At 32.6% G+C, this 130,150-nt stretch overlaps 12 protein-coding genes, 1 long non-coding RNA gene, 3 other non-coding genes and 1 pseudogene across 21 annotated transcripts; 7 read left to right on the forward strand and 10 right to left on the reverse strand.

Annotated features, from left to right (window-relative positions):
• Window positions 1–7,323: 7,323 nt before the first annotated feature.
• LOC146913675 (uncharacterized) lies at window positions 7,324–15,944 on the forward strand. 3 transcript variants are annotated; one of them, XM_085716906.1, is made up of 10 exons: window positions 7,324–7,465; window positions 7,879–8,142; window positions 11,469–11,673; window positions 12,421–12,511; window positions 12,755–12,900; window positions 13,239–13,482; window positions 13,715–13,819; window positions 14,028–14,210; window positions 14,342–14,546; window positions 15,309–15,944. In XM_085716906.1, exons 2-10 carry the CDS (start codon window positions 7,923–7,925, stop codon window positions 15,941–15,943), a joined length of 2,034 nt encoding a protein of 677 aa, XP_085573032.1. In that variant the 5' UTR covers window positions 7,324–7,465; window positions 7,879–7,922; the 3' UTR covers window position 15,944. The 3 variants fall into 3 exon arrangements, with proteins under 3 accessions (XP_085573032.1, XP_085573030.1, XP_085573031.1); XM_085716904.1 differs by having other exon boundaries at window positions 7,905–8,142; XM_085716905.1 differs by having other exon boundaries at window positions 7,921–8,142.
• A 9,139-nt stretch (window positions 15,945–25,083) lies between these two features.
• On the forward strand, window positions 25,084–29,094 carry LOC146913676 (uncharacterized). The gene is made up of 10 exons (XM_085716910.1): window positions 25,084–25,189; window positions 25,651–25,888; window positions 26,244–26,448; window positions 26,566–26,656; window positions 26,834–26,979; window positions 27,064–27,307; window positions 27,456–27,560; window positions 27,664–27,846; window positions 27,942–28,146; window positions 28,456–29,094. The coding sequence occupies exons 2-10, from the start codon at window positions 25,669–25,671 to the stop codon at window positions 28,941–28,943; spliced, it is 1,887 nt and encodes a 628-aa protein (XP_085573036.1). The 5' UTR covers window positions 25,084–25,189; window positions 25,651–25,668; the 3' UTR covers window positions 28,944–29,094.
• Window positions 29,095–29,437: 343 nt separating this feature from the next.
• LOC146913677 (uncharacterized) lies at window positions 29,438–32,363 on the reverse strand. 2 transcript variants are annotated; one of them, XM_085716911.1, is made up of 2 exons: window positions 32,305–32,363; window positions 29,438–31,175 (listed from the first exon to the last, which is right to left on the reverse strand). In XM_085716911.1, exon 2 carries the CDS (start codon window positions 31,128–31,130, stop codon window positions 29,748–29,750), a length of 1,383 nt encoding a protein of 460 aa, XP_085573037.1. In that variant the 5' UTR covers window positions 31,131–31,175; window positions 32,305–32,363; the 3' UTR covers window positions 29,438–29,747. The 2 variants fall into 2 exon arrangements, with proteins under 2 accessions (XP_085573037.1, XP_085573038.1); XM_085716912.1 differs by lacking the exon at window positions 32,305–32,363 and adding an exon at window positions 31,586–32,067.
• Window positions 32,364–37,858: 5,495 nt separating this feature from the next.
• LOC146913678 (syntaxin-132-like) lies at window positions 37,859–42,874 on the forward strand. The gene is made up of 13 exons (XM_085716913.1): window positions 37,859–38,008; window positions 39,468–39,569; window positions 39,754–39,810; window positions 39,914–39,962; window positions 40,218–40,306; window positions 40,389–40,462; window positions 40,947–40,989; window positions 41,078–41,138; window positions 41,250–41,275; window positions 41,358–41,435; window positions 41,823–41,903; window positions 41,995–42,060; window positions 42,504–42,874. The coding sequence occupies exons 1-13, from the start codon at window positions 37,991–37,993 to the stop codon at window positions 42,675–42,677; spliced, it is 918 nt and encodes a 305-aa protein (XP_085573039.1). The 5' UTR covers window positions 37,859–37,990; the 3' UTR covers window positions 42,678–42,874.
• Window positions 42,875–45,699: 2,825 nt separating this feature from the next.
• LOC146913679 (ethylene-responsive transcription factor ERN2) lies at window positions 45,700–46,893 on the forward strand. Its single transcript, XM_085716915.1, has one exon. The coding sequence runs from the start codon at window positions 45,769–45,771 to the stop codon at window positions 46,705–46,707; it is 939 nt and encodes a 312-aa protein (XP_085573041.1). The 5' UTR covers window positions 45,700–45,768; the 3' UTR covers window positions 46,708–46,893.
• On the reverse strand, window positions 46,852–50,364 carry LOC146913680 (tubulin alpha-3 chain-like). Its single transcript, XM_085716914.1, has 5 exons — window positions 50,092–50,364; window positions 49,074–49,291; window positions 48,531–48,730; window positions 47,733–48,241; window positions 46,852–47,287 (listed from the first exon to the last, which is right to left on the reverse strand). Exons 1-5 carry the CDS (start codon window positions 50,202–50,204, stop codon window positions 46,981–46,983), a joined length of 1,347 nt encoding a protein of 448 aa, XP_085573040.1. The 5' UTR covers window positions 50,205–50,364; the 3' UTR covers window positions 46,852–46,980.
• A 1,073-nt stretch (window positions 50,365–51,437) lies between these two features.
• Window positions 51,438–56,221, forward strand: CSD3 (copper/zinc superoxide dismutase 3). The gene is made up of 7 exons (XM_085716917.1): window positions 51,438–51,605; window positions 52,847–52,951; window positions 53,160–53,255; window positions 53,359–53,390; window positions 53,740–53,815; window positions 55,435–55,488; window positions 56,056–56,221. Exons 1-7 carry the CDS (start codon window positions 51,512–51,514, stop codon window positions 56,082–56,084), a joined length of 486 nt encoding a protein of 161 aa, XP_085573043.1. The 5' UTR covers window positions 51,438–51,511; the 3' UTR covers window positions 56,085–56,221.
• A 4,167-nt stretch (window positions 56,222–60,388) lies between these two features.
• Window positions 60,389–65,653, reverse strand: NCBP (Putative cap-binding protein). The gene is made up of 6 exons (XM_085716918.1): window positions 65,429–65,653; window positions 63,046–63,138; window positions 62,850–62,954; window positions 62,629–62,706; window positions 60,896–61,015; window positions 60,389–60,807 (listed from the first exon to the last, which is right to left on the reverse strand). The coding sequence occupies exons 1-6, from the start codon at window positions 65,582–65,584 to the stop codon at window positions 60,676–60,678; spliced, it is 684 nt and encodes a 227-aa protein (XP_085573044.1). The 5' UTR covers window positions 65,585–65,653; the 3' UTR covers window positions 60,389–60,675.
• A 2,405-nt stretch (window positions 65,654–68,058) lies between these two features.
• LOC146913683 (5'-adenylylsulfate reductase-like 5) lies at window positions 68,059–74,081 on the forward strand. 2 transcript variants are annotated; one of them, XM_085716919.1, is made up of 4 exons: window positions 68,059–68,402; window positions 72,292–72,473; window positions 73,015–73,142; window positions 73,302–74,081. In XM_085716919.1, the coding sequence occupies exons 1-4, from the start codon at window positions 68,235–68,237 to the stop codon at window positions 73,721–73,723; spliced, it is 900 nt and encodes a 299-aa protein (XP_085573045.1). In that variant the 5' UTR covers window positions 68,059–68,234; the 3' UTR covers window positions 73,724–74,081. The 2 variants fall into 2 exon arrangements, with proteins under 2 accessions (XP_085573045.1, XP_085573046.1); XM_085716920.1 differs by having other exon boundaries at window positions 73,018–73,142.
• Window positions 74,082–75,963: 1,882 nt separating this feature from the next.
• Window positions 75,964–78,034, forward strand: LOC146913684 (uncharacterized). The gene is made up of 2 exons (XM_085716921.1): window positions 75,964–76,753; window positions 77,680–78,034. The coding sequence occupies exons 1-2, from the start codon at window positions 76,163–76,165 to the stop codon at window positions 77,797–77,799; spliced, it is 711 nt and encodes a 236-aa protein (XP_085573047.1). The 5' UTR covers window positions 75,964–76,162; the 3' UTR covers window positions 77,800–78,034.
• Window positions 78,035–82,010: 3,976 nt separating this feature from the next.
• Window positions 82,011–82,091, reverse strand: LOC146913685 (small nucleolar RNA Z122). The gene has a single exon (XR_015016921.1). It is a non-coding gene; the product is annotated as a small nucleolar RNA Z122 (small nucleolar RNA).
• Window positions 82,092–83,135: 1,044 nt separating this feature from the next.
• On the reverse strand, window positions 83,136–83,283 carry LOC146913686 (small nucleolar RNA snoR138). Its single transcript, XR_015016949.1, has one exon. It is a non-coding gene; the product is annotated as a small nucleolar RNA snoR138 (small nucleolar RNA).
• A 248-nt stretch (window positions 83,284–83,531) lies between these two features.
• On the reverse strand, window positions 83,532–83,663 carry LOC146913687 (small nucleolar RNA U19). The gene has a single exon (XR_015017004.1). It is a non-coding gene; the product is annotated as a small nucleolar RNA U19 (small nucleolar RNA).
• A 1,887-nt stretch (window positions 83,664–85,550) lies between these two features.
• Window positions 85,551–85,976, reverse strand: LOC146913688 (uncharacterized). Its single transcript, XM_085716923.1, has one exon. The coding sequence runs from the start codon at window positions 85,888–85,890 to the stop codon at window positions 85,711–85,713; it is 180 nt and encodes a 59-aa protein (XP_085573049.1). The 5' UTR covers window positions 85,891–85,976; the 3' UTR covers window positions 85,551–85,710.
• Window positions 85,977–90,719: 4,743 nt separating this feature from the next.
• LOC146913689 (uncharacterized) lies at window positions 90,720–91,099 on the reverse strand. The gene has a single exon (XM_085716924.1). It carries the CDS (start codon window positions 91,020–91,022, stop codon window positions 90,843–90,845), a length of 180 nt encoding a protein of 59 aa, XP_085573050.1. The 5' UTR covers window positions 91,023–91,099; the 3' UTR covers window positions 90,720–90,842.
• A 6,958-nt stretch (window positions 91,100–98,057) lies between these two features.
• On the reverse strand, window positions 98,058–98,609 carry LOC146913690 (uncharacterized; annotated as a pseudogene).
• A 14,267-nt stretch (window positions 98,610–112,876) lies between these two features.
• LOC146913691 (uncharacterized) lies at window positions 112,877–114,333 on the reverse strand. 2 transcript variants are annotated; one of them, XR_015013769.1, is made up of 2 exons: window positions 114,203–114,333; window positions 112,877–113,170 (listed from the first exon to the last, which is right to left on the reverse strand). It is a non-coding gene; the product is annotated as an uncharacterized LOC146913691 (long non-coding RNA). The 2 variants fall into 2 exon arrangements; XR_015013768.1 differs by having other exon boundaries at window positions 112,877–113,837.
• Between the last annotated feature and the right edge of the window lie 15,817 nt (window positions 114,334–130,150).

Here is a 130,150-nt window from a genome sequence, read left to right on the forward strand (position 1 = left end):
CCCATCCTACTGGATGTTTCTCGGACTTTCTCTCTATTAAGTCCTTTCGTCAAAGGATCAGCTAAGTTTTCATTCGTACGTACAAAATCAACTCTAACCGCTCCATTAGAGATACACTCTCTAATCGTGCTGTGTTTTCGCCTTATCTGTCGTCTCTTACCATTGTAATAACGATTCTTAATCTTTGCAATAGCCGCGGTACTATCACAATGAATTAACACAGCTGGTAACGGTTTCTCCCATAAAGGGATTTCAGCTAGCAAGGATCTTAGCCAACTTGCTTCTTCACTAGCAGTAGCTAGTGCTATCATCTCAGATTCCATTGTGGACTGAGCCAGAATGGTCTGCTTCTTAGACTTCCAAGAAACAGCTCCTCCAGCTATGCTAAATATATAGCCGCTGGTTGCTTTGGAATCATCCGACAAGGTGTTCCAATCTGCATCACTGTACCCTTCAAGTACAGCAGGATATTTTTGATAATGCAGTCCTAATGTCATAGTCCCTTTCAGGTATCTCATGACTCTCTCAATAGCATGCCAATGCTCCTTGCTTGGCCTACTTGTAAATCTGCATAAGAGTCCCACGACATAGGCAATGTCGGGTCTAGTACAATCAGTGGCATATCTGAGACTGCCAATGATGCTCGCATATTCAGTTTGTCTAACACCATCTCCAGTGTTCTTAAAAAGTTTTACACTTGGATCATAAGGTGTGCTTGCAGGTTTACAATCAATGTAGTTGTATTTCCTTAATATCTTCTCAACATAATGAGACTGATCCAAGGAAATTCCTTTATCTGATCTAGTAATCTTGATGCCAAGAATTACATCAGCTTCTCCTAGGTCCTTCATATCAAAGTTGTTACGCAACAGTGATTTCACAGAATTTATGGCAGGAATGTTTGACCCAAATATGAGTAGATCGTCTACATATAGACATATGATAGTGCAAATGTTTTTATCATACTTGTAGTAGATACATTTGTCACTTTCATTCACTTTGAACTCATTCGTAATCATTAAGTTGTCAAACTTTTCATGCCATTGCTTAGGGGCTTGTTTTAGACCATACAGAGATTTGTCTAACTTACAGACTTTGCTTTCCTGTCCATGGACTGCAAAACCTTCAGGTTGTTCCATATAGATTTCTTCTTCCAACTCACCATTCAAAAAAGCAGTTTTCACATCCATTTGGTGTACTATCAAGTTATAAACAGCAGCCAAGGAAATTAGTACTCTTATGGATGTGATTCGAGTAACTGGTGAGTAGGTATCGAAAAAATCTATATTTTCTCTTTGTCTGAAACCTTTGGCTACAAGGCGTGCCTTGTATTTGTCAACAGTTCCATCAGGTTTCAGTTTCTTTTTCAAAATCCATTTACAACCTATTGGTTTGCAGCCTGGAGGCAGTTCAGTCAAGTGCCAAGTATCGTTAGACTGTAGAGAATCCATTTCATCATTTATGGCTTCTTGCCATAAGTCTGCATCCAAGGAAGACAAAGCTTCTTTGAGATTTGATGGATCCTCTTCTAATGTATTGACCACATATTCAGGTCCATACTCTTTAGCAGTTCTTGCTCTCTTACTTCTTCGAAGTTCTGTAACATCAGTTATGATGTTTTCATCACTATTTCTGATTACTGGATTGTGATCAGGTGTAGTGTTCATGTTTGCGCCCCCACTATTACCCCCATTATCTCTTGATAGAAAGGGAAATTTCGTTTCATAGAAATCGGCGTCATTTGATTCTATGATCACCTTAGCCTTTAGGTCATAAAACCTATATGCTTTATTGTTCAAGGCATACCCAATGAATACACATTCATAGGCTCTACTTGCTAGTTTGACTCTCTTGGGATTAGGAATCCTTACATAGGCTAGACAGCCCCATGTTCGAATGTAAGACAAATTTGGTTGTCTTTTCTTCAAAATTTCATAAGGAGAAATTTTGTTCTTAGTTTTAGGTACTCTATTTAGCACGTAGCTAACAGTTAATAGAATTTCCCCCCACCAATGAGGCGCTGCACCAGAATTAAGCATGATGGCAACTACTAATTCGGTAAAGGTTCTATTTTTTCTTTCCGCTTTACCGTTCATCTCAGGAGAGTAAGGTGCAGTTGTTTCATGAATGATTCCGTGCTCTTTATAATACTCATTGGATGTGTGTGATAAATATTCAGTGCCTCTGTCACTACGATAGCGCTTGATTCTTTTATTGAATTGAGTTTCAATTTCTTTGACAAAAATTTTAAACATATCAAGCGCATCACTTTTGTTTTTCATTAAATACACATAAGTGTAATCAGAGCAATCATCGATAAAAGTTATAAAGTATCTTTGCCCGTTTCTAGTCAAGTTACCATCAAGTTCGCATATATCAGAATGTACTAATTCAAATGGTTCGGTTTCTCTTATTACAGATTTATGAGATCCTTTTGTTATTTTTGCTTGACTACAAAATTGACATTTTTCAAATTCATTCAAAGATAACTTAGGAATTAAACCGAGATTGCTCATATTAGAAATGATTCGTTTATTAACGTGACAGAGTCGTGCATGCCAAATATTAAAATCACACAACATATAAACAGAAGGAGAAATTTTATTCATAAGATTCAACTTAAACATACCATCAGTAGCATACCCTTTCCCAACAAAAACCATATCCTTAGTAATAGAGTACATATCACATGCTATGATTTGTTCAAAACCAGCCTTATTCAGTAAAAAACCAGAAACTAAATTCTTCCTAATTCTAGGAGTGTGCAGCACATCCTTCAATATGAGAGTCTTCCCGGAGGTGAATTTCAGCTCCACATCTCCGGTTCCAGCAACTTCAGTGGTGTGAGAATCTCCCAACAGCACCTTCTGATCTTCAGCAGCAGTGTATGTCTTAAACATAGCACGTTCATAACAGACATGGCGAGATGCACCAGTGTCTATCCACCAACCATCAGATCCACCCACCATGTTGATTTCAGTTATCATTGCAGTATACGGCTGCTCCTCATTTGTTGTCAAGTGAGCCTGAGCTTGAGCCGGTCGAGTGGATGGGTTTCTACACTTTCGTGCCATATGACCTGGTTGTCCGCAATTGTAGCAATTAAACGGTTGAGCAGGGTCATTCTTTGATGGTTGAGCTCTTGGGACCTTTTGTGGGTTCCCATTCTTATTCCGATTGGAATTCTTATTTGCAGGACGGTTCTGATTCTTGAATTGTTTGCCAGCAGGCTTCAGAACAGCACCCACAGATTTCTTTTTAGTGTTGCTGTGCGAGACAGCAAACACCTCTTCATTTAGTTCTTGTTTTCTTGCCTCTTCTTCAATACGAAGTCGAGTAATCAGACTTTCAAGAGAAAACTCCTTAGTCTTATGCCTAAGGGCATTCTTGAAGTCCTTCCAAGCAGGGGGCAGTTTATCAATTATCACAGCAATCTGAAACTGCTCAGGTAATTGAATCCCTTCAACAAAAATCTCATGAGCTATATTCTGAAGCTCCTGAGATTGTTCTTCGACAGATTTCTCGTCGTTCATCTTATAGTTTAGGTACCGGCTCACAGCAAATTTCTTTGAGCCAGCCTCTTCAGTGTTATATTTATTCTGAAGAGCATCCCAAACATCCTTAGCTGTCTTATGAATCAGATGCAGATCATATAGATGATCCGCAAGACAGTTCAATATGTAATTCTTGCACAGGTAATCCTCTTCCTGCCAGAGGAGTCTATCCTTTTCAGCCTGTTTCACCTTTTCAGCATGTTCGGCAGTAAGCCTTTCCAACTCAGCATTTGCTGCAGATATAGAAGCATCTGTAGCCACTGCTGACTTACCGTTAATAGTCGTTTCCATAGGAACCGACATCGATGGTATCACGGGTATGTTATCCTTCAAGACGTGGGCAACCTTTTTCGTAGTTAGAAAAAACATCATCTTTGTTTGCCAACGCTTGAAGTTACTACCGTGAAACTTAAACGGTTTGTTGAAATCGACAGCTGTTCCAGATACAGTAATTTCGTTGTTGGTATTCATGGTTTCAGAAACGTCTTAAAATTGTTGATATTCGATTTAAAAATTATACCGAACGAAATTACTGGGTGAGTCACGACCAGGTCGCTTTCTTTAAGACGTTTCGCGGCACTACCCTAGTTTGTGCAAGGTAGACTAACAACCACGCCGTCTCCAGGATAAAACAGCCCAGATCACTGTTACGAGTATATACTGCACAGTATATAGTCGCTCGAGAATTACACCTCAAAACTATGGTTCAATCGTTTGATCGAAGCCACTCGATACGGTACGTAACCGCTCTATTCGAAACCGATGGGACAGAAAGGAGTAGAAGAAGAAGAACGATTTAAAATCGAAGGGAGAAGAGAGAAAATCGCACAGGAAGCATCAACTGTGAGATTTTTGGTGTGAAGAATGAGTGGGGGGAGCTCTCCTTTTATAGGCAGAGTTCGCGAGAATTACTTGGGGATTAAGTTTGCTTAATCCTTAAGCAAACGCGTTTTACGCGTGACTTGGGGATTAAGTTTGCTTAATCCTTAAGCAAAGCAAACGCGTTTTCTTTAATTGGAAATATCCGGATACTGGTTTGGATCGGGTCGAAATGTAACACATTAATTTGTTACGCGAACGCATTTTCAAGTGACAAAAAATATATATATCAATTTTCCAACCCACAACCCAAGCCCAAGCCCGGCCGGTCGGACGGACGGCGTCGTCGTGCGTGTGATATATGTATTTTGTAAGCGTTCACCCGTTCACAAAAATGGGTACCCCAAGGGCACACCCTTGGAGGTCACCCCACCCTTATATAAACACTTACTAGTTGGGGTGACTCTCCAATGTGGGACATTTTTAAGTCACATACCCACACACTAGTTTCTCATAGTGTTTTCTTTCTTTCCAATTTTTTCACTAGACTTTAACTAGTGTTCCAACATTCATCCTCTTCCATATTTGTGATTTGATTTTTAACACCTTCATTTAAACTTAAAAGTCATGATTTATGGGTCCAATCTGAGCTATGGTTTCAAAATTTTATTTTAAGTGAGAAACACTAAGGAAAGCTCCAAATTTTGACAATTAATTACTTAAACAATCATTAGGGCACCAATGTACCATTTATCACCGAATCAAAGGACATGTTTATTCACCTAAAAACTACTCATCTAATTCAGACTTACTGCTATACAATGTGTTCACTCTAATCAAGCATATCATGTATAAACTACTTACAAAGACAGACATCAGGCACACCACTAACACAGAGACACTTTTGGAGAATTTTTTTGTTCCTATTTAAGTGTCATTTTACATAGTTCAATGCAACATTAAATGTTATTTTACTAATGTTACCCTTATTTATTATTGTGGAGAGAGAAATATATGTAATGAGATATTAAATAAATAAGTTTATTATAGTAAAAATAGAAATTATTGTATCAAAAGTAGAAACATTTATTGATTGTCTTGGTTTGTGTAAAATGTCAAAATGTGACAATTAAAAAGGAACGGAGGTAGTATTTGAGAAATTAAAATTTATTGAATGTAACCATGCATGTCGATGTCGTGTTAGTGTCGGACATCGACATGTATCGGAAACAACTTCATCCTTGTCATCCTTCTTCTGTTTCTTTTTTATTACTTTTTTCTCATCTTTCTCACCCTCTTCTTCCTCACCCTTGTTTTTCTTTCTTTTTTCTTCTCATCCTTCTTCGCTTCTCCTTCATTGGTTTTTTCACTGTCCTTCTTTGGTAGACTTCTATACTTAACTCACTCCATACCAGACATTCTTATGTAGTAAGCAAACTCATTCAATTCTTAGATGCTCCAAAAAATGAGCATATGCTAGCTAGCTTACATGTTCTCATATTTCTCAAGAAACATCCTGGTCAAGGGTTATTTTTCTGTTCATCCTCACCCCTAACACTCAAACGGTTCTTCGATTCAAATCGGGATGCATGTCCAAATACTAGAAGATTAACAACTGATTTTCGCTTTTTCCTTGGCACGTCTATCATAAGCTGGAAAAGTAAAAAAGCAATCAGTAGTATCAAGATCTTCACAAAAAGCCGAGTATAGAGCTTTGGTACAAGCTACATGTGAAGGATAGTGGTTGATTTACTTACAATAGGATTTCCTTATAACACATCTCACGCCTATCACTCTATATTGTGATAACATATCTACATAACATATAACAGCAAATCGAGTGTTCCATGAAAGAACCAAACACATTGAAATTGATTGTCATGTAGTAAGGGATAAAGTGTAGGCAAGAGTCTTGACAAAAAAAAAATGTGTAGGCAAGAGTACTTCACTTGCTATCAGTATCCTCATAAGAACAAGTTGTTGATATTTCCACAAAGCCTTTGCATCTAGGTCCATCGAATATCTTGCAAAACAAGCTCGGTACAATTAACTTCTTTTCCATCATGAGGAGAGATGTTAAAGTATAACTAATTGTAAGCAGTTACTTGCATAACAAGTAACCAACTTGTTTATAACAAAATTTAACCATCATGGGTTGGTTAGCTAGTTGTATACATTTACTACAATTAAATTAGTGACTATGATCACGATAAGACAGTTAATAGAGATCTATAAATAGTTATAGTAACTCATTGTGATCTTAGATTGGTGAATGATAATCTTTACATTTATCAAATGCTTCTTCTTCTTCATAGTTATGCACATTGCATTCTTTCATTCATGGAGTATGAGTTTATCCTTTCACAGATCATCTGTTGCTCTTTATGTCTGTCCCTCTCATCATTTTTCTCTCATCATCATCTCTTCATTATTAATTTTAAGTTTGTCTCTGCTTACTCACAAAATAAGTGGATTGTAGTCCTCCTCAGCAACAAATGATCCAATTCCTATATCATTTTTTTTTAATCCTCCGGTTCCTAGAGAAAAGAAGCCCTGGTAATTCGAAGTTCGGTCGAGAGGTAAGTAAAGTGTAGGCAAGATTTGTTCCACCGAAAAATCAAACTCGGCTTCTCCCAAACAATTCTTACTTTGATAAAGCTCCTTAACCATTATGCCCAATCACTTGGACAAACTCCAATATTATCTATTTAAATTGAAACTTATCTCTTAAAAAAAAAAAAACAATTAACGTAATCATCACTACAATTGAAAATATACTTTAAAACTATCCATACTTGATTTGATCATTACATTTGAACAACCATAAACAAAACCAAAAATAAAAGTAACGTTGTTAATTGTTTAATTGAGGTAAGGGATCATAATCACATGTTCCATCGTTGACTATTTTTTTGTGTCTATTTATATGTCACACTCTTACTACTACTTCACAAATATTCACATTCTTTCATTCCAAACTTTGACTTTTTATTTTTCTTTGAAAAGTACACATTTTGTGTCTCTCCTTTTTTCCTGTAACATTGTAGCGCCACATAAAAGTTTGTTTTGTACAAACTCAAACTTGTAAATTGGTATGCAAATTTTTTTTTTGTTAAATTTTATACTTGTAAATTTTCAATTTAATATTTATTTGTGTTGTTGATTGGTAAAATGAATCAGCAATGGTCGGCTTCGTGGTATTATAAACCGTTAGATTAATAAACTTTTCATCTAACGGCCTGCATCCATCCGACTTTATAGGAAAGTCGGATATACAATAAAGCCGACCGTTGAGGGTCGAAGTTTTTGTTTATTGGTTGCAAATAAATTTCATGACTAAAATTGAAATGGGTCTAGAACTATTTTATGAATGGTTTTGTATTCTATGATGTTTTCTAATTACCAAACATTGGTTTAGTAGTTTATTTTCATTAATGATATGATAAGGATGTTTGATTTGTTATTGAACATGCATGTTTATGTCTTTTTCCCTTGTCTTCTCTAGAACATTGTTGTGATCTTATTTTGAAGTTGTTTTGAGAGGTAGAAATGGTCAAAGGTGCAATCTCTTTGGTGGGGCTAGTGCTCTTCCATTGTTGGGTAGCAATGGCAGAAGCTGAGCATTTGAGATACAAAGATCCAAAGCAGCCATTGAATACTCGAATCAAGGATCTTATTGACAGGATGACTTTGGAAGAGAAAATTGGTCAGATGGTTCAGATTGAACGCAATGTTGCTTCTGCTAAAGTAATGAACAAGTTCTTCATTGGTAAGATTTATTTCCTAAATTTTTGTCTTTTAAACTAGATTTTCAAAAATATTTTGTTGCGGATTCGATGAGAAAACACACCAATAACAAACTTGATGTGTGGAGCAAGGGATAATTAAGCAACCAATATCAAAGTGAATTGCAATTAAACAAGCAAAAGTAGAAAAACAGCGAGAGAAAAGCAGAGAGAACACAAAAGAATCTGTTTACCCAGTTCGGTCCAAATTGACCTAGTCTGGGGGAGAGAGCAGCCCTCCGTTCCACTATATGATGAGTAACGTTACAAAAGAGATTTCAATGGGTTACAAGAATAAGTCTCCCGCCTAATTCTACCCAAATCTCAGCCTCTTCCCGTAACCAAGAGACTCAATCCTAATAGTGTTTCCCAAGGTGAATCAACCTTCAAACCCTAGTTTGTTGCCAAGAGACAAACTCTATACAAACCCTAGTTTGATTTCTAAACCCTTGTTTCAGCCCCCTCTATCTCTCTCAAAATAGTCTGATACAAGGCCTATATTTATAGTAAAAGAAACTCCCATAAAATTGTAACAAATCTGGCCCAAAAATACGTTTCTGAAAAATAACAGCACGCGAAATCGGCCACCGATTTTCCAAATCGGCCACCGATTTTTCCCGAACGGAAAGCCTCCCAAAAGGCAGCCAAAATCGGCCACCGATTTGTACTTTCAGCAAACATCAATTTTGGCCTCCAAACTCCAATTTTGAGTCACTTTCACAACAATCTCCACCTTGACTCCAAATTAGTGATGATGCCCATTTAACATCAACACCTTGCTGCTCTTTCCCTTGCTTCCCACTACACCAAGTAGCTCCACAAGTTTACACCTTAATCTCTTCAATCATCGGAATGCCTTCCGCCCCTTTGAAGATCCTTGTGTCCAAACTACTCAAGGAATTTTAGGTAGTTCCACAAGTACACACCTTAACCTCTTCAGCCATCGGAATGTCTTCCGCCTTCTCGAAGATCCTTGTATCCAAACTACACTAGGAATTTCAGGTAGTTCTACAAGACTACACCATACCTCTTCAATACGAGACATCTCCCGCTTCCTTGAAGATCACCTTGCATCCAATCACCCTTGGACTTTTAGGGTAATTCCACAAGTCGTGCTATACATTCTTCAACCTCCGGAATGCCTTCCGTCTTCATGAAGAAAACCCTTGCTCACCACTAGAGCATAGCACCCAAGGTCCTCCATAGTCGTACCACTCCCGGTGTGTTCAACTCCACCTAAAGCTGAGCTTCCAACCTCTCAACTAGCAAATGAGTACATCCCACTATGTCTTCCTTGAACCTCCACCTCAACCGGTAGATCATGAGTATTCTTACCACCGCCTCTCCAGGCTGATGTTGAGTGTTTAACGTCTCTCCAGACGACCACCGCTCTACCAGGCATCACCCCCAAGGTGAGAAACATCACCTTCATCCTCCAAACAGCACACCATCAAAGCACCTGCATCCTCATAACCCTCAGAGACAATTTGTACGGAATTACCATTAATCTCCGGACAATCCTTCTTGAAGTGACCCATCTTGTTACACTTAAAGCATTTAAACTTTGTCTTGTTACTACTCTTTCCCCGGTTACCTCTACCTCCACCATTCCCTCTTGAAACACTTAGGCCTTCCCCGTTTTCATCAACTCTCAAGTCCTTCGACTTAGTCAACTCCTTGGTTCTCAAAGCCGCTTGAACTTCTTCCAAGGTAACAGTGCCTTCTTTTCCATAGAGCATGGTATCTTTAAACGATTCAAAAGATCTAGGTAGAGCACACAACAAGAGTATAGCTTTATCTTCATCCTCAAGATTCACCTCAATATTCTCCAAGTCATCAAGGATTTTGTTGAACTCCGTAAGTTGCTCCATGATGGCCTTTGACTCCACCATCTTGAATGAGTAGAGTTGTTGCTTTAGGAATTGCCGATGAGCCAAAGACTTTGTCATATACAAAGATTCCAACTTTGCCCACATCGATGCCGCGGTTGGTTCCTTTGCTACTTCTCTCAAAACTTTATCTCCGAGGCACAAGACAATGGCACTCCTGGCCTTGTCCACCATCTCGGTCTTCTCCGCTCGTGTCATGGTGACCGGTAACGAACCTTCACCCTTCAAAGCTTTCTCACACTTCTGTTGTATTAACACCGCTTCCATCTTTACCTTCCATAACCCAAAATCGTTATCGCCGGTAAACTTCTCAATATCCCACTTTGAACCCATGATACTTGATTATCCTTTGACCTTTGCCCCACGGTGGGCGCCAATTGTTGCGGATTCGATGAGAAAACACACCAATAACAAACTTGATGTGTGGAGCAAGGGATAATTAAGCAACCAATATCAAAGTGAATTGCAATTAAACAAGCAAAAGTAGAAAAACAGCGAGAGAAAAGCAGAGAGAACACAAAAGAATCTGTTTACCCAGTTCGGTCCAAATTGACCTAGTCTGGGGGAGAGAGCAGCCCTCCGTTCCACTATATGATGAGTAACGTTACAAAAGAGATTTCAATGGGTTACAAGAATAAGTCTCCCGCCTAATTCTACCCAAATCCCAGCCTCTTCCCGTAACCAAGAGACTCAATCCTAATAGTGTTTCCCAAGGTGAATCAACCTTCAAACCCTAGTTTGTTGCCAAGAGACAAACTCTATACAAACCCTAGTTTGATTTCTAAACCCTTGTTTCAGCCCCCTCTATCTCTCTCAAAATAGTCTGATACAAGGCCTATATTTATAGTAAAAGAAACTCCCATAAAATTGTAACAAATCTGGCCCAAAAATACGTTTCTGAAAAATAACAGCACGCGAAATCGGCCACCGATTTTCCAAATCGGCCACCGATTTTTCCCGAACAGAAAGCCTCCCAAAAGGCAGCCAAAATCGGCCACCGATTTTCCAAATCGGCCACCGATTTGTACTTTCAGCAAACATCAATTTTGGCCTCCAAACTCCAATTTTGAGTCACTTTCACAACATATTTGTTAGTGCATATTTGAGCTGCAAAATGCACATAAGGAAATTCACCAAGTTTTTTCTTTTTATCTCGACGCTTGCAATGTTATTTCAATTGAGGTTGCATATGGATTCTTGGCAGTAATAGTATCACGCAGTTTCATGTTGTAATCTATTTCGGCCATTGATTTGAAGTCGGACAGTTTAGATTACACATTGATTAGATCAATATTAAACAATTCCGACTATCGATTTAGACAATTAATTTAGGTCAAATAGCTAGGTAACTGCTTGATTTAATAAGATGCAAATAGTTTGTATTAGGATTTTTTAATTTTATTTTCTTAATTTTTTTATAGGGAGTGTTTTAAGTGGTGGAGGAAGTGTTCCTAAACTAGTGGCTACTGCAAAGGATTGGGTTGATATGATCAATGATTTTCAAAAGGGTGCTTTATCAACTAGGCTTGGAATTCCAATGATCTATGGAATTGATGCTGTTCATGGAAATAATAATGTCTATAAATCTACTATTTTTCCTCACAATGTTGGTTTAGGAGCTACAAGGTATGCCTATATTTTTTTGTGTGAAAATTTAAGTTCTTCAAATCCTTTTTTGGAAGAAAATAGTTTCTCAATTCTTGATTATTGTCTACTCTTCAAATCCTTTTTATTCAAATTAATAAGTCTTCTCTTGACTGTTGAAATACTATGATTTTATTATTGTCTACTAGTTATAAAAATAAAAATAAAAAATGGAATATGTGCAAGTATAACTTTGTCAAAACGTGCTTTCATGTTGTCTAGGGAAGGTACACAATCCAAATAAAAAAATTACAACTGGTTGAGACCTATAATATAATGCAAGATCATACCTATAAAATTTTTAGTGATGTTATCAAATATATTTAATTTATTAAAGTGTTCATATTTTAATGTTGTAATATTTCCTTTAGTTGACTTTTACTCTATATTCTTTTTCCTATGATATTAGACTTTATTGTAAACAAGCAAGCAATAATTTTGGTATATGAATGTGTGAGGTGTTATCAATATAGTTTTTTAATGTATTGAAATTATATGGATCAAATCGGCTAAAAAAGACACATTCAAGAATCAAACTAACTAAAGAAAGACAAATTCGAGGATCAAATTGGCTAATAACACACCACACCATTTGTTGTCTCTGGCAACATTTTTTTAAGCAACATGTAAAAATTGTTGCTAAAAGTCTCTAATTACACAAAGAAAATGCCTTTTTTTTCACTATGACTTTTTGTATCGATGATGTATTTTTTATATCCCAAATTGCAGGGACCCTCAACTAGTGAAGAAGATTGGTGAAGCAACCGCTCTTGAATCCAGAGCAACTGGAATTCCCTATGTCTTTGCACCTTGCATCGCGGTAATTTAGATAATCAAAATTATACCTCACCTCTTTGTCAATCGTAGAAAATAACAATTTGTTCGAATTTCGCTACGCTACAATGCTATAGCGCTAGTATGTGACAACACATTGTATTAAATAGTGTGTTGCAGAACAATAGCGATTTGTTCAAATTTTGCTACGCAGTAGCAATGTTGCGTCGCTTCAGCCACTATTTGATAATACTGTTCAACCTTATGACATATGTTTGTGTGTATATAGGTGTGTAGAGATCCAAGATGGGGTAGATGTTATGAAAGTTATAGTGAAGATCATAAAATCGTCCAAGCTATGACTGAGATCATTCCAGGACTACAAGGTGACCTCCCTGCAAATTGGTCAAATGGTGTTCCATATGTTGTTGGAAAGTAAGAATCTATGATGCCGTTGCATCTTTATATATACTTGTTTCCTATCCAATAGTTCGGTTTCCTTCCAAAACCGAAACACGAGTAGTCCTGCTTTTAATTGTTAATTTTGGATTTTTCGTATACAATTGCACTATTATGTTTTTCTGCCTTCATCTATTACTTTTATTACTTTCAAAACTTATTTTGATTACAAATTCAACTTTGGATCTTTCTTACAAAATCATTTTATTCATATATTGAACTTAAAATAGATGTTTTGGCTTTCCTATGACATGAATAATGATAAAATCTGTCCAAGTGTTGGTGTTTGATTTTGTTGTCATTTCCTTGCACAGCAAGAAAGTTGCAGCTTGTGCTAAGCACTTTGTTGGTGATGGTGGAACAACAAAAGGAATCAATGAGGATAACACAGTTGCAACCAGACATGAATTGTTTAGCATTCACATGCCAGCTTACTATAACTCGATCATTAAGGGTGTCTTAACCGTCATGGTCTCATACTCAAGCTGGAATGGAGAAAAGATGCATGCTAATCGCGATTTAGTCACTGGATTTCTCAAAAACACGCTCCGTTTCAGGGTAATACTTTACCTCATAAGCCTTTGATTTCATAGTTACAAACGATTATATCAAGAATTTAATTTGTATGCATTATCTGTGTAAAAGACGTGACAATAAATAATACGATGAATGTGTAAAATGGGTGACAATATATTATTGCATAAATAATTGTATTTAACATAAGCCTAAAATTGTTTGTTTATCGATCATAGTATTAGTATATGCTTAAAGTTCTTATGTTTTCAAGCAGGGTTTTGTCATATCAGATTGGGAGGGAATCGACAGGATAACTTCCCCTCCTCATGCTAACTACACATTTTCAATTGAAGCCGGAGTGAATGCCGGTATTGACATGGTAAACTATGATTTTTACTAGTCTTTTGAATAGCCGTATATTTTTTTTTTTTTACCATTAGGAATTGAACTCGATATTCTAGGGTTTACAATACTTGCACACTCTGCGAACCAACCATTTGCACTAAATCCTGGTGGTGTTGATTAGTCTTATTTGATTTTATTCATAAAAAATATGATCTTTAATACTTACCCTTGTAATGATGCAGATAATGATTCCCCATAACTACACAGGATTCATTGATGGCTTAACCTTACTAGTGAAAAAGAATGCCATACCTATGAGTAGAATTGATGATGCAGTGACGAGAATTTTGAGAGTCAAGTTTGTTATGGGCTTATTTGAAAATCCATTGGCTGGTTACAGCCTTGCCGATCAGCTCGGGAGCCAGGTTAGTCGATCAGCTCGGAGTTTATTAATTTGGGTTTTATTAATATACGTTGTAAGTGTAAAGATTTTTTACACTGTTAATCAATTGTATTCGTAAGATCGTTTAAAATGTTTGTTGTCATAACTTGACAGGAGCATAGGGAATTGGCTAGGGAAGCTGTTAGGAAATCATTGGTACTATTAAAGAATGGCAAAAATGCTGATAAGCCAATACTTCCTCTTCCTAAAAAGGCTCCAAAAATACTTGTTGCGGGAAGTCATGCTGATAATCTAGGATATCAATGTGGTGGATGGACCATTCAATGGCAAGGACAAAGTGGCAACAACATCACCAGTGGTATACAATAAAATTCCTTCTCAGCTTTTTTTCATAATATTGTTTGACACTATCTTGTACCGAAAATTCAAGGAACAATTGCATTAATCAATCTCCTTAAAGTATGATTAAATCAGTGTTTTAAAAACCGAACTGAAAGTTTAACTAGCTGAAACTTGAATGACCCTTAACTACGGTTTGGTCTTTTGACGGTTCGAATCTGGTTTTATCTTAATTCAAGTGGTTTAAGACAGTTGAACCATGATTGAGAGGTCTTGCTGGTTCGATATCTGGTCCGGTTTTTAATCATTGATTTAAATACAACCTCAAAAAACAAGTGCTCAACTAAAAAAATGGATGGGGTGTGTTTACCACTTAAGCGTGCATTAAGGAGGTGAATGTAATTTTCCTTCATGTTGTCAAATGGCAGCTGTGAGGGGTAACCTTGGTGCAACTGGTAAAGTTGTTGTCATGTGACTGAAAGGTCACATGTTCAAGTACTGGAAACAGTCTCTTGTGTAAAAAAAACAGGGTAAGACTGCGTAAAATACACCAAAAATGGTGGGACCCCTTCCTATACCATGCGTATGCGGGAGCTTTAGTGCACCGGGTTGCCCCTTTTTGTCAAATGGCAGCTATAGCGGCGCTATAGCATTTTGGAATTTAGAAAAATTGATATTGTTCTGCAAAGCGCTAATTAGTACAAGACGTTGTCAAATAATCATTATTGCGGTGATATAGTGCTGTAACATACAATGTTAACATTGCTTAACTGATATACAGGTACTCCAATTCTGAGTGCTATAAAAAACGCAGTCGACAAAGAAACCAAGGTAGTCTATGAGGAGAATCCTTCATTAGATTATGTAAAATCCAACGATTTTTCATATGCAATTGTGGTAGTTGGAGAGACACCATATGCTGAAACAAATGGTGACAGCTTAAACTTAACAATACCTGGAAATGGATATGAAACGATAAACAATGTATGCAGCGGAGTGAAATGTGTCGTTGTGTTAATCACTGGTAGACCTGTTGTTATACAACCATATCTTAACAAAATTGACGGACTCGTTGCTGCTTGGCTTCCTGGTAGTGAAGGTTCTGGTGTTGCTGATGTTTTGTTTGGTGATTATGGATTTACTGGTAAACTTCCAAGGACATGGTTTAAGACTGTTGATCAGTTGCCAATGAATGTTGGTGATTCTCATTATGATCCTTTGTTTCCATTTGGATTTGGTCTTACAACTCAAGCTCATAAGATTACTTCAGAATATGAGTTTGTTAAATCATTTAGCATTTTTAGTGTGTTCTTAGGCTATTTATTACTATTGTATTTTTTCTACTTTAGATGTTGGTACCACATTGGTATTGTGATATGTATTTTATCTATGTTTGGAATATTTTTCATTTTCTAAACTTATTGAGCTCCAATCAAATTTATGTTTTTTGTTTAGACAAATATTAGTGGTTAAATTGTTAGGGAGAATAGGAATTTTTTAGCAGCAGATCGAGATCGAACTCTAACCTCTTTATTAACCTTCTCGAACTTACATTTTAAGAATTTCAGAAATAGACTTTGAAAGTCTATTATTTTATTTGTTTTTTAAAATATAATGCCAAAAGATATTACATTTTTTGTTCTAAGAAATAAATCTTAGGAGGCAAGTATGAGTTCTGATGCTTAGATTGTGATCTTACCGGATTTGGCGAGATCTAGAAGACGATGAACCGTTGGAGGTGAGATTGTGATCTTGATGGTTTTTGACTGGATCTCTCGAAGGAACGAAGAGGGGTTGTGTACCTGCACATGCTCATACACTCAAGTCAGTATGTGAATGAGAGAAGAGAGGCTTGGGATAGAAGAGAGATACCTTGTGAGGTCTTGGTGTTCGCCTTATTGGGTCTTTTACCTTGTGTAGTGGATCCATGTCTCTCAAGGGACACATGTAAGTTAGGTTAGAGGAAGTCATCATTGGATCCATCATGAATGGTCTAGATCCTTCTGATGGGTCATTATTCTGGTTCGGAGGATTGGTGTCACCATGGACCTGTTTGGTTTTTCACCTTCGGTCCCATCCCATGCACGTTCGTGCCACGACCCCATGAACCCATAGTGTGAGAAGCCTTGTGGAACATATGTGCGGTTAGGCGCCAGCCCATATACCGAAACATGTTGGTTCATCCTCTTCCATAGAAGTTTATGTTCCCCTATATGCATTGCTGATGAAGGGTTTGGGACATGTCTATATTAGATTTGAGATTTGATCCTTTAACACCTTCATTTAAACCTCAAAGTCATATTTATGGATCCAATATGAGCTATGGTTTCCAAATCTGATTTTAAGTGAGCAACACTAAGGAAAACCCCAAATTTTATCAATTAATTATTTAAACAATCATTAGGGCCTTGTAAGACTTCAATTAGTTGAGTGGTTCACATATTTCCAAATATTGCTATAGAGAATGAAATCAAAATGGATGAAACATGAAATTGTGCACCAATGTACCTGGATGAAACAGGAAATTGAGCACAAGGTACCATTTATCACCTAATCAAAGGGAAAGGTTATTCACATAAACCCACTTGGATTGGTTTGTTGGTGTTGGTTTAGGACATTGGAGTATGCTTCTCTCAACATCTCAAGTTCGATTATCTCTGGTGTCAATTTCAATGGACTAGTTTAACTTCTTAAAAAAAAAAAATTGCCCTCATAGCTCAACCAGATTATCCTTACAATCCACTTTAACGGACTAACTATTAACTTGGCTAAAACATGCATGCTAAATAATGTCCCCTCATAGTTGGTAACATTCGTGGAATAATACACATGAGTTTTTTGTCTATTAATTTTTTTCTCCGAAGTTTGGCAGAAGAGATCAAAGCAATGCAAGACACAACGAGCGTGCTCAATGGAGGCCTTTACAAAAGGAAGAAGATCATCAACATAACGTAAGTGAGAAATCGGAGGGGACCATACCTGGTAGCGCATATAGGTATCCAATAAGTTGTCTCTACCTGATCACCTATGATGTGAGTCTCTTCATGCAAATGAGAAACAAGTACGGGGAAAGAGATCCATTTGCCTAATTCCTCTAGAAGGATAGAAAGACTTTGTTTTATCACCATTCCACATGATTTTGTACGATGGAGAAGAGATGCAATGATGAATGATAGGAATAAGATTATGTGGAAACTTACATTCATCTAGACAATTCTCCAAAAAGTTCTAATTAAGGCGATCATAACAAGTCAATTCTGATAATGAAAACTTTATTACCTTTCATTTTAGACATGGAATGAACCGTCTAGGCTCTTTTTTTGTGTTAACTGTCTGGCTCTCAAGGGAAATGGACAATGGTAATTCAGAGTTTGGCCGGGATATAAGTAAAGTCTGGCCAAGAATTGTTCCACCTAGGAATCAAAATGAAGTTATTCTGAACAATTCGTCCTTTAGGCTATGTTTGGAACAGCATAAACAAGTAGGAAAGAAAGAACAGAAGAAAGAAAGTTTATTGAAAAACGTGCTTCCCTAGTTTGGTTGCTTTGTTACTGTGGATAGAAAGGAGGGAATGGATCCTCTCCTGTTAAAATTCCTCTTGTTTTCTCCTGTAGATAAATCTCAGCCCTCCATTCCTTTTTAATGGCAGATCAATGGCTTAGAATAAAACCAATTAAATTCAACATAAATTCTGTTTATTTCATTTTCCTCTTTCTTCCATCGAGAAACTCTTTCCGTAAAACATCATAACCCTGTCATCTTAAACAACAACAACAAAATAAGTGGTTTCAAGCAATTATCATGACATGATCTGAATTAGTGTTTCAAAGCAAATCCAAGCAATTGTAACTATTTCCAAGCATGTAATGTTTTATTTCAACCCGGCCAGAGACAAGAAACTCTGAAATTCATATTCAACCAAACCATTTTGCATCAAGTAAATTCAAAATTAGGTTAATTAGAGCAATAAGAAATGGAAAGCAAATGAAACCAACCTTAACCAACATCAGAAAATATACACAGAGAACGTGAAAAGGAAGGAAGAGGGATAAAAGAGAAGGATGAAGGAAGGGGACACGTGAGGAATGTCAAATGTGTGAAAGGAAAGAGACAAAATTCATCGGTTTGTTCTTTTAGGAAAAATCCATCAGATTTAATTGGTTTTGTTCTAAGCCATTGATCTGCCATTAAAAAGGAATGGAGGGCTGAGATTTATCCACAGGAGAAAACAGGAGGAATTTTAACTGGAGAGGATCCATTCCCGTAGAAAGGATCATTTTGGTGGGGCCCATGTTCTAAAACTTTCCACTCAAAGCCGTGAAGAAAGCTGGGAATGGGTTGCACAATGGGAAAATTACAATATTGCCATGCCAATATTTGAATAAAAAAATTCCAATGTGCTTGTTTTCTCACTTGTGACTTTGGTTTTAGGCATCCAACTTTTATTGCTACTAATACTATACATGTATACGCAATATAATACCGTTTTATTATTTGTTTTCTTAGGGGTTATTATTTGTTTTTTATTAACATATGTTACTTTATATATATATATATACTAGATCCTCTACCCGTGCTGACGCACGGGCATTTATAGTGTGGATTAAAATATAGTAGAATATAACACATAATATATGTACATGTTGATAAATATAAAACTAAATATTTTTAATGTTATTAAATAAGTCAAAAGAAAAATCTTATTATCATTTTTTTAGGCAAGAAAAAATTATCACTCATGAAAAATGGTTTTTTTGTCAAATTATCACTCTCTCATTCATTTGAACAATTTTTTTTATTTATGAAATTATCAAAGGACCACTGATCATGTGAGATAGGACAAAGGGAGTAATCAAAGAGATGTGAATTTATTAGTCAATGTTTATCTTCTTTTTTTATATACCAAAATCATATAAATCATCCCATCAACTCGAAGAGAAAATGTCAAAAACACATAAAATATGATAATTGAAACTTCATTACAACATCACATGAGTAATAATAACATTAATTAATGAACATTCTAGAACACTATTTTTTAAACTACAATAGGTGTAACATTTGTACCCTCACATTCCTCGTCAGTTAACAATATCTTTAACTCATTGAGAAGATCATTGTTAGATTTTCATAACATAATCTCTAATAAAGTGATTCTTGATTTCAATATACTTTTCCCTTGAGTAATAAGAGGATTAGAGATAGATGGAAAGGCTAACAACTGATATACATGACATACAATGTGAGGGTTATTTTTGCTAAACTTGAAGCGAAGGATTCCTGGTTGAAAGTGATTATATTGACCAAAAAAAAATCCTGATTATGTCCTATAAGAGTAGTATATTTATCATTGATCCAAAGGAGGACCTCAAAATCTTTGATGTATCCATTTGCACTGCAACATGATAAAATGTCATAGAGATTTTGCTTTAGAAAGTTGCCAAATTTAGACGGAAAAACCTGAAAATTGAAGAATTGAGAGTTATAGTGCAAAAGAATGTTAAGAATAAATCATGATATTTTAGTTTAAAATTTGTGAACTTAACCATGAAAGCTTATGTAAAGAGAAAAGATAATTTGAAGAGTCTGAAATGTTCACTAATTCAATTTAAGAAAAATGTGAAGTTATAATTGAGAGAAAACTCTACAATTACTTCCAATCACACCACCGTGGAAAACAATTGTCGCTATAGTAAACATGGTTATTAACCGATATTTGCAACATCAAGCATCTAAATGATAACACAACTGAACAAATAGGCACATCATCTCATCACAAAACTTGGGGGTAGAGCTAAGTAGTTTCATCAAAATGGTTTGTCAAAATATTCTAACTTACAACCTTCACTTGTGAATATAGTCTTTCAAAATATGATTATTATTGTCCTCAAGCGTTGCATTTCTTTGCCAATTAGCTACTACTTTAGCAATTGTAGCATCAGCCTCACTAAACTCTTCGGCATAAAACTTATGCTCTATGATTCCTAATGGTCCAGGCTGCAGCACCTTAATCACAGTTTCGACATCTTTCTCAAGCTCTCTGTCATAAAAAAAAATCTTAATTACATAAGCAATAATAAACTTTCTCAGACCCTTTCAACAAAATTACTCCACATTCCACATTCTAATATACCGAATCATACCTTGGCTGGAAAAAGAAAGCAAATAAACATAAAAAATTAAGTTAAGCTTGATTACCTATCATATATTTAGAGAAGTTAGAAACACTAAAACTTTAAAATAAACTCAGCTGAACAAAATTTAGGAGTGAAAACTCGTCAACTCAATAATATAGAAGACACTTTAAGCAAGATTGGATATATGCAATATTGCAACAATAGCACTGTTAGAACACAGGTGTGGTCAATGTATGAATATACAATGTACCTCTTAAGAAGGTAAGGTATGTAAAGAATGTAACAACCTTAAATCATAAATTTATGAGGAAATTACAATAGTTCTTGTTTTGCAAATGCAGTAAAGGAAACAAAAGAAAATTAGACAAAGAACAAAAGAAGCCACCCCAAAGAAAACAAACCAAAACCAACTATCCTGAAGGGTTAAACCATATGATTATTATTGTCCTCAAGCGTTGCATTTCTTCGCCAATTAGCTACTGCTTTAGCAACTGTAGCATTATCCCTACTAATCTCTTTGGCAGAAAACTTATGCTATATGATTCCTAATGGTCCAGGCTGCAGAACCTTAATCACAGTTTCCGCATCTTTCTCAAGTTCTCTCCCATAAAAAAAATCTTAATTACATAAGCAATAATAAACTTTCTCAGGCTCCTTTTAACAAAATTACTCTACATTCCACGTTCTAATATACCGAACCATACTCAAAGGGCACTCTTTATCATTTCTTTTTGGGAATAGAAGTTCTAAAGAATGCTTAAAATAAATATTACAAAAAGGATTTTCATCTCATTGTGGGCTACAAAAGCAAAGTAACAGCAGACACCAACAATGAGCATTTTTTTTTCTTTGTTGAGCTTAGACTTCTTATGCAAATATCTTCATAAAGTTAAATAGGATAACAATAATTTCTTAAATTGAAATTTTGTATTAACCAGCATCAGATGTTGGTCTAATGGAACACACGATTACACCTCAATGTGATTCAATTATGAGCAAAAAAAATTGTGATCAACAACACATTATCTCAAGCTTCAACATAAAAATAATAAGAAGAATACTATATGTGTAAATAACCATCAGTTCTGAAATCAATTTAGAGGGATTTGAGATCTAAAAAGAAAGGTAATTTCCACATGTAATATACACCAAAAAATAAATTCAACTTCTTACTTCGTATTATTGGTAGATATATATTTATCCATAATAACAAATTATAGAATGCATTGACTAACTTGAATGAACTTGAAGGCACTTTAATACCAACAAAATATAAATCCTGCTAACTTGTTTGCCACTACCACCAATATGCATGGAAGATTATTTTCTTTTTTTATTGGTTGCTTGTGGGACTACTGCAGAATAAACTCCACACAACTTACTACATTTGCTCAATGATTTAGACCCTCCATGATCTAAGATTTTGAGTAGAGATCTGCTGCAATAAACTTCAAATTAAACCACATTCATACCACAATCTTAATCATTAAAATCAAATTCATAAGAAAAATGTCCAATTTATAAGTTTTTTCATGATAAAAAATTGGCTAATGACAAAATAAATAAAATTTTAAAGTGTGTCCATACTCTTATCTCATTGTAAAGGCTCTTGAAACTTTTAGTTCTATAAACTCAGTAATAATATCATCAGTTGAAAATTTAAGGTAACATCATCCATTAAAACAGAGAAAAAAAATAACTTACCACATGATGTTGAAGACATAGCAATTGCCAATTACAAATATTAGGATTAAATAGGTTGTGGTGGACATGTCTACTCCCTTAGTTTTCACCAACAATTAACTTGGTGCTGATTATACATACAATGCATAGAGAAATAGTATTTTGAATGTTGATGATTCGAAGCCAATAAACATAAGTTTTGTCAAGCACATGCTTTGTCTGAGGTAACATCCACACTTTTTATGATGTTAAAATAATAAATTGAATTGAATTGATTTGCTAAAAAAATTGAATCGAATTTATTTGAATCATACTAAATTGAAAGTATTAGTTACACAAATAGTTATAACCATCAAAGTACATGCTGATTTTCATTATCAAAATTTATATAAGAGAAAATGTTAGATATGTGGATTACCATATCAAAGGAAGAAAGTCTTGTAAATGTGTTCAAGCCTGACACTCGCTGTTTGTTACCTCTATAACGTTTGTCGGTTGCTGACCATAGCCAGAATCGTTCTTCCGTGAATTTGAACCAGAAATTGAATTCCTGGAAGTGTTTCCGTCAAAAAACATAGCTTTATTGATAAATTCAACATCCTTTAGCAATTGTTTTTGATTAAAGAGAATCCCCCACTCATTTTACCGTTTATCATTCTTAACAACACTATTGTTTACCAAATAAAACCAAAAAATAGAAGAATTTAAATGATTTAACGTTAATTAAATGAATCAGAAACAAACACAATTGTTTATTTTGAAATTAACTAAATAGCAAATTGATTGTCTTCCGGAACCGTTCACTCTCAATCTCACAGCTCTCACGGTGGTTTACGGTGAGGTCGCCGGAATCTGACTCGATGAGGATGAATTGATTGTCGTTCAATGAGGAATATGAAGAGAAACTGAGAGAGGAGAATAGCAGCGATTGGGAGAGGAGAAAGGAGAATGAGAAACAAATAAAATGGAATAAGGTGTGTTTAAACTTGAAAGTATCAATCACTAATTGGGGAGGAAACGACGTGTTGTTCATTTGCTGAAAAATCATTGTAGAAGCAAATGAGAGAGGTTCAATAGAGAGAGAGAGAGAGAGAGAGAGAGAGAGAGAGAGAGAGAGTACGGTGGAGAGTGATGGGGAGGAAGAGAGATAATTCTTTTTTTAGAAAAGTAAGTGGGTAGTGCCTTGGAAACTTAGAATTAATTAAAGGTGTGTATGTTACCAATGCAATTGTGATTTAAAATTGAAAGACAACTTTTATTGGAAACAGATGGATTGTGTGGAGATCAACACAGATGCATCTAACGGTTATAACAGTTTGGAGCCAAAACCATCAGAATTAGGGTTGGCACAATTTGTTAGCAATGTTATTTATATTAGAAATAAGTATGATATATATATATATATATATATATATATATATATATAATATTCAATTTTTAATGTAAGGATAGTTATGTAATTTTAATAAACATAGATCTATCTTTCCTTTACTTTTCTTTCCACTTTCTTTGATACCAAACGGTTAAATAATCATCTCACTTTCCATTCACTTTCTACTCTCTTTCATTCATTCAACAATCTTTCCTCATACTATCTTTCCTTTCACTTTCTTTCATCTTCCAAACAAACCATTAATGTACTCATTAACCACTTGAGCTCAATTATTTGATTTACCATCTAAGCTCATTTGTTACGTATTAAAAGTATTAAAATACAGCTGGCTATGATATTTAATAATTGGAGTGTTAAACATGTGCCCTAAGACATTGGTTAAGCCATCAAAATTAGTAAGTTTTTATTAAAAAGTGGTGTAATTATTACTTGATAAAAAAATAACTGCTTATGTCCCCATGAGCTTCGCTCATTTGGTAAGGGATAATGCACAATATGTGCAGGGGCCGGGGTTCGAACCCCGGACACCCCACTTATTCATCTTTAAGGTGAATTTCTCTAGCCACTAGGCTACTTGACCAAAAAAAAAATAACTGCTTATATTTTCAAGACAAAATTTATTTTTTACATTCCTTAACCAGTGGCCCTAGGGACACCGATTATCATGACCTTTAATAATTTAGTGATCATTTGTTACAAATTATAATAGAAGTTACTCAAAATAATTTTAAACTTTTTTTTAGATTCTTATTTTATTGAATGTAAAAAACTTTTGTAATTGGCAACAAATATGTCCTACTATGCTTTTTGACATAACAGAAAAAATTTGATTGAAAATGACTACTTTTTTTATTGGTGGTGAGAAAGATGACTACCTAAATTCTCTAACAAAGTTTTTTTTTTTTTTAGGGAATTCTCTAACAAACAAAGTTCTTCAATCATGATAGAAAAATAAAAATAATAAATGTTTAGTGAATGTAAAAGGAAGTTTTTATAATATGTCATCTATATATTATTATTGATTTGAATTTTTTTTTATCCACAATAATTAAGATTTTTTACCATAAATAGGCATCACAAGGTATCTCTCGAGTTTAGATCTTTTAGATTTAATCGCCATGTTGTCAACTCTTTCAACCTCATGTTTCTTTAGATGACTTCCAACATTCCTATAATTGAAAAATGTTTAAAAATATCCATAATTGACTGGATAAGTAAAATTTGAAAATTTAAAACCAATCCTAAATTTAAAAGTAACGTTTATTATTTAATTAAGATAAGGATTGATCCTAAACCCATCATTTTTATTTCTTTATATAGCATATCAACCTCTTTATAGCATAGCACATTCTTCCACTTTCATAACTTGCAATTTTATCATTGGTAAAGAACACTTTTGTGTCTCTTTCACCCTTTTTCTGTAACATTGTAGAGCCACAAAAAAGTTTGGTATGCACCATTTTTTTGTTACATTTTATACTTTTCAATTTTCAATTCGATATTGATTTGTGTTGTTGAAATGAATCATCAACGATCGGCTTTATGGTATTACAGGTCGTTAGATTAATAAACTTTTAATCTAACGGCTTGCATCCATCCGGTTTAAAAGTAAAATCGGATATATCATAAAGCCGTGAAGATCTAAGTTTTTGTTTATTGGCTGCAAATGTATTCATGACTAAAATTGAAATTGGCCATGCATCTATTGATGAATGGTTTTGTATACTATGATGTTTTTTAAGGTTTTTGGCTTCATTCATGCATAATAAGGTTTTTTTTTTGTTGGCCATGTGTATTCTTAATTAGATCAAATAAAATTTTCTAATGTGATTGAATTGCATAATTTGACACAATAATTAGTGTCATATTTACAATATTAACCTAAATTTTGTTATGATCTCATTGTGAAGGTGTTTTGAGAGGAAGAAATGGCAAAATGTTCAATATTTTTGGTGGGGCTATTGCTCTTCCATTGTTTGATAACAATGGCAGAAGCTGAGAATTTCAAATACAAGGATCCAAAGCAACTATTGAATACTAGAATCAAGGATCTTATGGACAGAATGACATTGGAAGAGAAAATTGGTCAGATGGTTCAGATTGATTGCACTGTTGCTTCTGCTGATGTGATGAAAAAATATTATATAGGTATGATTTTCTTCTTAAATTTTATCTTTTAATTTAGACAACATTTTTAAAAAAAAAATGGTTAGCTAGCGCGAATTTAAACTGCGACATCAAAGGATTTTCATGTCTCCGCATCTGAAACGTGATGTCAATTGATGTGGCATTGACTCGATTTAACATTAATTCTCTGCAATATTAAGGATTGCGACGTGATCGATGCTGATATTTTTAAGTGCTTTTCAAAAAAAAAGTGATTTTTTTATATCAAACAAACATAAATATTTTATTTTTTAAAATCTCTAAAATATAATCTTATAATATGCCAAATAGTGTGATTTAGGAATATATTTATTTATATTTTTGTTTGTTTTTATAGGTAGTATTCTAAGTGGTGGTGGACATACTCCTAAGCAAAATGCTACTGCAAAAGAATGGGTTGATTTTATCAATGAATTTCAAAAGGGTGCTTTATCAACTAGGCTTGGAATTCCAATGATATATGGAATTGATGCTGTTCATGGCCATAACAATGTCTATAAAGCAACCATTTTTCCTCACAATGTTGGTTTAGGATCTACAAGGTAAATATTATATTTTTATGTTTGAAAATTTTAGTATCTGTTTATTTTTTACATTTATAAAAGTTTGGTTATTTTTGTGAATCTTTTGATGATGTTATTGTATCTATGAACTTGCAGGGACCCTCAACTAGTGAGGAGAATTGGTGAAGCAACTGCTCTTGAAGCCAGAGCAACTGGAATTCCATATGTCTTTGCGCCTTGCATCGCGGTAATTACGATAATCAAGATTTTACTATGTTGCAATGCTATAACGCTTCTATTGACAACAACCTGTAGAACAATAGCGATTTGTTCAAATTCTACTAAACTATAGCGATGTTGCGCCGCTATAGCCACTATTTGACAATATTGTTCAACCTTGTGACATATGTTTTTGTATATATAGGTTTGTCGAGATCCGAGATGGGGTAGATGTTATGAAAGTTACAGTGAAGATCATAAAATAGTCCAATCTATGACTGAGTTAATTCCAGGATTGCAAGGTGACCTACCTGCAAATTGGTCAAAGGGTGTTCCATATGTTGGTGGAAAGTAAGAATTCATGATGTTGTTGCAGTTTCATATATGCATGTTTTCGTAATGTCGGTGTTTGATTTTGTTATTTTCCTTGCACAGCAAGAAAGTTGCAGCTTGTGCTAAGCACTTCGTTGGTGATGGTGGAACGACAAAAGGAATCAATGAGAATAACACAGTTGCAAACAGACATCAAATCTATGGCATTCACATGCCAGCTTACTATAACTCAATTATTAAGGGTGTCGCAACCGTCATGATCTCTTACTCGAGCTTGAATGGACACAAAATGCATGCTAATCACGATTTAGTCACCGGCTTTCTCAAGAACAAGCTCCGTTTCAGGGTAATACTTTATAACATAATCCTTTGTTTTCATATTCATGAATAAATGTATTAAGAATTTAATTTGTATGCACTGTCTTTGTAAAAGAGGTGTCAATATATTATTCGACGATTGTATTATATGCTTAAAATTCTTTGTTTTCTTTTAGGGTTTCACCATATCAGATTGGGAGGGAATTGACAGGATAACTTCACCTCCTCATGCTAACTACACATATTCAATTGAAGCCTCAATAAATGCCGGTCTTGACATGGTAAACTATGATTCTTGCAAGTCGGTTGATTCGCCTCTTTTCTATCAATAAGAATCGAATTTGGTATTCTGAGTTTATAATACTTATCCTTGTTATGGTGCAGATAATGGTTCCCCTTAACTACACAGAATTCATCGATGGCCTAACCTCACTAGTGAAAAAGAATGCCATACCTATGAGTAGAATCGACGATGCAGTGAAGAGAATTTTGAGAGTCAAGTTTGTTATGGGCCTATTTGAAAATCCATTGGCTGATTACAGCCTTGCCGATCAAATCGGGAGCCCGGTTAGTCGATCAGCTCAGAGTTAAATATGATTTTAGTCCCTACAAAATTTATTTATATCGTAATGATAAACTAAATTGGAACCATAATTTGACAGGAGCATAGAGAATTGGCTAGGGAAGCTGTTAGGAAATCATTGGTACTACTGAAGAACGGTAAAAGTTCTGATAAGCCGATACTTCCTCTTCCTAAAAAGGCTCCAAAAATACTTGTTGCTGGAAGCCATGCTGATAATATAGGAAATCAATGTGGTGGATGGACCATTACATGGCAAGGACAAAGTGGCAACAACATGACTACTGGTATACATTAAATTCCTTCTCAACTTTGTTTTTTCGACGCTTTTTGACTCTATCTTGCACCAAAAATTCAAGGAAAAATTGCATTAATCTCCTTAAAGTATGTTTAAATAAGTGTTTCAAAAACTGAACTGAACAGTTTAACTGGTTGAACCTTGAATCAGCCTTAACTACGGTGGTTCAATCCTAGTTTTATCTTGGTTCAAGTGGTTTAAAACGGCTGAACCACTATTTTCTGCGATCTACAATTGACAACTAGGTGATTTTCCTAAAATACAATGTTAACATGGCTTAAATGATATTGATATACAGGTACTACAATTCTGAATGCTATTAAAAACACAGTTGACAAAGAAACCGTGGTAGAATACAAAGAGCAACCTTCTCAAGACTATGTAAAATCCAATGGTTTTTCATATGCAATTGTGGTAGTTGGAGAGAGACCATATGCAGAAACAGAAGGTGACAGCTTAAATTTGACACTTCCTGCACATGGAATAGAAACAATCAAAAATGTATGCGGCGCAGTGAAATGTGTTGTTGTCTTAATCTCTGGAAGACCTGTTGTTATACAACCATTCCTTAACAAAATTGACGGACTCGTTGCTGCTTGGCTTCCTGGTAGTGAAGGTACTGGTGTTGCTGATGTTTTGTTTGGTGATTATGGATTTACTGGTAAGCTTGCAAGGACATGGTTTAAGACTGTTCATCAGTTACCGATGAATGTTGGGGATCGTCATTATGATCCTTTGTTTCCGTTTGGATTTGGTCTTACAACGGAAGCTATCAAGGCTGCTTAAGAAGAATTAGACTTTGCTTAATCATTTACCGTTCTTTTGTATTCATTTACCATTTTCTGGTTCTATTTTATATGTTGACACTACATAAGTGTTGTCATATATGTACCATGGAATTGCTGAAATTAATGAAAGTTATGTTATGATTGGAATATTTTTAAGCTTCAATTGTTAAAAGAATTAATTTCCAATCAAATCTATATATCTTTTTGTGTTTTTTTAACTCTCTGATTCTCAAAGGAAATGACCAATCGTTATTCAGAGTTTGGTCAGGAAGTAAGTAAAGTCTGACCGATTAAATCTATATGATGTTAACCTTCTCGAACTCGCCTTTTATGTGTTTCAGAAATAAACTTTGAAAGCATTTAGTTGGATGTTGTGTGATATGTGTTGATTATGTGGAATAGAATACCTATTTCACTTCGCAATTAATTGCTTGGTTCATAGATTTCAAAATATTGTTATAGAGAATGAAGTCAAAATGGATGAAGCATGAATTTGAGCACAAATGTACCATTTATCACCCTAATCAAAAGACATATTTATTCACACAAAACCATTCATCTAGTTCTCAAACTTATTATTATACAATGTCTTCGAGCTAATAAAGTATATCTTGTATGAAGCAATAACACAGACACCGAACACGACACTGATACGTAAACACAAGTAATAATTTGAGAAAATAAAAGTAATTAAAAGTTACCGTGTGTGTGTGTCAATGTTGTGTTAGTGTGTGACATCGACACATATCAGACATACACACCTTTATTTGAAGTGTCGACTGTTCTACATAGCCTTGAACAGCTACTCAACCGCATCCTTGGCCTTCTCCACGACGACATAACCTTCATCTTCTGCTTCTCGTATTTGTTTTTCTATGTCTGCCTTTTGTTCAAGAAGTGTTTCTATTTTCCCATTGATCTTTTCAAGCTTTTGCTTCAGCTTGCTGACATCATTGGACTTATCCTTTCCAGATAACTTTCTCTTCTTCCCACCTTTGTCCTTGTCTTCTTTTTTCTCCTTCTCTTTCACTTCCTTCCCATCATCAATTTCCTCATCTTCTTCCGCTTTCTCCTCGGTCTTTTGTCCACCTATCTCCCTCGAAACAACTTCATCCTTATCATCTTTCTTCTCTTTCTTTTTTGTTACTTTTTTCTCGTCTTTGTCACCCTCTTCTTCCTCACCCTTGTTTTTCTTTTCTTTTTTCTTCTTATCCTTCTTCGCTTCTCCTTCATCGGTTTTTTCACTTTCCTTCTTCGGCTTGATTTTATCATCCTTGTCCTTCTCTTTTTTTTTCTCATCCTTTTTCTTATTCTCTTCGCCATCATCCTCATCTCCCTTTCCCTTGTCTTTCTTTTCTTTTTTCTTTGCATCGTTCTTCTCTTCTCCATCATCGGTTTTTCCACTGTCCTTCTCTTTTTCTTTCTTATCCTTCTTCTTTTTCTTACTCTCTTCGCCGTCATCCTCGTCTCCCTTTCCCTTGTCTTTCTTTTCTTTTTTCTTCGCATCCTTCTTCTCTTCTCCATCATCGGTTTTTCCACTATCCTTCTCTTTTTCTTTCTTATCCTTCTTCTTTTTCTTACTCTCTTCGCCGTCATCCTCTTCTCCCTTTCCCGTCGATTTCACCACATCATCATCCTTGTGCTTTTTCTTATCCTTCTCTTTCTTTTCGCTTTTTTCCTTCTTTTCACTATCCTCTCCTACATCTTCTTTCCCCTTGTCCTTCTTTGTTTCGATCTCTTCATCTTTATCCTTTTTCTTCTTCTTTTCATCCTTCTTTTTCTCCTTCTTACCGTCTTCACCTTCATCACCTTTACCCTTTTTATCCTCAGCAACCACTCCATCCTTGTCTTTATTCTCCTTACTTTTCACCTTTTCTTTCTTCTCTGTTTTCTCATCGCGATCTTTTTCTTTGTGCTTCTTTGTGCCACTTTTGTCGTCTTTTTCTTTCTTTTCCTTCTTTTTCTTGTCCTTTTCTTCCTTGTCACCGTGTTTATTCTCACTACCATCTTCACCGATATCTTTAGAATCATCTGATTTCTTTTCATCCTTGTGCTTTTTCTTTTTCTCTGCTGATTTGTTCTTAACCTTCAGTTCAACTTCTAACTCGGTCTTATCTTCCTTTACATCACCTTCTTTCTCATCCTCAGTCTTGATCTTTAGAGAGATAGTTGATTTGTCTTCCATTTCTAGATTATCGCCAAAATTATGATGCAAGAAACTTAGCTGAATCTGATAAGTCCACAATACATGTACATGCAAAAAAAATATAAATAAATTACGTTATCTTGTTTGATATGATGGCTAGAAAATCAAAAGCAGAAAATGTACCCTTCCACAAAAACAATCATGTTTGGATAAACAACTTAGTTAAGCGTTTTTAGTATAATTGCTTTTCATATAAATGCTTCTTTATAAGTTATTTCTATAAGAATATATAAATAAAGTCAAACAGTTTTCATAGAAGTTATAAGCTGTTTTCATAAGCTATCCTAGAAAGCTTGTAGAAATAAGTTGAAAACAGCTTATGGGCATGTCATATGTTGTTTCCATAAGCTCTCACGAATAGTCTCACAAGTGTTTATGCTAGTAGATAAGAATCAAATGTTTCCATAAGCCCAAATAAATCAATCCAAACAGACCTATATAGTAAACAGGTATCTCTTCTGATAAAACAAGAATCAATCATGGATAATGAATCTCGATTTTCCAAACCAAGCATAGTCACCAATGAAATAATATTCATTCTGGAGCTATAAATCCGCTTATACATATGTTACTACACATGTTAATCAACCGAATAGGAGAATAATCCCAAAGAATCGAAGCTATGGACCTTGGTGAACTCACAGGGTGTCAAAGATCTTAATTACATGATCTTTTGAAACAACTTAGTAAGATTTAAGAACCAATTTGGTAGCTTTGGTCTGTTGACATGAACAACTTAATTAAGCACTTGTAATATACGCACTTATCATGTAAGTGCTTATGTATAAGCTATTATTATATTGCTTTCATATTAGCTCTAAGTTGTTATCATAAATTATCACGTAGAGTTCACAAGTGCTTAAGCCAGGAGATAAGCTCAAATAAGTCTATCAAATTAAGGTTCCTATTTAGTTTTCTTTTCACACACACACAAAACACAAACAAAAAACAAAACAAAAAAGGTTACCAAACTCAAAATCATGACCTCAATTCAGGAATTGTAAGTGGTCAATACCAGAATCCCCTATTTTGGTCCCTAATTCTACAACTTAATATATAAAATAAATAAAACAAATTAAATAAAATAATAAAGATAGAAGGAAGATAGATCATGTGAATGGTACATAAGTTAAACTACATCAAAATTCAATACCTGTTGTGTTGTGCAAAGAGATGATGATTCTGTACTTTGTTAGCTTCTTTTGGAACTGTGAACTGTCTACACAAAAAAGGAAACCTTAAAAACACTTTGTCAAGTGGTTGTTTTTGTCGTGTTCTACTGTATATATAAAGTGGACCCCAACAAGTTCGACTGTTAATGTAAGAAGATTTTGGTTTCTGCTAGTAACACCTCCTTTATTTCAGTTTACACTTCGTAATACTAATAATAAGTTGAGAAATGATATTTTGACAACTACTTTTTGACAACTTTTAGACAACCTTCTCTCTCATACTCACATGATGTTGTTATTCTCTCTCTTCCTTTTTCTCTCTCCATTGTTTTTGACCAATAAGAAGTGAGAAAAACAAGGTTGTCAACAAAGTTGTCATCAAATAGATGTCAAAATATCATTACTCTAATAAGTTTAGAGCAATGTTATTTGAACAACCCTTTCTTGTGACAACTTGTTGGACAACTAAATTATACATAGAAGTTTAGGTAGTGGCACAAAAATCAAAGCAATAGAAAGAGAAAGTAGAAGGACAATGTGAGTATGAGAGAGAAAGTTGTCACAAAAGTTGTCAAAAAATGGTTGTTCAAATATCATTTCTCTAAGTTTAAGGGTATAACCAACTTGGGTTGGTTTGGTGGTCTTATCTTCATACCTTGAAGTGTACTCATTCTCAAGGTCTCATGTTCGATTTTCTCATTTTATTCTTTCCGATATTAATTTTAGTGGATTAGTTTAGTTTATTCTAATTAAAAAAATAAGTTTACAAGTCATTATAACTTGTGCACAAGTTAAGAAGATTAAAAAAATACACAATTTCTAATATTATCTTTTATTTTTGCTTTCTTAATTTGTGCTCTTAGAACACAAGTATAAAATGTCCAAGTTTAAATACAGAAAATGACCACTCCCTCACATCATTCTAAGATATGAAAAAATAAATGGTTTGAGTACACTTTTGTTCATTAGATGCAGGCACAGATGCAGGTATAGGCTATTGGGGGCAGTTCCCTCCACTTGCTTAATTTTTTTCTTAAATAGTTATTGAATATGTATATATATTTCCACTATAAAATAAGGTATTGCCTCCACTATGTGACCTTTTCAAAATATTAGTTGTAACACCCCGTTTTTCCAACGTGAAAATTTCGTAAATAAATCAGAGTATTCATCGTAAACGGAATGTCACATTTCATAAAAATCATAAATTGAATAAATAAATATTTATCCTTCAAAATTATTCAACTTAATCTTTAAAACTTCGCAGCGGAATTAGTTCAACAACATAAAAGTCTTTGGCACGCAGGCCTCATCATAAAAGTTTCATAAATCTTAGTTCAAAAATAATTCTTAAACTTCAACCTCATCATAAAAGTTTCATAAATCTTAGTTCAAAAATAATTCTTAAACTTCAAAAGCAATACGTAAAGGAACAGAAAATAGTATTAAAATCCCCATCCCGTTACGTATCAGAGCATCCTAAACACGATGTGAGGAGTCTACTCACGAACACAGCTAATCTTTATTACCTACACATTACCCACGGTCGAGGCAACATATACGCAGAAGGGGTGAGATTTCTCAAACAATAATATTAAGCTTATAAATCATAAATTACATTTAACAACATAAACATCTTATAATTTAACAACTATAATTAAATACATAAACATCATCATTTATCTTAGCAAAATATCATCAAATAGCAGTCACAGTCATCGTCACATATCATCATACTAAAAGACATCACAAAGTAATTCGTTAAAACATCACAAAGTAATTCGTTAAAACATCACAACTTAACAACTTGACTTGACAATGCATCTAAACTCGACTATGCAACTCTTAACGTCTTAAACCATCTTGAATCATCATGAAATGCAAATGCATGTGGTACCATTTTAGGGCATAAGCCCTCATCGTCGTGGTTGAGCAAAAGCTCCATCGTCGTGTTTGAGCAAAAGCTCCATCGTCGTGGTTGAGCAAAAGCTCCATCGTCGTGTTTGAGCAAAAGCTCCATCGTCGTGGTTGAGCAAAAGCTCCAGGGCATGAGCCCTCATCTATAAATGAGTATGCATGGACTCAACATCTTACGTCTTAGAAACTTCATGAACATCTTACAACTCTTTGACTTAGACCGACATTTACATCTTAAATAAGACTCAGCAGTATATGCAGCATATAAATAATTCATCTCATATCAGCATCATAGTACAACAACATCAAATGATAATCAACAACATCTTAAACATCGCATCATCATAAGCATCATAAATAACACATCTTCAAATCACACATCTTCAAATAACATATCTTTACATAACAAATCTTTAAAGCACACATCTTCAAATAACACATCTTTAAAGCACACATCTTCAAATAACACATCTTCAAATAATTCACAAATTACATATAGTCAAATAAGTCATCAATTACTTTTCGTTAAATACCACATCAATTACCCATCTTCAAATAATTCACAAATTACACTTAGTCAGATAATCAATATTTAAACTTAGTTAAACAACTCAACCATTACACATCATCAAATAACACAACTGATCACATCTGATCAATACGTGAGAATCAAATTAATTCTCTAAACTAAATTTGTCAAAATTGTCTTGAAGCATCGGTATATAATTATATTTTTGTTCGTATCATCTACTTATGAATCCAATAAATACAAGAAGAGGTTAACATAGTGTCTAGGCTATGCTAGCTTTTGCTAATTCCTTAATGTTCGGCGAGTCTCTTCCTGTAATCACTATAAAACTATGAAGCCTACTATACTATAAACATAGAATAATAATATCACTTAACAGGACCAGTATAAGAATGCTATTTAGAAACCCATTCCTATATGTTCTAGCATGGCAGCACTATTTTTTTTATAATAATAATATACCTTGTACCTTCCCTTTTTCTTTTCCTATTTTAATTGGATCTAATTTGTTAAGATTTCTAGTACTCTAACGTGCCATCTATAAATCCAATTTACTCTACTTTTCTTCAATTGTCGTAGCATAATTTTCTCTTTCACATTGATCGGCCACTTCTTAGCTTCTCATCACTGAATCTAATTTCACAATCTCGTCATATTCACACACTCGAGGGAACAACATAGTTTTAGCCACGTAGAGAATACAATTTAACAAATATTATTCCCTATTAATTATAACAACATAAGAGAACATGAATTTAGCATATCGACATCACATATTCACAAATAATCACATACTAAAAATCACAGCAGCAAATTATAGCACGAATTTAACATGAATTCATTAAAAGATCACGAAAAAGAATAATAGAATCAAAACCCTTCACTACCCACATGTTCATACAACCCTAATTTCTCATAATCTCACAAACTCATCCTAAAGCATGTTAGATGCAATCTAATGATTCACAGACCTAATATTAGTGAAAGATAGTCTCACCCTTACCTTAGATTGTTTTTCTGAAATCAAAAGCAGCGTTCTTCGTTCCTAGGGTTCTCTCTCTGAGTTTTCCACTTTCTCCTCTTTCTCCAAAAAGCGGTTTAACGTAAAAATTCTTTCTAACCTAAGCTTCCTTATTTATAATACTAATCACTCTTCCTAAATCTATTTAGGCCCAATAACTTATTCTTATTTCTATTCTAACCTTCAATTTTACTTACACTAATAATTCTCATATTCTAATAAATAATAGAATAATGCCACATAATAAAATACTAACACCTCATATATATAAATAAATCACATAAATAGATTCTAACTTAATAAAAAAATAATTAAATAAAAGGAGGGCGTTACATTAGTTGAAACTAAAAAATTAATAATATTGTATGTTTATATATGTTTAAGTTTTTATTGTTTTGTTGAAGTCCAAAAACTTATTAATGTTAGACACTTTAGTCACTTAAATATTTTCTATTTTATTTTGGTCTCTTAAGTTATAAATATTAGATAATATGATTGTTTAAAATATAACCGGAAAGATATTTTAGTCTCTTAAGTTATGAACATTAGACACTAACATTTATAACTTAAAAGACTAAAATAAAATAAAAAAATTAAGTGATCAAAGTGTCTAACATTTGTAACTTAAGTGGTAAGAAAACGAAAAATGGATTTCATTCATGTGATCAATACGATTTAGAATCATATTACCCTCATTTCATCTTCAACCACTCCTCAACCATGTTCTATCTCTTATCCACCTTCAAAGATGGTCTATTCGAATTAATCACATCGATTGCAAAGTAAGTTTTTGTGCTCACACCCAACCTTTGTGGGTTCGTGATGCAAATTTTCTCATTCCATTTCTTTTAAAAGATACACGAGATCAAAAACAATCAAACATCTGAGGTTAAACACCACATCTTAGTCCAAAACATTAAGATATTGAGTTTATAGGTCATCTCTCATTCACATATTGTTCAACATTTACTTTTTCGAGCAATCTTTTCATCAAGTGTGAGTTCATTACATTAATTCTTTATGTGACCCCTCCCTCCCTCCACTTCACGCGGGAAGTCGTCGTCTAAACACCACAATCAGAAAGGCTTTCAACGGAAGAAGTCGGTTGAACCATATGTCGAACAATCGAATCTAATACCATTGTTGGGCTACAAGGAGAGTTAGGAAGACCATACACAATGAACCAAGAGCAACCATACAAGTGAGTTGACACCACATATTATTAATAACATAGTTCGACTTGTTTACATCTTCGGGCTGCAACAAACTTTTCCATCAGAAAGAGAAATTTACAAGTGACCAAGTAATTTCATGACCATACTTTACTTGGTGGCAAAGCACCTTCATTATTAAATAACTTATTCAAGATCAAGTAGCCTCATCGGTAAGCTACTTTCTTCCCGACCATGAGTACGTTTAAATTGACTTATTTTTAAGATTTTGAAAATTAACTTAATGTAAATAAATAAACTTTTATTACAAACATTATATCTCCATAAATTGTTTTTTTTTCATAAACCATGTTTACAAAATTATAAATAATATATAAAAACTTATTTATTTACATAAGTAAAAAAATAAGTCAATCTTACTTCTTCGTTAGGTTTACTTTTTTTTTTGAAAGAAAGAAATATGCTTATAGCATTTCATTAATAATAAGATATTCAATACAATCAGGTATGTTAAAATAAACAACGGGACTAGCTAGAAACGACTATGAAACAAACATAATCAGAAAGTAAACTTATTCATTAAGTAAACCAAAATCTAAAATATATATATATATATATATATATCAAATATTAACTTAAAAAAAACTCAAATATATGACATTAAACTCATAAGAAAAAACATAATTTTCAATCACAATCAGAAGTAAACCAAATCTATAACAAAAATAAAAAAAGCAAACGTGATTTATCAGTCACTTTACCCTTTTTCCAGCCTGTCTCCATCACTATATTTCTATTTCAAATCTTTACGTTTTGCAAAAAAAATATTAAAAAAATTTAAATAAGGAAAAACAAAAAATAAAAACAAAAATAAAATAATAAAAAAACACGTTTGTTTTCTTAACTGTGTTTGTTTTCTTCTCTTCTCTTTTGTTCTATGGCCTGGTTGTTAACCAGGTCTTAACCAGCTTCAAATTCTCTCTCTTTTTCCTCTCACATTCTTCAATTTCCCACCCTTTTCACCAACAATGAATGATCTTCTAACGGTAATGTTCAATTTTTCTGTTTTTTATATAATTTTTTTGAAATTTTTTTTTACTGTTTTTGATTCAAGTTTTTTTTTTTTTTTGTGGGTTTGTTTAGATCTAGGTTTTTGAATAATGGGTATTTTTTGTTTTTGTGTTTTGTGTTGTTGGGTTGTTTAGATTTGGAATGTTTTGGGTTTTTTTTGTTATGCTTGTTTGGCAAGAAATTGGGGGGTTGATGAATTTGGTGAATTTGTTTTTTGGATTAAGAGAGAGATTTTGGTGCTGTTTGTATGTGAGTTGTGCTGCATTGTAGTTGTATTTAGGTTATGGATAATGTTGGTTGATATTTCATGGTTTGGTGCAAAATTTGAGATGTTTTTGTTCTGAAATTGTTGTTGGTTTTTGTTTAAGGTTTGATGTTTTGTGTTGAATCTGTGTTTCTAGCAATGAAAATTTTAAAATCCGAACTGAATCAGACGGTTCAACTGGCTGAACCTGAACCGTGAGCCGACACTGTATATGATTTCGTTATTTGAGCGATTTTATCAAATTTGAGATGTTCATGTTTCAGAATTAGTATTGTTTTTTGTTTATGGTTTGATATTTTGTATTGAATATGTGCTTTGATCAATGTTTTACAAACCGAACCGAAGCTGAACCACGAACCAACACTGTCTAGGGTTGTTTATTTGAGGGATTCGGTCACGGTTTTGTCCTGATTCAAGCTGTTTAAAGAAGTTAAAACATGAGCCGGAGGTTTTATTCGATTTTTGAACGCTGGCTTTTGAGATATGTTTGATTTATAGAAAAAGCTAGAGGAAGAAATAAATTATAATAAGTATTGCCTTGGATAGTAACAATGTTTGGAATATGTTATATCAAACAAAAATTAAATAATGGATGGAGCATTTAACATGTTTTTCACTGGATTTGGTTATTAGTGGACAGTTTTGGTAAAACAGTAACTCAAGATATTCTGAACTATGAACCTTTTTGGTATTTAAAAAGTTCATGGAATGTTTACAGAAACCGTCTTTGAAGTTCTTAATTTCCAATATGCTTGTATTGAATGCAATTAGATTTACGACCTTGAGTTATGTAATCACTTCCATTTTCTCAAATTATTACCGGTATTGGCGTGTCAGTGTCATGTCTAGTATTTTCATAGACTATTCTGCAGAACGTAAGCAGAATACACTTGCACTAAGGAACATTCAGAGAACAATATTCTAACAGTTTTAGGTTTTAGAAATACATGTCACTAGATAGACCTTAATAGTGCTTAAAACGTCTTGTGGTAAGATCATGAGACAGTCTATGCTTTGAATTTTACAGGCATCTAATGTCGGTTTTGATTTTTGAAGAGTACAGGGTGTGTGGTAGCAGTTAAGATGTCGATAGTTTAACTAGGATATGCAGATAATAACATCAACATGAAGAGTATAGCAATATGTATTAATTTGATTTTCTTTTTCAGGAATCGTTTGAGATCCCTCGTGGTCGTGGAGGTGGTGACATTGAGTTGGGAGAATATGGAAGGAATTCAGGAGAGCTTGGCTTGGATAGTTTCTTCAAAAAGGTATTCATCTTTAGACATCTGATGTAAACAAGCATTATTTAGCTTGTCTTTGATTCGTTATTTTATTCCTATTAATTAATCAAATTATTTTGTATAATTTGCGGATGTGTTTAACATTCATCATTCATGTTGAATTATTTTTGTCTAACTCACTGAGTGTTCCTATCGATTAATTGTTCAATAGGTTCAAGAGCTTGAGAAACAATATGCGAAACTCGATAACCTTTTGAGAAAGCTCCAGGTAAATTTTCCTTCACAGTTGATGACTAACTACATACTCTTGTGAAACATTTATCGATTGAACTGAAAATTGTTTAAACATTTTTATGCACACCTTTATGCAGGATGCCCATGAGGAGTCCAAGGCTGTGACCAAAGCTCCCGCCATGAAGGGTTAGTTACTATGAGTCTATGATATTGTTTTATCTTTTTTCGATCAATCTTTTGTATGTTTCATTGCCTTTTGTTTATGATCAACATAATATGATAAAAGAAAAATCATCGGCTCATACATCCCTTCTTTCATGTAATTCTTTCGAAATACTATAGTGAGAAAAATAGAAATGTGAAGTTGAACTATAGTGAGAAAAATAGAAATGTGAAGTTGAATAGTAAACTAATTATTTGTGCTTGATTTCACGTCTGCAGCTATAAAGCAGAGAATGGAGAAAGATGTTGATGAAGTTAAGAAAACTGCATATTTCTTAAAGACCAAAGTTGAAGAGCTAGACAAAGAGGTATGATCTCTACTGAAAGTATTTCGGTGTTTTATTAAGTACTTAGATTTTTGTTATTAACTCATCACATTATGTGTCGCAGAATTTGGCTAATAGGCAGAAACCTGCTTGTGGAAAAGGATCAGCTGTTGACCGGTCAAGAACAGCAACGACAATGTCAGTAATTATCCATTGTTTTATCTATCGTTTAAACACTTAACACTAGGTCATACTATACTCATAGACGCTAATTATGCTATGACGCTAATTATGCTATGTCAGGAGTTTCTGAAAACATATTTCTTAATTGTTTATGATGTCATTCCTACTTGTTGAGGTCTGAGAATTCAATTAAGTCCTTCATACATGCACGGTCCTTCTCTTTATGTTTGCGTTCCGCTTCTAGGCTAACTGATTATATAGTAAATTTGGTAATTCAAAAGGAACTGGGAGAAAACCATGAATACCTTAATCTCACATGTACTGAAAGAAAGAAAATTGGAAACTTAAATGTACACAGATCAAGATGACTGAACCTTAGGATTTTCCACAAACAGCGATTACAATTTTTGGCTTCTAAATTGTTATTATGATCATAATTGGTATTTTTATTGAACCAAACTCGTATTTACCTTCTTTTTTGTATTCTATAATTCTGTAGTGCCCTGAAAAAGAAACTGAAGGAGAAGATGGCTGAATTTCAGGTAGGTTTGTCTCGTATTTGTTGTTTAAGAGTTTTTTTCAGTCTCATAATCTTCAACTTAATTGTTATATATGTCAAAATCTTTGCAGACCCTGAGAGAAGCCATCCATGAAGAATATCGAGAGGTTGTTGAGAGACGTGTATTTACAGGTTTGAGTTCTTTACTTAAAAGTGTTCTTCTTAATTAAGTTATCCCATTGGTTAATTAGCTCGATTTGGAATTAACAATTTCATGTTTTCTATGGTTTTTGTGATTGTCAGTAACGGGCGCAAGAGCTGATGAGGAGGTAATTTTTTACTTGAATTTTCATTAATGGAAGAAAATGCGTGCTTAAGGAGTTTTTCTTCTAATCATTTAACAATGTACAGACAATTGACAGATTAATTGAGACCGGAGACAGTGAACAAATTTTCCAGAAGGCTATTCAGGAACAAGGACGAGGCCAGGTTCTTCTCTCTTTACTTTCTTCTTCCCCCTCCTTATTTCTTAGAAATTTTTTAGAAAGTAATGTTGTATACAAGGGTCTGTATGTTACAGATTACTAAATAAGTTGATTTTGACATTCAAGGATTTATATTCTTGAGATTTTTAAGAAAAGTAGAAACTGTTCTGTTTGTTTACCACGATGAAAACCACTTTTTAAAATTTTAAGAGAAACTACTCAAAACAGCTTTTGAGGATCTCACCGACTTCACTTGGTAGTAATTGTTGTTGTTACCTTCTCAATTTCTTATTCAACTGGTTTATCATCAAATGTTTAACTTCAATATCATACTCATTAAAAATATACCTTTGCAAGGTCACGTCTCACACATTTGAGTTATATTATGTAGATAATGGACACCCTTGCAGAAATTCAAGAACGACACGAAGCAGTCAGAGATGTCGAGAAGAAACTGCTTGATTTACAGCAGGTATTTAATCAGTCCTTTCAATTAAACTTTCATGCACTGTTAATTCATTTAACATTCTTTCCTAATGATTATAACTTTCATGTCTTTGCAGACATTTATGGATATTGCAGTGTTAGTTGATGCACAAGGAGACATGCTTGACAACATAGAATCACAGGTATTTTTCATCATTTTGCACACAAGCATTGAATTACGATTAAAAAAAATATGAGTAAAGTTCTAAACTGGTGTTTGCGAAAAAAAACACGGAGACCGATTTGGTCTCTGAAAGTTGAAAAGTAACGATTCGATCTTCAAAAATTTCAAATGTTCGACTAATTTAGTCTATGAAAATTTGTTCTTCAAAAATTTCAAATGTCAACTATTTGGTCCTCAAAAATGGATTTGGATTTCCTGCTGTTACAGATCAATGGTTAAGATCATTCGATTTAGATCAATGGTTAAGATCATTCAACTGTTTTAAACTTGTGTGTAATCTAAACCGTCTGACTTATATAAACGACTGTGATTTATTACAACGTGAAACAATGTGCTTTTCTACAGCACCAAATCCAGATCCAATTAGTTTGATTGATGAGTTACATTTGTGATGAAATTCAGGTTTCAAGTGCAGTAGATCATGTGCAGCAAGGCAATAATTCCCTCCAAAAGGCAAAGAAAATGCAAAGAAACTCAAGAAAATGGATGTGTATTGCCATCATGATACTTCTCATTGTTGTTGTAATCATTGTTGTTTCTGTCATCAAACCATGGGTTACCAAAAAGGGTGCATAGTTTACTAATTGGTAACACATTGTTTCCACAACAATTAAGTATTAATAGTCCTATTCATAATCCATTCTTTTTGTGATTATTAAGCTTCAAACAAACATTGGACCAAATATTCAAATATGTCTCCTTTTAAAGAGAGATTAATGTACTTAAGAAAATTAATTAACTTCACTACATTTTATATGTGCTTATATTTATCACATTTCAGCCTCTTCAAATTCAAAATAATTATTATTTAAATTATATAGTGCTATTAATCAACATAATTGTATAAGTTATTTGCTCGTACATAATTGGCATAAACGGCCGAGTTTTTGCTCGTACTCGTTGCGATTTAAGTTTGAATTCAGAACGTCTTTGTTAGGTTATACGTAAATTTTATTGTATACTTTTATTGAGATTGTTGGATTTCTCTAACCTATGTGTCACACTTATATATAATATAAACATTTATTTATAAAGAACAATTGATTTTGATTTTGGTGTGACAAATCGATTCAATCCAATCCAAAAATAATTTATACAATTTTGTTGATAATTAATGTTATCGTTGAAGTTATGTGTTTGCCCCACATAACATCAAAACTCCAACCCATCATGTAACACTTAATTCACTAATTTCTTTTATAAACTTAAGTTTATTGAAAATTTGAAATTAAGTTCAACTTGTCAATATTCACATTATTCATGATCCCACTAATGAGTGATTAATTTCTTTTTAAAAGAATAATAATTATTGTTAAATTCAGCTAAAATTATTACTTTTTTTAACAGACAATTGGAAAACTGTTTAGTTTAAAAACCCAATTACAAATTATTGTCAAGTTCAAGGATTCAATTATAAACATTTTTAGTTAAGGGGCATTTAAAAAATCCTCAAATAGTTTTGGGACTAACTAAATATGCATTATTTTAAGAAAATGTAGATTTATATGAAATTGTTTCAAATTCATTTTTATTGTTATTTAGGATTTTGTAGTTGTTGTAATATAATATCATCATTAAATATCTTTAACAGAATCTTCATAAAAAAATTGCAAATTGAGTATCACTAATTGTTGCCTTCAAAATGATAGTATTTGATTATTCTAACTTTGGTGAAGCTTACTCTTCCATCATTTGCTTAATGATTCCAATTTTATAATGTCAAGCTATGCTTAATCTTGCAATTATTGTTAACATGATTGATTAAGTGATCTTATACAAAAATGATTGGTTAAGTGTTGTGGTCAATGCAAATAAATAATAGCTTAAATTGGTTAGATTTCCTAAGATAACATTGCCATGTTAACATAGCCAACTTGTTCAATATAGTAATGCTTGTGTCTTTTGCTTCTATCAATAAATTCAATCACAAAACTTGTGAGCACGTAATATTTAAGAGAAAAATGTCTTGCATACCCATCCAGATCGATGAAATCTGGACGATGACAAGTCAAACTAGACTTCAATGTCGCAAATCCAACTCACGCATAGAATCTCCAAACATCATGATGAAATCCACGCATTCAAATAGCACCCTCAAAAGATTTTCTCATAAGAGGACTTCATTCTCAAGAGCAAGGTAAACATTCATTTTACCTCATTTTTCAACTCGGATCACATACTGAATTGAGCTTCAGAGTGTTTATAGACAATCAGTCTATCGGAAACCTCGAACCACCGTACTCTACTTTCCGGAAAACCTTCTAGATCACCTCGAATCATATTTCATAATTAAGTTCAATTCAAATGCCTTTTTGTTGTTTTCTTATTGCCTTTCTTAGTCAAATGACAAAGAAGACAACGACAATGTCTTATGTATCATAAACATTGGATTAGTTGAAGATGGTACGAAAAGAGTAAAAATATGGAGAATAAAATGGTGTTGTCGATGACGTGAAGGTACAACAAACCAATCCACACGACATGATAATATGTTTTTTTTTTTTTTTTTTGAGAGAACATGATAATATGTTTAAAAACTATAAGATAAGTAATATATTTATTTATGTGGCCATAGAAGTATAAGGTGAAAAATGACTTGGTCCAACTACGTGCCAAACATTAAAATTTTAAGTCTTAGTATTTGGATGCATCTAGAAATCAATTTTGAGCCTCCATGTGGAGACCATTCATGCTATATCACTACCATTTTTCATATGCTTTGACCTACACAAATTTATTCAAGGGATGAATAGAGGACAAACACTAGCTTTTTTGTTTTATTTTTTATTTCCTCTACGTGGTTTAGGGTTTCCTTCTTCTTCACTCTAGCTTTAAGAACCTTCTTAATTTGATATTGACAAATAATGCATTTTTGTTGGCCATTTATATATAGGATTATGGTTAAAAGGTGTTTTCTTTTTCAATTAATTTTCATCTTTTTCTTTTTCAATAAAACTATTGACATTGTTTTACTTATCTACTGATCAAACTCTGAATTATTAAGACCTTATTTCTCTAATATCAAAGTGTTAAGATCAAATAAAGTTTGCTCCAGTATCTATTTTGATTATTGTGTTGATATCAAACATAATTGTCTATGATAAGAACATACTTGTAAATTTTATCCAATATTTTTTTTTGAAGTGTACCTTAAATAAGGTTTATATATATTTTTAAATTAAGAAATTTATTCAATTCAACATTTTTTTTGTGTGGTGGTGATACACAATTATGTTAAAAATTATATGTTAAACTATGACTTGTTTAAAAAAGTATTGAAGGTACAACTAAAATTACATCAAAATGATTCTCTTTTTGGTTCAACATCCAAACTGAAAACTTGACCTTGTCAAAGTAATGTCATGCCAACATTCATATTTTAAAATATGAGACAGGTATATCGGTCATTTTGTACTAAAGTTAGGAGAAATTGAATATGAAAATGTCAAGTTGTCTTCATCATTCATATTTTAAAATATTTATTAAAAAATTATAAAAAAAAAAAATATATGTTTGTATAGTGTATTTTATTAATCCCACTTGACACCATTTTTCATTCATATATATCATATATGATTCACAAATTTCTAGCAGTAACATGAAAATTGAGGAATAAACTTTGCACTATAAAAGTTTCTAGCTCATACATATTAATTTCTCCTACTCAATGGAAATTCAATTTGATGAACCAAACAAGAGTTTGAGACCAAAAAAGGTCAACAAATTCAAAGGGAGAACCAAAAAGAGTGAACCAAGAGACAAGTTTGTTGGGGTGAGACAAAGACCATCAGGTAGATATGTTGCTGAGATAAAAGACACAACACAAAACATAAGAATGTGGCTTGGAACATTTGAAACAGCTGAGGAAGCAGCTAGAGCTTATGATGAAGCCGCGACACTTCTTCGTGGCTCCAACACTCGCACCAACTTCGTCACACATGTTTCTTACGATTCCCCTCTCGCTTCTCGGATTAGACATCTTCTCAACAACCGAAAAAAAGGTACCAAACAACAAGACATGAATGGTATAAGCAGTACCACTAGCCGTGCTGACACGCCTAGTGGTACTACTAGTGATGGTAGTACTAGTAGCACCACCAACTGTATTGGCACAGTTAGCGGTGCTATTAATAGTACTAGTGTCAGCGGTGTGACTAGCACTAGTACTGATATTAGTACTAGTGCTAGCGGTGTGGCTAGCACTAGTACTGATATTAGTACTAGTTCGAGCAATAACATCGTCAGCGACAAAAGTGAAAATTTGATTTCTAGAGCGACGATGATACAGAAACCAGATTTATTTGATGATGCATATAGGCCAGATATGAGCAATTTAACTAATGAATATGAGTCAAGTTCCTATAAGTCCAATGTTTCATGGGATTTTGGGCCTATTTTTGATAATTTTCCTTTTGATCAATGGTTGGATATGACAAACAATGATGGATTATTATGTGATATGGTTGATAAAGGAGTTTCAGAATTTGAAAGGATGAAAGTTGAAAGGCAAATATCAGCTTCACTTTATGCAATTAATGGTGTTCAAGAGTACATGAAAAATGTTCAGGATTGTAATGAAGCTCAATGGAATCTTTCACCCTTGTGACAAATATTTCTTTTTGTATAAATTTGGTGTATTTTCGTGCAGAGACTAACATTTTGAGTCAGATAGGATCATATAAACGACAAAGCTCTTTTCAATAGTTTTAACGTTGCTGTATTCCAAGATTGTGTGACGTCTAAATATGAGTATGCAAAATTATATTACAATCATTATCATACATGAATTAAACATGATTCTTTCACACATTAATTTGAAACAATCACAACAAAAAACACATCATACAACATTGAAATATAGATAAACAATGAATCAAATTCAATAATCTTCTACTTCTTCATCTACACCATCTTCACCAACTTCATCATAATCCTTTTCAAGAGCAGCAAGATCCTCTCTAGCTTCTGAAAATTCACCTTCTTCCATTCCTTCACTAACATACCAATGCACAAATGCTCTCTTTGCATACATAAGATCAAATTTGTGATCAATCCTAGAGAATACCTCAGAAACAGCTGTGTTGTTGCTTATCATACAAACGGCACGTCTCACCTCTGCGAGATCGCCTCCCGGTACAACTGTTGGTGGTTGGAAGTTTATGCCACACTTGAATCCAGTTGGACACCTACACAAATTTTAATTAGTCACGACACGGACACAGACGCGGACACCGGACACGACACGAACACGTCGACACCGATAAAATTTTGAGAAAATGACATAATTCAATATAATCACAATGGCGTGTCGTGTCAATGTTGGACACGACACCTGTCGGACATTGGGACACACCTTCAATCAGAAGTGTCAGTGCAACTTAGTCCGCTTATCATATAAAGTGCTTACGTATAAGTTAATTCTATAACAAAAAATAAAATAAAGTTAAATTGTTTTTATAAGCTGTTTCGGAGAGTTTAAGAAAATAAGATGAAAACAACTTATGGACATGTCGTAAGTTGGTTTCATAGGCTCTCTCATAGCGTCTCACAGGTGCTTATGTCAGTAGATAAATTCATGCAATCCAAATTGTAAATCTCATGATATTCTTTAAAGGATGTATAGTTAATTACCAGTCAACAAATTGAACTGTTCTCATTTTCTTGATATGTGAAACAGCAACATTGACATCTTTCGGAACAATATCGCCACGATACATCAAGCAACATGCCATGTACTTTCCATGTCTTGGATCACACTTAACCATCATACTCGACGGCTCAAACACAGCTCTAGTGATCTCAGGAACTGATAATTGTTCATGATAGACCTTCACAGACGATATAACAGGCGCGTAAGACGAAAGCATGAAATGGATTCGAGGATATGGTACAAGGTTAGTTTGGAATTCGGAAATATCAACGTTGATTGCACCGTCGAATCTCAATGAAGTTGTTAAAGACGAAATACTTTGCGATATTAAGCGGTTTAAGTTATTGTACGTTGGTCTTTCTATGTCTAATGATCTTCTGCAAATGTCATAGATTGCTTCATTGTCCAAAAGAACAACTACATCACTATGTTCAATGTGAGAATGGTTAGAAAGAACAGTGTTGTAAGGTTCAACAACTGCAGTAGACACCTGCATGTTCATGATAACACCACCATTAGGACATTAATTCCACTAAAGCAAGTCTCATAAGTGCTTATCATATAAGTTTTTATGTATAATATATTTCTATATGACCTGATGTCATGTATTGTTTTGGAGAACTTATGGAAATTAGTTGAAAACAGCTTATGAACATGTCATAAGGTTTTTTACTTTTTACATAAACTCTTTGAAAATGTATCACAAGTACTTATACTAATAGATAAGCTTATATAAGTTAATCCAAACACGACTTTGTTATGATATTCCTTAGCCTAACCTGAGGAGAAGGATAAATGATGAATCCTAGTTTTGACTTTTTGCCATAATCTACAGATAATCTCTCAAGAAGTAATGATCCTAAACCAGAACCAGTTCCACCACCAACAGCATTGAAAACCAAGAATCCTTGCAAGCCGGTGCAATTGTCAGCTAATTTTCGGATGCGATCGAGGCATAGTTCTTCAACTTGTTTTCCAACTGCATCATATATAGACAATCATATAATAAAGTCAAACTGTTTCTATAAAAGCTATAAGCTGTTTTCATAAACTATCCTGGATAACTTATGGAAATAAGCTGAAAACATGGACAAGTTGTTTTCAAAATCTCTCCTAAAAAGTCTCACAAGTGCTTATGTCAGTAGACAAATCAAATAAACAGTTACAAGCCATAACTGTATGAAATAATTGAAAGTAATTACACGTGTTGGTGTCATGCCGTGTCAATGTTGTACACTGAGACACCAGACACACTTTCGATCAGAAGTGTCGGTACCACACTATACCAAATTAATTTTAGCATATTGTTGAAGTTATCTAACCTGTGTAATGTCCTCTTGCAAAATTGTTGGCAGCATCTTCTTTGCCAGTAATTAACTGTTCAGGATGAAAAAGTTGTCTATAAGGACCAGATCTAATTTCATCAATTACAGTAGGCTCTAGATCAACAAATAAAGCCCTTGGAACATATTGGCCATTTCCAATTTCACTAAAGAAGGTGTTAAAAGCATCATCATGTTTTGGCACATTTGATTCATCACTGCAAAAAGATAAAAGGGACAAACTATTAGAATATTGTCGTGAAGTATCGACCAACTTTGTTAATGATTGATCTCTTCTGAGAAATATAATTGGTCACATTTAGCGAAATCTCCCTTTCCAACCACGTTTTTTCCATCCAGACGAATCAAACCTTATATCTTACGGAATTTGAGTTCAATTCCATTCAGACTTATCCATTGAAGGATTGCATCAAATGGAGAAATAAAGCACAATTGAAAATAGATTAAATGAAGCTTTCTTATTATGGTACTAGAATGATACAATGAAAGTTCATGTAATACACCAAAATATTACCGCATGCAATTGCGGAAACTAATGATGATACAATGAAAAGTTCATACAAACAAGACTTAACATGATCAATGTTGATTGTATAGAACATCAAACAAGAATTTGAAATGCAAAAAATAAAAGTACTCACCGAACAAGAGTTCGCTCGCTCTCACATTCTCCTTCGATTAATTCTTTGAAAATCTCAGATACACAATATTCGATCTATCTATTTAATGCTATAATTTGTATCTATGTTTATACATTTTGGTACAATAATAATATATCACCTAGACCACGAAAACGCGACATGTGACATATGAAATTAAAATTTCTATACATTATATTTTAAACAAATTTCTTGAAGAAAAAACTCAAGTTTCCACAATTTACATAACCTAAGATTGCAATCAATTGCACATGGAATTAATGTACATATCATATTCCTGAAACATATAACAAAATATTGTATTTAAAATAGAAAGAAAAAAAAATTAGGATATAAACCTGGGCATGGTTCCATCAGGTTGAATGCCATGTTCAAGACAATATAGCTCCCAACATGAATTACCAACCTGAATTCCAGCTTGTCCAATATGAATGCTTATTATCTCTCTCATTTTCTTTGTATTTTTGCAATTTTATTTATTATGCAAAACAATGTAAAACAATGATCATAAAAATTAATCACAAAGAGCAGGAAATTTTAGAGAAATAAAGAAAACAAAAAGAAACAATAATCTTTTATTCTCTCTCCCTTCCTCTCTTAATTAAGGTTGCAATTAACAAAAAACTTGATTATGAGAGTGCATGGTTCAAAAGCCAAAAGTAAAAGCCAAAAGTATTATTATGTTTTAATCCGTTGATTAAATACTTAAATTAATTTTTGACAAAGAAATACTTAAATTAATGAGAGGTATTAGATCAGCATTAATCTGATACGTACCTATCATTTGGAAACAACTGTTTGGTTAGTTTGTAAAGAATGAAAGGAAAAAATGTTAATGCACGTTTCTTAGTGGTATATAATACATTTAGGGTTTTAAATTGTGGACTGCATGACCTAATCCGGTCGCAATATTGCAACTATGGCGATATGCGTAATAGTTTTGGTCTTAAAAACGGACGGATAAGAGCATTACTCATGAATCATATCCGTTTTCTTAAAAAAAAATATGTGGATAAGAGCATGTCCTTACTCAGATTGGACCTCATCTTTAGATTTAGATTGGTTCATTTGAATTCGATCATTTTGTTTTCTCTCTTTTCAATATATTTTTTTTTAGGAATTCTCTCTTCTAAATTTAGTGGAGATACGTGAATAATTAAAATTAAACATTCATCTAAAAAAAATTAAAATAGTTAAAATGTACCCAAGTAATATAGTATCAAGGGTTTATTTGCCAAGCACGATAAGTTAGCTTGTCTAATGGTTTTTAGCTTATCAAATCATACGACGAAAAAGGACTTGTTTGATAACTATGATTTTTTCATAAACTTATATCTTATATTTAGTAACTTATTAATGTAGCTTATAGCTTATCATTTTTTCTTAAGTTTTACTCTTTTATCTTAATTGAAAAAAATCAATATTAATTAAACATATAGTATTTTCTATCTCATTTCATATTTTAAGTTAATTCAACTATTAACTTTAACTAACACTATAAATTCAAACTATTAACTTATCCACTATCAAGTAACTTATCAATTACTCACTATAAACTTATATTGGTAATTGAAAAAACAAAAATCACTTGTATTTATCTGCAACATCAATATATAATTTTTGGAATATAGAAAACTTTAAAGAAAAATAATAAATAATTAAAAAATAGATCACTTTTTGTGATTATTTTTTGTCTTTTTAATTTATCCAATTGTTTTTGTTTTACAACAGAACAGAACAGAACAGAGAGTGTATGAGATGGAAGGTGGAAAGGGAACAGTGAAAGGTGTGGCTCTCATCATCGGAGATAACAACGTTAGAGGTTCTCTTCACTTTGTTCAAGACCCCAATGGTTCTTTCTCTCTCTCTTCTTATATTCTTGTTTCTTTGTTGCCTCTTATGAAACATGAAATATATGTTAATTCAGCTACTGATGCATGAAATATTTATTTGTTAATCTGTTAATCATGTTAGTTTGAAATATTTATTATTATGTTTCATTGTAATTTGTAAGTAATTATTATGTTTTTGTCTCAGAATTAACTCATCCTTCCAAAACCATAAGCAATGGAGGGTGTCACTCTTTATAAACTCTTGTATGATGATATTTATTTTCAATGTGGGACTTTGGTTTTTTAAGTACACCCCCCTTATGCCAAACACTACCAAATAGATAGACTGTGAATTGGTTTTTTATATCAGCATAATTCATTCTTACCAAACCGGCTTATAACAAGGTCTCCCTCTTTAGTAACTCTTTTCAGACGTTATCTCAATGTGGGACTTTAGTTGTTTTAAATACACCCCTTTATGTCAAACATGACCGAATAGATAGACTCTGATATCATATTAGATTATATATCAGGTCTAATTCTCCTTACAAATTCAGCGTATAAACCACTTCAGTTGGCCTAGTGGTCTTGACTTGGTATCTTGGAGTGTGGTCCTCTCAAGGGTTCGATTTTCCCCATTGGCAATTTCAATCGGCTAATTTGACTTCAAAAAAAAAATATTCAGCTTGTAAGGCAAGGGATTGTCACTCTTTATAAACTCTTATCTTTTTTCAATGTGTGACTTTGGTTTTTTAAGTACACCCCGTTGCGTCAAACACTGCCAAATAGATAAACTATGAATTGGTTTTTATATTGGCCTAATTCATACATACCAAACCGACTTGTAAGGGAGTGTCACTCTTTGTGAACTCTTTTCAGACGTTATCTCAATGTGCGACTTCAGTTTCTTTCAATACACCTCGTACGCCAAGGGCTACTGAACATATAAACTTTGATATCATATTAAATTTTATATTGAATCTTATTATTTTTACAAAGCTGGCTTGTGAGGTGAGGGATTGCCACTCTTTGTAAACTATTTCTGGACGTTTCTCATTTCAATGCGGGACTTGAATGTTTTTTTTTCTTTTCAATACACCCTCTTATGCCAAGCATTACCGAATAGATACTATGTTATGATTTTATATTAGGTCTAACTCATCTTTACGAAACCAGTTTGTGTTAACTCTTTTCAGGTTTTATTTCTCTTTGGTGTGAGACTTGAGTTTTTCAAATAGTAACTATGATTGTGATTGTGCAGGGAATTATACACATGTAACTGGAAAGATAACAGGGTTGTCTCCAGGTCTTCATGGATTTCATATTCATGCTCTTGGTGACACCACCAATGGCTGCAACTCCACTGGTTGGTTTCCACTTTTCTCATTATTCAATATATATTAGCAATAATGTATCACCGATGCTTTACATTGAATACATACCAACACGACACTCACACATGTGATGTGATGAGAACCGAATATTTGAAAAGGAAAGTGATTTTCATTTACATTAATCTAATAAAACATGCAAGTGTTTCAATGCAAATTTTGGCTTTGACTTCTTTACCTCAGGTCCTCACTTCAATCCACTCAAGAAGGATCATGGAGCTCCGACCGATGATGAGCGACATGCCGGTGATTTGGGTAACATTGTTGCAGGCCCTGATGGTATTACCATCTTTCTTCTTCTTTTTTATATATTTATTTTGATATTTTAACAATGTATTAGTTGTCCCCTAGGAAATCTCCTTGAGAGTTTTCTGTTTTGCAGGAGTTGCTGAGATTTCTATCAGAGATGAAAAGGTAAAGAATTGAACTTCGTTGAATTTCATTATCTCTTTGCTTTTAGAACCTTGTCACTTGATCCGCTTATTGTTAATTAAAGTGGCACTAATGTCAATTTTACAATTGATATTTTTATTTAATAACTTAGTCAATGAAGTTTAATTAGATCCTGCGGCACTGTACTTACCAAGTGTTGTAAAATAAAGACTATTTTAAACTATCGCTATTATTCTGTGATACGCTATTCAGTACAAAGTGTTGTTAAATAATGGCACTATAGCACTGTAGTGTAGTAGAATTTGAACAAATCGTTGTTTTCCGCAATTGACAAAGCTGTACTGACTCGTTTCTCACTTTCAATATGTAGATTCCACTAAGTGGAGTTCATTCCATACTCGGGAGAGCTGTTGTTGTTCATGCCGATCCTGATGATCTTGGAAGAGGTAAGAATTTAAAATTTTGGACCAAAAATCGATGAACTTGTTTGATTAGGCTTCCTCGTTTTTCCACTTTGAAACATAGCTTCTGTTTTCCTCTATTCTTATAGTTTTCATAGAGTAACTCATTGGAGTAGTTTTTCTATGATAAAGATGTACTGAATTGAATTTGAATACATTATTTCTTGAAATGAAAAGCTTAGAGTGCAAATTACTTATATGATCCAAGTTGATAAACATTGTTCCATGAAAATACATCTTTATATTTTCCACCACTTAGCTTGGTTTCATATATTTCTTCCTTGTGCCAAATGCATACTTTTTAGTATTAACCGTTTAGTTCAAATGGTTGAGCTACGGCACTCGAAGGAGATTGAAAAGGATGTTCAGGGTTCAAACTCTGACTTCTAACATAACATATCAACAACTGGCATTTTCCTGTTAAGAAAATTGTCATTTAGGAAGTAAAGGAGCATATTTTTTGAGTAACTTTTGACTCCTCCAATGAGATTAGTTATTCACTGATATAATGACTATCCGTGTTATGCTTCAAATGATTCAACTCTTTCAGCCCTTGATATCTTTTTTGTAGTTCCCGGCCGGTTAACTCCATGAATTGAAACCCGTATATGTGCATGATGTGTTATGTAAACCTCAAACATGAGTTGATTTGTATACTACAAACCGTGTGCCTTTGTTTTTTTATCGTTTCTGCGTCAACACAATATTCGTGACAAGTAAATAGGCTACTTAGTGTCTAGAATTATCCTTTACTCAGTTAAATCTTTGAATTTATTTATGTATGATATAGTCCTTGAATAACTTCCAAATATGCATCAAGTTAGTCCTTTATAAAGACTAAATTGAGATACAAAAAAGGACCAACCTGATGCAAGTTTTATTAATCCAAGTCCCAACTTGTTAGGTAAGTTTTAGCGACTTAACTGCGTATGGAGGGTAATTCCAATGGCTGAGTTTGTTTGTGCTAAGAGACTAGAGAATAGAAATGTGCTTTTCTTCTAAGCTTCTTTGGAACTCTGAAGGTCCAGGATGGACTACTGCTCTGTTCATCACTTCCCATTGACATGTTAGTTGTGTTGCACCGACACTTCACATTGAAGATGTATCCAATGCCGGACACCAACACGTGTGATTATATTCAAGTATTCTATTTTCTCAAGTATTACCAGTGTTAATGTGTCAATGTCGTGTCCGATGTCCATGTCTGCATCGGTGCTTCGTAGCATGTTAGCCTTTATTTATAATTTAATACCGGTTAGGATAGAGGGAGAATCTAGTTAATCAACTAGAATGTATTCAGTTACTAATTAGAACAAGTTAGAGAAGCTATATAGTTAGAAGGGCATCAATAGAAAAAATAAGAATGAAAGGAATTATTCTGTTAATTTAAGAAGTTTGTATGAAAGGAAAAATCCTTTGTGAAGGTGGAATTATTGAAGGAGATGCCTCTCCTATTCTCAATCATTCAATAAAAAAATTCATTTTTATTCGTTTATTTCTATCAATTTACTACTTCCCCTCTTTGGATTCATAACAACAATTTTCAATGCTATATTTTTGTATCTTATACCAATTTTTGAGCTTTTTTTTTTATAATGGAACAGGTGGACATGAGCTGAGCAAAACTACTGGAAATGCAGGTGCAAGAGTAGCATGCGGTAATACTTCCATTATTCATATTATTGATGAATAGAAATTTCCAGTAATAAATCATAATCTACTCTAGAAGTCAAGTATACATAATTAGTTTGTAGCTTAGTATCTCTATTGTATGAATCATTTTCTTATCAAAATATTAGATTGGTATATGATCAGAAACACCGTTTGAGTTTATGTCATGATGAAAGAACCTCCTTGACTCATACCATACAACATTTCAATAATTCAGTAAGTAAATGAAGTAGGTTGACTTGGACCCTATGCAGCCTCTCAAGTCAAATTTCGGCTGTTGGATTAATATTTTATCTCGGCCTTTAGATTAATCATGGTACTGAGGTGTGGCTAGAGCCTGCAGAGGATCCAGTGTGGAAGCCGGATAATCTTAATATGAGAGGAATGGTAGCATGTCACATGATCAAGTTGAATTTTGTTTAACCAAGTTGATTTCTCTATAGCTGATGCAGCCGCTGTAGACCGTTAGCATAAGACAGAAATGTTCTATATATCTTGATCTAATGCTTCTTTCTTTATATGTTGAAGTCTGATAATTGCTAATTGCTGACCAGGTATCATTGGACTCCAGTCATCTGTTTAGGATAGTTGGACCACAAATAATAGATCTTCAAAGATGATGTATACAATGTATGTTGATTTCCCTATGAAAATTACAATCATGTTGTAACTGCATTTATAGCAATTATAATGACTAGTAAAAAAGTTCTACATTGTCAAGTTGTTCTATGCGTAATGGTTTCGGCCAAGGCAACCTTAGTTTGCCTTCCCTTGAGTAGTTTCAACATTTGATCTTATACAAATTTCAGGTCATTTATAAATAGTTTCTTTATTGTCGAAAGAATAGAAAAGTGCAACCCGGTGCACTAAAGCTCCCGCATACGCAGGGTCCGGGAAGGGGTCCCACCATTTTTGGTGTATTGTACACAGTCTTACCCTGTTTTTGACATAAGAGGCTGTTTCCAGGACTTGAACCCGTGACCTTTCAGTCACATGACAACAACTTTACCAGTTGCGCCAAGGTTAAATTTGGGTCGTAATTAAATATTGGCCGACAAGTGAGATTTGAGAAACTACAAACAAACATTCAAAAGAAACTTTTTTATCAATATAAAAGATAGATCGATCAGATGATCGAAACATGTATTTCGGTCATATTTTAACAAACGAAGAAAATAAAAGTTAATGGAAATCTAAAAGGGATTGAATGCTAGCCCATGCTTGTCTCAAGTATTCTTTCTTGACAGAAGAAACCTCCAAATCTTCCATTTGCTAGTCGAGATCAGAACAAAGTTGAACTCTAGTTTTATATGCGTCTTTGATTCTTGTAGCAAGATCATCAAAGGTAATTCGTACTAGATCAAGAGTTTTAACAATTTCGACCTTCTATGTCCTACCATGTTGAAAACTCTCCTTTGAAGAAGAAAGTCTTTCATCGACGACATGTTCTCTTTCAACAAGATTAGCACTTTTTGTTTTAACTTTTCTTCTTTTGATATGAAGACGGACAACTACATCAAGAGTGGCAACATAAGATTCATGGGTTACATCAGACATATCAACAACGACCTTGGTGGCGGTTACATCATTATGAAGGATTTTAACAATCATTTGGAGTACAATCAGCAAGCCTTTCTGATTGCACTCCAAATGATTGCTAATATCATTTATGATAATGTACCCGCCACCAAGGTTGTGATTGATATGTCTGATGAAACTCATAAATCTTATGTTGTCGCTCTTGACGTAGTGAACCGTCTTCATATCAAAAGAAGAAAACTTAGAACAGAATTTGGTAATCTTGTTAAAAGGAAACACATTGTTGATGAAAGACTTTCTTGTACAAAGGAGAGTTTTCCACATGGAAAAACAAAGAAGTTCAAAATTGTAAAAGACAATAATGTTCATAATATGAATTGTTTGCTCATAATATGAAGGATTTTAGCAATCATTTGGAGTGCAACCAACAAGCCTTCATGGTTGCACTTGCACTCCAAATTATTGCTAGCATCCTTCATGATAATGTATCTGCCACTCCAGTCTCAATCTAACATATAGTGGCAAGCACCACACCTTGGCATACCCTACAAAAGTACCGTAAGAAGCAATACATAAAATGTTTTATCTTTCACTGTGTTAGTATAAGTTTTATCTTATACCGTAAGAAGCAATACATAAAGTGTCATGATAATGTATATGCGACTGAAATACAAGACCTATACCGTCGAGTTTGAAGTTCACTGTGTTAGTATAAGTTTTATCTTTCAATCAAATATCTGTCTTTTGTGTTTGTTCTTTTGTTGTTTAAGTTAATTTTTAGGATTTCAATATGTGCAGGGTGTTGTTATGATGTCTAGCTGTTTTGGTTCCGACTTTGGTGATCAGATTGATCGCTATGTTATGATCGCAACAACAATGAGTTCGAGATCAAGGTTGAGAGACTCAATGGTTTCATCTTTCAGACGAAAAGTTTTGCTGCTCTTCGTGATTTTTATGACATAAGCCTTGGTGTGTGGTTGACTTTGGTCATAAAAATCACGCACCAAGGCTTATGTCATAAAAATCACGAAGAGCAGTTAAACCTTTCGTCATAAAGATGAAACTATTGAGTCTCTCAACCTTGATCTCGAACTCATTGTTGTTTCGATCAATCACTGTAGCATAGTGATCAATTTGATCACCAAAGTTGAAACCAAAACAGTTAGGCATCATAACAGCAATCTGTACAGATTGAAATCTTAAAAATTAACTTAAACAGCAAAAGAACAAACACAAAAGACAGATATTTGATTGAAAGATAAAACTTATACTAACATAGTCAACTTCAAACTCGACGGTATAGGTCTTGTATTTCAGTCGCAGTGAATTAATGATCTTGTCAATCTCATTTTAAGGATTCGAATGCAAAGGTGTTGTAATTTGCAAAGAAGAAAAAATATGGTCATAATCAGATGCAGTGAATAGCCAATACACGATAAAAAAATGTCATTGAAAAGGAGTAGAGCATTAGGTTACCAGTTAAACAATGGTAGGAAAGCAGAGCTTCAGCACCACGATCAGTCATGCTTGCAATTTACAACCAAGCGAAATATGGAGTTTGAAGGGTTGTAGCAAAGCAATGAGATGGCATGCGCGCATATATATAGTTAAAAGTAACATTTGTGAATTTATTCATGGGAATTGTGAAAGATAGTTGACCTTAATTTTGCATGGAAAGCTGAAAGGAAAAGGTTGGAAAATGTGGGTGAGTGTGAATATCAATTAATGACACATTTGTTATTGAAAAGCAATGATGTGGAAATTTGCTAGAGGGAAACTTAAAATTTGGAATTAAAATTAGGGGTACAAATCAGCACAGATTTAATGCGATGGAAGGAAGGGAAATGTTTAGGTTAGGATTAAGGTTAAATTAGGGTCAACTGTAAGTTGACAGGTTAAGCTTTATAAACAAGAGAAGAGATGTGTTATAGATAAAATAAAGGTACTTTTAATATAAATAATTTAAGTATTATATTTAATTTTTTTAAGAAAAACAGAGTTTTTTTTGTTGTTGTTGGGATGTGTACCTTTATAATCTATATTTCACAGTTGCTAGATATATTTGAAGGTGGTTTTCTCCCTTTCAATCCTCACTCCATTAGAAGACTGTTGATCTGCTACAGTACAAATTGGTCAAGGTTAAAAATAGATGATGTGGTGAATGAAAGATTGGATATAGGGAAGAATAAATAGTGGATGGATCTTCATAGTATGTGTATGTAGATGAATTTATAGATCTATTCTTTGAAGATGTTGTATGAGTTATTATTGAAATAAAAGCCTTGATGAGTTACAAGAACAATGAAGTATATTGATGGATCCATTGAATTGAGGGATAAGTTGGAGTTGAAATTGGGAAACGTATATGAAATAACAGTACATGGGCAAGTGAAAATATAGTTGTTACGTAAAAGAAGTAATGGAAGCAAAACAGAAGAAATATGTTTTGGAAGGTTGCAACTCATGGCACAAATAGTATTATGTGACGTACAAAGCGATGAGTTGTCATCAAAGAATTACGGAGTTTATAATATAGATCAAATGTGTTTTAAGGTTCTTTAAATTTAATGTTTGTACCTGATTAGTTTTTAGTTTAAAATTGGTCATTTATGTCAATAAAAATGAGCAACTAACTCTTTAAACATAAAATATATGCAAGATTACCCTATTTCCATCTAACTCAATTAAAAGTGCTTATAAATGTTTAATCTAACTCAATTAAAAGTGCTTATGAATGTTTATTATTGGTTCAAATTCAAGCTCTCAAAACTAGGGTTCTATTATTCAATCAAGGTTAAAAACAAATTTGATTGATTACTTCATGATTTTCTTTCTTTTACTTTTTGTTCAACTTTAAAGCAAAAGTATCGAAAGATATTATCCTAAATAAATAAATAAAATGTTTTTAACAAATTAATGAAGTTCATTTTTCAAAAACATTCTAAAAAAATGGAATTTTTTGAAACATATCAAAAAGTTATCTATTGAATCCTTTACAAAAAAGATTCTGATAAAAAATTTACAATGTTGTTGATAAAATATTGAAAAACAATAAGAAAAAGATGTTTGTAAATAATCATGATTGGTGTCATAAACACTTTTAAAATCTTCCACCTCAATGTTGGTTGAAAAAAGGGATCAATTTATTAAAAAAAAAAACAAAATTAAAGGACTAACTTGTTCACTTTTACGGACAAGAAGAATTTGAAACTAAAAAAACTTAAAACTAATCCAGTACAAACGTTAATATACCATAATAAGGGAAAGATAGATTAATATTTCTCCACATTAAAAAAAAAAAAGGATTAATGCATTCATATTAAAACACGCTACAAGAGCAATGTAATATGGATGAAAAGGGTTGTGATCCTTTCCTTCAGCAAGGTGAAAAGCAACAAGAGTAAAGTTATTTACAATAACTGAGTAAGAGAAAACACAAATTATAAAATTAATCCTCGAGTAACGAAATTAACATAAATCAGTCATGAAATTGATGTAGAAAATTTAATTCAAAAGTCGAAACCAGTCCTGAAACACCCAACAACATTAGGTTGCGGCCAATGTTCAAAAGGCATCGTCAAGCTGTGATGGTATACAATAGCATCAAGGGGACTAGGACAAACACAGATGTATCTCTAGCCTCTCAACCAAGTGTTCCTGTAAGATGAATTGTCTCGCAGAGAAGCATCATGCGGCTTGTACTCCATAACATAGCCGTAAGGAAGCTTTAGGTGACGCTTAATCGAATCTCTCAAAGCCATTACAGCCTGCGTGAAAAACCAGGAATGTTATTAAGGACAGGCATGAATACAAATATATAACGCACACACATATAGGGTCAGTGAAGATGCCAACCTGATGATCAGAGGCATTGCGATTCCAGACACTCACTATGTCCTCGTTGAATCGAATGCTTAGTACTGCACCACAGATGTTATCACCATAATCCAATTGGTCACCCACCAAGGCAAGCACCTGCATTTGGCAATATTACAAATCTTAAGTCTCCCAACAATAAACAACAGAAATGTAATTTTAATCCAGGGCATAGATGATGAAATCGAATTCACCAAGCAAGAGAGATTCCAAACGGTAATTTGGCTGATCCATAACTAACTAAAATAAACTTAAAAACAGAGCAAAACGGACTTTAGATCAACAAAATCACGTGGAAACCAAATAAAGGTCATAAAAATATCATTTGTTAAATTGCCATGACAGTTTTCTTTCCTTTTTTATGTTAACTTCCAAAGAGTCGGCATTATCCACACAGGAAATATAAAAACTATTAATAGTTGTATACCAATAAGCAGTTAGAAGTTGTTAACTTTTTAATGTTTGTGATAAACAGTGTTCTAAACAAATGAGAGGGCTTTAAGTAGTAGAATTCATTGCACTTAGAGAAGTCCTATACATCGAGTAGAATAGTCTATTTCTAAACTGAGGAAGACATGTTTTAAAACAACCTAGTACATATTATACAGTGAACTCTTCACTAATGACTAAACAACGGAAATCATAAACGCTGTCGCGTATACACAGAAATCCTAAGCACTAATTCAACAGGCAGAAGGGAACACAACTCGTATGATTGCATGACCAATGAGGTTACTCGCAATTTTGACAAAAATGGTTTACATCATGTAGTGAAGAGGAAATATTTGCATGGAAAATAAAAGAAATGTAATCTACAGAAATCCAGAAGACGTTTAAAATTAATGAAGACCAGGCAACTTTTTTTTTACTGATTCAACTCAAATTTCACTAAAAGATCAATGGATGCAAAATGTAAGAGCAACCAACCATCCCAACTGTTTTAAATGGACAAGGAGCGGGAAGTTTTATAATAACTCCAACAATACATTGGCTGCTTTTGACTTAATATTACATAGCATTAGCATATATATGATGCATGGATTAAAGATGCACGGCCCAAAAGAACCTTGAAGTCCCTTCCAAAATGTATATTGCACAAAAAATAGGACAGAATAACAAAACCAAAAATAGACTTGTTGAAGACAGTGTTGGGAAAATGTTTTTCTATGGTGAAATAAGATATTGTTTGAAATGACACACATTATCCCCACAAACCTTCAACGATCAACACAGATAAAGGCCTTGCTGTTCCAGTTAACATAAGGTTCACATACAGATCTGTATGAAGTATACTTTATTTTTATCTTAACAAAACATGAACAAAAATCTGTTTTTACTTTCAACAATCAACACAGATAAATGTTTTTACTTTCATTTTTCAGAAACTGCTTAAAGAGGAGGGCCTTCAAACTTTTCACCACCCCATACTTGAACACAAATTTGTTTAACTGAAGCTTTGCCAACATCAAACCAGTGCACTATGAAATGCCATATGAATATATAAATCAGGCACCATAAATGAATCAATTCAGGGACAACACTCTAAATATATAAACTGGAATGGAATCTAAAAATATGTTATTGTGTTCAGTTTCAGTTATGGCAAAAAAGCAACGAGACAAACATTTCAGATCTATAGACAAGGATTTCAAATACTCGAATATTCTATCATTGGCATCGAAAATTTAGATATCAAAGCAAATTTCACTAACCAGATCCTCCCAAAAACGACCTGAGACAGCCTTTTTGAATCGTATAATCCATTTTCCACCATTGCAGTTAGCAGAGTCCTTCAAAAAAAGGCTCACAGTAAGTCAAAGCAAATTAAACAACATTTGGACAAACTTCTACCTTTCTCCCTCCAGAACAGAACAACTCATAAATTATCAATACCATGAAATTGAAACATAAGCCAAAGCCATAAAGTATCTACCTCCCATAAAGGACGAATTCCTTCTTTGAAAAGATGCAAATCTGTTGGAACAGGTAAGGAAGAAGGACGAGCAAGATGGCAATAGCAGACCCAAAATCCTTCAACCTATTAACAAAAATAATTGTCACAGTAAGAAAATTTACAATCTACAATGAAGAATGAACCTAAATCCAACACAATACATCAAACATCTTACCGTACTGAATTCAACAATCTTCTTAATGTTATCCTCGTATGATTGATTTCGAATTCCAGGTACCCGACGAGTGTACCAAAACACAAATTTGCTCTGATCAAGGAAATCACCAACACAATAAATCAACCAAAATGACAAAATTCACTAAGATCCCTTCCCAACAAGATGAGAGAGAGACATAAACCACCCAATACTATTCAAGCATTGACAACAAAATAATTATCTTAACATATATGTCTCAAAGAAGAACAACCCAATACAGCAAACATATCATTCTCAATCAATTCAGCCAAAAATAAAATAACTTCAAAGGTCAAATTGCAAGATTTTGGGAGGCATAGTGATATATCAAAGCAAACTACTCTTACACAAAACCTCAACAAAACAACCCTAAATCTTAATTTCTTCACCGTCTTCAAAGAGCACTAAGTTTGTCGTAATGACAATACCCACAAAATATTAAGTCATATTTTGGTAAATAACATAAACTTGCAACCCAAAAAATTCAATTTGGTCAACAAATTGCACCTCAACATGTCAATGAGTTAATTAAGTCGGAAACCCACTAAACTTTGCTGTATCCCTTTATACACAAAAAGCACATCATTCATAGCAGCTAAAATGTGGATCTAAATCGTCAAAATCTATTTCTATCACATATACAATTCGAATTTCATAATTCATTTACCCACTCAAATATCGTATACGTATGACGTTACAATTTATTTTATTTTTTTAAAAAGGAAAATAAAATAAAAACTCCAAGGTAACAATCAACTTCAAAGGTCAAATGGAAAGATTTTGGGATGCATAATGTTATATCAAAGCAAGCTGCTCTTACTCAAAACCTCAACAAAAGTCAAAAACAGCCCTAAATCTTAATTTCTTCACCATCTTCAAAGAGCACTAAGTTTGTCATAAATAATAACAATACCCACAACCCAAAATATTAAGGCAGACTTTGGTGAATAACAGATACCCACAACCCAAAACATCCAATTTGGTCATTAAATCGCAACTCAACATGTCTGAGTTCATGCCTGTGAAGCATAGATACAGACACCACACTAACAGGGGTAATAATTTGAGATAATGGAAGTGATTATGCAACTACATGTGTCAGTGTTGGACTCCTAGTCTAACACATTTCATGCATTAGACACGCCTTCAATTTGAAGTGTCGATGCTACGTAAGTTAATAATGCAACAATCCAATAAACTGTACCGAACTTTCTTTTCACACAAAGAGCACATCATCACACAAAAAATGGTGAATAACAAATACCCACAGCCCAAAACTTTGAACTTAATCACTAAATTGCACCTCACCATGTCAATGAGTTATTATTAAGGCAAATATCCAATAAACTGTGCTGATTTTTTTTAACACGCAAAGAACACATCATTCATATTCATATCGATATAATAATCTAAATTATGGTGAAAGAAACTACAGAATGGAGCTAAATTGCCAGAATTTTTTTTTTTTTTTTTGAATTGCCTAGTTACAAGAATCACACACCTTAATCGTGGATAAGTGGGGAATCCCGAGTTCAAACCCAGGCCCCAACACATCAGATTAAATCAAATGTCCCTGCAGCTACCAACTAAGCTCTACTTAAGGGACAAATCATCTGAATCTATTCATATGACATGTACAAGTTTGTTAATGATACCCCATTAAATCTGATCTATGGTTAAAGCAATTACAAAATGGATCTAAATTGTCATAATCATCTTCTTTTTGTCAAGTAGCCTAGTATCGAGAATCGCACACCTTACGTGTGAATAAGTCGGGAACCAAATATTCGAACTCAGACCCCAACACATCAAATATCATAGCAGTTACCAACTACCAACTGAGTTGTACTTGCATAACAAATCTTCGGATCTATTCCTATCACATATACAAGTTCTAATTTCACTACCCCCCTTAAATCCCATATATAATAAAGTCACAATTTTTCCCAAATTCGAACCCAAGTCCCAACACATCAAAAATGTTCCTGCAGCTACCAACTGAGCTGTATTTACTTGTCAAATCATCGGAATCTATTCCTATAACATGTTTAAATTCAAATTTCATTATCCTCTTAAATCCAATAAATAAAGTCACAATTTTTAGTTTCCTAAATTCAAACCCCGACCCCCCAACACATCAAAAATGTCCCTACAGTTACCAACTGATTCATGACAGCTCGTCAAAAATCAGAATCTATTCCCATCACATCAACAGGTTCAAATTTCAATTACCCACTTAAATCCCATATATAAAGTCACAATAGAAATTAATAATAATTGAAACTAAATAGATTGCAATCAGTATAAAAATTAACCTAACAAAAAACAAATTAATAATAATTAGGGTTTTGTAATGAAGAACCTTAAGAGGGTGAAGACCAGCTTTGAGTTCACGAGATTGTCGTTCTTCGGTTTCTTTGACGTTGTAAGAATCAGAGGAATCGACAATTTGGTGAGTGTTTTCGGTGTTGTTTTCTGATGCGTTGTTGTTGTTGTTCTTGCTTGATGTGAAATCCATTGTTGTTTGTTTGAAAACCCTAATCCCCTTTTTGGTTCGTTGAGTTTTTTGGACTAGAATGGAAGAGAGGGGGAGATTGTGAAATGGGTTGGTTGGGTTTATATGTGTAACATATTTTGAGATTTTTATTTTGTTTTATCTTTATTTTATTTTATAAAAGAATGTCGTTAGGACAAACTACAAACCGAAACTAAGCCGTAAATAAACATGGTAGTGTCATAAGAGGTTAACACAACTAGGTATGATGACTAATATAACGAGTACTTGTGGGTAGGTAAAAGGTGTTACTCATAGATCGGTTTGCAATTGGTTTATTACCTATAAGGTGGTGACTTTACATATACGACTGTTAGAAATACTCGGTAACAAACAAGCGGGTTGTTGTGTAGTGTAACCGTTTTCTCCCACTTTTGAGGGATTTCATTGGTTTTGTTAGTGTAAAGTTGTTTTGCATCACCACTCCGCCACCTTTAGGGTCCCGGTTCGACAGAGTGAAAGGGAGGGATTTTAATGAAATGATGGGAAATGAGGATATATTAATAAGCTTTTAGTGTTCAAATCTATGGTCATTCATTCGTGTTTTTATATCAAATATTTTATTTGATAGCTTTAATTGTATTTTTTGTCTCTCTATTTTTTCCATTTTATGAAATTGGTCCTTTTATTTTTAAAAATTAATAATGTTGGCCTCTCAATCAAATATTTGATGTAAAACATGGTGATATGACATGTTTTAAATAAATTTTTCAAGGAAAATTTTATACAATTTTGTTCTTTTCTCATCATTAGATCAGATACCACGTCATTTAAAACGCCACATCACCAATTTTTTAAAATGAAATGGTAACAACATAGGAATCAAAATTGCATATACCACCTAAAAATAATCATCTTATTAGTCAATCTCAGCAAACAGTTGATTAGACTATTAAACGAAAAAGTCTTTTAGTCCAATGAAGGTAAAACGATGCTAGATTAGCCGAGTGGATGACTTGATTCTTTCTCAAGACCATTAACTTAGAACAAGGGTCCTTAGAGCATCATAACTTTATCAGAACATATTGGGATTGTGCAGTGATGCAATGAACTCGCATCACTCGTTCTTAGCACCACTAACTGCTTATAGGGTTGAGGGAGAATACACGATCTATGTTAGAGCTATGCACCAATGATCATGTCAACGTATCATCCCGAGAAAAAGGAGACTAAAGTCGAACGTGGTTTGCCATGATCCCACTAACAAGGGAGCTAACATGCATAACTCACTCAATTAGTCGAGTAAAGGTTCAACATTATTTTTAATATAAATATCATTCACACATTAATTAGACACATCCAATCAATTAAACAAATTTTTTTTTGTTACATTTTTATCCATTTAGCTTTTTTCCTTTATCTTTATTTAATCCATTTCTTAGTGTAGCTTAAAATACCCAAAACACAATCGTAGATAACACTTTGATTGAGAAGTTAGGGAACCCACATTTAAGGGATATAGTTTGTTAACCCACCTTCGGTAGGTCTGGTGGTGTTGGTGTGAGACATTGGTGTGTGCTCATCGTTAAAGTATCAGGTTCGATTCTTCCCGATGTCAATTTGTGTGAGCTAGTTTAGCTTCTTAAAAAAAAGGATATAGTTCCTCTCTCAACGTTAATCGCTTGAAGCCAAGCAAATCACAGTTGAGGAGACTTAACTGACCTTAACTATTTTCAGCTTCCATCAACGAAATTGGCACGCCTGGTGGGACAATACGTTAATCGTATGCACTTAAGATTTGAAAATAGTCTCAACAGTATGAATATGGTTGTTATCTTCAACAACTATAAAGTCAAAATAATATCGCTAGCGGGAGCCTTCGCAAACACTGGGAATGCCAACTTCCGACTCATTCTAGCGTTTTTGAGGTACAACTCCACCAGAGACCCTAGTAATAACAGTAATGTTTGTCATTAGACAACAATTTGACACGAGGATACATAACACCATGTATCAATTCTCCAAACAACTTGTTGACATCGTGAAGCCCATGGTTCAATACGAGTTTCAACAAGGCAAGAATATAGAGGTCGTGCAATCCAATTCTAATGACAATTCAGTCACCAATACTCCAGAATGCGTGCAAGGAAAAAACCAATATCAAGCATACATTGTTACTCGAAACTAATCTGATCATTGTATCGGTAGGACGTCAACAAAGTCAACCAATTCCTAAACAATTGACACATTCATCGTGAATAAATGATATTTGTACAACCACTTTATAACATTGTTTTAACAACTCTCTCATATTCATATTTTATTTTTATTCTCTCTTCATTTTTCTCCTCTATTGTTTTTATCAACAAAAAAAGAGAAAAAGAAAATTATCCTAAATAGTCGTTCAAATATTATTACTTTTTGGTGAGGGCCACCTAAGTGATGGTATAACCACATATCCCAATTAAAACCTCAAATAAAAGAGAATAGATTATCACATCATATTCCATTTCCCAATTCAATTCCTATTATACTAAGCTGCAAATTGCTTTTTCTTTTCATTACCATCATCAAATTCAACCACCGCCACAAACACACACCACAACACCGAAACAAAACCTTTATTCCCGTTTTACCCTCACCTTTTTCACTTATTTCCCATCCCTACCCTTCCATGGCTTCTCCGCTTCTTCCACTTTTTCTCTCCATGACCGCTTTCTCCATCCTCCAATCCACCTCCGCCTCCGCCTCCGCCTCCGCCTGCATCCCTCCACCACCTTCCTTTCTCTTTCATCTTCAATCTCAATGTCCAATCTTCATCCAATCCAATCCTCCTCTTCAGGTTCCTCTTCCGAACCCTAATTTTTCTATCTAATTTTCATGATTTTCGATACAGGTGTAATTTTCATGATTTGGATCAATTTTTCTGATTATTGAATTAATTAATTTATGGATATTTAGATTTTTTTTTGTTTAATTTGATTTTGTTTCAATTTTGATTATTATTTGATTATTATTATGTGAAATTGGATACTAATTCGTTCGATACTGGGTGGAATAATTTTTTTTACCAGACTTTACTGACCTTTTCGGCTGAACTCTAGATTATCAGGGCCGCTTTCGTGAGAATCGGAGGGTTAATAGTAAAAAAAATATTAATTTACTTTAGTGGATTTTGTTTAAATTTTGATTTATTATGTGAAAATGGATGATAATTAGGATAGTGGTATAGATTGAGACGATGAAGGAGTATTGTGTAGGAGATTTAGGGTTTGACCTATGCTACTAATGAGATTAAGCACTAATATTTGCCTATAGCAAAATAGATTTAGGGCCCGTTTGGATCAGGCTTATTTTGAGGTTATGCAAATAAATAAGCTTTTATGTATTATTCATAAGTTTATAAATGTAGTTTATAAAGATACAAATTTGTTAGTGGGAACTTATAAATTAACGTAAAAGCCTATTTATTTGAATAAGCTCAAAATAAGCCTATTCCAAATGGGCCCTTAATGTGTGTCTGGTCATGTGGTGACAAGAATTGATTTTAGTTTTATGCAGTGACAAAAGTTGATTTTGAATGAATTGAGTTGAATGTAAAAGTGGTTTATGTTTCAATTTTGATTAGTATGTGAAAATGGATAATAATAGATTCAAAGTTTGATCGATGGTACTAACAAAATTAAGCACTAATATTTGTCGGTCTATGGAAAAGTAGATTTAGCAAGTGTTGGTAATTTGATTTTAAAAATGGATAATAATTAGCTGGTATAGGTTGGGGGCCGAAGGAGTATTATGCAGGAGATTCTGAGTTTGACCTCTGCAACTTACAAAATTAACCACTATGGAAAAATAGATTATGTGTGTGTGTTTGGTTATTTGGTGACAAAATTTTATTTTGAATGAATTGGTTTTGTAAATTGATATTAGTTAAAACCGAGTTGCATGTAAAGTGGTTTATGTTTGATTAAATACTTGTAGAAGTGAGTTTTTTTTTTGAAGGAACTTGTAGAAGTGAGTTGAAACTTAAATTTTGAATGTCAAAATCACGTATGAAAGAAAAACTGCTATAAATCATAGTTTCAATTTCAAGTTAGAATCAATTCAGGAGGAAAAGTCAATTTTTATTGGTAAAACATACAAACATGTCAAAATCGATTCTACACTTTTATAATCAATTTTGGTACCGCTAAAATTGGAACCAATTATACAATTCACATTTTATTTTTGAAAATTTCTGATTTTGTAGAATTGGGAATAACATAAGTATTGGAGTAAAGGCAGGTTGGGGTAATTTCATGTAATATTTTTAGTTTGGAATTTTTTGGAACTGCTTTTCTATTTTATAGCAAACAATTGAATTTATTGTAGTGTCCTTTCTTTGGACTTTGTAGATTTTTTGTTTCCACTTTAGAGGAGGGTAGTCATCACTATGCTTTATTGCTTGGAATGGACTCAATTATTGTACTGCTTTACTGTTTGTGCTTTTTGTATGAATTGGTATATCGGGTCAGTTTTGTTGGAAAAGCAGGAGTTGGCTAGTTCTAGAAAGTTAACTTTTTTAGAGATATCATTTTTCTGAGTTCATGATTGAGGATTTAATAAAGCCTTACTAGTGGAGGGTAATTAGTAACTTTGATCCCTAACCATGTGAGTTGCTGTCCTGACAGTCAATGAATTTATTGAAATTACAAAAACATCCCCAAGTGACTTTATGGACCAAATTGAGTAAGAGTAGACACATTCGACGACTAAACTAACTAATGAACTATATTTTTTGCAATTTTGAATCTTTGATATATTTTATGACTATTATGAATCTGTGAGGGCGTTTCACACATGTAAGGATCAAAATGAATGTTTACTCTTTTGTGGAAAATAAGATGATGGTAATTTCTATTATCTTATGAATCATGTGACAACTGACAACTATTAGACCGCTCTCATCGAGAAAGAAAAAAAATACTCATGTGAGTTATTTAAATGATTATATTTTTGTTAAGTAAATAAGTCAGATTTTGATTATTTCAATGAGTCATTCACAAATTACAATTGTAGTCCCATTTCCTATAACTTTTATTTTGGTGTGGCTCCCGTGTGTGCCAAATTGAGTTGATAGTTGGAAGCTCTGTTTTAATGGATTTCGCAAGAAAGTGATAAAAATGTGAAGTGAACATCAGATAGAAGGGGAGATTTCTTGAGGAAGAAATAGAAACATGAGGGCAGTGTAGCCAATTTGGTTGTGCATGAAGCTTAGGTTATGAAGGTAACTAGTAAATGAAGTAGGTGAACAGCTGAAATTAAGAAGAATCAATGCAAAATTTAACAGTCAAGCCAAAATGAACCATAGACGAGAAAATTCACTATGAATAATACTCAACTACTCAAATCCCTATCCCATTACACCCTACACCTGACTAACAACAACCTGAATTCACAGACTTAAAAATTAATTTAGGTCGCACTGCCAATTTATTGGGTTAGGCTGCATGTCTTGTCAAACTCAAAATGCTAAGAAGGTCTTCTTTTTATATGCTTAGCATGGAACTGATGTTGTGGGTTTGGCAATACACAACTTGATCTAAAACCTTAAGCTATTAGGTTTGCGTGTAATTTCGCTTCTATAGTCCTCAATTAGTCAATTCCTTTCCGATAAGGGATTTCTTAATTTGTTCTTCAATTTTCCAGAAGACCTTTTAAGTGATAGGAAACTGGCTTGTCTGATTTTTTTGTTTTAATGGTAGCTTTTCAAGAAGTTAATCAGAAAAGGCAAGTGTTGGCTTAAATATTATATGGGGGTTTGGGACTTGAGTTTGTAATTTTCCTTGATTCTTCATTGCAAAATGATTTGGTTGGATTTAAAATGTTTATTGGACTGTATTGAAAATGACAAGAACTTCTCCTTTGAATAGTATTAGATTTATTTGAAATCTGAATTTTGAATTAATTGGCTTTTTTATTGAGTTCAAGAAAATGGTCTCTTTTTATGGACTGGAGTGACCATTGTTAAGGCAGAGAAAGCAATAGATTTGGTTTGGAACTGTGTATTTTTTGGTTCATTTTGTTGGTGTAAAAATCAAAGATGGGACTGTGCAGCTCTTGTTTTCTTTCCATGCGCCATGCTTTGCTTTTCTCTCATTTTGTTAGGGAAGCTATTAGTTAATGGGATAGTTAGGATTATCATGTATCAATAGGGAGGTTTTGAAGTTAGAAGGATAATTTTTTAATATTATAAAGATTTATAAATAGAGTAGTGAGTGAGTAGTGACTCTATTGTGAAGGGGAAACCTTTGGAGGAGAGACTTCTCTCCTATTCTCGTTTATCCTTTCTCAATCTTTCAGTAAAATTGTCCGTTCCTTTCATATCAATTCTAGGGTTCCTAACAATTAATATATCATACCATGCTGGCCTGGTGGTGTTGATTTGGGACCTTGAAGTTGTAGTGTGCTCCTCCTCAAGGTCTCAGGTCCAATTCTCCCCGGTGCCAGTTTGGGTTGGCTAATTCAGCTTTTTCAAAAAAAATATACCATACCATGTCCGGCATTTTTATTTAATTTTAATTTATTGTATTTTGTCATTACATTTTTGTGATTTAAAGTTTAAACATCTCGTAATTTGGACAAATGGTTACATAGATTTATTGACCGAGTTATGTTTTGCTGACTAATACCAGTTTGCATATTCTGATTTCCAATGACAAAGTATTTAACTTTTCATTTGATTTATTCAGGTGGATGGAAATTTCGTTGACGAAGTTCTATCTGGTAGAAAGAATATCGAGTCTGTCTCTATACTCTTCTATGCTTCCTGGTGCCCATTTTCCCGCAGAATGCTTCCTAAATTTGAAGCTCTTAGTTCCATGTTTCCGGAAATAGAGCATTTGGTTATTGAGCAATCATCAGCTTTACCAAGGTTTTTAAGCTATCCCCGGTTCTATTTTTAATTTCCTGGATAATAATTATGAACTCAATTTCTTGTGTTGTGTGGTATGCTATATCTGCTTGGTTTTAAAAATATAGCATACTGGTTCAGCAATACCTGAGTTTCCTATTGGTTAGGCTAAATGATGCCATTAAGTAATTTTTTAATCAATTTTTTAAAAACCGGACTGAAGATTGAACCAGTGAGAAATTCAGACCATGATTCAGTTGGTTCAATCAGTTCAACCACAGTTGAATTTGATTATAAAAAATAAATAAATAAACGAGTAAGTAAGTATTAAAAAGAAGGTAGATGAACCAACCATGGTTCAATCAGATTGCTGTACAACTGGGATAGCAAACTGGCCGGTTCCTGGTTTGGTTTTTAAAACATTGTTTTAACTACACTTTGTTTCATTTTCCACTTTGTATTTTGTAAATGAATTTTATTTCAGTAGAACCTATGGCACCATTCAGTTAGCTACAGTTATAAATAAATGTTGATGTCTAAATTTGCTTTGTTTTGCTCTTAGCAGCTTATATTCAAAATATGGAATCCATCGTCTGCCTTCTATTATACTCGTGAACCAGACCTCAAGGTTGAGATATCGTGGTCGAAATGATTTTCTCTCTCTAGTGGAATTTTACGAAAGTAACACAAGTAAGCATATCCTGATTCTTGTTTGAAAACTTACAGTACATTATTTTGTACAGCCATTTTTTGGAGTTACGACTCGCGTGAATTATAAGAAACATTAGTGACTTATAACAGCCTTATAATGTAAACTTATAACTGTATTTACACGCGTGTCTGTCTCAGGATTTGAAGCAAGTAGTAATATTGCTATCGATCAACCAAGCAGCATGATGAGTGAAGAAGATTTTAGCCTGAACCTGAAATCGTTGATGGGTCTGTCACTTAAAGAAACATTAAGAAGAGAACCCTACTTAGTTTTCTCTGTGATGTTTATCTGTTTGAGGATACTTCTTTTTGTATTTCCCAAGATCGTATCACGTCTCCGAGCTTTCTGGGTTTCCTGTATTCCTCATCTGAACATGCAAATATTCGGCGAGACAAGCCAAGTGATGGGACGCGTGCTTCAAGTGATTGATGTGAGGAGGATTTGGACAAAGCTAGGACTATGCAAGACGAGGAATTTTCACGAGAGGGCAAGGAGTGCTCGGGTTTGGGCTTCGTCTTTGGCTTCTGTTTCTCTGGGTGAGTCATCATCAGCTAGATAATCATTCCAAGGTTTGAACTAACAACCTTACGATGTCGTTATGAGGGCAGTTTAAGAGTTTACTTTTATCATATAATATCTTCAAGCTGTAGGTGATGCTTGGCATTACATAGTCTCTCTCTCTCTCTCTCTCTCTCTCTCTCTCTCTCTCTCTCTCTCTCTCTCTCTCTCTCTCTCTCTCTCTCTCTCTCTCTCTCTCTCTCTCTTGCTGATTTTATTGGTAGAGATAATAGGCAAATGTTGGTTTGTGTTTGAGTTGGGTTTTGTGAGGAAGGAACAGGCTTGTAAATTTGAGAACTGTTTTCCTTTTTGTGTAAATTAGTTGTTTCTTAATGGAATTATAGACACATGTTGTAATATGAGCATCCTTCCCCTTCTCTCATACACTGATTTGAACCTCAACTAACATCATTGTTTCTGAAGTCTTGAAAAAGAAACTGTTGGTGTTCGAACGAGGGAAATTACAACTAAAATGGGTAAACAAGATAAATAGTAGTTAAGGTTCATGAAATCAATGTTTTAAAAATCGAACTAGACATTGAACCAACATGACTTATGAGTCATTGTTCATTTGGCTTAAACTGATCAAATTGGGTCGAACTAAACCATAGTAAAGGCTGGTTTAAGGTTCAACTAGTTGAACTACATGATTTGGTTCGGTTTTTAAAACAAGGCATGAAATACTTTGTGAGCAATATTAATCTTTCGATGGCGTTTATAGCATACCGATCACTAGGCGTTCATTGTGAAATCCCATTGTTGATGTATTTGTTTAAAAATTTGAACCTGATACATTTACTTTGTTTGACATTTTTGCTTATATTTGAGACCGAAGTAATAGTTATTTGAAATTAGACCATGAATAAAAAATTACTTAATGTGACAAACAATTAAGATATATTCTCAAAACTAATGGTCAAATCGTGCAATTATCGTTACGATTGATTGTTTTAAGGATTCATTCCACAATATATGTGTATAAATAGCCACACATGCTTCAACATTTTATGACAAGTTAACCAACTTTTTCTTTGCAAAACACGTTGAATTATAAATTTATAATGAAAGCTTCGTTGAAAATGACATTGAAGTTTGTGGTGTTTTTGGTTGCTAGCAATGATCCTTGTTGGAAGTGCAAATGCCATATGTTCCACCAGAAATTGCATATCCTGATTGCATCCCAAATTACTATTTCTAATGCTCTTATGTTTGGGGTTAGTTCTACAATAATAATCTTGTGTTTGAGAAAGACTCGTTTCATATGTAATAATTGGATTTTTTTGTAATAATAAGTGAAAAAGATCATTGATATATCTAGTCTAATTAGAGATCGAATGCATCAGTTATTTAATGAAATATATTAAATTTGTTCCCTTCAAAAAAAACTATAAATTTATTCCCTTCAAAAAAAACTAATTTAGACATGTTCATTTTGTAAACATAAGTGAATCATAATTTTGGTTCTTGATATTGTAAGATATGGTCAATTTGGTCTCTCAAATTTATAAAATGTCAATTTCATCCCTTAAAGTAAAAAAAAGTCGATCCATTTAGTATGTTTTAACCAAATTTAGAATAGCAATTTTAAAAATTATATGCTTGACTTACACGCAACCAAAACCTATGCAAGACAATATTAAGGTCTTTCATTAGTTTTAACAATTGTTTTCTAAAGAAATATCTATTCAATAGACTAAATTACTATACTATATTCTTGTACAATTTCAAGCACCTAAACATTGCATGAGTCACTCCATTCAATTCATATCCTAATTAATATGCAAGTATCTTTGGGATTTGCTTTTTGAGCTTTGAAGATTTCTCTTATCTTATCCTAGTGAACTCTAAAACCTAATTCTCCTATTTCTTCATTGAAAAAAGCAAGAAACACCCAAAAAAATTGTGTCACTAGTGTAGTGAGGTCCAACACTATAGTGATTAACTTTGAAATTTTATTCCTCAATTTTTACATAGACATGATAATTTCAAAATGAATGATGAGTCTCAACCAAAATTAACCGTCACAAACCACCAATATAGTAATCTTACAATTAAAAATAAGTAACCCACTAGAAAATTGAAATATAATGAAACAAAGAACCCTTAAAAAAAATTAAACAAAGAAAATTTTAAAAAAAATATCTTTGAATCCTATCATAAGAAGCAATTTTCTTGGTGGGACCACATGGACCATTTCTAGTTTTGTCATCTTTAATGTAGATAAGCACTCAAAACTATGTCATGTAGCTCATGGCCTTAATAGTAGCTTGCTCTTACAAGTTATAACAAAATTCCTTGAAAGCCATCTCCATCTTTAATTAATTCAATAAAACCTCACCTAATATTTTGAAACTCCAACTTTTATTTATTTACTTATTTATTTTTTGTTCCATTTACTATACTAATCAAAAATCAAAAATCCAAAATCACCCTCTTGGAGATGGATCTTGATGAATGGGAATCAATCTCTAGTGATGGCTATATTGATTTCAATGAAGATGGTGAGAAAAAAAGTTTCCTAGGAAAAGGATCAGAAAGTGCTTTAGACATGGAATATTTGTATCCTTCACCACCAAGAAAACAAAACCAACTTGTCCCTTTACAAATTCCATTAGACCTCAAACTTGGTAACACCTCAAATGATGTTATGGTTCAAGACATCACAAAGAATCAATCTCTTGAAGCTGACCAAGAAGAAAATGTGTCACAAGTTTTCTTTAAGATTAAGGAAAATGAAATTGGTGACATGAAAATTGAATCACCAAAGTCAAGTAGTAGCAAAGAGTTTATTACTTCTCCAAGAATGATTATTGAGAAAGATGATTTTGGTGACAAAGAAGAGGATTCAAGTTGGGAAGTAGAGGACAATAGTGGTTTCAATTTATGGAAGTGGAGTCTTAGTGGTGTTGGTGCTATTTGCACTTTTGGTGTTGTTGCTGCTTCTATTTGTGTTTTGTTCTTTGGAAGCCAACATAGGAAAAAACTTCAGAAGGATCAGAAGAATAGGTTTCAAATCTATGCTGATGACAAGGTTAGTAAATTTCTTGGTTTCAAATCATATATATTTTTTTGGTTTGCTTATAAATTAATTTGTTTGATTAATAGTACGAAGTATCTATCAACTTTGTCAATGACTGATTTTTGTCGGAGAATCTGGTTTAGTATAAATGGTTTAAATTATAGAAATTTATATTGATTTAGTATAGAATTTAGTCAAGATTTTAAATTGCTCTTGGTGTTACACTAATATACTTGAAAATAAGAAAAATTATAGACAAACAAAGTTTATGTAGCAATGATTTTAGTCATTATATTGTTAAGGCTGCAATCACATGGCAGTTTTGGAGACTTATGAAACCTTGTTAGTTGATTGATGATTCTTTAGAGTTGGGGAATTTGTGGAGTCATAGTTAGCATGTATGGATCATCCGATAAATATTGATGACATTCGTTTATCAAATTTAAAATCTTAGTCATTTGATCTTGATCGGATATATTTGACTAATTGACTATGTGACTGTATAGATTCTCTAACTTTATGAAATTTGAATCTCCAATTGATACTCCAATTTATTTTTCGAATCAAAACAATCAAGGTTGAATCTCAGTCGATCGTGGGAGCAAAATCACCATGCCACTTATAATTGACTTTATGAAACACAACTGTATCATTTATTCAAGAAATACCGGGAAATACTTGGGTGCCATTAATGGCACCGTGCCATTACATCCTGGCCATTGATGGCACCCAAACATTGTGGATGTGTGTGTGTGATGTGTGTGTGGTGGAGATCTAATGGCATGGTGCCATTAATGGCACCAAAGTGCCACCCAGAAATACTATAGAGTAAAAAAGTGTTAACTTTGTGGCAAGGATGGAATTTTATTATATTTGGTTAAATATTCAATTGATTATGAGTTATTGTATATTGAACTAAACCTTGGTTTTGATTTCAGAGGATTAAGCAAGTGGTGCAGCATGCAACAAAATTGAATGAAGCAATTTCTGTTGTAAGAGGGGTTCCAATAACAAGAGCTCACATAACAGTTGGTGGCAACTATGATTTCTTTGATTGAAGCATCAATTAATCTCAATCATGAAACATTTGGAGTATATAATGGGAAACAGTGGCATAAGAAATATTGCTTTATCATATAGTATATTAATGTAAATAACATGATGCACTATGCTGTTCCCTTAATGCTCATCTTTGGACTGTATATATACCATATATAATTTCTATGGTCATGTAAATTAATTCACAAACTATAGCGGATTTTACATTATTATTTGGTTCATAGTTTTGAAGTATTTGTCAAGTTTGTTAACTTTATAATTTTCGTATCTTATATTGGTGTGTCTAAATGCGAATCCATAATTTTCACTTAAATAATTTATGTGAGTATGCTTAAATACATTAAATTCAGGCTTGTGACCAAATAATTACTCACGAACCAGAGTCCCAGATTTCGAGTCAATACTATCAGGTTAACCCAAATGGGTTAAGAGAGGGTGAAATGTTAATGTATAGATTAAATCTTAGACCTAAATTACTAAACAAGTATTTCAAGAATTGTATTAATTATTTTTGAATCTTCTCAATAACTCTATTGTTGGAAGGATCCTATTATATTTTCATGAGTGTTCCTCTTTTTTAGTTCCATCTATACCTCTAAATCTGTCAAGGGCAAGTGGAAAGGGTTACTGTCAATTGGTTACTTCTCTCTTTTCCATACGTATCTAATGAAAGATGAACCTTGCCCATATACTGCCAACCAGCTAACTGCTAAGAATTATCTACTCACATCAAGAAGATATTTTTGGATTTTTTTAATAGAGATTAATTTCTATGCATCGACGTATATAACCAAATAAATTACATCACAGTGTTGTTTTTATAACCTTTCAACAAAAAAAAAAAGTGTTGTTTTTATAAGTTAGTTTCTAAAATATTTCTCATAAATATGTAAAAGTTGTTTACTCGGTTAGTGCGTATAGATTTATATCATTGTTAGTTATAAAGAGCATTTATATGAGAGAATATGTTAAAAAGTATTCTATTAATATTTTTATACATTCATAAAACCACCAAAATGATGCTTTAATCATACGAGTAAGTTAAAGCAATAAATAACAAAATGATTTGGTTCAAATGATTAATAAACTCCATTAAAGAATGAATTGTTTAGGAGAGTATGAGTTTGACTTTAAAATAGAACAATTTTTAATCAGATTTTACTTACTTTCGGACTAAATTTCAAATTACCACAACCATTTTTCCTTGAGAACCAAAGGATTGACAAAAAAAAAATGTTAAAGCGGTAAAAAATAGAATCAAAATTCTCTAACCCTAGAGGATCCCCCATTCAAAAAATCGAGACATCAAATGTCGTTTAAATAATATTCAAGAGTTCAAGAGTTCAACGGAATATAGATTTAAACTTTTTTTATTATTCAAAATACCATACTTAAATCTAACCGTACAATCTTAATCAAACAATTATCAATATTTCAACTTTAAGAATGCAGGATGTCCTGACTGTAGAGAGCTGTCTCCAAGATGCATTGAATTGTTGGTGCAAAATTCAACATAAATAATCAATCCATCAAGCAAGCAAATGAAATTAATTGAGACGTGACTCAATTGGGGGACAAGGACTTGCCTACATGGACGGATAACAATGGCACACAGTGTTAATTATTTCATTGTCAAATCAATGACATAGTGAGTTTTGTTTGTAGAGTGGTGGCAAATTTTCATTAGAGTGAAAATGATGTCTTTAATTCAAATACTTGGAACATTTCTACTGTTTAACAAATTATGGGCTGCCTAATATTCCAATACTTCACATATACAAAAACTTGGGGATTACGGAAAAGTCTAGCAAACACATGGTCCCGGGAAGTCTTTGATGTTCTACTTAAAGAAAAAAAAAATTGAGTAAACCATCAAATTAATCGATATCTTTATAAGTTATTCTCAAAAAAGTCTATTACTCTATTAATATTTCAAATTAATCTCTATCTTTGTCAAAAGTTTCTTAATTAGATCCCTTTCTTTATGCTTTTGTCATGAACGACTAAATTGAGAAACTTTTGACAAAGACAAATATTAATTTAAAATATTAATAAAGTCAGAAACTAATTTAAAAATAATCTAAAAATGAGTTAAGCTCACGAGACTATTCAACACATAAATAACTTGATAAATGATGATTTAAAATAATAATAAATTTTTATACAATATCGTAATTAGATAAGGCTAATTAAAAGTTGTCTTCCGTCATGATCAAATCAATCTTAAAAAGAAAAAGAAGAAAAACATCACCACTCACAAATTTCACCCAAATAAATCGATAACTGATGCCAAATCTTTCTACTTAATTTCAAATTGGTGTTGAATCTTAATTTTAGAGAAGATCTCTAGAACTAAAGAGGAAAAAACCCGCTTAAGCTCATGCACCTCCCAAAAAGACCGTCAAGGAAAATTCAAATTCTGACGACAAAACCGTCGTCTATGATTGTTTAATGCCCCAAAACTCCCTAACTCCATTTCTATAGTTTTTTTTTTTGCTCTTTTATTTATTGAAATATTTTTATTTATTGATTGTTTAATGCTGCTTAGAAAACTACAAAGGTTTCCCTTAGAAGGGAGGGATTCCGATCGATATTCGCAAATATTACATGAAAGATAGAAAACAGATGCTTGCCAAAAAAGTATTTCAATTCCTTTTCGTTGTTTATGAGATTGTTGTTATAATAGGTTTTTTACTTATCTTTATATCAATATCAAGTAATTGAAATATTATTTATTAGATAGTGAATGGACACCGGACCTATTAAACATTTTATCAATCACTTATACTATATAAAGATAAGGGAAAAAAACTCATTATAAACATTTCATAAACAACAAAAAGGAATCAAAATACCATCTATTTTCCATCTTTGATGTAAAATTTGCGAATGACGATCATAATCCCTCCCTTCTAAAAGTTTGGAAACCTTCGTAGTTTTCTCAGACAAATCAAAAACAAATCAATAAATAAAGAGAAAAAAAATAAACCCTAGTAATTGAGTTAGGTGTTTTATCCACGACCAATCCATACACAAGCAAAAGAAGATCAATTGAAATGATGAGGTTGGAAGTGAGCAATTACGAACCAATCATCAAATTGTTTGGTCAAAAATTAAAATGGATACAAAAATATTTTTCCAAAATATGAGGCCTAAAATTGCTTTAAAAACTTACATTAAAAAACACAAGTTGTTCACATTCCCCATGTATAATACTCCCTCCGTCCCTTAATGTAACCTCCCTTTGCTTTTTTCACATTTCTTAAGAAAAGCTGTCAGTGTAATTATTATGTCTGTTTTGTCTGTTAATATTACCATATTATCCTTTGTTTGTATATGTATTAAATTTGACTTTTTAAATTTCAAGATAAGTTAGTAGTATTAATTAGGGGTTTGTTTAGGAAAATAATAATAATTGCATCTAGTAATTTGAAAAGGGGTTTAGATTTAGGGACAAAAATAAAGTCAAATGGGTGGTTAGATATAGGGATGGAGGGAGTATTAAAAAGAAGTCAAATTTTGACTTAGCAGCGATATGTTTGCAATAATCAATAATCTATGGTTTTGACAAATTATAGATTTATAATTTGTCCATTATTGGTCAATAGGCAAATTATACATCAATATCCCTACATAATATTTTAATGTGAAAAGAAAAAAAACTGTCAAAAATACTTTAAAAATTGAGTAGCTTAGAAGCATTGATAGTGACTAAAGGATTCAAGGGTAATAAAAAAATTATATGATAGTTGCTTAAAGATTGCTTCAAAATCCAACTATTGGAAGAATATTTAGATCCCTTGTTTAAATATGATTTGAGGGTAGCTATACAATCAAAAATGAATTTCTTATATATGTCAATGCTACAAGGTTTTTGAGACATGGGTATATATTGATTGTAGTATATGAACACAAGTATCCAGGTTCAATTAAAAAAAGAAAGACCATATGAATACACTTGTTCTTGCCTTTTGAAATTTAACCACATTGTATCAAGACAAAATCCATAAAAAGAACAACATTATGTTACACTCGAAGTAGCAGCCACACAGCTGTGATGTTGTCAAATATGCTCGAGTCTATGCTATTGCAATAGTTTCAACGATGATCCACAACAGCGCATATCATAGGCTCAAGCATGTTTGGCAAAAGCTGAGAGATAGTGTAAAAGGATGTAGTAAACAAAAGTAAATTAGAGTTTATATGAATATTTAGGATCAGACTGACGTGCAAATTGTATAATTCAGCAGAGCTAGTGCTTCTGTCTGCATTATTATCATCATTTCCCAATACTTCAGAGATTTTCAAACAACAAATAAATCAATTAATCACAATTTTGTTTGGGTTTCAACTTGGATTTTGTAAATCAGCTTCCATTAGCAAAACAAGTTATATAAATCAAACTAAACAACAAAATTTTTTCATTATAACATCACATTCATGATAAAATTATGTTGTTTTCCTTGGTAATAAATCAGAATCAGTTTAAAAACCCAACAAAACCAACAAATTACAATCAGAGTTAATATTAGTTTAAAGGATATTATCATCACATTCAAGCAAAAAACTTACTTTTAAGGATTGAGGACTTTAATCCACATCTGCTAAAAGGCATAAGAACATGCATTGTTCTGTTCACAATAATGTGTATATGAGGATTGTAATTCACATCCAGTAAAAAGTGGACATAAACCCAGACGAAGATGGACACATAATTTCATTGTTTCTCGTTGACCACAAGATGATATAAATTATATGTACATCCAAGCTGTGCATATGATCCATTATTGATCATGAAATGTTGAGGCCATATACTAAGAACAATGTGAGGATTGTAATTCAATTCCAACAAAAGAACATAGACACATGAGATGTTACACTCCGATTTTTTCATTCCATATATGAATTAAGAGATTAGATTTAAAACATCAATCAATCATTGAGGACAAAGCTGGAGTCAAACCATACAAACATACACATCTATGAAACATTATCAAAACTGACATTAAATTCTTGAAACTGATTATAAAACAAAAAGTAATGTCTGAAACTAGATGAGAAAAGAACAATCATACTAAATTGCTGTTCTTTTCATTCAACAAGATACAAGATTCAGAGGGTAAAACCCTAATAATTTTAGCCTCCGTGCGAACCGAAAAACCTATTAACAAAAAATCTTTCAGCTGTTTGGTGGAGGCTGCAAAAAAATTCATGTCACACCAAACAAAATCAAATAAATTCATCTGATATTAAAAATACATTAACAACTAACAATCAGAATCATTCAATGTCACGAAAAAACAGCTAAATGATTTTCACAAACAAAATTAAAAATGTATATCCGAATATAACTAGGTATGGAACAGAATAAAATTAGTTCCTACTCCCAAAATTTACTCAGAAATTTAATATTTAATGTTTGCCTCTGTCTGAACTAAACAACATTTATACTATGTATAGTCGTTTAGTTATTCGAAGGCATATAACACAACAAAAAATTAATAATACAAGAAATTAAATTAAAATCAGAACAATGAATTAATATCTCAAATAGCATGTAATTCGCTGAATACACTAAAGGTGAAGAACATACATTCCATTTTTCATATACAGTGAAAAATATGTCTTTCACATTAGATAGTATTCAGCAAACTACGAGATATACAAGAGATTATTCAGCTAAATTACGGAGATATATAAGATATTAACCTAAATTTAAACAATTAAAAAACAATGTGAAAGGGTGCTAGAAGAACAACTGATATGAGAGAACAGATTGTCCTTTCAATATACAACCTATCTTTGAGAGAAATCTAATAAACATTAGATTTCTATTAATATTTGCCCCCTAACTAAGTCATATATGAAATTGATAAACTTTCATAGTACTACTCAAAGGGGCAGAATTAAAACTGTCATTATATTCATGAAAATAACTATCAAAATAAAAGCAATAAAATAAAAGCAATGTTTGAAACTATACAGAAGAACAATCGTGTAAAAATTAAAGTGGAGAGAAGGTAAAGAATGAGAAATGAACAAGTAGAAGTGGGAGATGAAATTTATAAGATGAAGCGGCGCAGAAGGGTGAAGTTAGGGTTTCTTGCTGCAATGTAGTGTGGTGAGAGATGGGCCAGTTGGTGAATACGGGTTCTTAGCCCAACAAGCCCATATAACATTAAAGATGAGAAATTACTCTATAGTATACCCCACATTTAATTTTTTTTTTTTTTTTTAACTTTATAGTTTCCTCTTCCTTCAAAAAAAAAAAACTTTATAGTCTCCTCTTCCTTCTCAACAAAAACCTTTATAAAGTTCCTTAAAAAAAAACCTTTATAAAGTGTTTGTAAAAAAAAAATTTATAAAGTGATTAATCTTTTTTCAGAAAGTTTGTAGGACATAAAATGTGAATTCTTATCTTCCAATTAAATTTTCTTCATATACTAAACAACAATAATCGGTGTGTTGTTAACCTTTAGAGTTTTAAATCTAAGTTTACGAAAGATAAAATAAAACTATTTTTTGGAAACAAATAAATGCATCTCAAAATTAAAATTTGAAAAGTGTTATGAATACTTCTTTTCTGACGATCTCTCTAACAATCACTCTCTTATTGAATAAATCTCATATGAATCCCAATAATAAATCTCATATGAATCCCATGCTTTGAAGATGTAAAGAGAATAACATGAGTTTCATATAGTAAAAGAGGAAATGTTAATAGAGGGTTAGAAAGAGAGTGTTTATAACATTTTTCTTAAAATTTTGACCTTTTCAAAGTATGGGACCGATATGATAGTAAAAGAGGAAATGTTAATAGGGGTGGCACTTTGGTGACATTAATGTCACCGTGCCATTGCATCTGGACCACACATTGTCATTGTCATTGCATCTGGGCCACACAACACATCTAATGTCACCTAATGTGTGGCCCAGATTTAATGTCACCGTGACATTAATGTCACACAAGTATTTCCCTGTTAATAGAGGGTTAGAAAGAGAGTGTTTATAACATTTTTCTTAAAATTTTGACTTTTTCAAAGTATGGGACCGATATAATTTATATATGTTAAACCACCACGGTTATCATTATATTTATCTTTTAATTCAACTTGTTGCAATATTCCCCAATACAATACAATGCTCCGATTAGAGGTGTGAACGAGTCAAGTCAAGTCGGGCTTTGTGTCCCAAATCAAGTGTACGTTGAATAATTTATGTATTTTAATAGGAATTATTACTTATTATCACCCCATTTTACGTTAGCTTTACCTTTTTAATGATTTGATGAAACTTGAACGTTTATTTGACATTTAGCCTCCAATCAGGCTCTTTATCTCATTTTCACTCCTTCTAGGCATCAACATACAAAGTAAAAATTAAAATTAAAATAATTTTTTTTGTTAGAAATTAATGTGAACTTAATAGTTAAATCTTTATTTATAAATCCAAATGATCTTTCTCACATAACAAGTTCATGATAGAAATACTTCTTTACCGTAACCAAAAAAAAAAAAAAATACTTCTTTACCAATAATAGTGATACTTTTCGCATCTCATAATGCACAAGTTCTGAATCTTATATTCAATCTTCCCATTTTCATGAAATAGTCCATCTACTTTCCTATGCCTACTCCATTTCAATTTGTACATGTTCATGATTAGATTTGGAATATGAAATTAAATTAAGCCTTTTAAAAACTTCATAAACAAGAAGAGAAAAGGGGAGTATATTATGTAACAGAAGAAGAGGGCATGAACGAATTCATTAATCATAACAAAAAATCGCAATAATATTACATAATCCAATTAAAAACCCATATCAACATAAAAAAAATTGAAGTGAGGAATCAATGTACATAAGAATGGTAATTGTAAATACTCATGTTGTAGTTTCACTGTTCATAAACTTAGAAAAGAAGTCCAAAAAGAAGAGCAACAAAGGAAGCAATTATTGTTGGCACAAAGAGAGTAGTAGCATCTGATGTAGGACTTGGAGCTGGTGCATCTGCAGCTGAAACACTTGATGCTGCCATCAACATGGCCACTACCACCATAGCAAAAAATTGCTTCATCTTCAATGCTTCCATTTCTGAAAATTTTCTTGAAATTTTATTTCTTTTCTTTTGAGGAAAGAAACTGAGAGTAGGCAAAGACAATGATAGGCAGTGGATGAATATTAAGTGTATGTCTATGTGACGTTATATAGTTGCAAGAGAAGAGGAAAATTATATAAAACAAATGTTTTGAGATTATTTAATTTTGGATGGCCAGCCTGCCCCAACTTTTTGTTTTCGAGGATTTCAAGGATGACAATTGGTTTTTGATGAGAGGAAATAAATTTTGGTGGTTTCTTTCTTTTTGTTTTTTCTTTAAAAAAAAAAACATTGTAATTGAGACGATTAACCGGACACCTTGTTTTCTTTGTCATGTTGTCTCATCTCCTCTAATCTTAATCATTCATTTGTATTACATTATAGTATATTATCAAAAATCAAATGTGTTTGAACGATCGAAACACACGTTAGCCATCCATCCACCGGAGAGGATCTAGAGTTGTGTTAACTCTCTTGATCCAATTTTTCTTTTTTATAGATTTCTTCAATCAAAAGTAATCTTAGACATTGTTTGACACTAAATGCATATACATCTCTCAAATTTTCATATTTGATTCGCCAAGTTCCGACAAATATCTATTTTGCATGACTTGATTAAATATATGTGTAAAAAATTAATCTAAAGTTTTTACACAATCTCATAAAAAATATTCGAAAGTTTTTTTTTAAGGGATAATATAACGTTTTCAGTATCCCACAGCTGCCCGGTTGGTAGTTTGACAGAGTGTCTTTCTTGGTTCTTTTGGATTGTATACAGCTGCCCATCTCTCTTGTTTCCTTTTCTTTAATGTTCTTTTTCCTTTCCCAGTTGTTTTTAACAGTTCTTTGAGTAAAATAATTGAGTTTATGTATTACTTTTTTTTTAACGACATAGGATCATTAACCTAAGGTGTCAAACTTTATATTGACAACAAATCTCAACCATTCATTTAAGTAATTATCAAAACTTAATATTGACAACAAATCAAATAACACAATAATTTTAAAATAAACTATTTTTTTAGGTAAATTTTAAAATAAACTATTAAAACTAAACTTTCACTAGCACTAACAAATTTCCTAGACTATAACAAAGTATAGTCATGCATAAGGTCATCAAAGAGACAATATAATGTAGTTAAAGACAATAGTTCTCGTTGACACTATCATTCTTCTCAAAATGTGTTTCTCATTTATAGATGAGATCCATCAATATAACATCATCATGTTCAATCTCTATGATGATACTAAACACAACAAGTCTCAACATAAATAAGTTTTAGTGTGGGCTACAACCAACATTCCATCTTGAATCGAAACAAGGTAGGATGTAGGTTATGGCCTACAAAAAGCCTAAATCTGTTGAGAATCACAACACCATATAAATGGTTGATAGTTCTACTTTGCTAGATTTCATATTTACCCTAAAAATGTATTTGGAGCAAAATATATCATGATTCAACATTTTAGACTTTTCTCTAGTGTTATATCCAATTTTATGCACAAGAGATTTCCACACTTAGATAAATGTGAGAATACCATAAGAACTCAAGAGAGAACTCATACGAGAGCTGAAAGCCAAAAAAAAAAGAACTCAACTAAAGAGGAAGACTTGCTTGAACACAACTATAAATAAAAAAGGTTTCGGCACACTCACAAAAGTAAAGAAAAATAAATGAAAAAATTTAATCATATCATTCAATTATTTTTTTCTTTAATTTTGTTCAATCATGTGTGTGTGTCTAAACACTTTTTTCTTGTGTTTGTGACTATGAAAGAATTTCTCCTCAACTAAATCATGAAACAACTTGAAAATATATAGATGCATAAAGTCATCAAAGAAACAATATAACATAGTTAAAACAATAGTCGTTGACACAAAACTAACGGAGTGCCACGTGGCCCAATCATTTCATGCCACGTGGCACCAATACCAATATTTTTACAAAGTGCAGGGACCAATACCAATAGTTTTGTGTTTTTTTTAACAGAAAGTTAACAGAGGGACCAATACCAATATTTTTACAAAGTGCAGGGACCAATTCCAAACAAAAAAAAGTGCAGGGACTAATGCCAAAATCTGATGAAAGTGCAGGGACTAAAGACATATTTAAGCCTATAATAAATGTATAATGAACTAACTATTAGAGGACTGCTATCTTGGACAAACTAATCAACAACAAAACAGACCATTAGTTTGGGCCACAAATTAAAGCAAGAATTCTTATTTGCACTTCTATTTAGATTGTTTACTTATATTTATGAGATCAGGCGACACAATAATATTAAAACTAAACTTTCATCGGCACCATGAATCTCCTATAGGCTATAACAAACTAGAGTCCTGCATAAAGTCATCAAAGAAACAATAGAAATAGAAAGTAGTTGAAGACAATAGTCCTCGTTGACACATGATCTTTTTCTCAAAAGGCATTTATCAGTTATACATGAGATTCACCAAAATAACACTATCACTTTCAATCTCTATAATGGTACCAATCTCAATAGGTCTTGATGATAGGAATGCAAGTTTCGTGCGTGAACTATAACCTACATCTTACCTTGAATAGCAACAAGGTAGGATGTAGGTTATAGTCCACCCTTATTAACTTGCATTCCTTTTAAAGGATGCTGAGAATTGTAGCACCATATCAATGGTTTAGAGTGATAATTCTATTTTGATAGATCTCATATCTACCCTAAAATGCTTTTGGTGCAAAATATCATGACTCAACATTTTATGCACAAGAGATTTCCAAACTTACTTAAAAGTGAGAATACCATAAGACCATCCTCAATGGGATGGTCTCACATTTTGAAGACTTGGTACCTATTGTGAAGAATTTTTTTTGGGGTCTTACAAGACTTATGGTCTCAATTAAGACCCCAATCTTAAGTTGGACCGACACTTTTTTATTATTAAAAATTTGAAATGTAATGATATAAAATTGAGAGTTGATTAGTGGATCCCGTTTAAGAAATTTTCATGAGATGCTAGGTTGGATGAATTAAGTGTTTATTAGGTACTACTATTGAAAAATTATAAATAAGTGATGTGTACGGGTAATATTCATTTAAGTACTAAAAAATTGGCGTCTCCGTTGTAGATCCTCCAAGAACTCCAAAGAGAACTCAAATGAGAGCATATTGTTCCAAATATGTCTATCCATGAAAGAAAACTAAGTCACATATGAATCTCATAGGCTACTTTAACCATATAATGAGACTATAGTTTAACAAGGAAATTAAAAGAAACAGGATGTGAACAAAACTTTTCCTAAGAGAATCAACAATGTGCAAGTTCTTGTTGGTTCTTGTCAAGTTGCATAAACATTTTTGTTGGACTCTAGCACGGTCCTCGTTGTAATTGTTCAGATGATGTAATTCGTCCACTCAAATTCTCGAAAACATTCCTCATTTAGTGATAAAAAATGCTATTGATAGCATTTTTCTATCACTGAATCTAGAATCCATACTTTTCGAGATCTGATACAGAGGAATTTCATCGCTTTGAACTAATAATATCTTTTCAACATTAATTCATCTCTTTCCCCTAAGAGCTAGGTAAATTCCGAGATCTAGAAAAGGAGAACTTGTCTGTGATTGTTTATGAGGATTTGGATGTTCTTTGAGAATTTCTTTGGATATTTCATTAAATGATAAAAGAATTAATAAACACATGATGATGAAATGAAGAGAGGTGGGTTGAATGAATGGAATGTGAGGGTTGTGACAAACTTAATTTATAGACAAGAAACATATTTTAAAGAAACTTATAAATTAATATTAAAGAAAGTCTTTAACCATCTTTTTCTTACTTCACACGCTAAAGAGGGTACAAGATTTTTAATTGTTTTATAACACAAAAATGGAATAAAAGGGAAAAAGTAAATACGAAAGATGAAATCAGATTAAGCTGGATATAGAAACAACCATTGAAGAAAAGATTCTTTTGCATGTGTTCTTGTTGTTGTTGGGTGGTGATTGGTAGCAATAAGGATTCATGATAATTGTTAGCCTTTAGATATCAATTAATCGACGGTGGAGAATGCAACTTGGTGGAGGAGGCACTTGGATCCGATAGATAAGTGATATGCATTTTGATAACATTGATTTTGAGTTTGACTCAAAATTAGCTGTGGATGCCTTCAACGATAATCGAGATGATACTACAAAATTTAGATATGTCATATCAGCTTATACATGTAGTTTTGTTTCTCAATTTACAAACTTATATGTTGAGTTTAGTCGGAGACAAGAAAATGAGGTCCCTCATGTCTTGATAGTGGTGGCCACATTTTCAGTTAACTCCATTACTTATTTCGATATACCAACATGTAAAACTTGCTTCTTATTAATAAAGTGTTATAAGCATTTTTTTCCCAAAAAATAAGTGCTCCTCATTCTCATAATAATTCTTGTTGCATTTTATTTTATTTTTACAAATTAAAGAAAATTATTTTTGTGTTACCCCGCCATAGCAAATGTGTTGCATTTACTTGTTTCCACAAGTTTTGCACAAATATTTGAAAGCCCTTTCAACTTAGCAAATTTTAGGTCAGATCGAACATTGTAAGATAATTTTTAAGTTGATGGCGTAACGCCACTTCCAGCACATCTATAAAATCGTTTGGATAAAACTTAGTCATCCTCAATAATTTGTTCACATCAAAAGCTGCAAATGACTTTGTGGGAGAATAAAAGTGAGGAATTATCAATAATAGAGATACTTCATTTTCATCTCGTAAACTAGAAGATAAAAGAGAATATATTGTGTATCCAAAGAAGAGGGCATGAATGAATTCATTAATCACAACAAAAAATCACAATAATATTACATAATCCAATTAAAACCCATATCAACATAAAAAAATTGAAGTGAGGAATCAATATACATAAGAATGGAAATTGTAAATACTCATGTGGTTATTTCATTGATCATAAATTTAGAAAAGAAGTCCAAAAACAAGAGCAACAAAGGAAGCAATTATTGTTGGCACAAAGAGAGTAGGAGCATCTGATGTAGGACTTGGAGCTGGTGCATCTGCAGCTGAAACATTTGATGCTGCCATCAACATGGCCACTACCACCGTAGCAAAAAATTGATTCATCTTCAATGCCTCCATTTCTGAAAATTTTCTAGGAAATTTTATTTCTTTTCTTTTGAGGAAAGAAATTGAGAGGAATGGGTAGGCAGAGAGAAGGATATGTAGTGGATGAATATTAAGTGTATGTCTATGTGACTTTATATAGTTGTTGCAATATACGATGAAAATAAAATAATTTCTTTTGGTATTATTTAATTTTTGATGGCCAGCCTGCCCCAACTTTTTGTTTTCAAGGATCACAGTTGGCTTTTTGATGAGAGGAAATAAATTTTGGTGGTTTCTCTCCTCTTGTTTTTTCTTTAAAAAAAGCATTGTTATTGAGACGATTAATCGAACTTGGATCATCGCTTGTCCTTTTTGTCATACTGTCTCATCTCCTCTAATCTCAATCATTCATTTGTGTTACTTTACAGTATATAATCACAAGTCAAATGTGTTTGAACGATCGAGACCCACGCTAGCCATTCAACCACCGGAGAGGATCTAGACTTGTGTTAACTCTCCGATTCAATTTTTCTTTTTATAGATTTCTTCAATCAAAAGTAATCTTAGATATTGTTTGACACTAAATACATATCAATCTCTCATGTTTTCATATTTGATTTGCCAAGTTCTGACAAATATTTATTTTGCATGACTTATTAAATGTATGTGTAAAAAATTAATCTAAAGTTTTTATACCATCATCATAAAAATTATTCTAAAGTTTTTTTTTAAGGGATAATATAACGTTTTCAGTCATCCACAGCTGCCCGGTTGGTAGTTGGACAGAGTGTTTTCTTGAGTTTTTGGGATTGTACACAGTTGTCACAAAAATTTACAGCCTATTTCTCTTGTTTCATTTTTTTAATGTTCTTTTCCTTTCCCAGTTTTTTTAATAGTTCTTTGAGTAAAATAATTGAGTTTATATATTACTCTTTTTTTTTTTAATATTTGCATTCAATTAGTATATCGAGTTTCATCATTAATGTTTGTTCTTTGCAGAAACTGTTTTCTTTTTCTTTGCAGAAGTTAAATCTTTTCAAAATGAAATATGGAATATGTTGGATATTTGTATGTTGGCTCACTTTTGCCTAAAACAAATATTCACATCAGATGTGGAACACAATGTTCCAACATCCAGGCTGGGTTTGTGTGTTCTGTACCTTGCTTTATTTTACGCACGCGTTCGCTTGTTTTAAGGAATCCACGCCTTCATTAGTGTTGGTCAACCTGCGTGTTGTTATGAGAAGATCAGAACATATGTGATTTCCTGAGGAAGTGCTAACGACTTAGGAAAGTCTTTGAAGGTGATCATAATGTTCCTAAAGATGTGCCTATGTTTTAGAAGTTTCCTTATCCGGTCCTGTTGACTGAGTAATGGATCACCAGTTTGATCTGAAGCTCGAAAAAGTATCTGACCCGTATTGCTTCAGTATTTAAACAAGGCTGCAAGACCTGGAGAAGTATTCAAGCCGTCATAGTGAAGAATAGATCATCTAGGGTTTTGAGACTGCTTATGTGAGTCTTTCGTGTATCAACTTGATGCATGTTTAGGACTGAATTTTGAGTTGTAATTTGTGCACTACTCTGAAGCTTTTAAGCAAAGAGTTAGGTAGTATGTGAACTGCTCCAAAGTTGTGAAGCACGGTTGCAAGTTGTTGTGTTTTGAAGGTAACTTCATTTTATAGTGTTTGTAATTTGAGAATCACAGGGGTTGTGATCAGTTGTAAGGAAGTGAGATGATATCTCAGATCTAGGAGTTCCTAGGTTGAAATCAGGTTGGGGTAGGTCCTAGGTCATCAGTGCAAACGTGGTTTGCTAAGAGCTTTTGAATAAGGACTACACTAGTGGATTTCCTTCATGACTTGGTAGCCCCCAGAGTAGGTGACGTTACACCGAACTGGGTTAATAATTCTCTTGTGCCTTTTATCTTTCTGTTATTTATTTTCCTTGTTAATTTTCATTTACTGCTAGTACGATGTTCTAAACATTGTTCTCAACATTCGTACTTTGTGTTTAATGTTGGAACATCACATAGAACATTTGGTTGCTAGTGTGCCAGAATTTCAGAATATGAAAGAAAATGAACATAATGTAAATTATATAAATGGTTAACAAAAGTGAATAGTCTCTAACAATTATTTTGGATGAGATAATTGAAAAATTTAAGAAAAAATAGAATTTTATTTAATTCAAATGATTCAAGCTTTATGTTATTTATAAATTATTTTATTTGGAAAGCAGAACTAAAATTTTCATTTTAAAAATTTGTGTTGGAACTAAAATTCAAATGATACAATTTTTAGAGTCTTTCGATAAGTAATTTGCCTATAAAACCAAGTAAAGCCATACTTAAAACGTATAACTGGTACACACTTGTTTCTACATAAAAAAATAATAATAAACCAATCTAACTCAATAATAATTATAATATTCAATGCTGAAAAGGATGAATTTCAAGCAAAAAAGCCAATGATTCTTATTTCACTTCGATTTTAACTGTTTACTTAAATTTATGAGATCAAACTACACAATAATTTCAAAATAAACTATTAAAACTAAACTTTCACCAACTCCAACAAATTTCCTAGGCTATAATAAAGTATAGTCACGCATAAAGTGATCAAAGAAACAATATAAGGTAGTTAAAGACAATAGTTCTGGTTGACACCATCCTTCTTCTCAAAATCCATTTCTTGGTTATAGATGAGATCCACCAAAATAACATTATCATATTCAATTTATGTGATGATACTAAACTTATAGTTGTCTTAACAGGAACATATGCGTTGAATGAACTACAACCAACATCCTACCTTGAATAGAAACTAGGTATGATGCATGTTGTAGCTCATCCTAAAGCATTGATTCCTTTTAAAGTCTGTTGAGAATTGTAGCACTACATAAATGGTTGATAGTTGTACTTTGCTAGATCTCATATTTACCCTAAAAAATGTCTTTGAGCAAAATATATCATGATTCAACATTTGAGACTTTGCTCTTGTGTTTTATCCAATTTTATGCACAAGAGATTTCCACACAAATTATTTAAATGTGAGTATACCATAAGAACTCAAGAGAGAACTCCAACGAGAGAGCTGAAAGCTAAGAAAGAAGAACTCAACTAAATCATGGAATAACTTGAGAATAGCGACGTTAAGAATGAACTCAGCCAAACTCATAAAAGGTTCCAAATGAAGGAGATGTGGTTGCTCTCAACATGGTTGGCCGCGGTGGAGGACCTAACGTTGGCGGCAGAGCTAGTCACTGCAGTTCCCACACTGTTCACGTATTCCCTATCAATAAAAACATCCAACTAAAAATATGTTCATTAAAAAAAAAGTTGTAACAAGAATAACCGAATGTAACTAGTATTATTTGAAAAGGAAGATCTTATCTATCCAACCAATTCGAATATATTTAGTAGTATTATTTGGTATGCACCTTAATCAAAACTATATAATATGCATTCGTTTAGTTATTCAGAGGCATATGTTAAAAAAATATAAATGAGAGAGCATATTGTTCAAAATATGTATATCTATGAAAGAAAACAAAAGTCACATATGATGCACAAAAATGACAAAAGAAGAAAAAGCAAACGAGAAAGATGAAATCAAAAATAAGTTTTTAATGTCATCATCTCAAAAATAAGAAAACCTATTCTTTTAAGTTTTAATTTCCATTATGTTCTGCCTAAGCAAAAAGTAGCCTTTTCCATTATGTTCTAAACTAATTATGCATGATGAAACACAAATTTTAATTTTTACCAAATGACAAGGGGCAAGTGCATGGTATAGTTTTACATCATTATTGTCAATGTCCATCATCCCTTTTCCATCAACTACACAAACATGGAGAAGCTTCTAAAATTTTAAATCAAAACAAAATATGATCACTTGTATACAAGAAAATTTCAAAAGATATAGAGCATAAGGATTTCCCAAGTCATTATCGCATAGGCTACTTTAACCATATAAGTAATGGAGACTATAGTTTAAAAAGGAAATTAAAAGAAACATTCTTCCTAAGAGAATCAACAATGTGCTAGTTCTTGTCTAGCATGGTACTAAACAAGATGTTGGTTCTTGTCAAGTTGCAGAAGCATTTTTGTTGGACTCTCACATGGTTAGCTCGTTGTAATAGTTCAAATGATGTAATTCCTCAAGCCGAAACCATGAAAACATTCTTTATTTATAGATAAAAAATGCTATTGAGTATTGATAGCATTTTTCTATCACTAAATATAGAATCCATACTTTTTATGGTTTAAGTAAGAAGAATTTCATCGCTTTGAACTAATAATATCTATACAATATTATTAATTCATCTTTTTCTCATAAGAGCTAGGTAAATTCCGAGATCTAGAGAAGGAGAACTTGTCTATGAGTGTTTATGAGCATTTGGATGTGTTTTGAGAGTTTCTTTGGATATTTCATGAAATGATAATAGAATTAATAAACACTTGACGATGAAAAGAAGAAAGGTGGGATGAATGAATTGAATGGAATGTGATGGTTGTGACAAACTCAATTTATAGACAAGAAACTTGAAACATATTTTAAAGAAACTTATAAATTAATTATTAAAGAAACTTATTTTATTTTATAAATTAAGATATCCACTAAAGGCCAAAAATCTTTAACCATCTTTTTCTTACTTCACACGCTAAAGAGGTTACAAGATTTTTATTTGTTGTATAGCACAAAAATGGAATAAAAGGGAAAACGTAAATAAGAAAGTTGAAATCAGATTAAGCTGAAGATGGAAATAACCATTGCAGAAAAGATTATTTTGCATGTGTTCATGTTGTTGTTGAGTGGTGATTGGTAGCAATAAGGATTCATGATAATTGTTAACCTTGAGATATCAATTTATCGACGGTAGAGAATGCAACTTGGTGGATGAGGCACTTGGATCCGATAGATAAGTGATATGAATTTTGATAACATTGATTTTGAGTTTGACTCAAAATTAGCGATGGAAGCATTCAGCAATAATCGAGATGATGCTACAAAATTTAGATATGTCATATCAGCTTGTACATGTAGTTTTGCTTCTCAATTTACAAATTTTCATGTTGAGTTTAGTCGGAGACAAAGAAATGAGGTCCTCACGTTTCGGTAGTGGTGGCTGTTAAAGAGTCCCACATCGGATAAGAGATGGTCTGACAATGTGTACGTTTATATGTGGGGACAATCCTCACTTCACAAGTCGGTTTTGCGAGGTTGTGTTAGGTCCAACCACGATTTCTAAGATGGTATTAGAGCATCCTCTAAGATCCATTGGACCACCTGCTATCAGGTTTCCGCTATCAGGTCACCCATCATTTAGGCCCAACCACCTGCTATCAGGTTTCCGCTATCATGTCCAGTCATGGGCGTGAGGGTGTGTGTTAAAGAGTCCCACATCGGATAAGAGATGGCATGACAATGTGAGGATTGCCCCCCCCCCAAGCCGGTTTTGTAGGGTTGTGTTACGCCCAACCTTATTTTCTAAGATTCACATTTTTAGCTAACTTCATCACTTATTTCGATGTTTCAACCTCACAAGCCGGTTTTATAGAATTGCGTTAGGCTCAACCACGTTTTCTAAGATGAACATTTTCAACTAACTCCATTACTTATTCGATGTACCAACATGTATAACTTATAAGCATCTTTCCGTAAAAAAAGTGCTCCCCATTCTCATAGTAATTCTTGTTGCATTTTATTTTATTTTATATGAATTATAGAAAACTAATTTTGTGTTAACCCTCCGATTCTTGGAAAAAGAAGTTCCGGCAATTTGAAGGTCGACTAGTATATAAAATCTTGTCAATAATTAAAAAAATGGAAATTATGTTGGTATAAAAAAAATGATTTTGTCAAATTACGCTAACTAAATATTTGTGCATTCACCACTATTATTCTAATTATCTACTTGTGTAATCCAATTATCCTAATTTCATTGAAAGCATTTTTTTTATAAGATCATGCTACCAAGTGTCATAAAGACATTGTTTAAGGCATACATTAAGGAAAATATCATTTTGGGAATGCAAGTTAAACATTTGTCATAATCACAAATACACAATTATCTATGCAAAAGTTACTTTTTTACTACTTAAACAATGTCGTAATGACACTTGTTACCATTTTTATTTTTATAAAAGTTCCGATCAATGTGAAATTGAGTGAGTATAAAATTATTACCGTCTATAAAAGGTTTGATTAAAAAAGTCCAAACGTACATTAAAACATACACTCAAAACGTAACGAACTAGTGTTTGAATTCCAAGTGAAAGAGAAACTTGTATTCAGAGCCTGGTACATCTCGAATAACATTAACTCTGATAGAGAAAACCTAAGAAAAAACATATATTAAAAGAGATAAATTTCAATTTTATTAAGGCACCAAAACTCTTAATCTTGACATCGATATGGTTATCGGTGGATCAAAGGTTTGATCTCTAATCGATGCATATAGTAAAACAATTGTTAGAAGAGTCTCGTGAGCCTGTCTCAGTTGGTAGTGATATTGCATAATATATACATTGGTCTGGTTTGAACCTCGGACACCCCACTTATTTACCTTTAAAACGTGAATTTTTAGCCACTAGTCCAAAAATATATTTTGTTAAAAGATATTTTAGGGGATTAATCTCTAAGGTTGTGCGCAAGGATAATTTTAGTTTTTAAAAAAAGCTCACAATCTTGATAAAATACAAAGGGAAAAGAATTTTTTTGGACTACAAGGCCAGCACAATAAACTTAAGTAATCCATCGATCTTTCAAGGGCTCCAATCCAATAGAAATTTCATTAAAAATCCAAAGATATATTGAGACTAAATTCTTATTAATTCAATCTTCCCCGGAAATAATCCTTCTACTTTTCCAATTTTCTCTTTCTTTCCAATGCCTACTCCATTTCAATATGTACATGTTCACGATTTAGATTAGATTTGGAATGAGAAATTGAATTAAGCCTTGTAAAAACTTCATAAACAAGAAGAGAAAAAGATAATACATTATGTAACCAAAGGAAAGGGCATGGATGATACATTATCCAAGAATCCATACACAACAAAAATCACAATAATATTGCATAATCCAATTAAAATCCATATCAACATATATAAAAATTATATTGAGAGGAATCAATGTACATAAGAATATGAAAAAACAAGAACAATATAAACCAATCCTCTAAACCCTTTTAATTATCCACCTTGAATAAGAGAATGGTAATTGTAAATAAGCATGTTATAATTTCATTGTTGATAAATTTAGAAAAGAAGTCGAAAAAGAAGAGCAACAAAGGAAGCAATTATTGTTGGCACAAAGAGAGTAGTAGCATCTGATGTAGGACTTGGAGATGGTGCATCTGCAGCTGAAACACTTGATGGTGCCATCAACATGGCCACCACACCATAGCAAAAATTTGATTCATCTTCATTAATGCCTCCATTTCTACATAAAAAAAAAAAAAAAAACTTGGAAATTTTCTTCTTTTCTTTTGAGGAAAGAAATTGAGAGGAATGGCTAGGCAAAGAGAAGGATAGGTGGTTTAAAAATAGCTTCAGTGTGGTTTGGGTCAGCTACAGCTGCCCGGTTGTTGGTTGGACAGAGTGTCTCTATTGGAATTTTTAGAATGTATACTACAGTTGTCACAACAATTCATATCCCATCTCTCCTTTTATATTTCGTTTTTCTAACACTATCAAACGCTCAAGGTAAAATTCATGTGGGTCTTATCATTTTATACGAGATCTATTTTTAAAATGTGAAACACATTATACATTATCTGATAAGAAAATGAAGGTTAGAGAAAGTGTTATAAACAGAGTGTCAATAACATTCCACTTTTAATATTTCTTTGAGTAAATTAATTAAGTTTTTAGATAGACGAAATGACAAAGCCATTATAAACTTATACACAAGTGGAGGCGTTAGGTTCGAACCCCGATCATTACACACGACATAACAATTTTGGCATTTTACAAGTTGAGTAAATTAATTGAGTTTAATTATCACTTCATTTTTTTGCATTCTATTCGTTGTATATGGGTTTTCATAATTGATGTTTGTTCTATACATAAATTAAATCTTTTTTAAATGAAATATGGAATATGAAAGAAAATAGATATAATGCAAATTATATAAATAGCTAACAAAAGTAAATATTCATTAGTCTCTTAACAATTTTATAAAATGGTTGAGCGGAACGTGCATGAGGGGCATTTTTTCTTTAATGTATAATGAACTAACTACTAAGTTCTTGTCCTTGTCAAAAAAAAAAAAAAAAGTCCTTGTTCTTGGACAAATTAAAGCAAGAATTCTTATTTCACTTCCATTTAAATTGTTTACTCATATTTATGTGATCAGCCCACACAATAATTTCTAAATAAAATATTAAAACTAAACTTTCATCAATATCGTGAAATCTCATATAGGCTATAACAAAGTATAGTCCTGCATAAAGTCATCAAAGAAATAATATAAAGTAGTTGAAGACGTGATCTTTTTCTCAAAGGCATTTATCAGTTATACATGAGATTCACCAAAAATAATAGTATCACCCACCATCTCTATAATGGTATCGATCTCACCGGATCTTAATAGGAATACAATTGTTTGTGTGGCTGCAAACCAAAATCTTATCTTGAATAAATAGCAAAGAGGTAGGATGTAGGTTGTAGTCACACAAAGTGACTTGCTGTCCTATTTGTGAGAATCGTTGCACCATATCAATGTTACATTTAAAATGTTGAATTCTGCTCTTTACCCAAACTGTTTTGCTCACTTCCAAAGTAAAAGTCGAATATGCTCCTACGCAACTTAACTTGCGCTAGTGCATTCTGTACGTATGTTAAGTCACGTTACGTGACTTAACATGCGTGAGTGTATCACGAACGTGACTTAAGTCACGCCCAACTACAACACTAGCGCAAGTTAACTTGAGTAAGTTAGGTAGAAATTGATTTTATTCTATACTAATTCATTATTATTCGAAATTATAAAATAAATGCAAAAATAAATAAGAAATTAATAAAATAAATGCAAAAATAGATACAAATAGTAAATAGAACTCTCATTTTATTAATATTATTCAAATATTACAATAAGCAATACAAATATTTTATTCCGATTAACTAACATACTTAATATTTATTTTGACCCTCTTCGGTATATGCCAATAGCTTTTGGTGGAAAATAGTGATCCATCCTCTTGGGGAAAACAACATCAAGACCCCTTGAGGTAAATTTATATTTGGTTCCTTTTATACCCCCATGATGATTCTTTTTACCCACGGTAAAAAGATTTTGGGAGTAAAAGGAAGCAAATCGAAATTTACCTCAAGGGATGATGCCCTTTTCCCCAACCTAATGGACCACTATTTCCCCCAAAAGCCACCGGTATTTACCTAAGGGGGCTTAGTGACTAAAGAAGCCTAGATACTAAAGAAGAAAATAAAAAGAAGATAAATAGGGGGGAGAGATAATGTGAGGAAAAGAGGATGGTTGGGAGGGTATTTATAGGTGGTTTAAGGTCCAAAAACGTGTGAAAGACTCAAAATAAACGTGTAAAAAACAATCAGAACCATTGACCACCGTCCAAGAAACGTTTGTGCTTCAGTTTTTAGCACCGGCCAACTTGCGCAAGTTAACTTGCGCACAGATTATAAGGTGCGTGACTTAACATGCGCACAGATTATAAGGTGCGTGACTTAACATGCGCACAGATTATAAGGTGCGTGACTTAAGTCACGCTAGTTAAGTAACGCTAGTTAAGTGCGCATACCTTAGAAGAAAATTCGAATAAATATTGCGAGAGCGTGAATTTGAATAAATATTGCGACAGCGTGAATTCAAATAAATATTGCGACAGCGTGAATTCAAATAAATATTGCGATAGCGTGAATTCGAATAAATATTGCGTATCGAATAAGTAAATTATAATAAGTACACAACATTAATTCAAATAAAAATGGCGTATTGAATAAATAAATTCGATAAGTACACAACATTAATTCTTAGACAATTTTATTTAGATATAATTTCATCTACGTTACATTACATTGTGGTATCATTACATTACATTACATAAAAGACATGTACGTCAACTATCATTACATTACATTCGGAAATGTACCTTCCAACTACATCAATTATCTTACCTCTGAATGGGGTCAATTCAAACTAGCTAAAAAGCAGGACTCCAAATGTTAAATTCTTGTTGGTCTTGGTTTTAAATGATAGTATCTAAGTGCCAACGGAATGAGGTCCAAACCTTGACACTTCGATACCATCATTTAAACGAAGCCAACAAGAAATTAACATTTAGAATGGAACAAAAACACTCCCGGGCGAATGCCGGTGTCCTGCCATTTAACTAGTTTGAATTACCCCATCCAAAGGAAGAAAATTGTTGTAGTTGGAATGTGCATTCCAACTACAACAAATGTCTTACCTCTGAAATGGGGTAAATTCAAACTTGCCAAACAACAGGACTCAAGCATTTCGCTCGACATTCATGCTTTCCTTTGAAAAGAATAAATTTTTGTCAGACTTGATTTAGATGATGGTATTCAAGTGCCAACGAAACGAGGTCCATTCCTTGACACTTAATACCATCATCTAAGCAAGCCTAACAAAAATTTAATCTTTTTAAAGGAAAAACATGAATGCCGAGCGAAATGCTTGAGTCCTCGTCGTTTGGCAAGTTTGAATTACCCCATTTCAGAGGTAAGACAATTGTTGTAGTTGGAATGCACCTTACCCTAACTAATGACGATCTTCTGGCGGAATCAAGCTGTTGATGATATCTTCAGTTGATCTCAGCAACGTCACCCGCATATCGATCCACTGGAACTTGGTGTGCTCCCAAAACATGCTCGTCGCATTTTCGTCGTTCTTTAACTCCACCCAAGTGAATGATACTCTCCCCTCGTCGAGCTTTGGACGTTTATACAGAATATTTTGCATCCTCCTTGTGTCTCTGGGGTTGACTCCTTGGTAGAATTCATTCAGTTGATCCTTAAGACCTCTTAACGTTACATCAAGGCACCGAGCCTTCAACCTCTGAGTTTCTCCGCCGTTGAATTTTGCATGAACGTCGATCCACCTGGCCATTGCTTCAAATCTACACAATTACAAATTAAACACAATCAATGAAAAACTCATTCAAACATTTCATCAAACACTTGGAGTGCAAATTATACATAAACCCTAAAAATGATAACTACAACATAAACATGCAAAGATCAAAATAATTAAGCAATATTACTCATTTGCATGTAACATTGTATCATATATTGCAAAAAACAAAATAACCAAAAATTAAACAAACCCTAAATCTAAAAAAATCTAATCTAAGTGTAAAAAATCTAACATAATCATGCAAACATCTAAACATCATAAGAATTAAGCACTATAAGTCATTTGCATGTAGCATTCTATGATTTCTTGCAAAAAAAATAAAAATTTTAACAAAACAATAAACCTAAAAAATCCTATATTAAGTGAAAATTTTTATCATACCAACATAGTTTAAGTGAAAGCTTACTTGTTGTTGTTGTTGTTGTTGTAGTGTTATTTGATTTGAAGTTGAAGGAATTTTGGAGTTTGGTAATTTGAAAGAAAATTGAGATTTGTGTGTGTTGTTTGATGAAAATGAGGCAGAATGTGGTTCTGCCTGGCTAATAACAGCACGCTACGTGACTTAAGTCACGCTGCGCAACTTAAGTCACGTTAACATTACAACTAGCGTAAGTTAACTTACGTAACGCATGTTAACATGCGTAGGGGTATATTTGTATTTTACTTTGGGAGTGAGCAAAACTGTTTGGGTAAAGAGCATAATTCTAAAATGTTTATCAACTTTTGTTTTTCAAATTTATACGTCTTAACATACGTCTTAACATAGATTGTTGTTTTTCCCACTTCAGAATTTGATACACACACCCCTCAAAATTAAGGATATCTTTACTCTCAATGACAGTTAAGTGACGTTCATTAATAAAAAACTAAACAACGAACGACAGTTAGCTATTATTGGTGAATAAATGCGTAATTTTCAGATGCTTCATATCAATTTATGAAGTGGAAAAAGAAATTTTCTTTAACATAAGCCTTGTCCGTATATAATAAAGTTTCTGTTAAAAAAGTATACAATAAAGGTATAATGAACAAACTATCAAGTTCTTGTTCTTGGACAAACTAATCAACAACAAAACACGCCATTAGTTTGGGTCACAAATTAAAGCAAGAATTTTTATTTAACTTGGATCACGCTACCCCACATAAAGTCATCAAAGAAACAATATAAAGTAGTTGAGGACAATAGTCCTCGTTGCTACATGATCTTTTTCTCAAAAAGTGTTTATCAGTTATAAATATGATTCACCAAAATAACAACATCACCCTCGATCTTTATAATTCTACTGATCTCTATAGGCCTTAACGGATGCAAGTTTTGGGGTGGCTTGTGTTATACCCTAATTTTGGACCTAAAAATACTTATTCAAAATACTTTTTCCATCTCTGATATATGTCTATTACTCTTGAAGAATTGCCAATTTGCTATTGTTTACACTGACATTTTACTCTGCTTTATCTCTCAATTTAGCTTTAAAAATCTTTTCAACTGTGTATTTGTCTATGTTTTCTTGCATTCCAAGTCACCCAAAAACATTTTTCTTGTATTTCAAGTCAATTGAATTTGTCTCTGATCACTTGCATATTTCTCTGCATTTTATTTCAATGTTACTTGCAAAATTCATAAAAAAGGGTATTTTAGTCATTTCCTGCATTCAAACTCATTTTAGTCCTTGAAAGTTGTTTGAGTCTTTTCAATTGATTTGTATAAGTCCTTGTTTCAATTCCATGTTAAAATCCATTTCAAAAATCACATTTGAAGTCATTTTGAGTCAGTTTAGCCCCTAGGGGCATTTCAGTCATTTCCTGTGTTAAAACTCTGTTTAATTTCTAAAGATTGTCTCTGAGTCTCTTAATTTGCTTGTATAAACTCTTGCTTTAGTTCCCTGTTAAAAAAACCATTTTAAAATTGCATCTGAGACATTTTGAGTCATTTTAGTCCCTAGGGGCATTTTGGTCATTTCACACGAAATTTTGACAGAGAGAGGTTACTTTAAAGTACCTCATTTAGTAGTTGGTTCGTTTTAGTCCGTTTTGTTATTTTTAATCGTTTCACTTTACGTTATTTTCATTTACCAATTTTAATTCAATTTTATTTTAATTTTCATTTTAGTCCTAAAATTTCTAATAATTGCATTTTTAGTCCTTGTTGTTATTTTCTTTTTTAGTCCTTCAATTTTTAATAATTGCAGAATAGTCCCTATTTGGTATCAGATTTGTTTTTGTCCTCTTATCAATTTTGCAGGTCAGTCCTTCAATTTTTAATAGTTGCAGAAAGGTCCCTAAAGTCCAAATTGGTCCAAGTTCGAATCAAACAAAGTCCAGTACACATGTCAGCAAGCTATTGGCCAAGGTGTAACACATGTCAGCTATAAATACGAGCCAAATCATCAATGCACAGGATCACCATTCATTTTCTGCCAACTCACATAAACACCTTTCCATTTCTCTCTCCAGAATCAAACAAATCAAACCCAGAAAATCCCCAAGAACACGATGAAGTTCATAAAGAACTTCATCCCCAAATTATGAACCCTAACTGTCCAGAACCCAAATTCACACCAATTCATCACAAATCCTTATCAATTTCATCACACAAAACTCAATCTAACAACTACAGAATGAAATCAGTTCGAATTAAAACGATTTGTTTCGCAGTTCTCAGAGATTCGAAGTGAATCTTCATCATCGAACTACGATCTCTGCAATTCCAACACTGATCCATCTCAAGGACGAATCAGTGTGATCACAGAGACGAAGAAGTGAGAAGAAGAGGAATCGAAGAAAAGAATCAGTTCGATCAATTCACAGAGAAGAAGCATAAGACGAAGAGTGAGAAGACGAAGAAACTTCGATTTATTTTCGAAGTTTGAATCAAAACATTCATCAGAGACGAAAAAGAAGCTTCAACATCCTTCTCACCTTTCTCTTTGTTCGAATCTCCAGTTTCCAACAGGTAAACTCATAAAAACCTTCTCGTTTCTATTTCAAATCTTCATCGAAGGCTCATAAACAAAAATAAACGGTGAAACGAAGTAAATCAACAAATTTCAGAACCTGTTCTTTCGAAAAAAAGTTGAAAAAGGTTGAAAAAGATTCGAAACCGAAACATCAAACGTAGATCTACAGAGTTCCACCGTTTATTTCTCAAATCTAAGCTCGTATTCGAAACCAGCGTGAATAATAGAGTAGTTTAGGGTTTAGATCCATGTAGATCGGAGAAGATTAGGGTTCCGTCACCGGAATCTTCACCGGCGGTGGTCAAGTCCGCCGGAGAAGACGACGGAATCTTAGAGAGAAGAGAGAGAACGAAGAGTGCAAATGACCTTAGACCGGTCTGTTGCACTTATATAGGTGCATGAACCAGACCGGTTCGTTTGAACCAGTCTGGTTCACCCCTGGGCCTTGAATCTCCACCGTTAGATCTAGGGTTAGTGTTCCTGGATCAATCCTACGTTCCACAAGCTCCCTGATGATCCAGGATCCATATGTGTGTGGGTTTGGGCCTGTTTTCTGTACTGGATTTCGTTTTACCTTTTTTTCTTGCTATTTTAACACTGCATGTTGTTGTTTACACCACTGTTTCACTTGAAAACTTTGTTAAACTTCCTAAAAATTTTCCTAATTGTTTTCTTGTATTTTTTTTTGTAATTCTTGATCTGTTTTACATAATAAATCTTGATTAAAGATATGTGTGATATTTTCTTGTTAATTGTTTATTGCTTTTTGTTAAAATTTGTGAAGTTTCGCATGTGTTTGAGTCTAAAAATCCTTTAAAATTCTAAAAAGAATTTCATGTATATTTCTTGTTAGTTTTGTGATGATTTTGCATATTAAAAAATTGATAAAAAATAATGTGGTATTTTTCTTGCTATTTTGTGATATTTTACATTAAAAATTTGTGAAAGGTGCATGTTCTTGATCCCTAATCATGATACATGATATTGATTGGTGAAGTTGCAATGGATTTCTTGCTGTTTTGAAGCGTTTTTACTGCATGTGAATATATTGTATGTGTTTGCTTGTTTTACAAGTCATGTTAATATTGGTTTGTGAAGATAAAGTGCCAAATATGTTTAAGCATATCATAATTCTTAACTTGAATGTGTTCTTATAATCCTCACATTATTGATTGTAATAAAGCCTTTAGGAGTTTGTCACGGTGTGAGAATTATAGGTCATATACTTGCTTTGATGTTATGATAAACTTTAGGCATATCTTTACTACTTTTAGGTTAAGGATTTTATCTTTTTTTTGTCAAGTTTTTTAGTGTTTCTTTTGCTTATAATTTCCATTCTATGATACTCTATGCTACTAACCACTTTACTTCATGTGTCATGCATTCCATAAGGCGTCTCATCCTCCATCTTATATTCTTGGTCTTTATCTTTCTTACACCTTAAAATTCATGCAAAATTTAGAGTGTAAAACCTAGGAATTCTTGTATTTTACCTTATGCTTTTAAATTCCTTGCAAGACCATAAAATGTAAACTAGGGCATATGTAAAGGACAATGGACTCTAATGATGTACACCGACACAAGCACCGACACATGCACACACATCACATGGATATTTTAGATGTATGTTTAGGGAATGTATGTTTAGATGTATGCTTGGGAATCGCGATACTTAGAAAAATTCTCTTTTCCAAAATATATGAACAATATCACTCAAATCATTTTCTAAATAAACCTTTGGGATCAAAGTCCCATTGTATTTTCCTTATTTTCTTAAACAAAAAATCTTAATGAATTTTAATCATACTTAGACTTCTTTTTGCAAAATAACTAATTCCACCTCACTCTTTTCCAATCTTATGCCCTTGAGGCCTCTCTCTCATTCTTCAAAATTCCATTTTCAAACTTAAAATCAATCAACGAAAACAACAAAAACATTTTTTGGAAGAGAACTACGGTGGATTTGATCCCTTAAAAGGGTACGTAGGCAAGGAACCAATATTCCTTCAATTCAATTAAAATAAAAATTCAAACATCTTCTTCTCCCTCCAATTCTTCACTTAGTAAACTCTTAGGTGTAAATATCATTTTTCAAATAGCATTTAAAAATAAAGCGCGCGCGTAGAAAGTAAAGACGGTTCCTATAGGATACTATAGTCATTATGGGTGTCTAACACCTTCCCGTAATGAAAACAACTCCCGGACCTCGATTCTCAAGGGTTTTGCTTATTTTTTCCCTTCCCAAGAAAAAATGAGATATCAAAGGTTAAAAGGTTCAAACGTAATCAATGTTTGACACCCGAAAACCAAGATAAAACAACTTGCAACCTACATCTTACTTTGAATAACAAGAAGGTAGGATGCAAATTATAGTCCACCGCATTATTTGTCGTCCTTTCAAAGTTTATTGAGAATCGTAGCACCATATCAATGGTTTAGACTGATAGTTATATTTTGGTAGATCTCATATTTACCCTAAATTGCCTTTGAAGCAAACTCACTTAAAAGTGAGAATACCATAAGAACTCCAAAGAGAACTCAAATGAGATAGAGCATATTGTTCCAAATATGTCTATCTATGAAAGAAAACTAAGTCACATTTGAATCTCATAATTTCCATAGGATTATATGTCTAATGTAATAAGGGTTAAACACTCAATTAAATAATGGAAAGCAGCGCTACATAAAGAGAAAGAAGATTATGAGAAAAATCAACATAAACAACTCTTAATATAAAACAAGAATACGCTAGAAGTGGTAGCTCAATGGTAAGAGCATAATCTTGTAGTCTCAAAGTGTTGAGTTTGAATTCTCTCATGGTCGTTGTAAAATGACCGCTTAATTAATAAAATAAAATTACCTTCCCCAATTTAAAAGCCAGAAGCATATCAAACATAGAAATAATTAACAAATGCCATATTGTAGTTGTTATCCTTTTTAATTTCTTTGCTCATTTTACAGGATAAATGTAGAAATATTATAATTCTAATAGTAAAATACAAACATATTGCACACTCTTTTCTTTGATCCATATAAAAATATACATGCTTAGAATTATATGCAATACAATGGACAAAATGAGATGTTAAAAGTACAACTCAACTCTTAATCAGTAAAAGCTTCTTTCAGCTTAATTCAAACTAAAAAAATAAGATTATTTGTAAAGGATTTCCCGAGTCATTATTGACTAATTGTAATGAAGAAATAGATATAGGAACTGCTAGAGAATGATTTCATGAATGGAAAGTAACCAAGATAATGTGAAAAGTTAATCAATTAATAAACAGAAGATGTGAACAAATTAATCAAGATATCAAGATAATGTGCAAAGTTTAAAAAGAAAATTACAGCAAAAAGGAAATTAAAAGAAAGTTCAATAATCTAAGAGAATTAACAAGATATATGTTTGTCTAATGTGTGTCTGCTTACACTGTGCTAGTTCTTGTCAAGTTGTTGAAGCATTTTTTGTTCAACTCTCTCATGGTTGGCTCGTTGTTATAGTTCAAATGATGTAATTCCTTCGACCATACCCTCGAAAATAGTTACATCTAGAGATAGAAAATAACGTCAGTTCTGTTCAAAAAAAAAAAAAAATAACGTCAGTTGCATTTTCATATCTCCAAAATGTAGACCCTATACTTTACAAGGATCTAGCTGAAGAAATTTCATCGCTTTGAACTAATATAATCTATTACAATATTAATTATCTCTTCCCTATAAGAGCTAGGTGACTTCTAAGATCTAGAGAATGAGAACTTGTTTGAGAGTGTTTGAGTGTTTACGAGCATTTTGGATGAATTTTATAATAGGAATGGTTTCATTTTTGTACCGAAAAAATAATATAGAATTTAAAAAAAGATAATGAACATGGGAGGAAAAGAACAACAAAGAAAAAGTGAAAAATAGATAGAATAGCTATGAAATGAAAAAAAAAGTAAAAGCAAAGAAGAGAGGAGGAGTGGATGAATGAATGGAAAATGTCTGTTGTGACTGACTCAATTTATAGACAAAAACATGCAACATCTTTAAAAGAAACTATTAAATTAATTATTAAAGAAACTTATTTTATTTTATAATTTAAGATATATTCACCAAAAGGTCAAAAATCTTTATCCATCTTTTTTCTTACTTCACATGCCAAGAGGGTACAACCGTTGGATTTAATGGCTAAATCACAAAAATGGAAAAGGTGAAAAAGTAAATGAGAAAAATGAAATTGGACTAAGCTGAAGATGGAAAACAACCATAGAATAAAATATTCTTTTGCAATCAAAAAAGAAAGGGTAAACAAGGCTTTTAGCCCCGGTAATATAGGCAACTTTTGGGTTTAGCCCCTGTAAATTTTTTTTTTTAGATTCCACCCTCATAAAAAATTTTTGTTTTGGTTTTGGCCCCTGAACCCCATGAGTCAGCAGAATCTTTGACGTGGTGCTGACGTGGCAAGCTGCGTTACCTTTTTTGATGACGTGTCACACTGACTGTATAATTAATTTTATTTTATATCTTTTTTTGGGGTACACGTGGCATTTTTTATTTTTTTTTAAAAAAATTAAAAAATTCTGGAAAAATTAAAAATAATAAAAAAATTGGAAAAAAAATCTGAAAATATTAAAAAATTCTGGAAAAATGAAAAATTAATAAAAAATTGAAAAAAATATTAAAAAATTCTGGAAAAATTTAAAATAATAAAAAAATTGGAAAAAAAATCTGAAAATTAATAAAAAAATTCTGGAAAAATGAAAAATTAATAAAAAAATATTAAAAAATTCTGGAAAATTGAAAAATTAATTAAAATAAAAAAATTTAAAAAATACGGAAAAAAGTTTAAAAATTCTGGAAAAATTAATAAAAATAAAAAATGATTAAAAAAATAAAATAATCTAATAAAATGAAAAATAATGAAAAATTCTGAAAAAATAAAATTTCGAAATTTTCTGAAAAAAATTAAAATTCTGGAAAAATGAAATTTTAATGAAAAATCTTAATTAAAATTTTCGAAATTTTAATTAAAATTCTGGAAAAATTCTAATTAAAATTTTAATGAAAAATAAAAATTGTGAAAAAATTCTAGAAAAAATTTAAAAAAATTTCGAAATTTTCTTGAAGATTAATCATTTTTAAAATTTCTTGAAGATAAATTTTTGAAATCTTCATTAGTTTTTCTTGAAATTTCTAAATTTTCATTAGTATATATGTCGAGCTTAGGTTTTTTCAGTGTATTTATTTCCAAAAATTTTTTTGGGAATTTTTGTGTATTTATAAACCGAGAATAAGGGAAAAAATATGTGTATTTATAAACCGAGCTTAGGTTTTTTGTGTATTTTTCGAAATTTCGAAATTTTCATTAGTATTTTTTCCGGGAATTTTTGTGTATTCCGAGCTTAGGTTGAATGACAAGTACTATCCAAAAAAAAAATGAATTTTTTTCCGTTATACGGTTGAATGACAAGTATTTTCCGAAAAAAATATGAATTTCTTTCATTTTTCCGGTATTGAAAAAAATTTGGAAATATGAATTTTTTGAAATTTATTAATTTTTTCCAGAATTTTTTCATTTTTTTAATTTTACCATATTTTATTTTTTATTTTTAAAATTTTCCAGATTTTTGTTTTCATTTTTATTAGTTTTTCCAATTTTTTTAAAAAATTTCAGATTTCAGAATTTTTTTTATTTTTTAAGAATTTTTTTCGTTTTTTTATTTTTTTAAAAAAAAATTAAAAAATATTTTTTTATTAAAAAAAATCAGAAATGCCACGTGGACATTCATTTACACACGTGGCATTCAAAAAAAAATTGAAAAATAAAAAAAAATGCCACGTCAATGCCACCTCATAGATTCTGCTGAGTCACAGGGGTCAGGGGCCAAAACCAAAACAAAATTTTTTTATGAGGGTGGAATCTAAAAAAAAAAATTTACAGGGGCTAAACCCAAAAGTGCCCTATATTACAGGGGCTAAAATCACTGTTTACCCAAAAAGAAAATATTCTTTTGCCATGAAAAATGCACTTTGATCAATAGTATTAATCAAACTACTACTTGATTGCTCTGTTCAAAAAAAAAAACTACTACTTGATTGCTTGCTTTTGGATATTTATTATGGATTGCTAATTAAATGCTAAGAATTCCTTCTTCATTCTCATAATATTCAAAGTTACATTTCTTCATTTTATCTCATATCATTCGCAATAGCATCAACAATACAATTTGGCATCAAATTTACAACTTAATGATCAACCATATATATAACCGCCCTAACTAGATCAAGTGCTATTTTCCCTAAAAGAAAACAACATTAGATTGTCTTTTAGTAAACTTCACAATTGAGTTTGGACATAATTGTTTCTTAAAACTTAAATTAACTGTCAATTGAAATTAACTTAAATTTGAGAAGGTATGAGAAAAAATGGATGATTTTATCGTGTGAGAATGGAATGAAATACTTTCCAACTGGTTAGTGCTTGTTTTACTGTTTTTGAGGAAAAAGTAGTTTGCTTGCCCGACTCTAAGTGAATTATTTAGCGTCGGTTTGGCTGACTCTACATGATTTGGTTGACTTTTCAGATGTTGGAAATAATAGCCTCGACTCATTGTAGAGTCGGATTAAACTCGGTGTAACCGACGCTATCTTAGCCTTGGAGTCCAGAATCCGACGCTACCCAGCAGCTTCAAATTTGTTAGCCTGCCCCGACTTCGACGCCAATCTGATGCTAAATCAGCGTTTAGAGTGAGTTTTTAGCCGACGCTAAAATGTTGTTTTCTTGTAGTGGACTAACACCATCTTAAAACTCATCACAGTAGAATCTATAGTGGACTTTATCCTCGGAGATTTGTAAATGCGGGTTTTTTTTCTTCCATCCATAATGTTAGTCACTCGATTTACAAAACATAAGACTGCAAAAAAGAAACCATGATTTTATAAAAATGTTCTAATTAAATATTTGTGTATTCCCTGCTATTATAAATACAATGTGAATTATAATGACTTATGAAGTTATGGACATAATATTGATTATACAATATAAATGGAGTTATAATTAGAAAAATAAAATAATGAATATTAATATTTTATTGAAAATTATAAGTGACGCCCAATTTTAAACACATTTATAAACTCAGAGTGAAGGTGAGAAAAACTCAAGAAGAGGGAGATGGTTGAATTGTATTGACTGTTTCTAAAACTTTTTTAAGTGGTTATCAAAAATTATTTCGAGTCTTATCAGAATCATAGATAGATAGATAGATAGATAGATAGATAGATAGATAGATAGATAGATAGATAGAGAGAGTGTAACATCCCAGACTGCTTTCAGGATTGCCGACTAACCCCACAAACCAACACGAGTCTTTTCAGCATGCTTTGTCCTCACTCACATGCTTACCGGGAAACTTCCCGATAGGTCACCCATCCCAAAATTGCTCCAAGTCAAGCACGCTTAACTGTGGAGTGGAGTTCTTATGGAATGAGCTACCGAAAAGAAGATGCATCTTGTTCCTAGTGGTTGAAAATCTACCTAGATATTAACATTTAATATATGTGTATTGCACTCTTATGATTGTGATGAGCATTAACATGTTTATAGCTTAATTCACCTTTAAGGGGCTTAATTGGAGGTAAGAATGTGTTTGGAGGGTTTTGGTTTAAGTTAGAGAGCATAAATCATTTTTGGGCATACAAATAAGCTCTTTTCTCCTCCAAACATACAAATGAATATTTACCACCAATTAATCAAAAATGAGTTTTCTAAATCATGTAAATTAAGCTAAAAACACGTATAGCACAACACTTCACATTGGGGAATTTCTATAACATAAATTAATCATATATCAAGTTATCTCACAATCACACATAAATAACCCAAGGTGGGAACTAAGCTACTAGGAACTCACCGTGAATCACTCCCGGAAATTGCAACGCAGCTTATTCACAATCTACAACTTTTGCCATCTCCAAAACTCCATAATCAATTTTCCAAAATAGCTTATGCCTTGACTTATAGGTCTTGACTTTTCCGAAACTGTCCAACCCACTTGTGACATACTCCTGACTCATCAAACAGCATATAGAAAAATTACCATTTCAGTCCCTGCACCAGAAGTTTGCCGTTTGGCTATTTAAGTACTTCCAAAACAGCTTAATTACTATTTAAGCACTTTTATCATCACTAAAACAGCTTATCATTTTTCCATTACTCATATGTCAATTAAACATATCTCTCATAAGCTGATCTTCAGAAAAGAATACTTGAAACAACTTAACTTCCAACTTAAGCTATTCTTCAACGGCTTAACTAGCAACTTATAACTTCTATCTCATAAATTTCGACTCAACCTTTAACACAGAAGTTCCAACAAGTATTATTAGCCCTATGAACAACTTATACAGCATCTTACACCACAGTTTAGTCATTTAAGGAATTTTGCTCAAATTAGCTTAACTGACAGCTTATGCCCTCTAAACAATTCAATTTCTGCTCAAATTTTCCAGAAATCAAGCAAACATGTATACACATCTCCTAACCCATTTCTACAGCCAGGGCCGTCCCTGAGAATTCGGAGGCTCGGCTCTGGGAATGAAAAGAGGTCAGTGATAAAATCAAAACGTATTTTTTTTTAAAAGAGCAATGCTCTATTTATATTTTTTAAAAGATAAATACAACGTGCCGTATATATGCGGTACACCCATAGGTGAAAATAACTACCGTATACATGAGAAATCCCCACCTAACACCAAAAGCAAGAGGAAAATTAAACCTGCACAAAACAATCAAAAGTCATGCGCTGTTTGCACCCCCTTTATTGCAGGATAGTATACTACTGGGTATAATTTTTTTTTTTGAGGCCCATCCTTGGGGGAGGCCCAGCTCGGTTGAGCTGTTTGCACCCCCTCAAGGCCGGCCCTGTCTACAGCAATCCTAACATGTTAATTCCAAAAATCAATTATGGAAGCTTTTGGAACAACTTATGCAACTTAACCACAACTTAAGCTATTAATCACTTGTACTTACATTTCAGTTTCAATCCAATTTCTATATAAATATCCCAAACATGCTCATGATTCATTTTACACACATAAATGATCATAATATCCCAAAGTGATTTTACTTTGAGGAACTTACCATAAATAATCTCTTTTGGAAACTTTAATCCCTTTTAATGCTTCAGCTTATAGCTTCTACTTCTTGGCAGCTCATGATTCGTTTTCCAAGCTTCAGATCAAAAGCCCAAACCCTAGCTTCAATTTATCGTGTGACAATCAAATTCCTTAGATTAACTATAGTTGGAAGACAACTTCGTGCCATCCTTCCTGTCCACTCTGATAGTAAGCTGCAGCGCCGGGTCTCTGCAAGTGCAATAGGGTCCTTCGCACACGACCTCAAACTTGGAGGATTTTAAAATTTATAAAAAATCTTGTACATACGGTCAAAATCCATCACTAAATATAATTTTTGATAGGTAAAAGTCTGAAAGACAATAATTTTTTTTGTCAATTATGTATTCTCCATAGATAAATGCATATTTGTCTGTAGATAAAAGTTATGTTTGAACCATTGCTCATATATTTAACTACTACAACTTAGTTCACTACCCAAAAAAGACCCTTACACTACCAAAAAAAAAACCTACAACTTAGTTATTTGTCACTTAAGTAATGTTATATTTTCTTTTTTCAATTCTTTTCAGATAAAAAATTGTCAAAATTATAACGAATCTCCAAATTGCTGGGGACAACTTCATATGCTACCTTCACTTTAAAAACACCATCATATTTTTTACTCTAAATCATTTGATCATCACCTTCATTATCAACTAAAGGCATTTTTTGCCCAAACTAACATTCCTGTTGTTACCATCCCAAATTGAGATTTTTTGCCCATTCCCGACTTTCCATATTCTTTGCTCAAGTGAGCCGTTATGAAGTTGTACGTGACACAATAGCATTGATATGTAATTCGTGTTTGCTTCCATAGTATTGCTAAATTGAAGCCCTAAAAATGTCTAAATCTCATCTCATGTTATTCTTTTCTGATAGTGAGTTTTTCCCAACTAAACCGTTAATTTGTCCACTTGTGCTTCCAAAACTTAATATGTTATTCATATCATAGACTTTGATATTTTAATATATTTTATTTTTTAGTTTTAAAGTTTTTTGGTGCTATATTTGTTTTTATTGTGTATTGGTGATGATTTTGATGTTTCTTCTCAAACGAGTACAAATCAAGTTTGGTCTCCGAAGTTTACAATGATCTTGTATGTTATGCATCAACCATTTGCGCTAGATTCTAATTCTATGATTTTGATCTCTTGTTAATATCTAGTGGCACTAGAAAAATGGTTGGTTGAATCCAGGACTGAAAATTAGTCTAATCGAACTTGACACATCTTGATTTGATAAGAATAGGTTTGACTTGAAACTCAACAACTCGGTTCAGGTGTTGCCTCAAATCGCATAATTTTAAAGTCAATTTTTTTAGATCTTTGACCTTTTAAATTAATAATTCAATGGTACTTTTGTAGATATAATAATTATAGACATGAGAATCACCAAAATAACACAACACTCTCAACCATCTCAATGATGGCACGCAAATCTCAATACAAATTAATAACAACAAAACTAAATGGAACGCATTGCAACCAACATCCCACCTTGAATAGCACCAAGGTAGGACACAAGCTGCAACACATACACCATAGCTGCAGGGCTTTTGACGTCTGCTAAGTATTGTACCACCATACATATGGTCTAGAGTATTAAATTTATTTCGGTAGATTTCATGTTTATGTTGAAAATTCCATTAGTGTAAAATATCACGATTTGACAAATTTGAGGTGTTTCTCTCGCATCATATTCAATTTTATGGACAAGGAATTTACAGTCGTAAAGTGAGAATACCATAAGAACTCGAGAGAGTTAAAGACAATAAATAAGAGTTTAGCTAAATCATGGAACAACTTGAAAATATAGATTTTTAAAGAAGGAACTCCCCAAAACTCGTAAAGGGCTCGATTGGCGTGTAATCTTCTCTACACAGGCTTTAGCTGAAGGAGATGTTAACGGCAAGTTGGTTGCTACATTCCAACGTTGTTCACATATACCTTGTCAATAAAAACATTTAATTCAAAATATTTTAATTCAAATTTAAAACAAAATTGAAACAAGAGTATCCGAATATATAACCTAGTTTTTGATCCCTATAAATATATCAAACATGGACCTAGAATTTTTTTTTTTTGAACTCATTTTTTACAGATTATTTTTATTATAATATTTCAAACATGTGTCGAAAAAACCACTCAAAAATTTAAAATTTAAGGATATTTGAACAAATTTGAATTTAACATGGAATAAAACTCCATGCTGCAATTTTTTATTGGAACAAAAACTTATTTTTTTATGAGGACTAAAAACAAATTTAATATTTTTATAAGGATTAAAAACTTATTTAGCCAAAAAAAAAAGAGTTATCTATCCTCAAAGCAATTCAAATATATTTAATAGCATTATTTAATATTCACCTCTGTATTAACTAAATAATATCACTACAAAAAAAAAACTAAATAATATGGAGTCGTTTAGTTAAAGAAAAATATTATATTAAAATGAAAAAGTTATATAAAAATGAGGGAGAGAATATTGTTCCAAATATGTCTTTCTGTGAAACAAAACCATGTCACATATTATATGCAGGGGCCGGGGTTCGAACCCCGGACACTCCACTTCTCCACAATTTAATTGTGTGAGCTCTAGCCACTAGGCTACTTTACCAAAAACCTTGTCACATATGAAATACATAATTTCCATAAAAATGCATCTAATTAATCTAATGTAATAAGTCCCCGTTAGCATAGCTCAACTGGCAGGGACATATGCATTATTATATGTAGGGGCCGGGGTTTGAACCCCAGACACCCCACTTATTCACCTTGAAAAATGTGAATTTTAGCCACTAGGCTACTTGAAAAAAAAATAAATCTAATGTAATAAGGGTTAAATACTCGGTGAAACAAAAATGAGAGGATGGAAAACAGCACTACAGGACGAGAAAGGAAATTATGAGAAAAATTTAAGCTTACAGCCTCAATTTATGGTATGTTTGCTTGTACGTTGAAGCGTGAATTCTCGTGTTTCGATGCTATTCTACCGTAAAAATATAGAAGTCACAAATTGTGGTATCAGACTAAATGTGCGTTTAATGGACTCTCACAGCTAAATCAAACATATGTTTAATGATTCATGGCCAACTCATATATTCAGTGCTTCTAAACTAATCCTGCTCCCAATTGCATTAACTTATATCTACAAACTTTAATTCTAATCTTTAGCAACCTTAGAATGAGGAAACACAAATTATTAATTATTGCAGTTTTTACTTAGTCACCCACCCCTTCTGTCTCAAATTATATGACGTATTGATCATTTTACACAAATTAAGAAGTATAACTAATATTGTATGAGAAAGAGAAATTATGAATCATTTTACAAAATTATGTATCATTTTCTATCCAAAAAACTGAAGACAGTAATTTTTAGCAAATGACAAAGGGAAAGTGCATGCATAGTATAATAACTCAAATGAAAGTGTTTTACCACATTATTGTCCATGTCCATCATTCCTTTTCCATCAACTAAACAAACATAGAGAAGCTTCAAAAATTTTAAATCAAAACAAAGTATGATCACTTGTATACAAGAAAATTCCAAAAGATTGCATACGAGGAATAATGCACAAATGTCTTTGCAGATTTTACTTAGCTACATTATGTCTCTGGCATTAATTAATCATTTTCTTTATTCATTTTACAGGAAAGATATAGAAATAACATAATTTTAAATAAAGAGAATTAACAAGAAGTCTTAAATAAAGAGAATTAACAAGATATATGTTTGTCTGGTGTGTGTTGATTTACAATGTGCTAGTTCTTGCTTAGTTGCAAAAGCATTTTTTGTTGGATTGTTGCGAGTTAGGTTGTTGTAATAGTTCAAATGATGTAATTCATCCAACAAGTCCCACGGAAATTGTCTACATTTAGAAATAACAAATTCTATGAATAACATTTTTCTATCTCCAAAATATAGACTTTATCCCTTCCATGAAGCTTTTGGACGAATTTCATTGCATTGAACTAATATAATAGAGATGAAGAACTTGAGTGAGAGAGTGTTTTCTAGCATTTGGATGTTTTTTGAGAGTGTTTCTTATGATATTTCAATAACATAATAGTTACTAGAGAGAGTGTTTGGCAGTGAGGATGAACAAGGGGAGAAAGAGAACAACAAAGAAGAGAGGTGGAATGGATGAATGAATGGAAAGTGAGAGCTGTAATTGACTCAATTTATAGACAAGAAACATCTTTTAAAAAACTTATAAATTAATTATTAAAGAAACTTATTTTATTTTAGAAAAGGTCAAAAAACTTTATGCATCTTTTTTCTTACTTCACACGCCAAGGAGGGTAAAGCCGTTGGATTTAATGGCTGAATCACAAAAATGGAAAAGGTGATAAAGTAAATGAGAAAAATGAAATTGGACTAAGTTGAAGATGGAAAATAACCGTTAAAGAAAATATTCTCAGGCACAATTTGTTGTTATTGAGTGGTGATTGATTAAAACAAGGATTAATCAAACTACTATATTGTAATCACATCAAATTCCCTAAGACGAGTCATCACATAAAGAATGAGATGCATTTCGTGACACTCATCTTATATGAATGAATTTGATATCATAACTTATATAGCGGATTCTGCATAATACATGTTGTGTTATCTTAATCTTTTGACTTTTCAAAAGGGCTTGCAAATCACTACCTAATTTTTGAAAGGAACAATAGAACTTCTGGGTGAATGCTTGAGAGTTGCTGTTTAACAAGTTTGACCTTGTCCAATTTCAGGGGTAAGACCATTGTTGTAGTTGGAAGGTGCATTCTCTACCTAATCACAATCTTCTGGTGGAATCAAACTGTTGAGAATTAACGTGACAAACATATCCATAAACGGAACCATGTTGTGCTGCCAAAAAAACGAGAACATGCTCCTCACGTCGTCGTTCTTTAATCATAGCCGACTGAACGTTATTCTCCCGTCGTCCAATGTTGGACGTTCATACCAAATGTATTTCACCTTCCTTGTGTCTTCGGGTTTGAGTCCCTGGTTAATTTCATTCAGTTAATCCTTGAGACCTTTTAACGTGACATTAATGTACTGAACCTTGAACATCTAAGGATTTCCACCGATGAAGCGTATGGAAACACTGAACAAATCGATCATTATTTCAAACCTACATACACCATAAAAAATTAAACAATCAATAAAAATTTCATTCAAACATTTCATCAAACACTTGGAGTGCAAATTATACATAAACCCTAAAAAACACAAATAAGCCCTAAAAAACCCAACTAAACCCTAAAAAAATTAAAAAAACTCGAGAAAGAAAATATAAATTTAAGCAATATAACTTCATTATAACAAGTATGCATAATATTTTTTAATAGAATTTCAGATCTACAACGTAACTCTATTAAAAAAAATAAATCAAAATTTAAAAATAAAACTACAACTAAAATTATAAACATTTAAACATATATACCAACTAAAATGTATGATAATAGCCTAAGTGATTGCTTACTTGTGAATTAGTGTCAAAAAAATTGGATGATTTGATAGAGTTTTTTTAGAGAGAGAGAGAGAGTGAAAATTGAAATTTTTAGAGAGAGAGAGTGAAAATTGAAATTTTTAGAGAGAGAGAGTAATGAAAGAGTGGCTGGAAGCTGGGTTCTGACTTGAATATGTATCATGCGCAGCGGTAGTTAACTGCTGCCGGATCAGCCAATGGTAGTTAACTACCGCTGGGGTAAAGTCATAACTTCCATGTGTTATAAGGAAGTATTTGATGTCAGAAAAACAATTTTCTAAGAAAATTCCTCTTCTCCTATACAATTTTGCTCATTTCCACCTTAAATTGCTTAAAATAACCTCAACTTGAGTTAACTCACGTTCAGTGCCATCAACGTGACTTAACTTTTGTTGATCCAACATGAATTAACTTGCGTTGTAAGTCAACGTGAGTTAACTTGTGTTGGTTTTAGGTAAACTAACAAACCATCAATTTTTGACATATATGTTTTTTAGGCCCCTACATTTACTATATGTTATGTTCATTTTTTAAAAGCATGTCTTAGCTTAGAAATAATATTTCACTCTCGAGTACGCTAAATCTAAACATAGAATACAACAAATTTATTTATTTTAATTTCATCTATGTTCAAATCAGGCAATAGACGAAACGTTGTGTTACATTAAATTACATTCTCCCTAAATATGTGATATCATCATGATGTTTAATTTAAATTAAATTCTTGAAAGTTTGTCGAAATTGACGGCATTGAAATGTCTTATACTTAGTGTAAAAATTGGGTAGTCTCTTTGAAAACTCAAAAGAATGAAGAGAACACATCACATGTATTCTACCGAATCAACTATATATGTTATCACATCGAAATTCCTCATATAAGATGAGTAGCGTCGACGAACAAGAATGCATTTCAATATATTCTTTTGAACTTAATCCTATTGCCCTACAAACTGACATGTTTCAATTGACAGAGGAGTATGATAAACCTCAAAACAACATTTTAAAAATGCATTCCTGTTCGTCACACTCATCTTATACAAAAGAATTTGACATGAAAACCTATATAGTTGACATAAAATCTTCGAGTAATATCAAGTAGAAAACAATTCATCCAAATATATCAAGTATAAAACATGAACATTAAAATACCCCATTAAAATGCAGTAATGCGATATACGGTGAGTGCAACAATCACGAACGGATCAAGAATGAAAAACAACCAATGAAAAATGTGTTTTGAATAAATCATGGAAGATTGCAAGAAATAAATGGATGTAAAAAAAATAGTGGTTTTGCAGATCACACGTGTTAGATTAAGGCGTTGGTCTTTTGCGAGAAATAGCATGTTTTCTTTAAAAGAGATAAAATCGTTGATATCTGGTGTCAAAAAGTTTATATCGAGAGTAAATCTCAATCATCCATTTAAGTTTAATCAAAAACTTATGATTACCCATTTACGGCCTCAAGAAATCACCAATTATTTTGGTGCAGGTGGATTTCGATCTTTATTTCTTTCAGGGTATACCAATCTAACTATATAATTATGGAAGATTGATTTCAAGCAAAAAAAATATTATCATGAGAATGAAGGTTTCTTCATCGATATGATCTAAATGGATGCTAAGAACTGATGTTAGTAGAAATCTATATTCATGGCAGAGTATTTGACATAAAGCTTGTTGAAAAGGGGATCAATGATGCAATGATTGCCGTTCAATCATACAATAATTGGATAAAATCAACACTTATTAGAAATAGATAGATAAAGTGTTGGAACATGTGTGGAAATTGAGTTAAAAAGACTAAACACAAATTCCCATGTTGGGTAGAACTAGTGTTGTGTGAATTGAAAAACGTGGAAGTCCCACATCGGATGGAACACACACATTAGTAGTGTTTATATAGTGGGGGTGTACCTCTAATTAATGGGGGTACATAAGCACTAGAGAAAAATATATATATTGATATATATTTTATTATTTGGAAATGATAAATTAAATAATTAATTTAATCATTATTAGAAAGTGCTTTCTTAGTCCCCAAGTTTTGCTAAAATATTTTTGTACTAAATATAATATATTTTGGTACTCAATTGAGATATTTTTGTACTAGATCTAATATGTGAATTACTTAATGACAAAGTAATGTATTACTTGTTCCCAAAGTTTCTCACTTATTAGTTGTGAATTTTTTCTATAAATAGAGAGCTCACACAGTACATTCCACACACCGAAAAGAATTTCATTGAGTTGTCGGGAATTCTTTTCTTCTCTTCTCCCTCCGACTTGTGTTAACAAGTTTCTTCTGCTTCTACTCCTTTCTGTCCCTTTCGGTTTCAAATAGAGCGGTTACGTACCGTATCGAGTGGCTTCGATCAATCGATTGAACCATATTTTAAGAGTGTTCTTAAGACCATAGTCCCTTCTTCGATTTAATGTCCCTTCGGAATTAAGAGTGGTCTTAAGTTCATAGTCCCTTCGGAATATAGAGTACTATTAAGATCATAGTCCCTTTTCGTAATACTAATGTCCCGTCGGAATTAAGAATGATCTTAACAGTATATAAATTATTTCAATAATTTTCTATTTAATGAGAAATGGTAGTATCACCATATTTGAGTGGTCGTAGTGCCATATTGATGTTTTGGAGAAGTTAAAGTTAGAATGGTGGTAACACCATATTTGAGTGGTCTCAGCACCATAATAGAATGGTAATAATACCATATTAATTTGAGTGGTTTCAATATTAAAGAGTGGTCTTAGAACCATATTTGAGGGTGTAATTCTCGAACGATTTTCTACAGTGCAGTAGTTAATCAAACAGTTGTAGCTGGGCTTGTTTTATCCTGGAGGCGGCGTGGTTGATAGTCTACCTTGCACAACTTTGGGTAGTGCCACAAAACGTCTTAAAGAGAGCGACCTGGTCGTGACTCAACCTAGTAACAACTTCGGTAGATAACAGAATTTGGAAATCCAAATTTAACAGTTTGGAAATCCAAAATCAACAATTTTAAGACGTTTCGATATGCTATGTCTACCGAAGAAGTTACTTTATTGAGGTTTAATTGTCCCTAAATACATTAAGGATAAATCAAGCTATAGAAATACATCTTTGACTGAAACAATAAAGTGCTTGTTGTTTGAAACAACAACACTGAGTTTTGTGTATCCCTTTCTCAATGAAATAATTCAGGAACGGTACTATGTTGAACGGGGTCTCTATGAGAAAATGAGTGACTACTGCAGGTGGGTTGTGTGCAGCAAAACAAAGCTTTCATTCACGTATAGGATGAGACACCTATTCGCTTATAATGGTTTGAACTTAAACCATTTATCATTTGTCCTGGAACGACTGCAGTTAGAAAGGGAAATTGTACAGAGCCACCTTTTGAACATAATCAAAGCTTATTTATTGAACAATCATGAATCATGTACCGTGGAATAAATAGGAAAATTTTACCATCCAAATGGTCATTACTATTTATATGAGAAATGGGATCAATTGAAAAAGGCGTTTTTCGATGAACTGGAAATTATACGAGAAATTTGTTCCAAATGTTTCGTATAAATAAGAAAGAATCTGAATTTCAGATTTCTATTGAATAAGACTAAGTTAACTCAGACTTAAAGAGAGACTTGTGTACAATGCATTCTTGCGAGAAAAGACCGCGCTTTGATGGTATGTTCAAAATTAAACTCTCCTTCTATTTTATTAGTTGTGTGATTTTAATATTTGACATATCAAAATTTATTGTGTGAACAAGCGTTTAATTTTAAACTTGAGTAACTTGGACTTAATTCCAACGTTATATGATTAGACAATTTTATTTATTGCAGTCAAGAAATATGAACCAAAAGTTCATATAAATCAGAATTTAGAGAATATGAATCTCTAAACATAATAAATTATGATATGTGTGAATTTGATGACACATAAATTAGAAATGATAAAATGATGTTTTTATTATATTTATTGATGACTGTGAATTTTGGAAAATAAAATTGATATGCTTGAATGTTCAATTTTTATAACGAAAATTGAAATTTATAGAGTACCCAAGTCTAAGAACAAAAATTCTAATTAAGAAATTTTTGAAGAAAAGACAGCCTAACTTGTCTTATTTTTTGAACTTGGGATTGTCCGGACTATATTTGGCTTCAGGACCCCAAGAGAGTTAAACTCACTAGTAGAGCCTATGAATGTGTATTCATTAGGTATGTTATAAATAACGAAGCATATAGGTTTTAGGACCTAAATGTTAAAATGATCATAGAATTAAAAGATGCTGATTTCTATGAAGTAAGTACCCCTGTAAATTAAAGAATAGTGGGGGCACTAGTGGGGGTAAACTAAATTCCCTTCTAAAAATTAAGAACTAGTGGGGGCATTATATCTAATCACATTCATGTAATTAGAAATAGTTATGAAAACATCATACGAGATGTTATAGAACCTCAAGGAGGTAAGAAAGCTAAAAATGCTAAAGAGTATGAACTTGGTTTATACATTGGAAGAAGATTCATTAAGCCTTAAAGAAGTTATATCCTCATTGGATGCTGAATTATGGCAAAAAGCAATAAACGATGAAATGAATCTTCTAGAGTCTAACAAAACATGACACTTGGTTGACTTGTCTCATAGTTGCAAAATCAATCGGTTGTATTTGGATTTTGGAAAAAAGGAACTAAAACCTGATGGTACGGTTGATGAATACAAGACTCTCCTTGTAGTCAAAGGTTTTAGACAGAGAAAAATATAGACTTCTTCGACATTCATTCACCAGTCACGAAAATCATATCCATAAGAGTACTCGTCCCTTTAGCCGCCGTTCATAACTCGATAGTACTCCAAATGGATGTGAAAGTTGCCTCTTTTTATGGTGAACTAGAAGAAGAAATCTATATGAAACAACCTGAAAGTTTTGCGATTCATGGACAAGAAAACAAGGTTTGTAAGTTAGATAATTATTTGTATGGTCTAAAATAAACTCTTAAGGAATGACATGAAAAATTTGACATTCTAATGCTATCGAATGAGTATAAAGTGAATGACAGTGACAAATAATATTTGCACGATCATAAGTCTCTATAAAGACGACTTGCTCATATTCGATTTAAAGATTCATGTTATGAATTATGTGAAATCATTGTTTATCAATAACATTGATAAGAAAGACCTATACAAAGTTGAAGTTCTTAAGGAAATATTATTATTTCACCGTAAACTTGCAATCATATATTATGATCCAAGTGTAAGAACACTTGAGATGGAGTTAAACAAATAAAATATGCGAGCATCATTGGCAGTCCTTAGGTAAGCCACTGAATGTATTAGACCCGACATTGCCGATGTCGTAAAACTCTTGTGCAAGTTTACTAGTAGACGGATGAGAAGCATTGTCATGCTATAGAAAGAGTCATGAGGTGCCTTAAGAAGATTATGACTCTAAGATTACTTCACTAGGAGTAACCTATTGTACTTAAATGGTACAAGATATAAAATAGAACATCTTTCAGATGAATATTTAGCGACTAGTGTTTGTATATTGAGCATCACTAGAGGAGTTGTTTGTTAAAACAAATGATATTGACTCAGTCCACTATGGAATGAATCTGAGATGAGAACACTAGAGAAAACTAGTGGAGAAGCAAGTTGACAAGATGCTTGCTAATTGAGAACCCTTAGTGGGTAAAACCATTTCCAGAAGTGTTAAATCATTGTGATAGTCTGCAGCTATTACAAAAATTGAGAATCGTTAGAGACGATAATTAAGGCATGAACACATAAAGGATTAGAGAGCTAGCTACTCTCAGAAGGAACGGTTAAAGTAGATGATGTACGTACTGATAAAGAATTAGTTAATCCTTTGACGAAAGGAATTACTAAAAAGAAAGTCCTAAACACATCCAATAGGATGGGACTTATGCCCAAAGGTCACAAGTGATGGTAACCCGACCTACATGACTGGAGATCCAAAGAAATAGGTTCAATGGGTAATAACAAGTCACAAGTGATAGAACATGCTATGATAAAAGTAAGAAAGCATGATTCCTACAGCGATAGAAGGATGAGATAATAGAAACTCTTAATGAGATCTATACTCTATTTGGAGTGGAGTACATAGCTACAGGAGTACTCTTGATAGACTCACCTATATTAATGTGGAACTAAGGGCCGGTTCCTATGGGATTCGGGGCAGAATACCTAGAGCGTTCGTTAAAACCGGGATACACGTGCAAGGCCATAAACGCACGGGCTTTTAGAATACACCTTATGAAAAGGTTTGTGTGTGGGTTCTATGTCTGAGATAGAGTTCAATGCTGTAAGCAACTCTTGTTAATCAGAATTTTACTCGCTATGCAAAGGTTCAAGTTGTAAGCGACACCTTTGTTTACTAGCAAATCTTATGGAGACGTTTTTGACGTTACTTCTGAAACCATTTTTTAAATTCAAGTGGGGGATTGTTGGAACATGTGTGGAAATTGAGTTAAAAAGACTAAACACAAATTCCCATGTTGGGTAGAACTAGTGTTGTGTGAATTGAAAAACGTGGAAGTCCCACATCGGATGGAACACACACATTAGTAGTGTTTATATAGTGGGGGTGTACCTCTAATTAATGGGGGTACATAAGCACTAGAGAAAAATATATATATTGATATATATTTTATTATTTGGAAATGATAAATTAAATAATTAATTTAATCATTATTAGAAAGTGCTTTCTTAGTCCCCAATTTTTGCTAAAATATTTTTGTACTAAATATAATATATTTTGGTACTCAATTGAGATATTTTTGTACTAGATCTAATATGTGAATTACTTAATGACAAAGTAATGTATTACTTGTTCCCAAAGTTTCTCACTTATTAGTTGTGAATTTTTTCTATAAATAGAGAGCTCACACAGTACATTCCACACACCGAAAAGAATTTCATTGAGTTGTCGGGAATTCTTTTCTTCTCTTCTCCCTCCGACTTGTGTTAACAAGTTTCTTCTGCTTCTACTCCTTTCTGTCCCTTTCGGTTTCAAATAGAGCGGTTACGTACCGTATCGAGTGGCTTCGATCAATCGATTGAACCATATTTTAAGAGTGTTCTTAAGACCATAGTCCCTTCTTCGGTTTAATGTCCCTTCGGAATTAAGAGTGGTCTTAAGTTCATAGTCCCTTCGGAATATAGAGTACTATTAAGATCATAGTCCCTTTTCGTAATACTAATGTCCCGTCGGAATTAAGAATGATCTTAACAGTATATAAATTATTTCAATAATTTTCTATTTAATGAGAAATGGTAGTATCACCATATTTGAGTGGTCGTAGTGCCATATTGATGTTTTGGAGAAGTTAAAGTTAGAATGGTGGTAACACCATGGTAACACCATATTTGAGTGGTCTCAGCACCATAATAGAATGATAATAATACCATATTAATTTGAGTGGTTTCAATATTAAAGAGAGGTCTTAGAACCATATTTGAGGGTGTAATTCTCGAACGATTTTCTACAGTGCAGTAGTTAATCGAACAGTTGTAGCTGAGCTTGTTTTATCCTGGAGGCGGCGTGGTTGATAGTCTACCTTGCACAACTTTGGGTAGTGCCACGAAACGTCTTAAAGAGAGCGACCTGGTCGTGACTCAACCTAGTAACAACTTCGGTAGATAACAGAATTTGGAAATCCAAATTTAACAGTTTGGAAATCCAAAATCAACATAAAGTCAACACTTTTTCATTCAAAGTTTTTTTATTAAGTTTTTGGAAATTCGCATCCAGTTAGTGCATGCTGATTTTCTTCACCCAGAAAATGCTTGCTGGTTTTGTTTAACTCCTTGAGCAAAGAACAAAATCTGGGCACTTCCAACATCGAGGATTTTAGTTTTTATTATGCATTGAGGAGGCAATAATGAGAGACGGGGATAATTGAAAAAGGTAGGAAAAGATATGGTTAACATCATTCTCAGTTGGTGTTAATATAAATTTTGACACCTGGTCTCAATACATCCTACCTCTTCTTTAAAATGTTGCTCTGCTTTGGTTTTTCAAATTTACATGTCTTAACATATGCGTTGCCGGTATGATGAAGTAACTATCAAGTTCTTGTTCTTGAACAAACTATAAACAAAGCAGACAATTAGTCTCGGTCATAAATTAAAGCAATAATTCTTATGTCACTTCACTTCGATTTAAAACTGTTTACTTATATTTATGAGATCAAACTAAACAATAATTTCAAAATAAACTCTTAAAATTAAACTTTTCACCAGCACGAATAAATTTCCTAGGCTATAACAAAGTATAGTTATGCATAAAGTCATCAAAGAAACAATATAATGTTGTTAATGACAATAGTTCTTGTTGACACCATCCTTCTTCTCAGAAGATGTTTCTCAGTTATAGATGAAATCCACTAAAATAACATTATCACTTTAAATATATATATATATATATATATATATATATATATATATATATATATATATATATATATATATATAGAGGATGTATACTATGAGAATGACTATCTTATATGAGAATGATGAGAATGATCATCAACCATTAGATCAAAAATAAATGGTTGAGATTAAAAAGTCATATGTATACCTCACTTTATTACATTAATTCTCATAAACTCACTTCCCTTTTCATCTTCTTCTCCCCACAATTAGGATTTTTGCTACCATTTCCATATCTTGTTTCTTCATATAATTCATGGATCGGTAAAGCAAAAAAACCATTATATCTATACCAATTCATGGCTCTACTTTATGAAATTAAAAAACTGAGTTTGTGCGATCACCAGAATTAAATTTCAACTAATTGAATGTTTCCTAGATTTGGGTTTGGCACTTGAGATGTGATTCATGTTTATATAGATCTGTCCACGGTGCTGCACTTTGAATTCGATTATGTTTGTTTGTTTTGGATCTATATAAACACAATTTCCTTTGAATTCAATTTTGTTTGTTTGTTTTGGATCTACACCCATTCACTGTTTCTGGTTTTTTTTAAATTGAACATTCCCTATAATCCAATTAATTTACGAAAACAAAAAAGCATTATTTTGATTTATTGTCAATTAAAATATTTGGATTTCACTATGATATAATGGTGATGAAGAGTAACATGAAGGATCTGGAGAGGAAGAACAAAGGATTGAAGGTTAGAGAAGATGAGAAGTTGAATGGATTGAGGAATGAGGATAGCATGTGGAAAGCATATGTGATATCTAAAATAAGTTTTTTAATCTAGACCATTTATTTTGATCTTGATGGCTGAGATTCATTCTCATCATTCTCATATAAGATACTCATTCTCATAGTATACATCCTCTATATATATATATATATATATATATATATATATATATATATATATATATATATATATATATATATATATAGGGTTATGATAGAAGACACCTTTTGTGAAGGTGTCTTTTATCAAGTTACTCTATGAGCATTTGTTAAAAGACACCAACTACTTTTTATGAAGGTGTCTTTTATCAAAGTTATAACTAAAAAAGTGAAAATCACACCTTGAGGTGTGACTTGATAAAAGACACCACACTACTTTTTATGAAGGTGTCTTGTAACATAACCCATATATATATATATATATATATATATATATATATATATATATATATATATATATATATGAAGATACCAAACTAAATAGATCTTGTTATGAAATCGATAATTTTTCCTAAAAAAACAAATGAAATTGATAATTTTTCCTAAAAAAACAAATGAAATTAGATATGAAGCTATCTAAAAGTCATTATTTCATAGGCTACTTTTTAACCATATATTGAGACAATGTGTGATCTTAACCAAATGTCATGAATGGAAACAAGATATCAAGATAATGTGCAAAGTTAATCAATTAGAGGAAGAAAAAAAAGATGTGAACAAACTTCGACAAACTATAGTTTGAAAAGGAATTATAGCAAAAAGGAAATAAAAAGAAAGTTCAACAACACGAGATGTGAACATAGTCTTAAACCAAAAGAATTAACTTGATATATGTTTATCTGTTGTGCCGGCTTACAATGTGCTAGTTTTTTCCGGTTGCATGAGATTTTTCTTTGGACTCTTCCAAAATGGCATGTAGGGATAGTTCAAATCATGTAATTTATCCGACTAATTCCAATGAAAATAGTCTACATTTAGAGATGAAAAAAAAAATGCTATCGATGCATTTTTCTATGTCCAAGATCTAGACTCTATTTTTCAGTGAGAAAAGGTCGGGCAAATTTCATTGCTTTGAACTAATATAATCTATACAATATTAATTCATCTCTTCCCCATAAGAGCTGGGTAACTTCCAAGAACTAACTAATGAAATGAGATATTGTTTAAGAGTGTATGAGTGTTTATGTGCATCTGAATGTTTTTTTAAGAGTGTTTCTTTGAATATTTGAGAGGAAA

This window comes from Medicago sativa, chromosome 6 (assembly GCF_051527215.1).
Source record: "Medicago sativa cultivar Bolivia chromosome 6, Bolivia_mono, whole genome shotgun sequence".
In the NCBI taxonomy this organism is placed as follows: Eukaryota; Viridiplantae; Streptophyta; class Magnoliopsida; order Fabales; family Fabaceae; genus Medicago; species Medicago sativa.

Excerpts from the sequence above, each read along its gene's own strand:
- LOC146913675 (XM_085716906.1), top strand. The coding sequence starts at position 7,923 with ATGGTCAAAGGTGCAATCTCTTTGGTGGGGCTAGTGCTCTTCCATTGT. Across the intron at positions 11,674-12,420 it reads GTTGGTTTAGGAGCTACAAG|GGACCCTCAACTAGTGAAGA; the intron begins GTATGCCTATAT and ends CCCAAATTGCAG. Across the intron at positions 12,901-13,238 it reads GTTCCATATGTTGTTGGAAA|CAAGAAAGTTGCAGCTTGTG; the intron begins GTAAGAATCTAT and ends TTCCTTGCACAG.
- LOC146913683 (XM_085716919.1), top strand. The coding sequence starts at position 68,235 with ATGGCTTCTCCGCTTCTTCCACTTTTTCTCTCCATGACCGCTTTCTCC. Across the intron at positions 68,403-72,291 it reads AATCCAATCCTCCTCTTCAG|GTGGATGGAAATTTCGTTGA; the intron begins GTTCCTCTTCCG and ends TGATTTATTCAG. Across the intron at positions 73,143-73,301 it reads ATTTTACGAAAGTAACACAA|GATTTGAAGCAAGTAGTAAT; the intron begins GTAAGCATATCC and ends TGTCTGTCTCAG.
- LOC146913689 (XM_085716924.1), bottom strand. The coding sequence starts at position 91,022 with ATGGAGGCATTGAAGATGAATCAATTTTTTGCTACGGTGGTAGTGGCC.
- LOC146913684 (XM_085716921.1), top strand. The coding sequence starts at position 76,163 with ATGGATCTTGATGAATGGGAATCAATCTCTAGTGATGGCTATATTGAT. Across the intron at positions 76,754-77,679 it reads AAATCTATGCTGATGACAAG|AGGATTAAGCAAGTGGTGCA; the intron begins GTTAGTAAATTT and ends TTTTGATTTCAG.
- LOC146913680 (XM_085716914.1), bottom strand. The coding sequence starts at position 50,204 with ATGAGAGAGATAATAAGCATTCATATTGGACAAGCTGGAATTCAGGTT. Across the intron at positions 48,731-49,073 it reads TGCAAGAGGACATTACACAG|TTGGAAAACAAGTTGAAGAA; the intron begins GTTAGATAACTT and ends TATATGATGCAG. Across the intron at positions 47,288-47,732 it reads ACAGTTCAATTTGTTGACTG|GTGTCCAACTGGATTCAAGT; the intron begins GTAATTAACTAT and ends AAATTTGTGTAG.
- NCBP (XM_085716918.1), bottom strand. The coding sequence starts at position 65,584 with ATGGATTTCACATCAAGCAAGAACAACAACAACAACGCATCAGAAAAC. Across the intron at positions 62,707-62,849 it reads GAATTCGTCCTTTATGGGAG|GACTCTGCTAACTGCAATGG; the intron begins GTAGATACTTTA and ends CTTTTTTTGAAG. Across the intron at positions 60,808-60,895 it reads GCAATGCCTCTGATCATCAG|GCTGTAATGGCTTTGAGAGA; the intron begins GTTGGCATCTTC and ends TTTTTCACGCAG.
- LOC146913678 (XM_085716913.1), top strand. Across the intron at positions 40,990-41,077 it reads AGAAGATGGCTGAATTTCAG|ACCCTGAGAGAAGCCATCCA; the intron begins GTAGGTTTGTCT and ends AAATCTTTGCAG. Across the intron at positions 41,139-41,249 it reads TGAGAGACGTGTATTTACAG|TAACGGGCGCAAGAGCTGAT; the intron begins GTTTGAGTTCTT and ends TGTGATTGTCAG.
- LOC146913676 (XM_085716910.1), top strand. The coding sequence starts at position 25,669 with ATGGCAAAATGTTCAATATTTTTGGTGGGGCTATTGCTCTTCCATTGT. Across the intron at positions 26,449-26,565 it reads GTTGGTTTAGGATCTACAAG|GGACCCTCAACTAGTGAGGA; the intron begins GTAAATATTATA and ends ATGAACTTGCAG. Across the intron at positions 27,847-27,941 it reads CCGATCAAATCGGGAGCCCG|GAGCATAGAGAATTGGCTAG; the intron begins GTTAGTCGATCA and ends ATAATTTGACAG.
- LOC146913688 (XM_085716923.1), bottom strand. The coding sequence starts at position 85,890 with ATGGAAGCATTGAAGATGAAGCAATTTTTTGCTATGGTGGTAGTGGCC.
- LOC146913679 (XM_085716915.1), top strand. The coding sequence starts at position 45,769 with ATGGAAATTCAATTTGATGAACCAAACAAGAGTTTGAGACCAAAAAAG.
- LOC146913677 (XM_085716911.1), bottom strand. The coding sequence starts at position 31,130 with ATGGAAGACAAATCAACTATCTCTCTAAAGATCAAGACTGAGGATGAG.
- CSD3 (XM_085716917.1), top strand. The coding sequence starts at position 51,512 with ATGGAAGGTGGAAAGGGAACAGTGAAAGGTGTGGCTCTCATCATCGGA. Across the intron at positions 52,952-53,159 it reads CAATGGCTGCAACTCCACTG|GTCCTCACTTCAATCCACTC; the intron begins GTTGGTTTCCAC and ends TCTTTACCTCAG. Across the intron at positions 53,816-55,434 it reads TCCTGATGATCTTGGAAGAG|GTGGACATGAGCTGAGCAAA; the intron begins GTAAGAATTTAA and ends ATAATGGAACAG.